The sequence below is a fragment of the Haemorhous mexicanus genome, chromosome 26 (assembly GCF_027477595.1).
Source record: "Haemorhous mexicanus isolate bHaeMex1 chromosome 26, bHaeMex1.pri, whole genome shotgun sequence".
In the NCBI taxonomy this organism is placed as follows: Eukaryota; Metazoa; Chordata; class Aves; order Passeriformes; family Fringillidae; genus Haemorhous; species Haemorhous mexicanus.
In genome coordinates this window covers 152,450-280,182 of record NC_082366.1, presented here as the reverse complement: position 1 = coordinate 280,182, position 127,733 = coordinate 152,450, and the positions used below count along the sequence as shown (strand labels likewise).

General features: G+C 48.6%; 6 protein-coding genes, 2 long non-coding RNA genes and 16 other non-coding genes across 28 annotated transcripts; 16 read left to right on the top strand and 8 right to left on the bottom strand.

Annotated features, from left to right (window-relative positions):
• Positions 1-13,040: 13,040 nt before the first annotated feature.
• On the top strand, positions 13,041-37,625 carry COL6A2 (collagen type VI alpha 2 chain). 2 transcript variants are annotated; one of them, XM_059868321.1, is made up of 28 exons: positions 13,041-13,278; positions 17,323-17,460; positions 18,144-18,742; positions 19,191-19,211; positions 19,853-19,918; positions 20,328-20,381; positions 20,463-20,507; positions 20,680-20,706; positions 21,026-21,052; positions 21,165-21,209; positions 22,526-22,579; positions 23,015-23,077; positions 23,365-23,427; positions 23,881-23,970; positions 24,768-24,830; positions 25,211-25,273; positions 25,396-25,458; positions 25,919-25,981; positions 26,405-26,455; positions 26,802-26,837; positions 27,229-27,291; positions 27,535-27,597; positions 27,789-27,824; positions 28,045-28,090; positions 28,216-28,368; positions 28,540-28,992; positions 29,270-29,308; positions 31,950-34,244. In XM_059868321.1, the coding sequence occupies exons 2-28, from the start codon at positions 17,352-17,354 to the stop codon at positions 32,243-32,245; spliced, it is 2,751 nt and encodes a 916-aa protein (XP_059724304.1). In that variant the 5' UTR covers positions 13,041-13,278; positions 17,323-17,351; the 3' UTR covers positions 32,246-34,244. The 2 variants fall into 2 exon arrangements, with proteins under 2 accessions (XP_059724304.1, XP_059724303.1); XM_059868320.1 differs by lacking the exon at positions 31,950-34,244 and adding an exon at positions 36,261-37,625 and having other exon boundaries at positions 13,044-13,278.
• Positions 37,626-38,386: 761 nt separating this feature from the next.
• On the bottom strand, positions 38,387-40,710 carry LOC132338602 (uncharacterized). The gene is made up of 4 exons (XR_009489494.1): positions 40,557-40,710; positions 40,103-40,138; positions 39,554-39,855; positions 38,387-38,695 (listed from the first exon to the last, which is right to left on the bottom strand). It is a non-coding gene; the product is annotated as an uncharacterized LOC132338602 (long non-coding RNA).
• A 917-nt stretch (positions 40,711-41,627) lies between these two features.
• On the bottom strand, positions 41,628-48,158 carry FTCD (formimidoyltransferase cyclodeaminase). Its single transcript, XM_059868322.1, is given in 15 exon segments — positions 41,628-42,317; positions 42,853-43,115; positions 43,498-43,641; positions 43,643-43,660; positions 43,780-43,909; positions 44,574-44,627; positions 45,127-45,129; positions 45,284-45,420; positions 45,713-45,850; positions 45,940-46,007; positions 46,010-46,118; positions 46,335-46,423; positions 46,536-46,664; positions 47,017-47,200; positions 47,950-48,158. Coding segments are annotated over 14 exon segments (1,305 nt in total). The 5' UTR covers positions 48,004-48,158; the 3' UTR covers positions 41,628-42,317; positions 42,853-43,067.
• Positions 48,159-48,639: 481 nt separating this feature from the next.
• Positions 48,640-48,711, top strand: TRNAP-AGG (transfer RNA proline (anticodon AGG)). The gene has a single exon. It is a non-coding gene; the product is annotated as a tRNA-Pro (tRNA).
• Positions 48,712-49,080: 369 nt separating this feature from the next.
• Positions 49,081-49,152, top strand: TRNAA-UGC (transfer RNA alanine (anticodon UGC)). The gene has a single exon. It is a non-coding gene; the product is annotated as a tRNA-Ala (tRNA).
• A 1,293-nt stretch (positions 49,153-50,445) lies between these two features.
• TRNAS-GCU (transfer RNA serine (anticodon GCU)) lies at positions 50,446-50,527 on the top strand. Its single transcript has one exon. It is a non-coding gene; the product is annotated as a tRNA-Ser (tRNA).
• A 3,985-nt stretch (positions 50,528-54,512) lies between these two features.
• On the top strand, positions 54,513-55,951 carry LOC132338546 (beta-keratin-related protein-like). Its single transcript, XM_059868245.1, has 2 exons — positions 54,513-54,585; positions 55,218-55,951. Exon 2 carries the CDS (start codon positions 55,238-55,240, stop codon positions 55,523-55,525), a length of 288 nt encoding a protein of 95 aa, XP_059724228.1. The 5' UTR covers positions 54,513-54,585; positions 55,218-55,237; the 3' UTR covers positions 55,526-55,951.
• A 4,263-nt stretch (positions 55,952-60,214) lies between these two features.
• On the top strand, positions 60,215-60,286 carry TRNAA-UGC (transfer RNA alanine (anticodon UGC)). The gene has a single exon. It is a non-coding gene; the product is annotated as a tRNA-Ala (tRNA).
• A 557-nt stretch (positions 60,287-60,843) lies between these two features.
• On the top strand, positions 60,844-60,915 carry TRNAA-CGC (transfer RNA alanine (anticodon CGC)). The gene has a single exon. It is a non-coding gene; the product is annotated as a tRNA-Ala (tRNA).
• A 2,024-nt stretch (positions 60,916-62,939) lies between these two features.
• TRNAP-AGG (transfer RNA proline (anticodon AGG)) lies at positions 62,940-63,011 on the top strand. The gene has a single exon. It is a non-coding gene; the product is annotated as a tRNA-Pro (tRNA).
• Positions 63,012-63,326: 315 nt separating this feature from the next.
• Positions 63,327-63,398, bottom strand: TRNAA-UGC (transfer RNA alanine (anticodon UGC)). The gene has a single exon. It is a non-coding gene; the product is annotated as a tRNA-Ala (tRNA).
• Positions 63,399-63,608: 210 nt separating this feature from the next.
• Positions 63,609-63,680, bottom strand: TRNAP-CGG (transfer RNA proline (anticodon CGG)). The gene has a single exon. It is a non-coding gene; the product is annotated as a tRNA-Pro (tRNA).
• A 1,162-nt stretch (positions 63,681-64,842) lies between these two features.
• On the top strand, positions 64,843-64,914 carry TRNAA-CGC (transfer RNA alanine (anticodon CGC)). Its single transcript has one exon. It is a non-coding gene; the product is annotated as a tRNA-Ala (tRNA).
• Positions 64,915-65,422: 508 nt separating this feature from the next.
• Positions 65,423-65,504, bottom strand: TRNAS-UGA (transfer RNA serine (anticodon UGA)). Its single transcript has one exon. It is a non-coding gene; the product is annotated as a tRNA-Ser (tRNA).
• A 1,714-nt stretch (positions 65,505-67,218) lies between these two features.
• TRNAP-AGG (transfer RNA proline (anticodon AGG)) lies at positions 67,219-67,290 on the top strand. Its single transcript has one exon. It is a non-coding gene; the product is annotated as a tRNA-Pro (tRNA).
• Positions 67,291-67,659: 369 nt separating this feature from the next.
• TRNAA-UGC (transfer RNA alanine (anticodon UGC)) lies at positions 67,660-67,731 on the top strand. The gene has a single exon. It is a non-coding gene; the product is annotated as a tRNA-Ala (tRNA).
• Positions 67,732-68,046: 315 nt separating this feature from the next.
• Positions 68,047-68,118, bottom strand: TRNAP-AGG (transfer RNA proline (anticodon AGG)). The gene has a single exon. It is a non-coding gene; the product is annotated as a tRNA-Pro (tRNA).
• Positions 68,119-71,255: 3,137 nt separating this feature from the next.
• Positions 71,256-71,337, bottom strand: TRNAS-GCU (transfer RNA serine (anticodon GCU)). The gene has a single exon. It is a non-coding gene; the product is annotated as a tRNA-Ser (tRNA).
• A 134-nt stretch (positions 71,338-71,471) lies between these two features.
• Positions 71,472-71,544, top strand: TRNAM-CAU (transfer RNA methionine (anticodon CAU)). Its single transcript has one exon. It is a non-coding gene; the product is annotated as a tRNA-Met (tRNA).
• A 213-nt stretch (positions 71,545-71,757) lies between these two features.
• Positions 71,758-71,839, top strand: TRNAS-GCU (transfer RNA serine (anticodon GCU)). Its single transcript has one exon. It is a non-coding gene; the product is annotated as a tRNA-Ser (tRNA).
• Positions 71,840-72,021: 182 nt separating this feature from the next.
• MCM3AP (minichromosome maintenance complex component 3 associated protein) lies at positions 72,022-94,265 on the bottom strand. Of its 2 annotated transcripts, none has more exons than XM_059868277.1 (28): positions 93,452-94,265; positions 93,143-93,366; positions 92,434-92,512; positions 91,049-91,196; positions 89,838-90,034; positions 88,729-88,868; positions 88,151-88,348; positions 87,668-87,936; positions 87,334-87,496; positions 86,616-86,776; positions 85,899-86,143; positions 84,940-85,130; positions 84,189-84,289; positions 83,236-83,367; positions 82,500-82,613; positions 82,199-82,351; positions 81,584-81,781; positions 81,232-81,300; positions 80,372-80,506; positions 79,814-79,967; positions 77,787-78,045; positions 77,358-77,455; positions 76,187-76,577; positions 75,809-76,066; positions 75,200-75,329; positions 74,386-74,580; positions 73,602-73,752; positions 72,022-73,483 (listed from the first exon to the last, which is right to left on the bottom strand). In XM_059868277.1, the coding sequence occupies exons 1-28, from the start codon at positions 94,212-94,214 to the stop codon at positions 73,325-73,327; spliced, it is 5,475 nt and encodes a 1,824-aa protein (XP_059724260.1). In that variant the 5' UTR covers positions 94,215-94,265; the 3' UTR covers positions 72,022-73,324. The 2 variants fall into 2 exon arrangements, with proteins under 2 accessions (XP_059724260.1, XP_059724261.1); XM_059868278.1 differs by having other exon boundaries at positions 85,899-86,140.
• Positions 94,266-94,491: 226 nt separating this feature from the next.
• On the top strand, positions 94,492-95,268 carry YBEY (ybeY metalloendoribonuclease). The gene is made up of 3 exons (XM_059868281.1): positions 94,492-94,862; positions 94,948-95,016; positions 95,131-95,268. The coding sequence occupies exons 1-3, from the start codon at positions 94,506-94,508 to the stop codon at positions 95,215-95,217; spliced, it is 513 nt and encodes a 170-aa protein (XP_059724264.1). The 5' UTR covers positions 94,492-94,505; the 3' UTR covers positions 95,218-95,268.
• A 3-nt stretch (positions 95,269-95,271) lies between these two features.
• Positions 95,272-103,220, top strand: POFUT2 (protein O-fucosyltransferase 2). 2 transcript variants are annotated; one of them, XM_059868279.1, is made up of 9 exons: positions 95,272-95,453; positions 96,069-96,319; positions 97,312-97,456; positions 97,748-97,858; positions 100,039-100,105; positions 101,548-101,673; positions 102,230-102,410; positions 102,655-102,778; positions 103,050-103,220. In XM_059868279.1, the coding sequence occupies exons 1-9, from the start codon at positions 95,272-95,274 to the stop codon at positions 103,201-103,203; spliced, it is 1,341 nt and encodes a 446-aa protein (XP_059724262.1). In that variant the 3' UTR covers positions 103,204-103,220. The 2 variants fall into 2 exon arrangements, with proteins under 2 accessions (XP_059724262.1, XP_059724263.1); XM_059868280.1 differs by lacking the exon at positions 102,655-102,778.
• A 9,619-nt stretch (positions 103,221-112,839) lies between these two features.
• LOC132338583 (uncharacterized) lies at positions 112,840-117,331 on the top strand. Of its 2 annotated transcripts, XR_009489484.1 has the most exons (4): positions 112,840-113,085; positions 113,263-113,407; positions 114,668-115,526; positions 116,439-117,331. It is a non-coding gene; the product is annotated as an uncharacterized LOC132338583 (long non-coding RNA). The 2 variants fall into 2 exon arrangements; XR_009489483.1 differs by having other exon boundaries at positions 112,841-113,407.
• Positions 117,332-127,733: the final 10,402 nt, after the last annotated feature.

The following is a 127,733-nucleotide window of genomic DNA, read 5'->3' as shown; positions in this document are numbered from 1 at the left end:
TTCACATTTTCAAAGGTCAAACTAAAACTCTCATTAGTACTTACACTAATTGTCAACTTGTACAACCCCCTGTTTCTACAAGAGTGGTCAACCCACAGAGTTTACAAAACCTACAATTATAACAAACAGACATCACTACGTACCCTTCCTTTAGGAATGAAAAACGTCCATACGTCAGTGGACACATTCTCAGGTGCAGTCTTTGCTTCTGTCCACACAAGAGAAACGAGTAATCATACCTATCAACATTTTTTACAAATATTCACTGGGTATTCCCCAAGAAGTAAAAACAGACAATAGCCCCACATATATATATCCCAAAAAGTGTCCACATTTTTAATAGATTGGAGTGTTCATCACACCTTTGGTATTCCTCACTCCCCCACAAGTCAAACAATTATTGAAAAGACACATCACATGATAAAACAAATTCTAAATCGATAGAAGGGGGAAGTAGAGGAGACACCACAGATGAGATTGAGCAAAGCTTTATATGTTTTTAGCTTTTTGAACAGCTCTTTTACAGGACCTGATCCACCAATTTTTAGGCATTTTTCAAATAACACACAGGCGAAACTGGAATAAAATCCCCTTGTTTCAATTTGAAACACTGAAACAGGACAAATTGAAGGTCCTTTCCAACTACTAACTTGGGGCAAAAGGTATGCTTGTGTCTCTACAGGTGCAGGACCTAAGTGGGTTCCAGTGAAGAACATCAAACCATATCAGACATGAGAACGCACTGTTAAGTCCGAAAGGAGAGAAACAATACAGAGACATGAGCTGAACAGAGGGACTACAGGTCATGCCTGATGTACCTGTGGAACCTGCAAACCTTGATGTTATGTCAATGATAAAAGTGTGAATTGTTGGTGTCATAAAGCACTTTTTGCAAAAGTGTGGTTTCCATTGTGTTATGTTATAGAATCAGAGAAAGTGAATCCCCTCATTGGATTTTTAAAGGTGAAATTACCCCATTTTTAACACAGTCATTTTGTCCCCAGGCAACTTTGGGAAGGAACAAAAGCAGAATTTGTGAGTTGAAATATATGGGAAAGTCTTTTGTCAAAAAATAACTCATGAAGTACATGGAGCAAAATTGAGTGGGTGGCTAGCTTTGCTTGCTTCTTGCAGTGCAGATTTGCCTGTGGAACAGCCAAAAACAAATGTTTGGGTGACCTTAGCCAAGGCAGAAAGCTCAGACACCATACTGTCCAATTCGAATCCAGAAAAGCCTTTTTCAACCTGTCTCGTTAGTGTGCCAGTAAAAGATTGACCAATACCTATATATTACAATCCCTTGACTAAAAAGCAACTTAATAGTAAATCAGGTGAGGTTGCCAACAGCAGCAATCCTGTGTCTGACTGGGACATTTGGACCAAAGAACTTCCTAAAGCACCTTCTGAGCCCCAAGAATTGGAGATTCTTGGCTCCTTAACAATGTATTTCTGTCTTACATTTTCAGATAGCAATTGGCGAGAGAATGATCCTTCAAAATACAATGTCACTCCCAATTACCCTGCTTACAGAAACTCAAGTGTTTGGTGTAATTACTCAGATAGCTGGAGTGGGCTTTCTGAGGTTGACCAATATCCACGACAATTACCAAAAGGATATTGGTTCATTTGTGAAGATAGAGCTTGGCAAGGCATTCTATCGTGCCTTGAAGGTGGTCCATGCAGTATTGGACAAATTACTGTGCTAGCACCTAGTGCTAAGACAGTAATTAAGAAAAAACATAGAGGAAAAAGATTTGCCCATCAATATGAAGAAAATTTTAACAGTGATTTTATGCCCTGGAGAGCTGTGAAAAGAGTTTCAGCAGGTTTACTTCTACCCCAACTTGCTTCTGCCATGATATTGAAACAGTTAGATTAAGTTAGATGTTGGCTAAGTAAATAAACCAATGCCATATCCATTGCAATCAGTGATATGCTGACAGACGTCAGCAGTGTTAGACACGCTACCCTTCAAAATAGAACAGCAATTGATTTTCTTTTACTGGCACATGCACATAGTTGTGAGAAATTTGAAGGATTGTGTTCCATGAACTTGTCTGACCATTCTGAATCCATCCACAGAAGTATACAAAAGCTGAAAGATTTAACAGCTCAAATCAAAGAAGATGGTGAATCATGGTTAGATGATTTGTTCAAAGGATGGAGCTTTACAACCTTGGCTGAGGAGACTTTGCAAAATAGGTTTATATGTGTTGGTTGTTTTAGTAGTGATACTAGTAGTAGTACCTTGTATACTTCGGTGTGTGTGACAAATGATGGACAAAACTACCAAAGAAGTTTTTATCATACGAGAGAGAGATGTTGGAAATGGAATCACAGAAAGTTCTCAAGATCTTACAGAGATAGTGGATGCAAGTATAGACATAGATGAAGGCTTTGAATTAAGACCTTGGAATGGATGAGACTTATTAGAACAGTAAATAGTAACTACTACTGGATTTGACTTATATCCTTTGAACAGACCAGATATTTTACAGCATTAAAATTGCTGTGGTGAAAAAAAAGCAACGCTTAAAGTAATCAAGAGACATGATTCAAAAAAGCAAAAAGAAATTATAGTAGAGCTATATAATGCAAGGTAGTTAATAAGCGACAAAGTTAAAAGGGTTTCTTTTTGTTTGTACTGAGAGGGGGAAATGTGGGAAACAGTAAAGGTAATATGATTTTCAGAAAGCTGGAAATGCAGGCCTCAGAAGCAGAAAGAGCAGAGAAAATTAGAACTAGCTGTGGCTGCAAAGTCTGAAGGTAGAAAAACTACAATAGTATAGCAAGCAAAGACATGAAACAGCAGCTTCGGTTTTAGGCTTGGCCAAGATAGACCTTAAGACTGCAGGAAAATATGCTTAACAAAATAGCAGAAGGTTTTAAGCTTAATAATGGTGTATTGCATTAATAGAAAGCATACAAGCAAGCATTTTGCGAACAGGTGTATGTATACTTTTAGTAACTGGCTAGAACAACTGTCTGTAAGCTTTAGCAATATGCTATTGGCTAGAAAGTTTTTGAAATGTCCTATAACAAAGAAATCTTTGGCTGCTGCTGGCTGTACATGAGCTTTTGCCATCTATCTATTGTCTCAACCATGTAATGAGGCTGATACTACAATAAAAGCTCAAGAAATGTACCCCAGCAGTCCTGTCCAAGAAAAAACCTCCCGAACACAGGAGTCACCGTGGGAAGAACAAACGCAGTGTTATTGCTGGAACCTGCTGAGGGAAGTCCAGTCTACAGCTCTTGTTATGACAAGGATTCAATAAAAGAAGATCAGAGCTACTTAAAACCATCCCATCACAGTGTAGAATCCCTCACTCTCATCCCTAGTCACTAAGTTATCCCTTTCCCAAGATCTTGAGTCCGACCCAGTCCTTTCTCCATCCAAACAGGGAGAAGAACAGGAGAGAAGCTCAGAAAGGAGTAAGACCCCAGAGCACTCCCTGCAGATCAGAAGCTGCTCTGGCATGGGTCCTGTGCCAAGTGCTTTCCTGATGGCCTCGATCTAGGACCTTCACCTGACAGGGATAGAAAGTCCAACTGGAGATTTAGGGGGTCCAAGGAGCTGCTGATGGGGTAATAGTGAGGTTGGGAGGCAGCACTTAAACTGCCCCCAAAGAGAGAAGAGCGACCACACCACCATCCAGAGGGGAACCCCAACACTTAGCACAGGGAAATGGGGAGCTACAATGGAGCTGGGACATAGGAGTGGGTGGGACGCAGCCCCTGGCTTGTGAAAACAGGCTGCTAGGACTCAATGTGTCCTGTGCAGGACAAAAAAATCTTTTGGAGGGACAAGTGGATGGAAATGTGGAGCAGTGGGTCAATTCTGCTGTTCTAAGGGGCAGCCCCATGGAGTGACAGGGCATGGAGACTGCAGTAGGTGAATATTCAGGTGGTGGATGTGTTTTGGGATGTCTGTTCTGCACGGGGAAAGGATGGAGGTTATTATAGGACCTCCACACACACACAGAGTGAAGATTGTCTCCTATGTGTGTTTAAACTTGTAACGCCTTCTTAATATTTTGTGTTTTGAAGGGTGAGGGTGTTACCATGTAGGGTGAGGGAGTTTGAGTCCCATTTAAACTGTCCATGAGGAAAGGTAGCACCTGCGGCCTGTATCTGTTAAGGGTATGATGATGATAAATGACTTTGTCATGTAGGAATGAAACAGAATATAGAAGCTCTTAAATACATACAATCTCCTGAAGTGTGGACTTTGGGCTGCATGAAAGCAGCTCCCAGTTCTAGCAAAGGACCCTAAAGTCACACAATGCTGTTGAAACTGTGGCTGGGAGTGCTCACGGGTGTCAGCAGCTCCAGGCAGCAAACCCAGGCTGTGATCTTTGTGTGCTCCAGGCATGGATTTACTTGGCTGCAGCATCTACTCCCAAAGCCGCTGAGGGACATCTCTTCCCAAAGATTTCAAGAGCAAAACCCCGGACTGAAGGCAGGCTTGCTGTTTGCTCCCAGAGGCAAATCATGACAGAGGCTTTGCCAACCCCATCTGCTGTGCCCTGCTACCAGCCTTTGGTCCTCCTCCAAGGAGGTGTCTATCCACTGTGGTCTCTGAATGGGATCCATGTGTTCTTGATGAGAGGCCTGGAGAGCTTAATCATCCCTGGTCTGGGGTTTTCTATCAAGCACTCCTACAGCCTTCCATTATCTGGATTTCCCAGAAGGGATGTGAGAGACTGATTTCCCCACAGGATTTCCAATGGCTCCTGCAAGTCCATCCTTCCCTCATCCCTGTTCCAGCATCCTGTCTCACTGTGCTTGTCCTCGTGCTTCCCCGAGGGTGGGGTCTACTGGATAGTATCTCAGTCACAGACTCACCTTTTCTCTCTTAGTGTGTGACAGAAATGTGCTGAGCAGACAGGTCACGGGCTCTGTCTTGGAGGCAGCGAGGTGTGCAAAAGTGAACCTGGGCTGCTCTTGGGGATACTCACATTGGCCTGAGTTCACACAAGTTCAGCTGTTAAACCTTGAAGCTTCTCCTGTGAGCAGGTGAACCTGCCACAACCACTGCCACAGGTCTAGGAGAGTTGCAAATTATTTACTTCATTACTTCATGGCAGAGCACATTTTTAATTCATTGACAGTAGTTTTGCTGCTGTCTGAAGAGGCACTCAGGTGTGTAATGCCAACCCTTTTGGGACTCCTTAGAGTGATGCAAGGGAGATCTCAATGTAAAATGAAACTCTGCCCAAGAAGACAATTATTTTAAAAATGAGTAATGCATTATTTCTTCCTCATTTCTGTGTGTCTCTTTGCATTTTCATATTTGTAGATAGAGGCTTCCAGAGCCTGGATGGAGAAGGGACAGAAAGGAGGGTGAAGAAGTGTAGGTAGAAGAACTCTAGGTAAAAAGAGGAGCTGCAGATAAAAGAACAGTAGGTAAAAGAAGGACTGTTTGTAAAAAAAATTATGTGCAAAGGAAGTGTATGTAGAAGCCAGTGAGTACATGCCTGCACTTTCCCCTCCTCACTCTTCATTCTGTTTATCACACACAGTGAAGCTGGAAAATCTCAAGCCTCTTTGGACTGCAGATAAGCATTCCACTTCCACTGGCAGCCTTAAGTAAAACAAGTATCAGCATAAGATGTTATTTATTGTGTGTGTGATCAAAATTATTCCATTTGATGTTGGAGATTGAGCTCACATTAATGCTCCAATTAAATGCACAGAATTTCAGTTATCCTGGTAAAAGGGGATGTTGCATCTCAGCAAAAATATTTTAACTTCCTTGTGACCTTGATCTCCTGGCTTGATTTAAGGTACCATCAGAAAGGAATCCAAGGAAGGATGGAATATAGCTCTCCTAACTCACTCTGCAGAGTAGTTGCTTTGTCTCAGGGGAATACCTATTTAATAATGAACCTTTTTTGTTTTGTTTTGTGTTGGGTTTTATGTTGGTGGGTTTTGTTTGTTTATTTGTTCGTTTGTTTGGTTTTTGCTGTTTGAAACCAGCTCAGATAAGAATCTTTGTCTTAACACTGATTATGTACCTAATTATATTACATTTCTTACATGCCTGAAACTCCTGTTCTAACTTTCAAGACATTTGGTGCAAATACTGTTTTCCTTCCCAGTTCACGTGATGGTAAAGGGGAATTTTTCATTGCCATGTTGTATTTGGCCAGGAGGACAATTAATTACAGAATTCAAAATTTCTTTAGCATAAAGAAAGCCACAAATGGGAAGAGAGCCTTGTTTTGTGTTAGAGCAAGAATTCCAGCATGTGTGTAAGGGAAGGGGAGGTGTTAAGCGTTGTGCCAAAAGCACAAGCAACACCCTCCTGTACGTGACCCGGGAGCTGAGCAGAAGAGCTGCACAGGGTTCCCTGGATCAACATCAAATACGTGAGGAACAGCAGCCACAGAGCAGTGGAAAAGCTCAGCAACCCCAGGAACAGCAGCTGGGAGGCTGCCCACCACCCTCCCCTAAAAGAGATGTCTGCAGAGCAGGGCAGCTTCCCACAGCCTCCAGCTTGGTGGAGAGAAGCAAGTCCTGAAGGGCTCAGCACATAAAGCCACACCAAGGAGGGCTGGAGACAAGTTGGGAATCTGCCTGCTGAGTGGATGGTTGAGGTGGACACAGATTTCAGAGGTCTTGCTACAGTTCTGCGACACCTCTGTATGTGTGCCTGTGGCATACACTGTTAGCAAGACTTGAATCAGCTGCAAAATTTTGGGGTTTCAAGTTATTTTGCAAATTATTATGATTGCAAATTTAACCTTGAAAACTTTGGCCCTATACTGAGGTCATGAAAGGGGTAACAATGGAATCCGTTGTTCCAGGACTGCACTGGTCTTCCAGAGAGTTTGGGGGAACGGAAGTGAGTAGCCAGACACAGCTCCCTACCACTGCAGGAGCTCATTCCTCAGCCTCCCAGAGGATTCTGGGTTTTCAAAAACCTCAGTTTAATGCTTTCTCTTGATGAACATCTTTAGTAGCAAGTTGCAGGCTTGAAGTCACAGATTTTATTTTAGAACCTGAATAACAGGTCCCTAAAGCCAACAAAACCTCTCTCATTGGCTCAAGTGATAGATTTTTTTTTTCACATTTCCTTTCTAATTCCTCTTTACAAGTCCCATTGAAATGGGAATTCAACATAATCTGCCTCAAGGATTCAGGTCCATACAAAGGCTAATGTTGGAAACATTTTTTATATAAGACCTGAGGGCAGAATATCCAGAATATCGTGGTTGGAGAGACAAAGCTGGGATTAAAGACACGATTAGCATTTCAAATAAATCAGCTAAATTATGGACCCACCCCAAGAGGCTTTGCCAGGCCACTTGGTCTCTTGAGGGATATCACTGAAACCAGGGCCAGCCCCCTTCTAGCGCAGCAGCCCACACTGATATACCCCCCAGATTCAGGGATAAAAGAGCCTTTTCCCCCTATCTGCTCCATTTCAGCCCCCTCTTTTCCCAGGATAAGGCAATAATTAATTCCTTTCCTTTCTATTTATACACGTTAGTCATTGCAAAAGTGTCCCCCATAGATTTATGGTTCAATATAATGAGTATGTCTTGAGGGAATATTATTCATGCAGTTAGCTGAAATCTAAAGGAGAAAGTCTCTATTTGAGTTGTAACCTTAGCCAGAGTAGTCATTTCATGGCAAAAGAGCTGGGGGGGACGACACTGGGGCAAGGGGGGCGGGGTGGGGGGGGGGCTGTAGTCTGCACCTCCAGGCTCCAGCTAATGTTTAGATAGGAAGAAAAATGAAATTTCTTTCCTAGGTCTGTACATGGCGTTAAGGACTGTGGGTGGAATGGGGTGGGATGGGATGTGACTAAGTTTAAAAAATGTACTTTTTTTTGAACCATCACCAGTAAAAGGCTAGGGAGGCGGATGAGGTTTCCTCTATAAACTATGTGGGATTTTTTTTTCCTTAATTTCATGGAAACACCACTGCAATTTTTCCTTCTCGTTTCTCTGGTGACAAGAAAACAAAACAAATGCAGCTGGATCCTTCTGCTCTTGCTGTATTGCACCATGAAGCCCCAAAGACATACACTGTGTGTTTTAACTCTTTTCCCTCCCTACGCAGGACTGCAAAACTACAGATGGCCTGAAATCTCCACAGGGATATCTTGGGATTACCCAGCATGTGCTCCAGGCCATGGAGGCATCAGCCATCACTCTAAGGTCCTGCCCTGCTAAGGAGCAGGAATGCAGTTGCTTCACTATGCAAAGGTTGTCCTCAGTGAGTCAACAAGTTTTGGGACTCAACCATCCAGACTGGCTGCCTGGAAAAAATGTGCTGCAAGAGGGGAAAGCATCAAAAAGCACAGATTAGGAAACTGGTAAAAGGGGAAGTATTCTAGGAGAAAGGGTTTCAGTTCATCCTTTCCCCACTCTCTCTGTTCTCTGTCTGGCCATTTTTGATAGAGTTGAAGAATCCCCTGAGCTGGAAGGGCCCCACCCAGTTCAGCTCCTGGCCCTTCCCAGGACACCCCAACAGTCCCATCCTGTGCATCCCTGAGAGCGTTGTCTAAACACTCCTGGAGCTCTGGCAGCCTTGGCACCACTTCCCTGGTGATGCCCCAGCACCCTCTCTGGGTAGAACCTTTTCCTGATAGCTACCTAAACCTAAATAATTTGCTTGTTGTCTTCTCATAATGATCTTGTGTTGCTGCTGCCTGGCACTTCTGGGAGAACCCTGAGCACCCTCTCTTTCCCTGGCATTGAAATGCCTGAAATGGCACTGCCACCCCCTCCATGATAGTGACTAGACCCAGAAATGCTCTGGGACTTTGCCCTTCCAGAAGGGATCAGCTCCAGAATATGCTGAGCCACCATGAAAAAGCTGGCTCTAGACAATAAGCTTGGACTGAGGAACTGAAGGTACAATATTTGATAGGTTCATAATTATGGCCTTAATCACTCCAAAGATGAAAAGAAATTGTGCACCTTGGCACAGGAGCATCCCTGCTGCTTCTTCAAGCTGATGTCCTCCAATGCATTCTGAGAAGGGAAACCTTAAGCTGACCGGAGATAAATATTGGAGCAAGGGCCTCCACAATAGTGGCGTGTAAACAACCATTTCAGGAAGATTATTAGAACTCATAGAGAATCAGGCTTTTCACCACTATATCTACACAGTGCGGAGACCCCGGGATATCTTCATCTGCCTAAGGATCTTGAGTCTAGCTTAGTCTAGTCTAGAAAAAACACAAGACTACAGAGATCGACCTGTGCCTGGCAGAGCTTCAAAAGTGCTGTAGGTTGGGAAAACCTTGGGGTTGTTTAAAATAAAATTCTAGAAACTCCAAACAGTCCTTCCTTACGTGTTAGCAAGCAACAATTTGCAAGCACACAAAGCTGTATATAAAAACTGGGCGCTAAGTAAATAAGAGCTGCAAGAGCACAGGGGACTGAAAAGTTAACACTGGGATATTAAAATAGGAAAAATTATGCAAAGCCTCAGATTGTACTGGTGTGTTCATGAGCACTCTCTAAACTTCCTGGACCAGTTGGCATTAATGGCCTAAATCCCAGGAAATGCTGCTAAAATACAGTATAAAATGAATATTTGCTTTTTTCTTCAGAAAGATTCTCCTTTGTGCCTTGTCTTACCACAATTTGAGAATGTCAGGCTCAGTGGGGGCTGTTGCTCAAATGCATGAACTGGGTTAATCCAGAAAAATAAGTTGGTTTTTTTTTTCTTTAATATACATGTATATATGTTCCTTTAATAGATGTTTCCTCCTGGGCAAGATCTGCCAGAGATCTTGGCCTTGGAGTCAGCCAAGTCTGTTTTGGAAAGATGGTCCAGCAGGGATGTTGTAGTAGGATTCTGCTGGAGACCACCTGATGAAGAAGAGGAGGTGGATGAAGCGTACTTCACGCTCTTGGAGAAATCCTTAGAGTCACAGGATGGGCACGAGCACCACAAGAGGTTTCTGGAATGGTTTGAAGGCAGGTTCCTGATGGAGCTGATGAATGAACCAACCAGGAGAGATGATCTTTTAGACCCACTACACAGACTAAAATTGACAGAGCTGGAGGTAGCCCTGTCTGAAGGGACTGGGGCACTTCAGGGTATGAGAGAGGTCAGCAAGGCAAAGAGCAGAATTACAGCCCTGAGCCTCAGAGGGGCAGGGATTTACCTTTTGGGTGAAGGAATACTAATACATTGTATGAATTGAGCTTGAAGGTCACAACCCTGGAAGTGTTCAAGGCCAGGCTGGACAAGGCTTGGAGTGACCTTATCTAATGGAAGGTGTCCATGGCCAAGGCCGGGGGTGGAACTGGATGAGCTTTAAGGTCCCTTCCGACCCAAAGCATTCCTTGGTTCTGTGAATAGGAAGCAAGAATTTTAGAAAATGGCAACTACAAAAGACCAAAAAAATCCATCCTTCTGTTTGTCATCAGTGAAACTGCTGAGAATATCAGCTGCATACTTATGAAGAGTTGAAAACCAGCATGAATTGTTCTCAGTAAGCACTTAACAATTTTGGCCTAGTTTTCTGTTCTCTGCTCACAGTTAGAAAACAAGACCCTTGGAGACCACTGCATAACATCAGAATGGCGTGAAGATTGGTTGTAATTGCAGACAGAAACAAAGGCACTACAGTAGCTGCTTTCCAGAGAACCCATAAACCATGTGTACACGCATGTTTTAAATGGGGTGTTCACATGCTATTGGGGGCTACAAGTCAGATAAAAAAAGGGGAAAAAAAAAAGGAGCAGATACACAGTTTATAAAGGACAACGACAACTAAACAAACCATAAAACACATTTCAGTCTACAAGGGGATGTAAATGAAATAGTAGCCATCTGTGCCTTACTTCCAATTCTATATAGTCAGTTGTAGAGGAGAGGAGATAATCAAGCTGTTGTCTTTCTTTCTACACTTCATCTTCCTCAATTTCCTCTCTCTATTTTAAATATAGTGAATACTCAGTATCTGTTCAGTACAGTGTGTTCTGTGGGGTACAATAATAATTTGCAGGTCAGATAGAATCATAGAATCATTAAGATTGGAAAAGAAATACCAGGGTCACTAAGTAAACATGGAAGGTAACTAATCCATATCCATGCACATTCTCTGCAAAATATCTTTCCATGAAATCTGCAGTTCCACTAAAAGGAGGAAAAAAGAAAGGAAATTTACTTGAGGATTAGGAAAAGGAGTTGAAGAGACAACACCCATTTTCCTTCAGAGCTTCCTATGTCCTCAGCCCATTCTTAAGGAAAAAACCCTCAATTAGAGACAACTAGCTCAGGCCTTTAACATCAGTTCTAAAAGAACTAATGTTCTCTAAACTCTAAAAAAAACCCCAAAACAAACAAAAAACCCTCCACAAACAAACAACCAAACCAACAAACAAAAAACCCATCAAACCACACACAAACAACCCCCCCCCCCCCAAAAGAAAAATAAAAAAGGCAGCAGGACATTTTGGAGTTATTTTGTCCCATTTCCCTTTTTGCACCACTTTAATGTGCCTGTGTGTCAAACTGCCCCAACTTAAGACAAGAACTTGCCCGGTGTGCCCATCTATGACAGAGCTGTGAAGATGACAATATTCCTACAAATGTCATGCAAATTAATATCTAGGCAGGTGAAAAAATACCCATATTGCCTTTTTTATCGAGGGAAGGTGTACAGCAGGGTGTTGTGCTGTTAAATATACAGGAATCCTCTCAGGGACAAGGCATTTTGTCATATCATGTTTCAAGGAAAGATATTGATTTGACATGAGAAAGTTCAAGACGCACACATAGAAAATTAAAGGTAAGGCGTTTGGTCAAGAAACTGCAGAGAAAAGACAAGACTTGTCAGTCTGGGAGGAGGAAGAGAAGATGTGGAGGTGTGGGTCTGTGGTCTGCTCCTCTCCAAGCATTCACCAGCACTGCAAGGGAGATATGTGCTGTCCAGCTGTTTGTGATAAGGCTTCTTGCTGGAGAAACAGTTTCTGCAGGGGCGGATTCACTTAGAAACAGCTGCATTGAATGGATTAGAAGCAGCATTGACAGGTACCCATGGACATAACAGAGCTTGGACACAGCAGCAAAGCAGGAAAAACAAATGGCCTGGAATATGACATATGCACTGGATCACTGGCAGGTGGATGGTTTGCTCAGACATCTCAGGTGCTGTCTGATAAATCACTGTCAGCAAAAGCTGGACCCCTCCTCTCCACTAAAGAAGCTAAAGAAGAAAAGGGACCAACCCATTCAGAGCTTCAGGAGGGTCCCTGGAAAGCAACAGCTTCACAAAATCCTTCTTTTGCTCTTCAAAACAGTTATAGGTCAAGGAACAACAGGCTGTGTTCCTGAAAGTCATTGCTGTTCTCCATATTTTTTGTTCAGACATTTGCCCCTATTTTTCATTTAGCAGAGCTAAAAATGCCTTGTGAATTTAAAAGTAATTTTAAAAATACTACAACAACAAAGTCCTTGAGCTCAAGGAGTGTTTGGACAATGCTTTCAGGCACATGGTGTGATTTTTGGTGCTGTTCTGTGTAGGGCCAAGTGCTGGACTCAATGATCTTTGTGAGCCCTTTCCAACTCAGGATACTACTCTCTGATTCCATGATTCTATGAACCCAAATCCAGAAATTAATTAATAGAAACTGGTAATACTCAGTCTTGGCTGGCTCTGAGGAAGACTTGCATATTTGCAAGGGCAATGATTCCACGATTCTGGGCAAGCTGCTCTTTTTTGAAATGTTCTTGTTTTCATTTGTTCTACTCAGGACATGTTACTAGGATGGAAAGAGGAACAGGACAGCAGGAGGGAAAGAAAAAGACAGACTATTTGATGGTATAAATAAAGATGTGGGGCAGCAAAGCCAGCTCCGAAAAGGGGCCTCTCATCATGGAAAAATGAGACTTCTTCCAGTTCGCGTCAAACAAAGATGCCTTCAGCGCCAGAAGGGACAACCTCCACCCAGCTCACCCCGAGCCGCGTGGGAGCGGAGGGGAGGGGACCCTGCCAGGTCTCGGTAGACCCACAGTGACTCTCCGTGGATGTTCGGAGTTACTGCAAACGAGAGTGCCGACTCTGGAGGAGGAGGAGCTCAGAGGGCAGTTCCAGACGGCCGAGGAATAGCGGGACTGGGCTGGAGGCGCCTCCGGTGCTCCTCCCGGTCACTCATCCCGCACATCCCAGCACCCAGCCCCCGGAGCCGCCCTCCAGCTGGGGATGCGGGAGCCGTCCTGACACCGACCACTCCACAGAGCCTTTTTTCCTTAGGTTGACGAGGGATTTGGCGGCGAAGTTTTGATGACCTAATTTTCCAGGTAGGCAGACTTTTCACTCTGAGTACAGGGGTTCTGTGGCTACTTACTGGCGGAGCTCCAGCCGAGAATAACAGAAATCCATCTGAAATTTCAGCTCGTGCCTGCTGCTGCTTACTGGCTTTCCAGCAAGGTGCTTATTTCACATTGAGACAGTACCTGCTATAAGAGAATATAATTTTTTCCTTTACTTTCAGGTCTTGGCTAGTTTGGGTGTTTTTCCAAGGTTTTTGGGTTTTTTTCCAGGTGTAAGTAATGTGGGCCACAAACTGCCAGGGCCACAGGTCTAGAAAATCCCTCAGATGAAGGGGGTGGATTAGTTCAGCAGCTACAGTGAAGTGATAGGAGCAGGGCAGAGAACTGCTCTACTGTGTGATTTCTCCTTGAGTTTTGGGATTTCGGAAGATATGATTTAAACTCACCTGTGGTCCCTGTCTCCTCTTGTTGCTGAATTACATCAACACAAGTTCCTTTATTTTGGGAGGTGGCAGCACATTTAGGAATGCCTGGGAATTCATTGCACTTGGTGGCAGGGGTTTGCTTCCCTCAGCCTTCCTGCAGACCAGGCTTTCCCTGGCTGATATCTCTGGGTAGTTATACGGACTTCCTGGAGAAGATCTGGAGTCTGTAGCTGAAACCTCTCCCCTGGGTGCTCTGCCCAGGGATGAAAATTACAAGGCAAGTTTGCATAGTGGCTGCAACCAGCACTGAAATTCCCTCCTCGTGCAGCGTGCAAACCACAGGCACACAAATGGGAAGGAGGAGGTGGTGCATTTATAAGAGTTTTGTTCCAAATGGGACATATTTTTCTTTTCTAGTTTCATTTATCAAACATCTGAGTGGAAAAAATGCTGCCTGCACAAGCGGGTGACACCACAGGCATTGCATGCTGGGCATGGCCATGGAAAATGCTGGGACTGAGCAGCAGGGAGGCTTCAAACTTTATTCTGAATATTTTAGCACAGCCAGCATAACTTTCCTTTCTTGAGAGGAATGCAATTTGTGTGGCTTTAAATTTATGTGGCTTTAGATAACTTCCTTGAAGGCAGTGTTAATTTAGACAGCAGAGCATCTTGATTTTTGTGAATTTGGGGAACAGTTTGGTCAGTTACAATGGGTGTTCTGGTGTTGGAGGAGACATACACAGTGCACCAGGGGGAACTTCAGGAATATCAATGTGTAGGATAAAGCAGACCATGGCTCTGCCTGGCCAGGTGCATGAGGTGACATTTCCACGGCACTGGGATCTGCTCAAAGTAGTAATTGGGATTTGCACTAAGATGTGAGAGCACAAATAACCAGATATAATTTGCACATTTGAGCCACTGCAAGTAAATTTTTTGCCATAATATCACTTTAGGTTCAGTTGCTCATGCTGGAAGAGAAGCAAGCAGAGAACTTGGGTTCTCCTGCGAGGCCACTCTTTTGCAGGGCTCTGTCTAGATAAATCCATGTATTTTCAGTTACATGTGTAACAGCCAGGTCACCTGGGATCTCCGTGTGGGACCAGCAAGGACTATGCATTTCTCTGCACCTGAGGTAGGAGCACAGACTCTCATTCAGGGAGAATGGTGCAAAACAGTGCCCTCAAAAAATTTTCAGAGGATCCACTGCTTGAGATTCCCTATTGCTTTTCCCTTGTGTGCATAGCAAAAGAGGTGATACACTCAAAAATACAAATACTGAGAGAAGGCCTCATAGGAACAAAGGTCCTGCTCTGGCAGAGAGAGAAAAATCAAGGAAGAGCAGGATGGGCAGACCCAAGTGTTCAGGCATTATGAGTCAGCTCCCAGTTTGCTCTTTACATTGGTTTTTTGAGCTGTGTTCAAAAACTGCATTCAACATACAGAAAACAGTCTGAAATACTGGTGAAATCTGAGGTTTCCATCTCGGCATCTTTCAGTGGCAGGTGGGACTTTAAGTCAAATATCAAATGTTACGGGCTTTGCAAGAGCATCACAACAGCTGGTGGTGCTCTGATGATGACAAAATTGGCAGCATTGCCCACCCCAGCCTTGGATGCCCCTGAGGTGGGTACTGGAGCTCCCAACAGCCCCCCACCGTGTATCCAGGGGAGTTAATACCAGGTGGGAAGCTGGGAAAGCAGGAGACTAATGGACCTCAGGGTGCAGAGTGGGATAGAGGACCCCAGGGAACTGAGTTGTGTCTTGTGTTTTCAGGAGTCACTTTCCTGCCTTGTTGTTCTGCCCATGGAGAGTCCAAGGCTGTGCTGCTTCACTGACCCAGTCCCCACCCCAGAGGCTCTGGGCAGGAGCTGTCCTGTGCCAGAGCTGGCCCTGGTTGCCTGTGCAGGCCAACTGCTCTGCTCTACAGTGCCTTTCCACCCACACACACAGAGGGAAAGAAGGAAGGAGAGAGGGAGGTGGTTAAACTCAGCACGCAGTGATGAGTCAGACACTTGGCCAAAGCCCTCAGTGCTCCCAGCCTCTCCAAAAGTTAATGTCTCCATCTTCCTCAGCTAAAGGCTGGCTTTAAAATGGTGCTGTCTGAAGGCTCAAAGCTGTTGTGTCCTACAAAACATCAGGATCTCCTGCAGCTCTGTTTTCTGAAGGGCAAACAAAACAAAGAAAGCCTGCAGTAGGCTTAGAGAGGTGAAATCTTGATCTTAACTAAAACACCTCTTTAGCATGAAAGTGTTTTATCCCTACCATACCACTTTTATTCTCTGCAGCACAATGGAAGTTTAGCCACAGTGACTTGTGTGGGATGTCATAGAATCGTAGAATGGTTTGGGTTGGAAGGGACTTGAAATACCATCCCATCCCATCCCATTCCCTGCCATGCGCAGGGGCACCTTCCACTAGACCAGGTTTCCCCAGACCACATCCAATCTGGCCTTGGACACTTTCAGGGATTGGGCAGCCAAAGCTTCTCTTGGCAACATGTGCCAGGGCCTCCCCACCCTCCTAGGGAACAATTCCTTCCCAATACACCACATAACTCTGCCCTCTGGCAATGGGAAGCCATTCCCCCTTGTCTTATCACTCCAGGCTCTTGTCCAAAGTCCCTCTCCAGCTCTCTTGTTGCCCCTTTTGGTATAAGCCAGTGCTGTAAGATCACCCCTTAGCCTTTCCTTTTCTAGACTGAAGAATCCAAATTCTTCCATAAGCACAAGCTCTAGTGAGGAGGAGAGCTCACTGTTGTGGGTTCTCAGCAGCACTGACACCTACCTTTCCAGCATAAACCAGTTTGCAGAAGCCTATGGTGCACTGCAGCTGGCACTGTAAACTGGAAGGGGACATGTCCCACCAGGCAAAATCTAGGGCACCATGTGGAGAGAGGTCTCAAAGGATGCCAGAGGGGGCTGAGTTGCCTGTATTCTTCAGTAATGCTGTTCCTCAGTCAGCCATGGCAGAACTCAGCTGCATTGCTCACTTGCCCTCCCCCTGCATTGCCATTGCCATCAAATGCATGCTCAGTGTCCCTTCAAGCCTTGGATTCTTCCAAAAGTTACCCCCCAAAAAAAAACCCATTCAAGAGAAAACTGTCTTTTTGGACTGGATTCAGATCTTTTTTTCATAACAGACATCCCACATGCTCCTTTCTGGTTAATGTTGAGTTGGCTACCATGCAGAGAAGCATCTCTGGACCACCACAGGGCCATGTTGGTTGGTTCTGGGGTCCTCTAGACACAAAGGTGAGCATCTCCCTTTCCTCCATATTCTGCGAAGGTGACAAATGTTGCTTGAACGTTGCCTGAGAATATCCTTTCAAATCCCATGTACCTTTGAACACTTCCATACATTCCTAAGAACTTTTCAGACCAGATCTCTAACTCTTCTGCTGCTTTAAGTTGTCATAATCCTACATGAAATAAACTCCCACATGCAGCTGGACCTTGGAGGCACGGTGATGGGTTGAGCACTGAAGATGTGCATTTCTTCAAGAGATTTTTTTTTATTTGTCCTTTCACTCTATGGGGAGTGAAAGGGAGCATTTACAGGGAGCATCTTTGGCTTAGTGGCTTGTGTCATGCCAGCAGAGTCAGGAGATCATGTTTAACGTGTAACCTGTGTTTTCCCACAGGCATCTGAACATCCTGAGGGGCTGCTGAGATGTTTGAACAAGCCTTGTTTCCCATTCTCCTTTGTGTGGCTCTAGTTCCTCTCCATGCCGCTCAGCTTGATGTGGATGGTGGAGATGTCAGTCCTACCTCCTGTGCAGGTATTAACCAAATAATTTGGGTCACCTTAGCGGGCAGCAATTTTAACAAAAACAATGCTCAGTTGTAGAACCTGCTTGCCAGGAACTGATACTGGGACATTCTACCTCCCCTGGCCCTTTGCACTCCTGTGGTAACAATCCATCTGTGGGGAACACTGTCCTCCACCCAAAATCACGTTTCTATGTTTGCTTTGGTGTACAGAGAGCTAGAGATGGAAAGAGCTGGGGTCTGCCAGTAGTGGTCTCTCCCAGCAGGTGCAGTAACAATCACCAGTCAGTCTCCAGCCGTCTGCTCTCTATCTGATGCCTGAAAATTGTTCACTTAAAATCTGGTGATTTCCTCACTTTTCAGTTACACTGCAGAGATGATTTACGGGTCCAGCCTGACTTTTACGAAAAAAAAGCAGGATTTTCAAGATTGATTTAGTACTGAGCAGTGCTGGATTAGTGGTTGGACTTGATAATCTTAGAGGTCTTTTCCAACCTTAATTATTCTGTGATTCTGTAGCAGATCTTAGAAGTCCTGGTCACTGGGGAACTATCTGACCCAAACACAAGTGTCACTTCTAGAGCTAGGTGGGACTTGTGCATTTCCCGGCATCCCACTTGGTCCAAGTGTCTGGGGGACAGAAAGGGGGAGCATGAAGTGCTCTGACATGGTCTGAATAAATGTCCCCATGCAGAAAAGAGGAACTGCCCCATCAATGTCTACTTCATCATTGACACCTCGGAGAGCGTGGCTCTGCAGACTGTGCCCATCCAGAGCCTCGTGGACCAAATAAAGCGCTTCATCCCCATGTTCATCGATAGACTGGAGAGTGAGCTCTACCAGAATCAAGTCTACATCACCTGGCAGTTTGGTGGGCTCCATTACTCAGATGTGGTAGAAATTTACAGCCCATTGACAAGCAGCAAAGACATTTACCTGCCCAGGTTGTCTGCCATCAATTACCTGGGCCGGGGCACCTTCACAGACTGTGCGATCTCCAATATGACCCAACAGATCCAGACCCAGATGGCCAACGGCGTGAACTTCGCGGTGGTCATCACCGACGGCCATGTAACGGGCAGCCCCTGTGGGGGGATGAAGATGCAGGCTGAGAGGGCACGAGACATGGGCATCAAGCTGTTCGCAGTGGCCCCCAGTGAGAAGGTGTACGAGCAGGGTCTGAGGGAGATCTCTAACCTGCCACATGAGCTGTACCGCAACAACTATGCCATCACCCAGAGGGACACCCTGGAGATTGATGTCAACACCATCGACAGGATCATCCAGGCTATGGTAGGTGCAAGGAGGGGAACAGGGGACACAAGAGGGGGGATGTTTTCCCTTCTGTTGGCTTTTGGACATAACCTCTCATAGGGAAAGTGCAGCTTTTCTGTTAGTTAGCCAGGACACCTTGGTTTGTGTCTCTATTTCCCAGCATGTCTGGGCAGGCTGCCACCCTAGTCCTGGCTCTTGTTGAAGACCAGGCCATACCCCAGTCTGCTCCCCATCCAGGGGCATGTGTGCCACACTGAGACACATGCTCACCATCAATATCGTCTTTGAGACTCCAGCTGTGAGGCACTGTTAATCAGGGGCTCTCCAGAGGGCATCTGTAAAGCCAGGGGACCTTTACCACCTCCTCTTCCGTAGCACCACACTCCCCTCCAAGGGTGAGCTGCTGTCTCCCCCATGGGACTGAGCACCTTAACTGATCTTCTTCCTTCTGTTCTCTCCTTTGCAGAAACATGAAGCCTACGGTGAGGTGAATGAGCAGCATCTCTGTGCCTTTGCCACATGACAGGTTTAATTTTCCCCAGTTAGAGCAGACCAGCTCACACCCCAGAACAGCATGGACCTGCGTGGGATGGGTCCCTGCCCACCTGCAGAGTCTAGAGACACATTCCCTTATCCAGGTGTTGTAATGGCACACTGGACTCACTCCCTGCCTCCCCCTCACCTGCAGTGGGTTCTGGTCTATGGAATAGACTAATTTCTTCACTTTGGAGACACATTACATAAATGGTGCCCCTGCTGAAGCTCCTGCCCTGTTGGTACCACAGGGGAAGGGTTTGGCACACAGAGATTGTGCAGGGGATGCTTCAAAGAACATACCAGTCCCATGATGACAGCAGATGAGCAAGCCCCCACCACCTCTAACACTTCGCAGTCTTGTTCTTCCAGTCTGGGCCCAGAGCCAAGCTATAATGAACATACTTATGACGACTTTCCACTCTTAATTTATGTGCAGCACTTCTTTGTGTGCTTGTTGCTGCTTCAGCCTTGATCCAATAGATTTTAGCCCTGAGTTGGTGGGGAGAAGAATGTAGAGAGCTGTGGGTGCAGAGCTGAGCTGAGTTTGGGATGTACACTATCAGTACCTCGGTTTAATTTCTTATATTGCAGTGCTACAAGATGAGCTGCCTGGAGATTGCAGGGCCACCTGGTCCCAAGGGATACCGAGGGCAGAAGGTAAGTGGGAAAGGCACTTAGCTGTGGGAAAGGCAATAATGCCCCTGCCTGCCTGCAGGATGCCCTAGACCTCACCTCACCTCAGCTGCCTTCTCAGGTAGCACCTAGCTGGGAAATATCCCCCAGCATCTGCCTTGGCCCTGGGAGACACAGCCAGCACTGGTGTGCCCATGTCTGTGCCAAGGCTGATGCACTGCCAGCCTTGCAGAGAGACACCGCAGCACCTGAAGACACCAGGACTGAGGCAGCAGTTGTCGCTGAGTTCCCCACTCTCAGAGCAGAGCTCTCACACATGCACGAGGGTGTCCCACTCTCCTGCTCCAGCTCTGTGTTCTCTGATCTCCTAGAAACTGCCATTTTCTCAGTCAGCACCAAGCCTGTACTTATGCTGGGTTTTTCCTTTCCTTAGGGTGCAAAGGGGAACATGGGTGAGCCGGGTTCCCCTGGGCTGAAGGGACGACAGGTGAGTTATGGAAAATCCTCCCCTCAGTTTGCTACATGTCTGATGACCTCAAGCTAACTCTCCATGCCTTCCTTCCTGAAGGGTGACCCAGGTATTGAAGGTCCGATTGGATACCCTGGTCCCAAGGTAAGAATCACATAGCTGATGGCTCTTTGCATTCCCTGGTTTTTGGTAAAGCAAGGGGAACTTTGCTTCTTCCTCACACCTGCCCATTTCCCACCCCAGACCTCTGTGCTCAGCTCCTGCTGACTGCCCAGGTACTAACACAGTGATTTTTTTTTTCTTTTCCTTTGTCCAGGGTGTCCCAGGGCTGAAAGGAGAGAAGGTGAGAAAGAAGAGATGGAATGGCTGGCTGGCACTTGGCAGGGACCACGCTCCTTTCTGATGCACAGAGGAGAGATTAGCTGTGATGGGGAAGGATAGCAACTCTATAAATGTGTAATTGTGGGCCTGGGGAGAGATTTCCAAGGGCATCGCAAAGCCTGTCTCCTCCTTCAGACTTTGGTCATGGTCTGTTGAAGTGGGCATGGGTTTAGGATATAAATGGAGGGCGAGAGGCAGGTGGCAGGGTGGGGACTGAAGGGGGGAGTGGGGTGGTGGGGGATGCAGGCAATGTCTGACTTCCTGTCCTCTTCTTCTCCCAGGGAGAAATTGGATCTGATGGACGGAGGGTAAGAAATAACATTTTCTAGCTTGCACTTATTTCCAGCTCCCAAACCCTTGGACTGTGTTAACAGATTCCTCTTTTTTTTTTTTTTTTTTTTTTTTTCCCCGTGATCCAAGGGTGCCGCTGGCTTGGCAGGAAGGAATGGCACAGATGGACAGAAGGTAACTGGGAGCACTGGGACCACCCCATACTGTTGTTGCCACTGTTCCATTTCTTTACCCTCTCTCATCCCCACTGGCTGCTTAGTTTCTTCTCTCCCACATGCTGGCTTTCTGTTCCAGCTTAGCTTCCTGTGAACTTATCTGTACACTATTCTGCAGGTCCTGTAGAATTGCGTGAAGTAATTCAGGCTACAGGAATGAATGTCAGAATATGCTGAGCTGGAAGGGACCCACAACGATCAAGTCCAATTCACACAGGACACCCCAGCAATCCTACCCTGTGCCTGAGAGGGTTGTCCAAACTCTCCTTGAGCTGTGGCAGGACCGGGGATGTGATCACCTCCCTGGGGAGCCTGTCCAGTGCCCCACCACCCTCTGGGGGAAGAACATTTTCCTAATATCCAGCCTAAATCCCCTCCCACAGCTCCATGCCTTTAAGTGTCATCCCTTGGTCAGCAAGCTCTCTGCAGGACATGGATGTGTGACCCAGTCTGTGCTCCTGCTGAGAAGGTGATAAGGCCAAATAATTCAGCTGTAGATACCTTATCCTTATTGTTAGTGAGCCCTACAGGACACAGACACAGAAAGCTTCACAGAAATTTGGTTTTCAGGGCAGTTTGTCACTTCATCTCTAAACCACAGCTTGTATTTAGTATTAAAGCCCCAAAGACAAATTTAAAGGCCTCACAGCAAAGTCCCTGGCTTTGTCCACTGGCCAGCACACCCTGGCTTTGTACAGTTTCCAGTACTCAGCTCCCACTGTACCTGTGGGTAATAACAGTTCTTCCCACTCCTCAAGTGCTGCTGATGCTCTAAAACATCCTTCAGTCATCCCCACTCTAAAATTCTAAAGCCCTTCAGCTCCCCCTAGCCTTTGTCCCGGAGCTGTCTCAGCACACTCAGCACTGCACTGTCTCAGTGACAGAGCTGTTTTGGGACACAGGGCGAGGTAGTCCCTTCTCTCATGTCAGGCAGAGTGGTTGCTGCACACCTAAGCTGCTCTGATGGGAGAGGCATTAGAGAGGAGCAGCACAACCCTGAGCATGAGTGACTGCCAAATCCAGCCTCAAGGGACATTCCCATCTCTCAGGGTACACTCATGGGATAAACCTGCCTGATTTCCTTTAGTCTGCTTTCTTCTCCACTTTTCTCCCTGTTTAAGGAATACACTTGCTATTTATTCTCTAGCTGTTGACAGATAAGGTCAGTGGGTGATGCTAACATTATTAACATTATTAATGTCAGCAAGAAAAGCTGTTTTTCCTTCAGCCACCTATAAGTTCTCAGTCTTTTCCTTTTGAATGTAATCTCTCCAGGGCAGGCTGGGGAGAATTGGACCACCAGGATGCAAGGGTGACCCTGGTGACAAGGTAGGAATACTTTACTCTTTCACCAGCACATCATGTAGCTGCTGAGTGGTACATAGGTAGAAGGGTGGCCAACGAGAGGTTACTGACCTATTTTTCTACTGGCTGTATAATCTGATCCCAGATCTGGGATCTCTGGAATGGGGACCATGGTTTGATTTTTCTGTGCCTCCTTTCCGTGGACAAGCAAGCTGGGAGCCCCAAGTGTCCCTTCCCTCCACATAGGGAGGAGGAATTCCCCCTTTCATGAACATTAAGGGAGGAGGAATTCCCCCTTTCATGAACATTAGCAACAAGCAAAAATGACTTTAGCCTCTAGAGCAACTTTCTAAGCACTGGCTTAGAAATGTTATTTGATTAGAAAGTTTTATATGATTAATTCTGCATGGAAGTGTTCCCAATGTGAAGTGCGTGGTTCTTTGTCATTTCCCTCCCCAGGGCCCTGATGGCTACCCAGGAGATGCAGGAGACCAAGGAGAAAGAGGAGATGCAGGCATAAAGGTACAAGTGCTCTGGACAGACAGCAGGGTGTGGGCAGAGGCAGCCAGTGGGGACAGCTAAACACCATTCCCAGTATTTATATTTATATATAAATATAAATATATATATATATATATATATCTCCTAAATCTTTTACTGCTTATGAATCTCATAGGCTTTGGGGTCTGGATTTCATCATCAGGCACAGGTGCTGAGGGAGGAGCCTTGCTGGCCTTGCTCCTTGGACTACTTGTGGTACAATGTGCTGGTAAGGCAGGCAATGACCATTGGCTCTCTGGCTGTTTTAGGGGGATCCTGGCCGGCCTGGTCGCAGTGGACCCCTGGGGCCCCCAGGAGAAAAAGGAAGCCCGGTAGGTTCATGCTGCATGCAAATGTTCATAAAATCACAGAATGGTTTGGGCTGCAAGGGATATTAAAGCTTATCCAGTCCTACCCTCTGCCATGGGCAGGGACACCTTCCACTAGCCCAGTTGCTCCAAGCCCTGTCCAGCCTGGCCTGGAACACTTCCAGGGATGAAGTAGCCCCAGCCCCTCTGTCTTTGGACAGGACTGGACAGATACTGTAAGGAACAGTTGACAAGCCTGTTGTCAGCTGATGGAGGGAAGGTGACACAGGATCACTGTGCTCCAAGGCTGGAGCCCTTGCTCACGTCATGTGGGCATGCTGGGTGTGTGGAAGGAGAACCTGGGTGCTCATACACATTTCTATTCAAGGAGGACTGCTTGACACAGGCTAAAAATGGAAGGTGTGTGCACACCTTGACCTCTCGTCCAACAAACTGTATTTCTTTTTCTTCTGCAAGGGACTTCCAGGCAACACTGGAGCTCAAGGGCCTGCTGGAGCCAAGGGAAGGAAAGGTGAAGTGGGACCTCCTGGACCCAAAGGAGAGGCTGTAAGTGGCTGAATAGATCCCTAGACATTGGGTACACTGCAGGAACCTGAGGCAGTTTAATGGATGAGTGCTGAGAAACTCCCCTGTCCTGCTTTGTGCATCCCAAAAGATGTGCAGATGCTGATCTCCTTGTCTCTCCCATCCTTACAGAGCAGACCTCCCATAATTGTAAGCCTGATGTTAACCATTCACCTTAGAGAAGCATCCTATGTTCCCACATAACCACACAGTCCTGGCCTCTGTGGGTGCTCAGGGACACTTTGATTGTACTCTGGCAAGTTCCCCAAACCTCTGGCTCCTTGAAGGATCTCAAAGAGTCAGGATCTGGTGGTTATTATGGCAGAGCTCTGTGGAAAGGGCAGTGTCACATATCAGTGGTGTCACACAGACCCAAGTTAATATGATGGGGCACTGCAAATTCTGGGGAGTGGGTTGGAGAGGATGATCCCTGGCACAGCTCCACCAGCACCAAGGGGTTAGAACCCAGCCAGCCTGTCCCCTTGTGCAAGATCCAGTGGGGAACGCAACACTGGATGAGTTGGAAATAAATAATAGTCTTTAACCATGAAGGAGCGTACCAGGTATGTTTGTGGTCACTGTGGTGAAACAACAGTGGCTGTTGCTTCCCAAAAGGATGCACGGGCATCCCTGCTCCCCTGCTGCTGCGAACACAATTACTTAGTAGGCAGGTGTACATCTCAGAAGGAGGAGGGAGGGCAGCCAGGGGTCACTGCCCAGGTGACATCCATCCTTTCACCCCATTTCACCCCATTTATGTGACTTCTGTGTCTACCAAGGGGCGGCGTGGAGATCCAGGGACAAAAGGCAGCAAAGGCACTCCTGGAGGCATAGGAGAAAGGGTGAGTGAAGCAACTGCCCAGATTATTGCAAATAGGCCCCAACTGTATAGGACTGGGGGGTGTGTGATGTGCTACGGCCCAGCCATGCAGTGTCCATTCATCGTCTGTGCAGCACCGGAGCTGGGAGTGCAGATCCCACTGTGCTGTGCTCCCACTATACTACAGGCACCAGATACAGCCTCCTCCTCCAGGGGTTGGTACTGAGAGGGGATGAAGGGCAGCAAACCTCAAGGTTGAGAGACACATTCAGAGGGCACACTGCCCTGACACTGTTCCAAACCAAGAAACACGAGGTTTGAGAAGGTCAATATGGAGCACTGCCATGCACACAGATAGCATTGGAGACATCCCTGACCAGGAATATCTTTCCCTTCTCACAGGGAGATCCTGGTCCAGAGGGTACACGTGGTCTGCCGGGTGAGGTTGGAAACAAAGGAGCCAGGGTAAGCATGGAGCAAGGCTTGGTGACAGCCAGGAGGAAGGGGAAGCACTGCTGCCATCCAGGGCAGCTTGCCTGGCTTTCCTCCTAATGCACTGTGTTCTTCTGTCTTTCTTTGCTGTGCAGGGAGAACAAGGACTACCAGGACCCCGAGGCCCTTCAGGTGCTGCGGGAGAGCCAGGCAGGATAGTAAGTCACACTTGGGCATGTGTGTGACCATGCCCTCCTTCTGTGGTGAGAACTTGCCCTACTGACACAAACTGCCTGCACTGTCCGTTGAAGGAGAACTGCATGACCTTCTCTCAGGGAGACTCAAAAAATTGAGTGTTCCCATGACAACGTAGAAGGGATCTCTGGAGCGGGTGGGTCGCGGAGGAGAGAGAGGTTGGGACTCCACAAGCACCTCTTTGTCCTGGGTCTGTGCTTAGTCCATCATGCCACACTAGTGCTGTGACATCCAGGTGGCTCTATAGGACATGGGAGCCCCACTGCTGAGACAGTCACTGCCACAGTAAACTCACCAGCAAGGGAGATGGTCCTGCAGCATCATCTTGAGAGCTGGTTTCTCCAGCATGGTCTCCTGTGTGCCAGGGGGCAGCAGGGAACATCCTCACTCACTTCCTGGCTTCTCCCCAAATCTGTCCTGCAGGGATCACGTGGGGACCCTGGTGACTTGGGCCAAAGAGGTGATGCTGGACCGCCAGGACCAAAGGTAAAGCTCATTATTAAACCTCTACATTTGGAAAGGCAGGTTTGTGCTCCTATTTACTTATTTCTTATTAAAAAGAAAAAAAAAGTAGGCAGTTTTCACAGCAGAAACTTGTGTTCCTCAAAAACAGAATCAGACCTGAGCCTCCCTATGGGGCAAAGATGTAGGTCTTTCTCTGACCAAGGCAGCTTTGATTACACTTCTCTCTCAGAGCAAACTCAGGGGCATCCCTGGCACGTGACATCCCCAAGACCCTACAAATCCTTACTCTACAAAGCTGTTCCCAGTGTTTCAGGGCCAGCTGCAGAAGCCTTGGCTCCTGGTGGTGCCTCACACCCAGAGAAGACAAAAATGGCTGTAACTGTCACAGAAGCAGGTCTGAAGGGCCAGGTTTGGTACCTCACAAGTCTTTTTTTTCTATCAAAGGGTGACAGAGGCAGGCCTGGCTTCAGCTACCCTGGACCCAGAGGACTTCAGGTACGTATTCCTCATCCAGCACGTGAGGAGATCTGTTTGAGTGGATGTTGCTGTTGGATCTGAGCCGACTGAGAAAACAGGGAAGGAGGAAGAAAAATGCGCAGGGTCACAGATGTGTGGAGCCTGTGAAGGAGAAAGGGGGTTCAACACCAGGACTGAACCTGGCCACAGTCCATCAGGTGCTGGGGACCCCAGCTCCAGTCATGGTGATGGTCTCTCAAGCATCAGCCTGAAGCTACAGCTGCTCTCCAGCTTTTTGCCCCTCACTGCAATCTTTGGGTGTACTGGTGCACAGTGTGGGGCCAGCCCTGAACAGCTGCTAACCTTTCCTCCTCTCCTTTTGCAGGGTGACAAGGGTGAGAAGGGGCAGCCAGGACCTAAGGTGAGTGTGCTTGTCTCCCTCATCTGTTTTTTTGTACTGACGGGAATGCCAGGGAGTTATCTCCCAGTCCCTTGGGTTAATTGCTAAGGAGACAGACCTGCCAGCAACTGCCCTGGATGTTCCCTTGCAGCTGGAGCCTGATTATATCTCCCAAGCCCATCTCCTTTTGAAATCATATGAAAAATATGTTGCAGAGCTTCTATTTTTGGGGGGTTTTGGGGTTTTTTTTTGGTTAATGCCTGTATAAACACTGTTTGCTGTGCTTTGAGCTGCTGTTTTAGAGGATGCTCTCTCAGGTCAGGCAGGCATGTGTTTGTGATGCAGCAGAGTCTCTGCCCGAGCACATCCAGATGTGCTCCATGCCGGATCTGTTTCTCCTTCCATTGAGCAGGGAGGAAGAGGTGAGCTTGGACCAAAAGGAGTACAAGGGACCAAAGGAGAGAAGGGGGAGCCGGTAAGCAGACTCCCTGTACTATCCGAGGGTCAGTGTCTCCCTCCCCCATCGCTGCCATGTATGCTGGGGATGACACTGCCACTGTCTGCCTAGTCCCTGTCCCCAAGCTCAGGTGTGGCAGGCTGGTGACTGTGCTTGGCAGGGCTGGGGCTGACCAGGGGGTCAGGAGGGGCCCTGAACACCAGGGGCTGCATTACCAGCATTGCCCAGGAAATATGTGACTCTTCTTTACTTCTTCCCCAGGGTGATCCTGGCCCAGGAGGAGAGCCTGGACAGCGTGGTCCACCTGGTGAAGCAGGCCCTGAGGTACAGTCCCATGGCATTGTGTCTGAGCAGATGCTGTTGGAAGGGACACAGCTGCCAGATGTGTCCACTGGCTCACAGTGGGCCTTCTTCCCCTTCTGCAAAAAGCACATTTTTGATGGCTCTGACATCTACTTCCCAGAAAAAGAACTCTTGGGAAAACTGTGCCTGAAATCCCTGTTCTCTTCTTACAGGGGACCCCTGGCCCACCAGGAGATCCTGGTCTGACTGTAAGTAACCCCTGCTACTCTTCCTCCTGGGGCAATCATGGCTTTTCCGTGCACAGCCCAAGAACTAAATAGGACATCAGGTCCTGCTGCTGCCTGGCAGAGGTGGCCTGTGGCTTCCCATGGGAGCCAGGGAAAGAGGAGAGAGGGCTGGCTGGGTGGGAAGGGAAACGGGAGCCTTTGCTTTAGAGGGAAGCATTCACCCTGCACCCCTTCCTGGCAGGACTGCGATGTGATGACCTATGTGCGAGAGACGTGCGGATGCTGTGGTGAGCTGACATCACCTCTCCCCAGGGAAGGGGAACAACCACATGAAGGATTGGGACAGGGGGTCACCAGAAGGTTCCCAGCATCACTGACCCCTGTGTTTCCCTCCCCCTGCTCCTCTCCCCAGACTGTGAGAAACGCTGTGGTGCCCTGGACATCATGTTCGTTATAGACAGCTCCGAGAGTATCGGCTACACCAACTTCACCCTGGAGAAAAATTTTGTCATCAACGTGGTCAGCAGGCTGGGCTCTATTGCCAAGGACCCCAAGTCACAGACAGGTCTGGACTCTGTGGGGACACAGTGAGGCATGGGGAAAAGAAAAAGATCTTGAATCCTTTCAACCTCAATGGTTATTTTCTATGTCTTTTCAGACCAATTGTGCAGCTCTTTGACTCTCTCCACTTTTTCCCAAGGATGCAAAGCCAAGTAATGTGACATTTTTTTGACAGGTGCCCGTGTTGGGGTGGTGCAGTACAGTCATGAGGGGACTTTTGAAGCCATCAAGCTTGATGATGAGCGCATTGATTCTCTGTCCAGCTTCAAGGAAGCGGTGAAGCGTCTGGAGTGGATTGCTGGAGGCACCTGGACACCATCTGCCCTTCAGTTTGCCTACAACAAGCTCATCAAGGAAAGCAGGAGAGAGAAAGCCCAAGTGTTTGCTGTGGTGATCACAGATGGGCGCTACGACCCCCGAGATGACGACAAGAACCTCGGGGCTCTTTGTGGTAGAGATGTGGTGGTCAACACCATCGGCATAGGAGACATGTTCGACCAGCCAGAGCAGAGTGAGACCCTGGTCTCTATTGCCTGCAACGAACCCCAGCGAGTCCAGAAGATGAGGCTGTTCTCAGACCTAGTAGCAGAGGAGTTCATTGACAAGATGGAGGATGTGCTCTGCCCAGGTCTGTCTCTGTCTTTGCATGGAGCTGGAGTTTTGAGCCCCAGGGTTTGGGGAAGGGGGCAGAGATGTGTCCCAGTAAGTTGGCCAGCAGCTGGGTCATCCATAGTGGGGTCTGACCTTAGCCCTGAACTAAGAGTCCTTCCTCAGATACTGACCAACCTTTTGGGGCAGTCCTTTGGTGTTCCTTGTAACAGACCTTGTTCTGCCACTCCTACTGTGCAAACTGTGAAAGGGGATGGCAACACATGGCTCATTTTTCCTTGTTTTTTTGCTTCCAGATCCACAGGTCGTCTGCCCTGAGCTGCCCTGTCAGACAGGTAAACATTACAAGTAGCTGCGCGTCATTTGCGCAGACTCTGGGGGGAGACTGCACAACTCTCAGAAGTAGGAGAGGGTGGCAACCCTGTTCAATCCCTTTGGAAGGCAGGAGTTTGGGAAATAGTGTTACTTTACGTGAGGAGGCTCCATCTCCTGCTCTTTTCCTGTCTCTGAGTTCTCTGCACAGGTAGGTACACAAATGCACTGTGTGAGTGCACCAGCATGGCTCATCCCTGATATTTCTCCCCACCCAAATTCCTGGGAGCCACCAGGTTTGACCTCCAAACTCAAGTCAAAATCTCCTTGCTAAACACCCACTCACATGACCTTTTTAGCAGAATGCTCCTTGGGAGTGACAGGCAGAGCAGATATTAGGGATCAGTTGGAAAATGGCAATGTAGGGGACCTAAAGCTTTGGCTTCTCTAATGCTGGCTGTATTTAATTAACAATTAACTCAGGGTGTCATATTAAAGGAAAAGACAGTAAGGATCCTCTGGTTCTCTGTGTGCTGAAGGTAGCTTTACTGGCTCACATTTTGCTTGTTAAGGGGCAGATGTGCATCCCAAATTCCTAGAGATCCTGTCTGGCTGAATCCCAGTGACTGTTTAAATACTATAGATGAACTCTGTGCTGATACACAAAGTTTATAGAGGACCGTAGTTTTGCCTGTTCTGCAATTTTTATCTCTTTGCTTGCCATGAATGTTTTTGTGGCAGTCCCCAGCTTCAACTGAGCCTTATACAGAATATCAAATTTCATTTTTAAGTCCCTTTGTTTCTATGCACAGGAAAGGAAAACCAGTCCCAGGATGCACAGAAATCTAGAGAAAATCTATAATTATTCCTGTCTAAAATCTCTTGCTGGTATTTTGAATATTTGCACCTGGCCATGCCGGGGTCACAGTGTGCAATTGTCATGCTGAGCTTCTCTGCTGTGTCCTTTGGGAAGCTTTGCCTGCAAATCTGTTCACAAGGAGGTGAAATCCCCAGGCCCCACTGTTGATTGCTATGGTGTCTTCAAAGGTTTTGGTCTTTGCAGCCTTCCCATTTCTGAGGAGCACAAACAGTGGCACATTTGTTTCTCCCAGGTTTGGGCCATCAAGCCCTGCAAAGCAGGGCAAAGTTGTCAGTCCTTTCCTTGTAGTACAGTTGGGTGTTCCTGTTCCTGATGCAAGGTGAGAACAGCTCACTGGTGCCTGGCAGTCCTGGGGACCAGAACAGGAATGGTTTGAGGAGGCATCTGAGGGGGTTCCCTCTTCGGTGAATCCCTTAAGCCATGCCATACATAAACCGGGCTAAGTGGGAGCAAGACCTGCACCCCAGAGAACTTGGCAGGTAGAGTGATGTGGCTGGGTAAGGTTGGCCTCCTGTCAAAGTGCCCTTTCAGCATGGGCAAAAGTTGTTCTAGGTCTGGTAGATGAAATTTTAAGTAATAGATTCAGGAGTCTTTGGGCAAGGAGCCTCCCACCCAGCACACTGGCTGGTCCGTGCTGCGCTGCTGTCATCGTTTAAAAGGATGTGCAGTGGTCACATTTCCCTAGTGACAAGGGAACATGTTGGATGGGTTGGGTTATAAGGCACACGACAAGGCCTGGGGCTTCTCTGGTTCTCTCAGAACATCCCAGGAGCTCGTGACAATTCCCATGCAGTTCCTTTGGGAGGAGATGATGCCCTTCGAAGGGAATGTGAGTGGGCCGCTGCACATCCAATGCATGTTGCAGACTGGCCAGACAGACAGGTCAGGGAGGCAGCTAAACCAGCCCCGTTCTTGGCCCCATGGCTCAGTGTGGTGGTCTGACACTTGGAGGGGCAAATCAATTGCCCCAACTTCAGCCTGGGTAATGCCAGCAGAGCACAGGCAGGGACAGGTACCACACAGAGCCTGTCTTCCCCCCATGCTGCCTCAGGGCTTTACCTGAGGTTTTCCTATTTTCAGCACAGCCCCTTGTCTCTCATCAGTTACTGCTGTGCTAACAGGATGCTGGAGGGTTGAATGCTGAGCAAATCTGAACTAATCACTTGCTTCATAGAAACCGCATGACATCCTGAGAGGCTCTTGCTAACTGATGCAAAAGGCTTTGCTTTGAGCTTTGGGTTTTATTCAAAGTTAAATTCAGCACAGCCAGGTGCAGACAGAGGCTCTCAGGGTTCTAACAAGCCCAGACACCACATAGCTTTGACTGCAGTCACTGCCCTGAGGCTGAGGGCCAGGCAAGGAGGTCACATAATGCTGTCCCTTAGATGCCTTTCTGCCTTACACCATCATGTGGGCAGTCTGCACATAGCACAGTCCTAAGCTACATGATGGGTGAATCCCATCTGCAGAAGGAAGTGGCCTTTTTCCTGAGTACTGCTCCTTCTCCATCATGCCTATGCTGGATCAGTAGGAACTGGGGAGTTCAGGTTCTGTGTAATTTGCTGGAGTCACTCTGTTGATGTGTGAAAGATTTCAGGGCAAGTCTCATGGTTCCTTAGACACAAATGGCAGAAAGGTTTAAAATCTGGCTTTGGTCTTTACTTTTCTGTCCTCGTTAGCTCTGTTCTTCTCTGGTGCAGTGCAAGTAGGAAAGCCAGGTAGCTTTCAGAGATGCAGCCATTGCTAGCAAGCCCTGAAAATATTCTTTTGACGCTCACTTTCAGATGACAGGAACCCTGGGAGTGTAAACCCACTTATTTTCCACCCCATGGAAGAGGGAGTCAACATAGATTTCCCCAGCACCATACACTCGATCGCCCAGTTCCTAAACTCCACGCGGGAATCCCGGGACCCCAGCATGTACACCCAGCTGGTGGCCACTTTGGCCTTTACTGCCGAAAAAGCCAAGTTTGCCACTGGAAATGAGCGGCAAGAGTGGATGGACTTGTTCATTGACACCTTCAAAATGGTGCACAGTGAGATTGTGGGGGACCCGGAGACTGTGCTAGGGCTGTGCTGAGACGTCTCTTGGGGGCCACATGGAGGTGGAGGCTGAGTAGAGGTGAAACTCATTGCTCCTGTGTGGCAGAGGAAACAGCACAGGGGAAGATGCTTTTAGTTCAGGAGAGACAGAGGCAGTGGAATGGCTTGGTTGCACTCAGCTGGGGACAGGACACAAGGAGCAGTTCCCTCCAGCTTGGCCACCATGGTGGCTTTCCCCAGTAATGTCAAGGAATGCTCTTGCTCTGCCTCCTGCTTTTTTGCCAAGAGCCTAATGATGCATTTTCCCCATGCCTTCCTGCATGTCCTTGTGGACCCCCTCCAAAGCATCTTCTGCATCCTCTCTCTCGGTTACCACAGGCTCTCTCTGGGTCCTGCAAGGCTGAATAAGGAAGATGCATCCCTGCTCACCACAGTGTCTCTGTGTGGCCCCCCCTTGTGGGCAGCTGGGGGCGTGGAGGGAAGGAGCAAGCAGGATGGGGGAGGGAGCAATCCTCCCTTTCTATAGGGAGCGCTGTCACCTGGGCAGTGCTTCTCTCAGAAGCTTTATGGGCTCCCTTGGCCTTTTTGTCTGCTTGTACATGTGTATTTCCTCTGTCATAATCCACAACATGTACCTGTCCATATACAAAAGGCAGATATTCTGTCACATGGGACCAGGTGGTCCAAAGCAAAACTCCTTGACTGATGTGAGTTGTTTAAAAGCAAGCTTGATGTAGTAGAGCCCTCTCAATCCACCTGCACTGCAGGTATGTGTGTTTAGACAAGACCTGTTATCTCCATCCGCACAACTGCCCCTGGTTGCACAACGTCAGGCAGGCCAGTGCCATTCCCAGCTCCAGTTTTACTGCTCTCAAGCTCTATTTAGAGGTAGTGGGATTTTGTGTGCAGACACAGGAGTAGAAGCGCTTACTCTGACTGACATGGTATTATTGCAATAAAGTATACTGAGCAAATGTCATATTTAATGGGCAGAAGGGAGATATGCCATCTTCAGGAATGTGGCTGTAATATTTTTAGGTGTAAAAAGTGGAGACAGTTGCCAAGCTCAGCCATTGGAATTGCCCACTTTGCACTTACTGCAGTGCTCCCACAAGGTTTCAGCACTTTTTCCTCCCAGGGACAAGTTGCTCAGAGAACTCTACTGCTGTCAGTGCAGAATAGAGGGAAAAGAGTTCTGAGGACTTTCCATGATGTGCTCTGTGTTTTAGGTGAAAGCAAAAAGATCAGCCTCTGCCTGACTCTGGTCTTAATTCACATATTCCAGATAGTCTGTGCAAAGCCAAACTCCCTATACTCTCTTGATTTTTTACTGCAAAATTAGTGTGACTTAGCCTGCTGGGATGCAGGACTGAACTCAGAGTAGTTAAGCTGCTCCAGCCGTGATGCCAGAGGAAAAGCTCCCAAACCCCACTGACTGGAAAAGATCTCAGGGCTGGGATATTTTACTGAACAAAGAGAAAATTGGGGAAGAGTTCAGCCAAGGGGGTGTTGATTTTATTTAATTTCATCACACAGTGGCCATTTATTCCTAGCAAAACATTAGAAACAAAATTTTTTACCTCTCAGAAACCTTCAGCTCTTTATAGGTGGGGCAAGGGAGAAAATGTCTCTTTGCATGAGGAGTATTTGTGCTTGTTCTTGTTAGAGGCAAATGGGTGAAGGAGTGGTTTTTTGAGCATAATCCTAGCTAATCCCTCTGATAAAACCAGATGGATTTCATCACAGTAGCAGTTCCTTCAGTGAAGCTCTTGGGCAAAGTAAGGACAGATAAGAAGCTGTGTAAAGGATCGTCCACACCTCCCCAAAGACAGGAGAGGCTGGGAAAGGGGGAAACCCCAGAAAGGTCTGGGATGTCAGTCCCCACCTCACTTTCATCTTTACTGTCAACACTGGGAAAGAATAGAGGAAATACAAGTTCCTCCGGTTTTAGAAGAAGCAGGAAGGTGATGTGAATGGGTGGGGTTGCTCTGCACGCACTAATAGCAGAAAAAAAATCAATGAAAAAGAAAAATCAATTTTTTGATTATTTGTGTTGCTTTTTTTAGATATCCTCAGCTGTGAGCCACAGGTATTCATGATCCACATGAAAAGGACCAATGCACCAGTTAAAAACATGACAGCATTGGTTGGCCTCATTCATGGTGGTGCCTTTGAGAGCTTCTCTTCCAGTTAGTATGAGAATCTTGCTGTAGGAAAGTGTGCTCAGGTCCTCAGCCTCTCAGAAATGGGAACAAGCTGCACCCAGGGCCTGACACTGAACAGGACAAACCCAAGGCTTTTCTGTCTCACATTCCTTTGGGGTAACTCATACGTAAAGGCACCTTATCAAACACTGGAAAGCAGCCTTCTCCAGCTGCGAGGGCTGAGCAGCAAGCCTGGGGAATGCTCCTATCAGATGTGCACTACGCTCTTGCTGAAGCTCCATGGAGTGATGCTGTCCTCTGCTTAGCCAGGAGTTCTTCAGGCTTTCTTGTCATCTTAAAAACCATGTGGGCAGCCTTGGGGGAGGCTGTTAACACTGCCCCAACACGACGCACAGCCCCTGCTCCCACCTGCTTTCACAGACCCTCACATAGGTGTTGCACTGTGTGATTGCAAGGGGGATTCCTTCCTGCCTTTCCCCCTCCACAGCTGCTCAAAGCAGGTGAGGACCAGGAGTGCAGGTGCTGCCAAGGTGAGGTATCCTTGTGGCAGCAGCGCCTGCGTACCAGGAACTGCAGTATCTGCCTTTACACAACATTTCTTACAGAAGTTTGGGCAGAGGTGAGTATGCACCTTTATTGCTTTAAAAGAGGGGAGGTTACAAGTGAGAGGACAAAAGGAAATGGCCTCAGGTTGCACCAGGGGAGATTTAGATTGGATATTAGGGGAAATTTCTTCACTGAAAGGGTGGTAAGGCACTGAAACAGGCTGCCTAGGGAAACAGGGGAGTCATCATCCATGAAAGTGTTCCAAAAATGTGATGTGGTGCTTAGGGGTATGGTTTAAAGGTTAAAAAAATAGTGCTGAGTTAATGGTCAGACTTGAGGATCTCAGAGGGCTTTTCTAACCATTCAGATTCTGTGATTCCCCAGTTCTGGGCTGAACCCAGGCATAAGCACTGTTCAGCACTAAAGAAGGTCTTTGTCAGGCTGGATTCGCTCATAGTGTGGAAATTCAATCTAATGTTACACTCCTACCCCCAAGGTTACCCCTTGTTGCCGGAAATGGATGCTCAAGGTGGGGCTGCTCCAGAAGCTCCTATTCTTTGCCAGGGATGCAACACAACATGGCAGTATCTTCGGGACTTCACCCTTTCAAGATTCAGACTCTGACCCACAGAACTGCTTGAGAGTGCTATGGGCATTGCCCTGCTGCCAGCTCAGGAGGAACTCAGAGGAACACTGAATGCAATGCACATAACTACAGAAAAGGGAGGAAATAATGGTCCCTATCAGCTGACTCAAAAGATAGCTATTTTCTTTGACTTTTTGTTTTTTCTTGAGTTTATTCACTGCATATATTCATATATTTTATATGGTTAGACTGGGCTTGGAGCAACCTGGTCTACTGGAAGGTGTCCCTGCCAATGGCAGGGGGTTGGAATGAGATGAACCTTAAGGTTCCCTCCAACCCAAAACATTCTGAGATTCTCTGATTCTATGATTTTATGATAAGAGTAACTCTGACAGTAAACTGCTCTCCTGAAGTAACTGAGAGGTTTGCAGGTGCTGCTTGTGATTAATCTCTGGATATTCCTCTCATAAATAAGAGCTGGAAATTGATGTAGGGCAGTGAGCGTAATTCTGGGACTGAAATGCACAGGCCTGTCTAACTTCATGAGGGTCAGTCCCAGAATTAACAGTCATTAAATGCACAATAACTGAGGGCATCAAAAGCAAAGCTCCAACATTTCAAGCTGTAAAGACAGGCTTTGGTAGTGGGGTTGGGCTGGTCCCTCTTTGGACAAGGATGCACAGAGGCAACTCCAACCCAAATTATCCTGTAGTCTTCTCATCCTCCCAGCTCCTGTCTTTGTCTTCCCCCTGCAGAGCTTGCTGTAGCCCAGTGCACACAGCGTCCTGTTGATGTCGTCTTCTTGCTGGATGGCTCAGAAAGGATCGGGGAGCAGAACTTCCAGAGTGCCCATCGCTTTGTGGAGGATGTGGCCCGGCAGCTGACGCTGGCCCGAAGCAGCAGCGACCACATGAATGCCCGCATTGCGCTGCTGCAGTACGGCAGTGAGCGGGACCAGAATGTGGTCTTCCCGCTGACCCATAACCTCACTGAGATCTCTGATGCCCTGGCACAGATCAAGTACCTGGACTCATCCTCCAACATCGGGTCAGCCATCATCCACGCCATCAACAACATCGTGCTCAGCCCAGGCAACGGGCAGCGACTTGCCCGGCGCAATGCTGAGCTCTCCTTCATCTTCATCACTGACGGCATCACAGGAAGCAAGAACCTGGAGGAGGCCATCAACTCCATGAAGAAACAAGATGTCATGCCCACGGTGGTGGCTCTGGGGAGCGATGTGGACATGGATGTCCTGCTGAAGCTTGGCCTTGGGGACCGGGCAGCCATCTTCCGGGAGAAAGACTATGACAGCCTCTCCCAGCCCAGCTTCTTCGACAGGTTCATTCGGTGGATTTGTTAAAAGAAGGGCACACGCACAATCCTTCTCTCACTGATATACACACCCCAATATTACCTGTTGTATTTTCTTCCCCCTGTATGGTTGCTAGCCCTGAAGACTTGCCCTCTGGATCCTCCTTTCTAACCAAAATCCAGAGCTCTTTATTGATTTTCATGATGAAGAGTCATATATCTTACATTTACGGTGCTAATTAAAACCCAGATCAAAGCAGGATACAGAGCCATATGAAGTACTTCTGTAAAGCTTTGCACACACCAAGCCATGACTTGTGTATGTACTGTAATCCTGGGAGGGCTTATCAGAGGTGCAAGAAACCTTTCCAGTGTAGCAGGACCAATGAATAACTCAAACTCTCAATATCTCTCAGCGCCTCCTTTCTGGGAACAGCAGAATGGTGTGAGAGGTTTTGCTGCCTTCCACAGATGCTCCTTTGGGGGGTTTATCTATGCTAAATTTCACAAATCATCTCTTAAGATCTTTATTTTCCTGTGGGCCATACCTGCCTTGATTCCTTCTGTTATTCTGCCCTTCATCAGAACCTGCTCATCTATTACGGCACTCAGAATTTCAGCTGAGATGGGCAGCATGACTCCCAGCATCAACAAAATACTGGACAGCCACCAGAGCTGCCCCCCAGTCATCCCAGTACGCTTAAAGCATCCATGGTACCTTCCTCCCACCAGTATTTGCTGAGCAATGCCCAGATTTGAACTCAAATTGTGCTCTCTGCAAAAATAAACAAACCTTTCCCAACTTATCCTGAAAAAGCCTCTTTTTTCTGTAGTTGTGGGGTGTGGAGACCCTGGGGGCATCCCCTGGGTTGGGGAAACACAAGAAGCTTCCCTCAAAAAGCTGATAAGACCCCACTGGCTCCTTCCCCTGTTCCTATGTCTGTTCCTGCGTCCCTGAGCCACTTCCTCCCTATTCCCTATTCCCTTATCTTGGCCCTTATCTTTATACTGCTCCAAGACCAGGGTGACCCCGGGCCCCTGGGGAGAGAGAAACCTGGACCCTCCATGTGTGTGTGCCTGGGACCCAAACATGTTACCACGCAGCTGAATTAAACATCTGTGGATATTATGCAAAGACCCTTTTTTCTTCTTTACCCTGGACTTTACTAGCAGCAATTTGGGCTGCAACAGTGGGGATTTTAAAAATTATTTTTAGTGAGCAGCTGATTCTCCTGGTTTCAATGGTTTGGGTTGGGAGGGAACTGAAATATCATCTCATTCCACTCCTCCTGCCATGGGCAGGGACACAGATTGCTCCAAGCACTGGTATTGAATGCTTCACGCTGTTCATGCTCCTCGTTTGTGGGAGAATCCCTCTGCCATGGTGACCTTTTTCCTATAAATTATTACCCTGGCATGGAGGATGTCAGCCCACATAATTACAGCATCCCCCAACCACTCCCTCTGCTACACCTGGGAAAGCTCACGTGAAATGTAAGGAGTTTTATGGGATCAATGTTTGCAGCCACCATCATTGCCCAGGAAAAAACACACAGACACCAGCAGATTGGAAAAGCATGTGTTGAATTTCAGCAGGCTCTCCCGGAAGATAGAGGGTGGAAATGTTGTCCATTAATTCGGAGATTCCTGGTCAAAGGATTTACAAGCTCTTGCACACAAGAAAAATCACTCAGCAGGCAAAACACTGCTCCAAGGGAAAGGGGGAGGAAGAGGAGTGACATGCAGGGGGTTCCCACGAGGAGTTTGGCCTCATGTTTTGCTGATCACCACAGAGCAGGTGGGACATGCCAGACCTTTAGTCAGAGTCAGAGCTGCTGCTTGAGCTGCTGCTTGAGCTGCATGAGCCACCAGAGGGCTGGAGAAGAGAGAACAACTTTAGAACAGCAGGGAAACAAGCCTCTGTCACAGCATTCCTGAGATGGGTTAGTGACCCTGTGGTGGCTGCCCCATATTGTGGGAATGCTGGAGGTTTTTTATTATTTTTCACAAGGCTCTTAAGGTCAATAAAGGAAATTCCAGAAAGGTCTTGCTTTCTGCCAGCAAAGACCAACGTCACAGCAGATCCCTTCCAGAGCTGTTTCCCAGTGAGAGGAGCTGCTGGTAGGATTTGTTTGAGAAATGCTCCCACCTCCAATGTTGGAAATGGGGCCTTGTTTAGGAGTTCCTCATTCAGACCTGCTCCGGATGGTGCCCATCCCTGGAATGGTATTTTCTGCAGAATTTACTCTAAGCACAAGGAATTGTTTCTCCTTTCCTGTTTGTTTTGTTTTGGTTTTTTTGTTGGTTTTTTTTTGTGATTTTTTTTTTAAGAGGGAGCCAAACAGTTCCTCTGCTGCAAGACACTGAGTGAATGTCCATTATGAAGGCATGACTTGCACTCAAGTGAGCAGGACAAAGTCCTGGAATTTAACACACTGCACAGTGTGCCCCGAGCCCATGCTATCACTTTAAATGTCTTCAAGGAAATTCTTTTCAAATTGCTCACTTAAAATGGATTGCTTTTCAAATTACTCACTTAAAATGACTCATTCTTGCCTATTTATTATTCTAACGAGTTTCTACATCTAAAAAAAGCCACTGATGTTTGGGCAGTTTGCTCCAGCCACTACAGGGTAGGAGAGGAGAGTCCCAGCCACTTAGGCCAGCTGCTGTGGTATGCTGGAGGAGGTCTGCAGCAGAATTAGGGAAGGGCTCACTGCTGTTCCACTCTTACCCTGCCTTCATGGTGCTTGCAGTGCTTCTTCTTATGGTGCTTCTTATGGTGCTTCTTATGGTGCTCCTGGTGTCCATGAGGATGATGTCCCAACGGGGGCTGCCCATGGGGGTGCTGGCCAGGCGGAGCAGGGCATGGGGGGCAGACTGCCACACCGCCAGGGTAGGGACCTGTGCCAGGACCAGGGTGTCCTGGAGGAGCAGCAGGGCAAACTGCAATGCCACCAGGGTAGGAACCTGTGCCAGGACTAGGGTATCCTGGAGGGGCGGGAGGGCATACTGCAAGGTGTGGTTGTGGTGGGCCTAGGAAGAAGAGAAACCTGTTAGTGGGCAGAGACAAGCTCTCTCCAGACAGGCAGTGCAGGAAGCTGGTGCACCCTTCCACCCAAATGGCCCACTCCAATCTACCTCTTCCTCACAAAGGACACCCCACACCCTTTTGGGATGCAGGTAAACCCCCCAGGTGTCTGAGGCCATGGCATAGAGCTCCCCTCTAAGCCCTGATGACTGTGTGGTACCTGCAGCCCTGCCTGGCCCCACAGCCCCTCACCTTGGTTGGGGTCACACATCCTCAGTGGTCTCCAAGCTGAAAAGGAAGGACAGGCACCATTAGCCACCTCCTGCCATGAGACATCTCCCAGCCAGCAGCTGGGACCTGTGTCCTCTGTCCCACATCTGCCCCCAGCACAGGGACCATGCTCACTTCCGCCAGAGTGCCATCCCCCCACACACCCCAGTCGCCATCCTATCCCTTTGGTGACAGCACCAACTCCCAGAGCGACTGTCCCCCACCCTATGCACCCCCAAAGCCCAGCCATGTGGTTTCCATTTTTAAAAGAAATAAATCCACACAGGCCCAGCCTGGGTGCCGAGCTCATGTCCTCATGGGCCACAAGAGGACACGTAGGGACACATGCCTGGGTACAGTGCCCACCGTGGGGACAGTGCACCCTGACCCACGGGTTCCCATGCTCCCGGCTGCCCCCGTGTTGCCCTGCACGCACCTGTGGAAGAGCCCCCAGAAGAAGCAACGCCGGCAGCACTCGGGATCCCCGTCCTTGGCACAGCTCTCCCGGCTGTAGGGCATCCTTAAATAGCGGGGCCCTCCCCCTCTGAGCAAGGGTGCGGCGGGCAGGTTGACACCGGAGAGCTGACACCGCGCGGTCATCATGGCACGCGAGAAACGTCAACACGCCGCTCCCAGCCGGGACAAAGGTCCCACGGGGATAATAAACACAGCCTATGGAGGGCGGTGATTACACCTCCCGGCGTCAAGGGAGGGATGGAGTGAGACAGCTGACCCCACAATGAACCCTGACTGTTCTCCCCACTCAGGCACAGTGCCTAGGAACAGGGGTGACCTTCCCACAGACGAGGGTGTGGGACAGCGGGTGTGGGGGCCTGACACTGCTCAGGGTGCTGCCACAGTGTGCGGGTGGGGCACGCAGTATCTGCTGACACACCCGGTCAACAGGGACAGGAGGCAGAGCTGGATGCCCTGATTTTCAGGTTTTCCTCTTGGAGGATCTAGGAAGAGGGGGTAGGATTTCTCCCATCTCAACCCACCCCATCTCCCTGCTAATACCTCTGATGGTGCCTCATGTTTGGCAGTTCTCCCTTCCTATGCAATTCAACAGGCTGGAATTGTCATACACAGCCTGAAAGACACCTGGCAGAAAGGGACTGTGCCAGGTCTTGCTCCAGATCTCAGGTAGGAGAGTGTTTCATGGGGGTTTCTGGACAAAGGGACTGTAAAGGGTCAATAGGTGTTCATGCACAGGGGTCTCCTTACAGGCAGTGCTACAGGGATCCTGCCATCCTTTCTGTTAGGATCATTGTGGTCCCAGACACTGACAATCCAATTGTCTACTTCTGCCACAGGGATTGGAGGATGGAGCATGGGGTCCAAGTCCCAGACAGCAAAAATCCCCTTTGTCCAGGGAAAGGCCAGGGGATATGATGCTGCATGTGCCTGAGCAGACCAGCTGTTATAGGTACATATTATAATATTGGCTTTTCACAAATATTAAAATGGATTTGATATGTGTGATGTTAAAGTAACTTTATTATAAAGATATTGTTTGTATTTTTACTGCTAATTAATTTCACTTAGACATAGTAAAATAGCGATGCTTGTGTTAAAACGCCTGCTTGGATGGGATAACATTCAATGAACACAGGATAAGGACACATTCTACAGATATGCCAACTATCAGCACTCACCATCTGAAGAAAGCATGGACCAAGGCCCAAACTGGAAGTGATTAGGAGAAGGAGTCAAAACCAGAGCCAAGAAACACGCATGCTCTAAAACGGCAGACCAAAGGAGGGGCCATGTGAAATAGTTCCTGGAAAATGTAAACTAGTTTATAGATATACATAAGATTCTATGAATATGCAACAGGCTGATATAAGGGAAAAGATATTTTAGGGGTATCCCCAAAGGTGACAGTGTGGTCTTGGCTGAGTACCAAGATGCACCTGGCCGTAATAACCTTTGCTTTGTGGTCCTTGTCTCCTATTGTCCTTTATTACAGTTTTTAAATTTTCACAGGAGAGTGAACGTGTTTTTCACACAGCTCTCCAGAGGTGACTACCAACAGAGCCTAGGCAAGGCCAAGAGTATTTCCCAGCTGTATTTGCTACTGCAGAACCGACAGAGCACTCCCAAGCTCTTCTCAGGCCACCCGCTTGTCCAGCAGTGCCAGCACGACTGCCGAGCCTTGCTTCGCCTCTTCCAGCAGCCCAGACACCTTCTGTGACATCTGTGTGGGGACAAAATGAGTCATTTGCCACTTGACAGGCCAGAAGAGCCATCCCCCGAGCACCGCAGGCATCCCACTGGCGACAGGCAGGCACGAGAGGCTCCGGGCCGCCACCGCCACCACTGCCTGCCCTCAGCCACACCACTAAGCCCGGCTCATCACAAGCTTGAACTTGTCGACCGTGATGTCCTTGAGGTTGATCGTGACATTAAAGTAAGCTCCGAACACTGCCGCTTCCAGCATTTTGGCTCCCACCTGGGAAAAGTCAGGCTTGCGAGAAGCTCTCCTACTGAACCAACTCCACCATAGGGCACTGAAGCAGGTCACACCCTTATGCTGCAGGACTCCCACCCTGCACCACCCAGCAGCATGCAGCGCTTTCCAATCTGTTGGTATTCTCAGGAAATAGCTGCCAAAGAATTACTGTGTGGAAACCACTGGCCAGTTTGGGAAGCACAGCCGGAGAGATGTATCCTGGAGGTCAGGACATGAGGGAACACCTTGCAGGGCAAGTGTGTGTGAGCTGGGGCCATACCTGGATGTCAGATTTGCAGACCAGGTTGCAGTGTTGTGCCAGCTCCTTCAGAGCAGGCCAGAGCCCATTCACCTTCTCTGCCAGGCCACAGGGCACCCCCATGGCCATCTTCAGCCCCTGCTGCATGGCAGCTGTGCGCCTGGGAGGGGGGACAGCCCTGGGTTGAGCGCTGTGTGGCTGTGCCCCCACAGTCAGCCAGTCCCCACCAACCCAGCTCATCCATCCCACTCCTCAGGGGTGTTCTTGGGCAGCTTCATGGCTTCCTGCAGGCAAAGAGAAGCAGGTTTGCTGCCATCACCCAGACCATGCCTTGCACTGGGCGTCGGGGCAGATCCCATAGCTCCTGCGCTCTTGCAAACCTCCCTTATGTGACAACATCCCTTTCCCAGGCCCTGGCTTTATCATCTCTGGAAGTGTTCAAAAAGCAGGCAGAAATGGCACTTTGCCATATGGTTTAGCGGGCATGGGTGTACTCAGTAGAAGGTTGGACTTGATAATCTTGGAGGTCTCTTCCAACCTTAATGATTCTGTGATTCTAAGGTCACAGCCCTGCTCCTAAGGAATCCAGAACGCAGCAATCCCAGCCCTCCTCCCACCTGGAAGGCCCCACTGTTTCCCTGCAGGATGCCTCTGGTGGAACCTCACCATGTAGCTCCTGAAGGCACAGGAGTCAGCATCCACCATTGCCACCAGCTCCTCCATGGTCTGGTGGACAGCGGGGACCAGCTTCCTCATGATGGGGTCCAGATCCTCAAACTACCACTTCCCGTAGCTCATCAGCCCCACCATTGCTGCCCAGCGCTGCTCCCTGCCAGGGTAAATCCTCCAGTAGGACACAGTGCCCTCTGCTACCACTGCTACCACCATGCAAGCTCCCCTTGGCACACCAAGGCCCCTCAGGCCTCTGTCTTGGTGTGGGGCACATACCAGGGCTCACACAGCTGCAGACACGGAGCCTCCTCCTGGCGCTGCTGACCTTGCTCCGACTGCTCGCACAAAGGCACCCAGTGGCTTGGCCACCAGCCCCCTGTCCACCTCTCCTGCTTCTACCAAGTACCTGCAGCACAGGTGTTTTAGAGCCCTCCAGGTGCAGGGACACCACCACCACCCAGACCCAGTACTGCCCTCTCCAGCATCGGCCCTGTGAATGAGTAAGGGACTAACTCAAAAAAACCCAGCCTGAGGGTCAGGGTAAGGACTGGGAACCCCATGGGGACATCTGGGGAACACTGGTGGTGTGGGGTTGCTCTGCATTAGCCATGTTGGGCTGATGCAAGCAGCATTTGGTGGGACAGAAATGTCTCCGCAGCCATGGCCCAGGGAGGGTGACAAGGACTTCACCTCATGGATGGATTTCCCTTCCTTTCCCCCACAGACTCATGTTTCACACCAGGTGCTGCAGCATGAGAACCAGAGGCAGTGAAATTTTGCATGGGAGTAGGGTAGGAATTTAACATTAAAATCTGGCCACAAAACCTGCTCCTGCTGCCTTCTGAAGCAACCTGGACTTCCCCCACTCCACGTTCACAACCATCAGCATTTGGGAGCAGGGACCACCCTGCTCTTGCACAACCACCCAGCAGAGATGTCCCCAGGCTGTGAAGAGGAGCTGGGAGCAACCACCACTCCCAAAACAAGCTGAGTGCAGGGTGCAGGCATCAGGATCCCCCCATCCAGGGAGGAATGGGCACCATGACGGGAAGTAGGATTTGGGTACCTACTCGATGATGCGCTCCCAGGGGTGAAATGCAGACAGGGAGTCCAGGCCCAGACGACTGACCACCTGCAAGGAGCAGCACCACTGTGTCAACCCTGTCAAGTAAATCCTGCTTCGTCCTCATTCCCCACTGCTAATTAACCATGGGTGAGTCAGCACTGGGACTGGGCCACCACCCAGGGAGAGGACAGCTGGCACCACTAGCCCATCCCATCACAGACTAGGGGGTGATGTGGTGTCACCTCTGAATGACTGGGAGCTGTACTGATAAATCATTAGCTTGCTCTTATCTAGCACGTTCCCCACAGGCTGGAAAACCCCTCCCTCCTGCAGTGGAACAGCAGAGCCTGACTCCTCCTTTCCAGCTTACTCCCCATCCTGGGACAGCCTCCCATAATGCCACCCACTGTCCTTGAGCCCTGGGTACACGTCCTTCCCCTCCTGGCCTCCATGCAGGCAAGACAAGCAGCTGCTACCCACACTCAATCCTCATGCATTGTGGTTCCTGCTCCCTGTGCATCTCGGCATCCTCAGCACAATAAAGCAGCTTGTCCCACTTGCTGTCCCCCGCCAAAATTGACACTGGAGACAAATGTCATGCCTGAGGCCGGAGCAGTCCCAAATTTCGGCTCAGTGCCACTTTGGGAGGCTGGTGGGGGGTGGGATGTGTCTCTCCCATGATCCCACCCTTGTGCTGGTATCAGGAGAAGCCACATTATCAGCCTGATCTTCTGTTCATCTTCCAGGATGAAGAGTTTTTCCTTCTTAATGTAAAAGTCAGCTGCATCCAGCATGGCCTTCTTGGGAACGAGCCCTGCTAACTGAGACCCCACCACAGGGAGATTCAGTTCCTGCAAAGGACATCAGAAATGTGATTTTCCCCAGATCCCTGCTGCCACTACTGCCTCAGCCTGGTGGTCCTCATCCCTTCCCAGGACATGGGAAGCTCACAGAAAAGCTTTCAACAGAGGACCTGGGGGCTCGCAGCAAGGTGCTGAGTTTCTGGGAGTTTTGTGCCATTCAGCACTTTGGCTGAGCTAAGCATGAGAGAAACCAGAGCCTGACCTGACAGTGAGGAAGAAAACTTGGTGGGAGACATCCTCTGGGAAGCCCCCTTGGGAACAAGAACCCCAAGCCACCCACCTGTGCATCTCGGCAGGTCTCCTCATAGACGGTGTGGAGTGGCGTGGTCTCAAAGTTCAGCAGGTTCGTCAAAACCTGGGCGATGTTCTTCTCCTCCAAATACCAGCCAATGCCCTGCATCTTTTTCAAGCGCCTGGGCTGCCAACAACTGCCACATTCAGGGCACAGCCCAGGAGGCGTGGGGGACAGGCAGGTGTGCTCCTGATGTGCCCATGCTCTTGAGGTACCTGGCTGGGGCCGCAGCCCTGCTCACAGATGTTGAGGGCGATGCGGTGAGCCTGCTCCTTGGTGCAAGCAGGTTGATGTTGTACGCAATAAGGAAGGTCCGGGCACCCGTCACTGTGGCTCCCCACCAGGGGACAAAAGTTGGGGGCCCAAAATCAGAAGCCCACTCTGGTTTTGCAAGCTGGGGAGGAGGGAAGAGAGTGTGTGGGCTGGCACCGCCAGGAGCACATACCACCCTCCCAAGGAGGGCATCTCCTTCCCCAGCTGGAATCTGCCATGACCACCTGTGTCACCAGCTCCTCTTGGTGCAAAGTGACTACGCCAGCCCCCAGCATGCTCCCTGCAGCCAGGGAAGTACAGGTCTGGTCTGCCCAGCCTCTGCCATCTCCAGGCTCACCTTCTCAGGGAGCACCTCATACTCCCCAGCACGGATGGAGGGCAGGGCTTTCCTGCTCTCGTGCCATGCTGCCGCTCCATACAGGTAAACTGCAAGACACAGCTGGGGGTGAGCACCGCCAGGCAGGGGCTGGAACTTTCTCCAACAGTTGGAATCATGCAGGATGGGATGGAATGTGGAGAGGTTCCTGACCCCACTCACCAGGTACACCCAGCTCTGCTGCCAAGCACTTCCCAAAGATATGTGCACAAGTGACACACTCCTCCATGCTGATGTTTCTCACTGGCACAAAGGGGCAGACGTCCAAGGCCCCCATCCGAGGGTGCTCTCCTGGTGGAGGGGCAGATGTAGGAATGGGAAGTGGGAAGAACAAGCAGACAAGGAGGGAGAACACACTTTTGCACACTTTTAAAGACTGGACACCATTGCTGTGAGAAAATCACAGAATCACAGACTAACCCAAGTTGGAAGAGACACACCAGGATCATTGAGTCCAACCCCTGGCCCTGCACAGGGCAGCCGTAACAATCCCACCATGTGCCTGGTAGTAGTGTAAACGCTTCTTAAACTCTTTCGGGCCTGGGCCTGTGACCACAGTCCCTGCTCCAGTGCCATGCTTGGTCCCAGCAGTACAGCAGTCCCCTCTGCGCCAGCCCAGGCCCTGGGCCTCTCCCAAGCTCACCCGAGTGGTGGCTCATGTCAATGAGCTGCCCAGCCACATGGACTGAGCTCAATGCCCCTTCCACCACGGCCTCAGGGGACCCCACAAAGGTGTAGACGGTGCAGTTGGTGGAGGCACCGGCATCCATGTCCAGCAGCACACATCCCAGTGTCCGGGAGATGGCCTGTGCCACTGCATCGATCACCTGCCGGGCAGCAGATAGGAGCAAGGGGGCTGAGATGGCTGAGACTATACACCCCCCTTTCAAGAGAGGGGGTGTCTCTCAGCTCTCCCCCTTCCCACTGGTGATGGGGTTGAGAATGACCCTGTGATCAGTGGGGATGCAGCCCTGCACAAGCATCCCACTCCCATCCACGGGGTTTGGGGCACCCCTGGCTCCCCAAACTCCCTTTGTGGGGGAGAGACACCTCGCTGCTGCTGCATGTCACGGAGTACCACCATAAATTGCTGTTCTTGAGGATACATCCACCTGCCAGCTTCCCAACGCATTTGACTCTGCTAAGCCTCTTCCCTGGAGGAGGCTGTGTTTTTACAGCCATGCTGGGTTTGCTAAATTCTCCTGTCACTGGCAGAGCCAAAGTTCACTTGAAGACGGATGCCCAGGACACACTCCATCAACCTTGGCAGTGTGTTTTGCCACAACCTCAAGCAATATTTCTCTGCAGAGAAATATTCCAGACCAAACCCAGACCTGGTGCTACAGCAATGCTGGCAATGGTGGAAGTGGTCTTAGCTCCTGCTTCCTACCAAGATGCCATAAGGGAGCCAAAGCTACCTTTAGGCATTTTTGGCACTAGCCAAGTAGTGAAAAGTGCACAGCCCTGCAAAGGAGGCATGGCAGAGTCTAGCAGTGCGTACCGCTCTGCAGGGGGAAACCTGGCTGTCAGCAGCCCAGTGTCACCCACCCCTCAGCCCTTCCACATACTCCCTCACCTCTTTGTTATTCCCCTCTGAGAAGTTGGGGATGCATTCCACCAGCTTGGCCATGGTCCCACGGTCTCCTTGCAGCCCTCAGCCCCTGGCTCAACTCTTCACACCCTGGGGGTTTCCTGCCCTTTCCTGTCCCACTGCAGAGCGAAAGCCTCTCAGCAGCCAGCACGTTGACTCTTTCCCAAGCCGAAGTTTCTCATTAACTGAATTGATCTGTGACCAGGGGACAGAAAGGAGCTTGGATAAACACCATGATACTGACCCTGCCGTGCTTGGAGCAGCTCCAGGCACAAGGGCTCTGTGGGGCCAGATGGCGGCACTCACCAGGACCAATTAATAGATGAGGAAAAAAAATCTGCTGCAATCAGCAAGATGTTATAGTTACCACATCCTACAGACAAGTCACTGCTACTTGACCGCTATTCTCATTGGGGTGGAGCTACTCCATGCGAAACCTACACCATAGATGCCGGCCAAAATCCATCGCTGTCAGCAGGATACTAACCTTCGCAGGTGATCCCTCTTGATTTCCGAGTTTAACGCCTTCACCTCTCGGCCATCACAACAGCGGTACCTCATGGTGCAGGGAAGCCACTGTGCCTTCCCTTGGCCAGGAAGCACAGAAGAACCGGGTGTCCTGGCCCAGAGAGGGGCCGGAAGAGACCCCCCCCCACCCCCCCCCCCAAGTGTCCTGGCTCGTTGGTCTAGGGGTATGATTCTCGCTTAGGGTGCGAGAGGTCCCGGGTTCAACTCCCGGACGAGCCCTCCTCTTTTTTGGGCATCCACTGCTCACCCTCACCTCATCCCAATACACTCACTGCAAACACACTGCCCTCGCATTCGCACTCCCCCTCGCCACCTCTGCCCCGCCCGACACTGCAGCCGCCCGACACGCTCCTGCCACGCTTACACTCTGCCCCTTACCTGCCCTCCGCGCCTGCAAAATTACCTCCCTGCTCTGCCCCGCACTTACTCGTCATGCTCCAACCCCCTCACCAGCCCAAGGACACCTAAGGCCCCCGCACTGCCTGCAAACACCTGAACCCCCTTTCCTCAGCTTGGGCGGCAGGGCGAGGCAGCAGACACAGGGATTTGTTCGGACGCAGGAGAATGCCAGGCCAGGTGCTGCGGCAGGGGGATGTAGCTCAGCGGGAGAGCGCTTGCTTTGCATGCAAGAGGCCCTGGGATCAACCCCCAGCATCTCCATATCCTTTTGCCTCTCCACACCCCTCCGCACCCAGGGCCCCCGGAGACTCCCCAGATGGCCCACAGGAAATCCCTGCGGTTGCCTGTGGGCACGTGTGAACTGGCATTGCCTCCTGGCAGCCCAAGGCAGGCAGCAAGGAAATGCCTGGCGAGATGTCCCTCCTTGCCCAGGTGCTGTAGAGTGTGGAGTGTAGGTGCTGGCTGCTGGAGGCAGCCAGAGTCCCTTCCCCACGGGGCTCACGGCGTCTCTTGGGGTGACCATTGTCTTTGTGTGACAATTGGTGCTGGGGGGAGCAGCCAGAAAGGGAGATGAGACAGTCTGTCACCTCAGGGCAGTGTAGGGTGGCAGCTGGAACAGCTCTGCCAGGGCAAGGGGAGGGGGCAGCATGTCCCTGTAGGTTCTGGGGACTGCCAAACCCAGCTGGTGGTGCTTACGGGATGTGTTGGGCTCCCTGTGCCAGGGCCTTGGGTCAGCACCGGGAGTGTCCCCAGCAGCAAAAAGAGATGGGGTTTTTAGCTGGGAAACCTCAAACCTGAGGCAACATGTAGGCAGAAAAGTGGGCAGAGCATCAGGGGTTTTAAGGAGCACCCAGTGGGAATGGGCACAGTGGGTGCTATGGCTTAGCTGGTCAAAGTGCCTGTCTAGTCAACAGGAGTTTGTGGGCTCAACTCCCAATAGTGCCTCAACTTGGGGGACTGCTTTTCCTCCCTGTCCCAAACTGGGTGCACTGCTGGGGGCCCTTTTCTTGCTCAGAGCACTGTCAATCCCCTGTTCTCTATTCCCTGTGACTCTGCTCTGGGAATAAAATGTTTCCTTCTGCTTCCTCTCCCTTCTCACCTCACATTGGAGAGTTGGGCTAAACTATTTCCAGAAACCAGTAAATTTGGGAAATAAGAGATACAGTAGCTGCCGTGTGGACCCTTCCCATCTTCCCTATTACTTTGCACAACTAGTGTGGAATCATGTAGGAAAACCCTCTGGACACAGGCTGAGTCTGGGTGTGTAATGGAGATGCCTGGTGCACGTGTTTTTGTGGCAACAATAAATGCCATGTTACCCTTTGCCACCCCATGGCCACAGAAAGGAACAGGGAGAGGGGCAAATGAATCACAAACACTTGCTTGTCTCCCTGCCCTGCTGTGACAGGAGCTGCCAGGGCTCTGTCTGCGTAGCCTTGCTCACCAAAGGACACCCTGAAGAACTGGCTCTACCATTACTGTCTGCAAGCAAAAGAAGACCAAAAATTTTTTTCTAAAACAAATTTTGCTAAAAATAGCAATTAGAGCATACTGGACGAGGTGGCCGAGTGGTTAAGGCGATGGACTGCTAATCCATTGTGCTCTGCACGCGTGGGTTCGAATCCCTCCCTCGTCGAGTCCCTGGAGGAGGGGTGTGCTAGAAGCAGTGTTTTGGTGCGGCTTGCCCCAGTACCCTCCGGCTCTCCGTGTTTTGCTCTGCTCTGTCAAATACACATTACATCAGTCCCCGGACTGCTGCTACCCAGGGACTGAGCCAGCTCCTGGTGGCTCAGGGATTGGTGTGGCCCCTCTGTGCAATGTGCCATGGGAGCCGGGTGGTTACCTGAGCCCACAAGCCAGCCCCTCTCGTGCCATCCCATTGCCTGCTCTCCAGGAGCACTGAACTGCAGGCAGGGAAGGTCAGCAGTGGGCATCCCCAGGGATGCCGATGGGAGTCAAAAGTTGCCTCTGGCTTGTCCCAGAGGTGCTTGTTCTGGGGATGACAGAGCTACTGTGCACTGGCAGCTCCCTCCTGTGCCTGGAGCAGTGCTCACAGTGGAGATTCCTGGAGACAGGACAGAGTGACCAATGGCAAGATGAAGAGGAAAGAGGTAAAACTGCTTCTGGAATCTCAGTGGTCTTGCAGAGAGGAAAGCCCTGCATTTGGGAGTCTCTGCTTTGACGCACCTGGGGAAAGGCATTGTGCCAGTCTTTCTAGTGCCTTCCCCTTCTCCCCTCTACTCCTCTCCACTGATGAGGATGTGGCCAAGCAATGCCATGGCTTCAAGACAAGATAAGGATGCTCAAGCTTAGCTGCCCGTACCTTTTTGACCTTCACTGTGGCTACATTTCATTCCCATGCCTTGGGGAGATGTCTCTGAGGACCAGTGAGAAGCTGCTTCCCTCCATCAGTGTCTCCTGAGCCAGAAAGCATGACCAGGCTGGGGGGAAATGCTCGCCCCATCCCATTCCACTGCCATGAGATGCTGTGGTGCTTGGCCAGGTCTGCCGCCCTAGGAAGGGGGGATGTGCCTGCCTGGACAGCCAGGTACCCTGCAAGGGATCTATGCGAGATTTCCTGGGAAAATGCATGAGTTTGGGTCCAGCCCTGCAGAGAGACCAACTTGCGTTTGGAGAGGATGAAATGGGCTGGGGTGGTGGGTGCAGAGGTGTAGCAGTACATGGCAGGGGGATTGCTGTCACAGGATGGGACCTGGGACTTGCAGGGCACAGGCAGCCAGGAGAGGATCCCCACTGAGTCCCTTGGGACACCCTTCAACCCTGCCCTGGCACACACATGTCCCTGTCCTGGTGAGCAGTGACGAGTCCTCCTGAAGGGAATGTGCCACTATCAGTGGTGCTGTGGGGCATCAGCCCACCCAGGGACCTGAAAATTACAGGGATCCTTTCGACAGCATGGAACTGGATCATCTGCAGCCTCAGGACAGCGCCTGGCAGTCGGAGCCTGGCTCTCCCCAGTGGCACCCACTGGGCTCCTTGGGCTGCACAGAGTGGCCCTGGAGCACCCCGAGTCTGCTTTGGCAAGGACACAGGCAGCCAGAATGCTCTGTGCCTGGGTCTGGCTGCATCAAGATTCTGCCTTCTGGCACTGGGGTGTCCCACTCATCCATCAGCCATCTGGGAGTGGTCCCTGACTGTCCTGCTGCCAGGAGGCAAGCCCTGGGTGAGCACCCTGCATGCAGACATTCATTGGAGATGGGATGCTTAGGTCTGTTGCTGCTCCAAGATGTGCTCCTGCCTTTGGCTTTCAGGAGAAATTTTAGGACGGGGCAAGCTCCTGCCCTCCAGCCAGTCTCAGACACATCCAGCCCTTGGGTCATTGGAAATCAAAATGCAAAGTGCTACTGGGACTCGTGATAGGAAGGGAAAGACATGTATTATTGATCCTGGGCCATGTTTTTTGTGTCCTTACTTGCAGGAAGGGGCAGGGCTGAGGTGGCCACACATCCTGGATCCATGCAGAAGTTAAGAAAATGAATCCGACATGTTTTGTTTGGTGACATTTTCTCAGGTTTCAGGTTCATCCAGAGAAAGTCACATCTCAAGCAGAAAGTGCTCATTCCCTGAAATTAATACATATTGGAAAATTCAGTCTTTGTTTATCTCCCAAATATCTGCCCTTTCCCCATCTGCTTTCCTTTTTAAAAATTCAATCACTACACAGATCTGATTATTTTAACTTCCTAACATGTGCCTTTTGTTTCCCCTGCTGTCTTTTCTAGAAAAAGAACTTGTTTCAGTCCACAGATCTGCTCACATTTGACAACATTTCCCCTCTGAGTGCCGCATTGCATTTATCCCAAGCATCACTGCATCTATGGATATTATTCTCGAATGTGATGGTCCAATGTGAGCAGAACTTCAAGTGCTTAAACTGGGTTTCAAAACTGAAACACACAGTGAGGCTGCAGTTCTGAATATCCCACCCTGTGCCTGGAAGCCTGGAAGGGAGTCACCCAGGAAGGGTTGTTGTTTTCCTGAGAAAATGGGAGTGCACACAGACACAGAACAAAAAACCAAACAAACCAGATTGGTAGAAGAAGGGTTTAATACTCAAGCTGTGGGCCCAAGGTGCACTTGTGGCATCAATTTATTATTCAAGAGTGGAGCAAAAAGCAGCACAGTAAAGCTAAAACTGAAACCTCATCTTTTCCTGCTTGCCAAGTCACCATTTAGGAGGTTATGAATGATGAGCCCACAGTGTCCTCCCTTACTCCAGGAGCTGCCAGGTTGCTTCTCCCTGAAGTCTGTGTCCTCTGCTGAACCTCAAAAAACCTGATTCCCTTTTTCCCCTTCCAGAATGATGTTAAAAAATAGCTGAGTTTGGCCTCAGAACCTTGGAAAGGCTTTGTTGCCCTGACAGGCAGGCAGAGAAGAGTCACTAGGGACCATTCAGTGCGATCCATTGTGGCCAAGTCATCTCAAGAACTCAAATGACCCCCCCAAACCCCAAGGCACATCTTTAACAGGATGCTTACAACCCCACACACACATAGTACACGTCTCCCAGTTCTGTCACAGTTTATTCCAGGGCAGGAGATGTTTGTGCTGTCAGTTGAGTTCTGCTGGTGTGAAATGAAAAGCCTGTTTCAGACTTTCCTTGCCTCTAGAGCTCATGATGGCTCATCATGGTCCTGCTTGGGACCACATCAGCAATTCCCTCTCTCCACTGTGAGACTGATTCATGTTTAAGTGCAGGTTGAGATGTTTGGGATGTTTAGTAGCTAACAGGCTTCCAGCAGAGCGATCCCAGATCCCCGGTGTCACACCAGAGCCTGTAATTACTGTAATTAACCCTGTCTTGACTATGTCACCCCACCACAAGGAAGGACACCTGTGACCTTCTGGCTCACTGCTACCACCCTATCCAAAGAGTGGGATGGAAGGGCTCTTGGAAGTCAGTTCCCTGCACAAAATCAGCCAGTTTAGGTATGTGTCATCTGTGGGGCTGGACTTCAGAGCCCATGATCACTTTGCTTTTAACATCTGATGTGCCTTCCAAGCACGACTTATACCCCAGGTGTGAGGAATAATAACAAAACAAACAAACAAACAAACAACAACACCCAAAAAAAAAGCCACCAAAAAAAAAAAAAGGAAAATCCTATAAGTGCATCCAAACCCATAACAAATTGCTCATGCTGGGCTAGGTCAGGTCCCTGTGTCCACATCGCTCATATCCTCACTCCTGCAGCCCCTCAGCTTTCCTGGCCTCCATGAGATTCTTGGCACAGGATTTCACTCCAAATGGATGTTCCTTACATTCAGTTTGCATCCTTGATCTCACCCCAGGTGCATCAGGGAGCTGAATTGGTTGTGCTGAGAGATAGGTGGGGATACATCTGCTCTAAATTCTGCTGAAACACTCTCCTGCCTGCTGGCATAAAGACCTAAAATGTCTCTTGGCCTTAGGAAGGAAGGTAATTAATGCTTGTTGCCCGAATAATTTCAATCTTACTCAGTATTACATGGAAGCAAAACATGAGAGATGAAAGAGGGAACTGTTTAATCAGTCGGGGGAGCTTTCCAGGAGAAAACTGCTGGTTGTTGGGGATTTTCAGGCTGAAGGCACACACCCACTCCCCTGGGGGGCTGGGCCACCCTATAAAACTGTGGGGACAGTGCTTAGCCCCACCACCTGCTCCAGCTGCCATCACTGCCACCTCCATTTGGGTAAGTTGAGACAGGCTCCATCCCCTTCCCCACCCCTCCATCTTCCCTTCCAGCTGCACAGGACATCGGGGAAGGGTGTATTTCTGCCCTAAAATGAATAGCGTAAGGGGTTGCAGGATGCAGGGCTTACAGGGTCTGCAACCACATAATCAGTTGCATCCTACATGATTTTCCTTGCTGAAGCAGAGAAACAAATTAGAACGTTGCAGGGATCAATGTGTCCCTGTTTATGGACAGGCATCAAATGTCCCTTATATTTTGGGGTGGGATGGTTCAGTTCATGTTGTGTTGATTTAAGTGGGTTTTGCTTCAACCACATGCATCTTGTGACCACTTTGCTTGCCAAAGGCTCCCTGTCAGCTCAGAGGAGGAGTGGGTCTGCTCTGTGGTCCCAGGACCTGGTGCCTCCAACTTTCCCAGACCAACCTGCAGCTCAAACAAAACTCCCCTCGTTCTCCTGAGTAGTTTATGGGGCAAGGTGGGGGGAAGCTTTCTTTTGATGTTTCTAAACCATCCAAACTCACCCTCTAGCTTGCTCTCCCATGCCTCTTATTATGGGAGGCATTGTGTGAGGGCTCAGCAAGGACAGACTGGCCTCTGCCTTGTTTTTACATCCCAGCTCTGGCTTTCAGGTGCACATCCTTGCCAAGCCATGTCCTGCTACGACCTGTGCCTGCCCTCCTCCTGCGGTCCCCGGCCCCTGGCCACCAGCTGCAACCAGCCCTGCTTCCGCCGCTGTGGGGACTCGGCCGCCTTCATCCAGCCGCCCACGGTCATGGTCACGCTGCCCGGGCCCATCCTCAGCTCCTTCCCACAGAGCACCACGGTGGGCTCCACGGCGTCGGCAGTGGTCGGGAGCTACCTGCGCTGCTGTGGCATCCCTGTGGGCTCCCGGGGGCTGGGCAAGGCAGGACTGCTGTGCCTGGGCACTGGGCTGTAGGGTGTCCCCAGCGGGCTCCTCCTCCTGAACGTGCCAGCGGTGTGGTCAGGAAAGGAAAGTAAAGCACACGACCAAGTCTGGGGGAGAGGACTAAGGAGATGCCCCTGGGTTTCCCAGCAGTTGCCCCAGGAGGATGGTAGCCATGCGAGCTCATCACTCCAGACCATGCCTCTGTACATGTTTATCTCACTAAGTCTTTATAGTTCCATGTTCTACACGGCATTTGCTGCTGGCTGGGCAATAAATGCTTCTAGCAGGCTGTAGATGGCAGATGATAATCATGGGGTGGTGGGGCGAGGAGACACCCCTTGTAGGGATCAGCTTGTCCCAAAGTGGGGTTTATCTATTTCTTTACTGAGCACTGGGAACGCACTTGTACTCTGAACTGGTTCACTCTCCTTCTCATTAAAGACTTGCCACATCATAGCCTGAGTCTTCTGTTGTTCCTTGTTCAGGAGCCTGGAGGGATCACCTCCTCTGCAGGCAGCTTGTTGCTGCTGGGGAGGTTTGGTTTTTACATGAAATGGGGGTTTCTGCTACCCAGCTCTTCCCTGCACTGACAGATGTGTGTGGTTTGCTGGGACCAGTCCCGAGGCAACTTTCTTATCCTGGAAACCTCTCCTCCTGCCCCATGGCAAGCACCTGCTCAGGGAGGAATTCCTGCAGGAGCACGCTTTATTGCCTGTTCCCTCAAGGAGCTGGGAATGTGAAGGTTGGACATTTCAAAATGGCATTTACCCTGCATTTTGAAGCTATATTTTGTGGGGCTGAGCTCAGGAGGTGGGCATGGAGTCAGGGAAAAAAAGGTAGAAGTGGGATTTTTGGAAGATGGGCTTCTTTGGATGGGCATTCTGTGCCAAGCTCACATAGTGTTTAATGGGTGACAGTGAAGAGTGAAAAAGAAGAGACAATAATTACTTGATGGAGAAGGGACACTGAAGTCTCTGGAAGATGCAATGAATTGAGTAAAGCCTCTTTTTAAGATGCCATGGATCATCAGACAGAACCTTTTCAGCTGATGAAAGAAGGAATAGGAATATTTGCATAAAGTTTGTGAGTGTTTATAATGAGGGATTATGCTGAGCTTAAAAGCCTATTGGTCATCAAAAGCCTTTGACCAAGCTTAACTGGTTTTATTGCCCAGGAGACCTTTGATGAGGTGCTCCTATTTGGAGAAAATTTGCATGGCAATTTCTCAGCAGCCAGTGCACCAGGAGAAGGGAGGTGTTCTTCTTCCAAGGACTGCTCAGATATTTTTATCCCAGCTCTGGCAATTGTCTGCAGAGATAGGATGCAAAATTTTGAATTAAAAAATTACAAAAAGCTTTGAAATTCCAGCAGAAGTTTTGTTGGGAAGCTGTGGGTCTCTGGGCCTTGTGCAGCTGACTTCCTCAAGCCTGCTGCACCGACCAGTCCAGGAGGGAGCAGGTGGACAAAATAATGAGATTTTTATGTAGCGTTTCACTGAATGACTTCACTGGAGAGGTTACACAGATTTTAATTTGTTTTTTTTCTGAAAATTCAATGTCTACAAAAATCTACACAGCTCCTTGATTTGACCTGAAAATTATGGTTGTCTTAGTGCAGACAGGTGGGGAAATGAAGACCTCGGTGCCTATCAACGCTGCCTATCCTGAGGGTCAGGGGACTGTCTCCCATGGGAGCCATGACTCCAGCTGAGAGCTGTGCCTCCTTGATTTCCAGCTCAAGAGCAGTCCTGAATTCACCATATTTCCCCCCCCAGGCCAGCCCTTGCCCCAGGCAGGACCCCCCAGACCTGCTGATCAGGCCCTAAATACAGGTTTCTGTAGAGGCAGTGCAGCCAAAGGCTCCAGTGAGAAACACAGAGCCACGTAACAAGATGGGGATGAAAAATATTGCCCAGCAGGTGGAGGCACATAGAGGGAAATAGCTGGGTCCTGGGATTTGGTCCCAGCATTGCCTACCTATAACATTCAAAAGCAGCAGAAGCATTTTTGAGAAGAGCCTGGAGTATGGCCCAGGTGCCACCCTCTGGCCGTGCCTGTTGAAGTTTATGTCTCCCACTTCCCATCTTCTTTCGCTGCTATCTGCTATCTTTTGCTGCTATCACCTCTTTGCCCGCTTCCCATCTTCTCTCAGCTGCTTCATGATCTTGGAGGAAACCTGCTCCCTGTGGTCATTCAGTATCCTCAGATTCCTGAAGAACAGGTACCTTCCCACTCTGGGGGTAAATGAGGTGGGAAGGAGAGGGTAAGTCATGGTTTGAGGAGGAACAAGCACAGAGAGCTGTTGTGGAAAAGGGGAGATTGCCTTGAACAGCAAGCAAGTGGGACCATTCGTAATGGAGACTTTGCCTGTGGAGGGTTAGGCTGGATTAGGAAAAGATTCTTCCCCCAGACGGTGGTGGGGCACTGAACAGACTCCCCAGGGAATGGGCACAGCCCCAAGGCTGCCAGAGATCCAGGAGCATTTGGACAACCCTTTCAGGCACAGGGTGGGATGGTTGGGGTGTCTGTGCAGAGCCAGGAGTTGGACTTTGATGATCCTTATCAATCCCTTCCAATTCAGGATATTCTATGATACTATGGAAGTCCCAGGCAGCATGGTGCTGGTGGTAGGGGCTGGGATTGGTGGTGGCTGGATTATTGGTGGGTCAACGCAGCACATCAATCTGCAGCTTCTCTGCACATCCAGGTGAGAAGACAAAAATTGTGGTGCATCACAGCAGTGGGAGAGGATGAAAAGACAGATCCACCACCTGTGCCTTTACTGGGATGCCAAAGGTGTATTCCAGACAGGCACTGGGGCACTGGTCTGAGGGCAATGCTGGGAGGGTGAGCTGCATCAACAGGCAAGAACACTTTGGGATACACCTGGAGCCAGCCAGGTGAGAGACAGAGCCCCTGGAGCTGGGAAGCTGCAGGCATGGCAAGCAGAGAGATAGGACTTGTCCCATCCAGTCCCTTGATGTGTCCAAGGCCAGGCTGGGTGGAGCTTGGAGCAACCTTCCAGATTGAGGAAGGAGAAAGAAAGTGGCTGCATGGCCAGGATAACAGGGAGGAGAGGGCACCACTGAGGAGATCCCACCCCAGACATCCATGGATCACGCACAGGGCAGGGACTCATGGTGCCCTCCCTGCCATACCTGGGGAGCCAGACAGGCAGTGGCTCTGCCAAGGGCTCCAGTTCTTCCCCAGGGCTGGAGATCCCATAAAAAAGGAAAATAACAGCCTGGCCACATGTGTGAGTCAAGGGGGAAGAAGCAGACAAATTAAAAGGCACAGGCATGCTGGTCTGGTCCTCCTGGTGCTCCCTGTGGTAATGGGGCTCACAAGACTTGAGTCCTGCAGCCCTGTTGGCTCCACCAGCACTGTGTCACCCTGAGCCACATCACCAGCAGACATTGCTCCTGGCTGTCCTACAGCCTCCTCTACTCTGAGTTTTTGCTGTGGAGAACAGCCCTCAGGGAAAGACTAGGATGAGCACAATGAAAGTGGAACCCAGATCCCAACAGTTTGCAGGGTCATGGGAGGGAATCTAAGTCTTAAACTCAAGAATTGTTTGATAAAACATTCCAGGGCTGTTAATTCACATTTGCTGAGAGGTGTCTGCGTACCTCCCAAAGAGGAGAAGAGTGATGTAGTTATTGCTGTGCGGGGTAGCTGCTGTCAGCACTGGTTATGTGGGGTTGAAGGACTTGTGTCTGTTGGGGGCGAGGGGGGGGGGGGGTTACAAGACCTGGAAATCATGGGTGCAGTGTTTCCCTTTCCTGCTCTCCTCCACCCCTCTGTGATATGAAAGGCTGTGGCTGAACCAACCTCGCAGTTTCCCTCAGTCAGCTCAGGGGGTTTGGGTGGGGGGAATATCTCTGCTCTGGCACAGCCATGTGTTACAATCGGCATCGGAGGCTCACTGCAGTCTGCAAATCATCTCTTTGCACTGTTCTTCCTATGTGAAGGGGGGTCCCCAGCAGCTGGGGCTCCTGCAGCAGCTCATCTTCCCACCCCAGTGTCACCGACATGTTTTAGGAAAAATCCTTTCCTTAGGATTTTTCCCTCCTGAGAAGCTGAGAGGCCTCAGGAACAAACTGTAAACAATTCTTATCTGCTGCTGTGGAATGCAACAGGGGGAATCTGTGATTGGACTCATCTGGTTGTTTGGAATTAACGCCCAATCACAGTTCACCTGTCCAGACTGTCTCGGTGAGAGACAAGCCTTTGTTATTCCTTCCTTTCCTATTCTTAGCTTAGCCTTCTGATGAAATCTTTTCTCTCTGTTCTTTTAGTATAGTTTTAATATATTTTCTATCATAAAATAATAAACCTAGCTTGCTGATACATGGAGTCAACTTTCTCATCTCTTCCTTCATCCTGGGACCCTTGTGGACAATACTACACCCCAGCACAGCTACAGGCAACTCAGCCCTCAGGAACTATGTCCTAGAAAATTCCCCATGTCCTGCCCTGGAACTGTGCCCCCATGGCACCCATAGGAGCACCAGCACCCTGCTGACTCCCATGGGAGCCGGGATAAAAGAGCAGTTACCCAGCACTCAGCTCTTGTCCCTCAGGAGCCACACCAAAGCCAGTCTGGGATCTCTGGGGCTGTGACATAGATTGGAACAGGGCTGGTCCCACATCCTAGCTTGGCAAATTCCTGCAGGCAGTATGGATCTTCAAGGGTTGGCAGGAAAAGGCCCTAGGACTAGGGGGTGTAGCTCAGTGGAAGAGCACTTGCTTTGCATGCAAGAGGCCCTGGGATCAACCCCCAGCATCTCTGTGCCCTTTTGCCTCCCTGAACTCCTCCCTGCTGGATGCAGGGCTGCCAGAATCCCCTCAAAAGGCCCTGGGGTTGCCTCCTGACATGGCTGCCCTGGAAATTCCTCCTCAAGGCTGTGGCTGTGCTGGGGAAAAGCACAGCATCAGCTGTACCCCAAAATAGAAACTGTAGGGCTGGGGAGGCAAAAGGAGTGCAGCACTCCAGATTGTTGGTGTAGGGATAGGTGTCTTGCACTTTTGCAAGAGATCCTGAGTTCGACTCCTGGACAAACCCTCCTTTGGATACAACCCTTCCTTTTTGGGGGAAACCCCTTCTTTGGATAAAGCCCTGGCTTTGGAGACAAGCCTTTGTTAGGACAGCTCGTCCTTTGGGACTGCACCCCTGCTGCTCTTTGCTGACCAGGTGTAGGATGATCAGCCCTTGCATTCCCCAGCTCCCGGCAGACAGCACCCCGTGGGGTGGCTGTAGCACCTCCCATTTGGTTAACATAACTTTTAGCACATAAAGTCAACCTCTGTAGTAGCAGAAGATAGTGCTCTTCGAAGCAGTTAGATAGAGGGGATGTAGCTCAGTGGGAGAGCGCTTGCTTCGCATGTAAGAGGTCCTGGGTTCAATCCCCAGCATCTCCAAGGTAGGGTTCCTTTTTGTTGTTTCTCCCTCACTTCCTCTACGAGGCGGCGATGACAAACTCCTTTTACATCAGGTTTCCCGAAAGGCGATTCCCTGCACCACGGCTGTGCCGCCCACCCAGGGCCGAAATGGCAGCACGGACCCCATGCTCTGCCATCCCCACTGGCCTGACAGCTCCTTCCCCACTCAGGAGACGACTAATCCCGATGATAGCTGGGCTGTGTCAGGCCCCCGTCTCCCCTGTGCAAGGCCGCGTCGCCCCACGCATGCCCGGAATCCAGCGACGACTGCCCAAAAAATAGGCAGGCGCGTCCAGGATTTGAACCTGGGATCTCTCGCACACATAAGGCACACGTAAGCGACAATTATACCCCTAGACCAACGAGCCAACCTTCGGAGAAATGCTGCCCCCCCCCCCCCCCCCCCCCGTGCAGCGGGACACCCACAGACTTCCCTGCCTCCCAGCAAAACGGAGCGTGTCAAAGCCATCGGAACCGCCGCGCCATGGGCCTCGGGGCTCTGATGGTCAAGGGGTGAAGGCGCCGCACTCGAAATTCGATAGGGATTCCCTGCGCAGGCGCCAATCCTGCTCACTGCCATGGGTTTTACCCAACTCCCTGATACCCGCGCTGTGATTATTGGGATGCCCTCGCTGGGGTCCCCGGTAGAAGCTGATATGAGAAGGTCATTGGCATCCAGCGCAGCCCCACTCCTCTCTCGGGAGCATCTAAATGCCCCAGGCAGTTGTTGTGATGCCCCAGGGCACTTACACACCCGGGATTCTCCAGGTTTTGCAGACCCGGGAGAAGTGAGAAAAAAGACACTGAGGGGAGTGGCATGGGGAGGTGGAACAGTTTCCCGTCTTGCTGAGTGGATGCCCCCCTACCACCCTGTCCCACATCTCTGGGAGAGCAGTGCACCCCACCTCAATGGTCCAGCTCCCAGTAGAGGTTTTGGGCGCCACTAGCCCTCCTTCTCAAGTGCTCCTCGCAGCAGCGATGTACACCTATGGAGACTTCACGAGACTCCTGGGGGAGGAAAACAAAGTGCTCCAGTACCCTACAGCCTCCAGGCAGGGTAGGGAAAGAGCCTTGGGCATTTCTACACAGGCTGGGGGTGCCAGGAGGCAGCGCCAGGCCTTTCCTAGGGAACTCTGGCAGCCCTGCATCCAGCAGAGAGGGGTCTGGGGAGGCAAAAGGACATGGAGATGCTGGGGGTGGATTTCAAGGCCTCTTGCATGCAAAGCAAGTGCTCTCCCACTGAGCTACACCATCTGTGCAAGAGCAGGGAGTGGGCCCCGGGATGCCCATGCTGGAGTGGGGAAACCTTGGTTTGGGGTCCCTTCCTGGACTCATCACCTTGAGCTGCTTTAGGGATCCAGACATCAGAGAGTTTGCCAGGGGAAACCGGCAGTTGCGCCAGGGAGGAAACTATGTGGTGACTGGGAGGAGTGGAGTGGGCAAGAAGACAGGTGGGGCTCTCATTGGATCATCTGGAGCAGCGCAATGAGGCAGCCAGGGCTCTGTGTGCCTCACACATTCTGGGAGCCGGGAGGTGCCTCTTGCTGTGGCCATGAGATATCAGGTCCGGCATCTCCCACCCCCAGCCCCTCCTTTCTCCCCCAAAGAGCCTCACAGGCCCTTGCAGCAGTTGGAATGGCCGGTGCTTTTAGTGGCACCTTTTGCTGTGGGGCATGGTGCAAAGGCGATGTCCTGTGAGCGGTGTTTGTCCTCAGTGTCAGCAATGGCCGTGTCCGTGTGCCAGGGCTGTTGGTGCATGGGGTCCTGCGGCGGCGGGGGCAGGGGGTAAGGGGGGAGTGCAGCGAGCAGCGTGGGAAGTGTGAGCCGGTGGCGTGTGTGAGGTGTGGAAGGGCTGTAAAGGGTTGTGCGGGTGCGGGTGCGTGGTGTCCCTGTGCGGGCAGGGCCCCGTGTGGCAGCGTGAAGGGCTCCATTTTGCCTGGCAGCGGGGAAGTGTGCCGGGTGTGCCGGGCCCCCTGGGGCATGCAAGACAGCTTGGGCACCCTGGCTCGTTGGTCTAGGGGTATGATTCTCGCTTAGGGTGCGAGAGGTCCCGGGTTCAAATCCCGGACGAGCCCTTCTTTTTACACTTCCAGCGCCCCCCTACCACCCGGCTGGACCCCCGGCACCGGTGGTCACCCCAAGAGACGCCGTGAGCCCCGTGGGGAAGGGACTCTGGCTGCCTCCAGCAGCCAGCACCTACACTCCACACTCTACAGCACCTGGGCAAGGAGGGACATCTCGCCAGGCATTTCCTTGCTGCCTGCCTTGGGCTGCCAGGAGGCAATGCCAGTTCACACGTGCCCACAGGCAACCGCAGGGATTTCCTGTGGGCCATCTGGGGAGTCTCCGGGGGCCCTGGGTGCGGAGGGGTGTGGAGAGGCAAAAGGATATGGAGATGCTGGGGGTTGATCCCAGGGCCTCTTGCATGCAAAGCAAGCGCTCTCCCGCTGAGCTACATCCCCCTGTGCAATAGCAGGGGGAGTTGGCCCAGTCCCCTCACCCCACGGCTCCAAATCCGACTGTCCCAGGCTGCGCTCCATTCTTCCCACTCCAGCATTCCTTCTGGTTTAAGTACGTGCCCACCCAAAACACTGAGCCCGTCGCTGATCTGCTCCCTGAATCCCCTCCCCCTGGCTCCACCACATCCCACTGCGTGTAGGTGCCCAGAAAAAGGGCTCGTCCGGGAGTTGAACCCGGGACCTCTCGCACCCGAAGCGAGAATCATACCCCTAGACCAACGAGCCAAGTGGATGTAGGTAGCCGGAAATCCCTCTTTTACTTCAACTATACAGAACTGCCTGGTGCGAGACGGGACCTATGACAGTTCTGTTTGTCCGTACTGGATGGTCACCATGGAGAGGTCACCCTTGCCCTTCCCTGACTGTGGGGATGTCACCTGTGACTATGTAGCAGGTTGCTCTGGAATTCCGGAGACTGGAATGGAGGAAACAACTCAAACAATGCTCTATTTCCCAAACAATCAGTGTTAAACGAAGAAAATAGGTCACACTGCTTTTGGTGTTGAATAAAGCTGAAACCAGCCTGACTCATCAACCTCAAATTTAAATATCCTGATAGTGAGATGAAGATATAGTAGATCTGGTAAAATATCTGGATAAAGGAAAAAACAAGTAATATTATTGATAACTTTACAAAAACTGTTGAGCTGGTACAGCTGGTCTGGACATATCTGGCTCACAGTCCATGCTTTTATAGTATAAAAGTCCCAGATTTGAATGGCAGGATTTTCTGACAGATCCTTTCTTGAAGTGTATGTGTGGAGATTCCCCCTTGGGGTGGAGACACTCCTCAAGGTTACTCCTCAAGGCTGAGCCCAAGCGATTTACTCCCTGTCATTGGCTGATCTGGGTGAAAAACACCAGTCTTTACTTGATAATTTGTTTTGACAGCTTTAATATATTTGCTTTAATATAATTGTTTCAATATTCCTTCACAGTGCACTATACTGTAATAGTTGCTATAGCACCTATATTGTGTAGTAAATAATTCTGATTAAGATTTTTTTGTCTAATCATCATAATAAATAATATGTAAGTATTAATTTTAATATTGTGTAAGTATTAAATTTACTATTTATTTTTAATCCTGCAGGATAAAGCTGTATAAAGTTTCTACTACACCTATACAATATTTTAGAGATAAATCACTGCAAAATCTGGAGCTAAGGTTGGATCCAGGCACACCCAAGCTCCTCTCTGAAAAGTTTAGAAATCCAGTGGCTCCTCTCTGCACCTCATAATTCAATGGGAGTTTCTAAACTTCGTGTGAAGCTCCCACTCTGCCCAGCACACCACGGCTACGGGTTGCACCTGCCTGGTTTTAAAATGGGGCCACAAGGAGGAGAGAGGTCAGGAAAACCCCCAGGAAAAGGGGGGCACTAAAGTGGGGGATGTAGCTCAGTGGGAGAGCGCTTGCTTCGCATGTAAGAGGCCCTGGGTTCAACCCCCAGCATCTCCAGGCTTTTTTTTTCCCTCCTCAAATCCACCTCCTCCACGGGCCAGTGATGATAAACTCCCATCTACCTCTGGAAGGGCTCCCCAAAGGTGAGGGATGCACCATGGCAGAGCTTTCCCCGGAGGCTGCAGTGGCAGCATGACCCCCACTGCCCTGTCAGCTCCTTCCCAACCCAGGAGGGAACGAGCCCTGGCCATCGCTGAGCTATGCCTGTGCCCATGGGCACTGGGCAACACTGTGCTCCTGGCAGTGATGGGACCATCCCATCGCAGGGGTCACCCAACTAAGGAGTCTGCCTGTGCCCTCTGTGCTGGGCAGTGCCCTCCCCGCCGTTGCCCTGACACTGCAGAGGCCTTGTCTGGCCACAGGTGCCCAAAAGGAGAGGTCGTGCAGGAGCTGAACCTACAATCCCACCCAATGCAAGAGCACTGCCCCTTCCCTGTCTACTGCTCTCCAGGGATCAAAATTCTGAGCATCTCTCTCTCCCACCCCATCCATGGGTAAAACCTCTCGCTGTGAGCAGGATTCGAACCTGCGCAGGGAACCCCTATTGGATTTCAAGTCCAACGCCTTTACCCCTCGGCCATCACAGCCTCTGGCTCCTCCCTGCAGCTGATGATACTGAGGGACACCCCACTTTGCCTCAGGGTATGCCATCCCTCAGTCTGGTGTGGGGCTCTGCTCAACACCTGGAGGTTGGGAAAAAGGAACATGCAGGAATATTTACTGATGGCTGGAAAAAATTTAGGTGCCTTGGCCATGAGACAGGCAGCACAGGGAAACATCCTCCAAGGATGCCCAGAGATACAGCAGCTGTCGTAGGGGAAAAAAAATGGAGGTTGATCCCAGGGCTTCTTGCATGCAAAGCAAGCACTCTCCCACTGAGCTACATCCCCCTTGTGCAAGGCAGGGAGATGGCCTGGCTAAGTCCCCTCATCCCTGGGGCACATCCCTCGGGGCCAGCCTCGGGGCATCTATCCTGTCCATCCAGCCAGGAAGGAGCACTCAGCCCTCTGTGACAGAGCCCTGGTTATGCTGCAGTCCCATGTGCCAGCCAAAGAAGTTAGGTGCCCAAAAGGTGGGCTCATCAAGGAGCTGAACCCAGATCCTCTCACACCTTAAGTGAGAATCACACCCCAGATCTGTGCCCCCCAATTCTGGGAGTTGAGGATGGTGCCTAATGTTGCCTTTTGCCCCTTGGCACAGCCTGGAACAAGGAAATCATCTTACGGTGCCCAGGGGGTGGGGCTGGCATTTAGAGGTGTTCATGGTGCAAAACTTCCCTGGATCCAGTGGCCACAGAGGCAGGTGGACCACAAAGATAGTGGAGACTCTTGGGCATCACCCTGCCCTTGCACAGGGGCTTGTACCTCAGTGGGAGAGCGCTTGCTTTGCATGGAGGAGGACTTGGGATCAACCCCTAGCATCTCCATTTTCTTTTGCCTCTCCAGACCCCTCCCTGTTGGTTGTGGGGCTGGCAGACCCCCCTACAGCCACCCCCTCCCAAAAGCACTGTTGCTGCCTAAGGGCATGGCAGGCCTAGGAGTGCAGGGGACAGCAGTGGTGCACAGCGGGTGCCACAGCCCATGCGAACCCCTCGAGCTGCCCCACTCATCCTGCCCAGCCCCAAGCTGCAGTGACAGGAGGGGAACAATAGGAAGACCCCAGAGGGCTCTGCTGCTCCAGAGAAAAACAGGACAGGCTCTGACCAAAACGACAATTCCTCTGGGAGTGAGATCCACGTCTCCTCATACTTTAAGGTGGAAACACACCCCAAACCTGCATTGTTGGGCACCTTGGCACCACTGCCCTGGGCTTGCGTGGGTGCCAGCTAGCCCGTTGGAAAAAAAAGGTAACCCCATCACCGGGAGGACTTCCCCTGGCCCCAGACTGAGTGGTCCATGACTCACTGCCCTACGATGCTAAATATTCCTTGATAGCAGAAGAAGGTTAAGAGTCCGTGTATACCACGAGGGTCGACTCCCATCAACGCAGGTAAAACCCATGGAACTTGCGCAGGGAGCCGCTATTGGATTTCGAGTGCAGCGCCTTCACCCCTGGGCCATCGCAGCGGCGGCGGCGCGGCGGGGGAAGGGCAGCGCGGGCGGCGGAGGCGGCGGAGCGCTGTGGCGGGCAGCGGGTCGGGGTGCGGAGGTGCGGGTGTGCGGGCCGTGTGGGGGTGCGATGTGCGCGGCGCTGCGGGCGCGGTGTCCTGGCGGGGCTGCGGGCGCGGGGCGGGTCCGTGTGCGGGCGGGGTGAGCGAGAGCGGGACACAAGTGGGGGGGGGGGCAGAGCGGGGCGCAGCCTGGCTCGTTGGTCTAGGGGTATGATTCTCGCTTAGGGTGCGAGAGGTCCCGGGTTCAACTCCCGGACGAGCCCTCCTCTTTTTTGGGCATCCACTGCTCACCCTCACCTCATCCCAATACACTCACTGCAAACACACTGCCCTCGCATTCGCACTCCCCCTCGCCACCTCTGCCCCGCCCGACACTGCAGCCGCCCGACACGCTCCTGCCACGCTTACACTCTGCCCCTTACCTGCCCTCCGCGCCTGCAAAATTACCTCCCTGCTCTGCCCCGCACTTACTCGTCATGCTCCAACCCCCTCACCAGCCCAAGGACACCTAAGGCCCCCGCACTGCCTGCAAACACCTGAACCCCCTTTCCTCAGCTTGGGCGGCAGGGCGAGGCAGCAGACACAGGGATTTGTTCGGACGCAGGAGAACGCCAGGCCAGGTGCTGCGGCAGGGGGATGTAGCTCAGCGGGAGAGCGCTTGCTTTGCATGCAAGAGGCCCTGGGATCAACCCCCAGCATCTCCATGTCCTTTTGCCTCTCCACACCCCTCCGCACCCAGGGCCCCCGGAGACTCCCCAGATGGCCCACAGGAAATCCCTGCGGTTGCCTGCGGGCACGTGTGAACTGGCATTGCCTCCTGGCAGCCCAAGGCAGGCAGCAAGGAAATGCCTGGCGAGATGTCCCTCCTTGCCCAGGTGCTGTAGAGTGTGGAGTGTAGGTGCTGGCTGCTGGAGGCAGCCAGAGTCCCTTCCCCACGGGGCTCACGGCGTCTCTTGGGGTGACCACCGGTGCCGGGGGTCCAGCCGGGTGGTAGGGGGGCGCTGGAAGTGTAAAAAGAAGGGCTCGTCCGGGATTTGAACCCGGGACCTCTCGCACCCTAAGCGAGAATCATACCCCTAGACCAACGAGCCAGGGTGCCCAAGCTGTCTTGCATGCCCCAGGGGGCCCGGCACACCCGGCACACTTCCCCGCTGCCAGGCAAAATGGAGCCCTTCACGCTGCCACACGGGGCCCTGCCCGCACAGGGACACCACGCACCCGCACCCGCACAACCCTTTACAGCCCTTCCACACCTCACACACGCCACCGGCTCACACTTCCCACGCTGCTCGCTGCACTCCCCCCTTACCCCCTGCCCCCGCCGCCGCAGGACCCCATGCACCAACAGCCCTGGCACACGGACACGGCCATTGCTGACACTGAGGACAAACACCGCTCACAGGACATCGCCTTTGCACCATGCCCCACAGCAAAAGGTGCCACTAAAAGCACCGGCCATTCCAACTGCTGCAAGGGCCTGTGAGGCTCTTTGGGGGAGAAAGGAGGGGCTGGGGGTGGGAGATGCCGGACCTGATATCTCATGGCCACAGCAAGAGGCACCTCCCGGCTCCCAGAATGTGTGAGGCCACACAGAGCCCTGGCTGCCCCTGAACCCCCAACAGGGTCTGGGAGATGTAGAGTGGGAAACAGCAGGGGGCACCCTGGCTCATTGGTCCAGGGGTGTGATTCTTGCTGTGGATTTAAGAGGTCCTGGGTTGATCTCCCAGACAACTTACTTTTGGCCACCCACCATGTCCAGTGCTGAGGGTGTCCCTTGCTGGCTGGGCACATTCCTGTGGGAAAGATGGACTCCAAAGGACTGATGGTAAAATGCTGCTGGGGGAAGAGAGATGTAGCTCAGATCAACTCCTAAGCACTCTCCATATCCTTGTGCCTTCTCAACGACCTCTCTGCTGGTTGTGAGGCTGCTAGAGCTCTCCACAAAAGGCCTGGTGCTGTGTCCTGGCATCCCAAGGTTGTATAAAAATCTTGTGGCTCTTTCCCTACCGTGCCTGGAGGCTGCAGAGCATGGGAGGCATTTTTTTAACTTCCCCACGGGGCTCAGGATGTCTCTTGGGGTGAAAATCCATGCTGGGGGGTCCAGCTCAGAAGGAGGAGGGTAGTGCATGCCAAGTAGGCAGATTCATGCAACAGCTCAATTCAGGACCACTTCCACGCTAAAAAACACACCCAGACCAATGAGGCGGGGTACACAGTTCTTTCAAGGATGTGGGAGAGGGTTATGAGGAGTCAGGATCTTCAGGATGCTCCACGTCCAGTATCCAAATCGTGAATACCGTCCGAGGTAGAAAAGGTAGGGCTTGGGGCGGTGTGGCTGTTCCTGACGCTCCCGGTGTCACCTCCTCCCCCGACTCCCAACGGAGGTATCAGGGAGTTGGGTAAAACCCATGGCAGTGAGCAGTATTGGAACTTGCGCAGGGAGCCGCTATTGGATTTCGAGTGCAGCGCCTTCACCCCTGGGCCATCGCAGCGGCGGCGGCGCGGCGGGGGAAGGGCAGCGCGGGCGGCGGAGGCGGCGGAGCGCTGTGGCGGGCAGCGGGTCGGGGTGCGGAGGTGCGGGTGTGCGGGCCGTGTGGGGGTGCGATGTGCGCGGCGCTGCGGGCGCGGTGTCCTGGCGGGGCTGCGGGCGCGGGGCGGGTCCGTGTGCGGGCGGGGTGAGCGAGAGCGGGACGCAAGTTGGGGGGGGGGGGGGGGGGGGGCAGAGCGGGGCGCAGCCTGGCTCGTTGGTCTAGGGGTATGATTCTTGCTTAGGGTGCGAAAGGTCCCGGGTTCAAATCTCGGACGAGCCCTCCTCCTTTTCGGGCATCATCACCTTCTACCCGCCTAGCCGGGGCAGAGCCCGACGGGACCCGACCATCGACTTTTATCCCTCAGGTACACGCGTAGGGCTTTGAATTTAGCGTGGCACACAGAGCGTCACACGGGGTTGTGCCCTGTCCCTGGAGTCCCAACCCATTGATCCTGCAGAGTGACCCTATTTTTGAGCTGGCAGCGAGATGGGCCTGGCATGGTCTGTGGCCATAGGGCACCCCCGGCAGTGGGGCAGGTGGGGGCTCTAGCTCAGCTGGTCAAAATGCCTGTCTAGTAAACACGAGATCCTGGATCCAACTTCCAATGGCGCCTGGGAGTCTGGTTTTCCTCTCTGGCACAAGCTGGGGATACTGCTGGGGCTTCCCCGCTGCCCCTGTTTGGCCCTCAATGATGACGCTGACTCAGAGCAGATTGGGTGCACGTTTTTACTGAAAGCTTATTTCAGGGTCCCCCGCTGGACATAGAAATTCACCAAGGTGTCCCTCCCACCCAGGACCTGCTCCTGCCCTGTGATGCTTGCAAGCCCCAAAGCAGCAGGCAGGATCTGTCTCCCTCGGCATGGCTGCCCAGCCCACAGCCCACCCTCCAGGTTCCTACACTTGGCAGGGCTGGCTGGAGGGACCTGGCAGCATCTCAGGTACCTTCCCAGGATGCTCACATATGTCCAATGGCCAGGATGAGCCATAGGAGAGGGCTAATCCCCGCTGGGTGAGGAGAAGGGAGCTGTTTGGATCCCTCTCCAGGTAAGTCACCCACAGCCATACCTAGCATCCTGGTAACAGTGGGGGCTCGGGGTGGTGTGGGGCCAGGGCACCTTCCTCTACCCCTCTGGGCTTCCACCACATGCAGGATCAGATTTGCACTTTGCCTTTTGCCTTCTTTGCTGCTTTTTTTCCCTGTTACAATGAACCGGCATAATTACCAACCACCGTGATGGGAAAAATCCTCCTATACCTTCTCTGTCTGCTCTCCCCGCAGTACCCAGGGCATCCATCCACGGTTTCACACTTCCTTCGTCCCAGTTTACTTCTCTATTATATTCTACGTTTCAGAAGGTCATCACCTGACTGCTCAACAGCCACTTTCGGCAGTAATCGCTCTTGTAACGATTTCTAAGTGCTTTCTTCTCCATGCGTCTTGAATAAGAGACTGCCCGCCCCTCTACATGAGGACCTTGGCTGGCACTTTAGACATTACGTGAATGTCTTCTGCCGTCCCCTTCCCAAAATCTCCAGGACACGGGTGACTTTTGATCCTGGAGTAGATGCAGATGCCAGTGTAGCCCAGGCACTAGCTAGTAGCATTTCCCCTCCAGCTCCCGCCGAGTTCCCCGTGTCCCGCAAGAACCCGAGCCCACTCCGAAGGTCCCCAGTCACCCCCCGCAGCAGCAAAACCTCGACGAAGGTGGGATTCGAACCCACGCGTGCAAAGCACAATGGATTAGCAGTCCATCGCCTTAACCACTCGGCCACCTCGTCCCGCTGCGAAGTATGATCGCCCCCTGCCGATCTGGCGTGGCCGCCACAGCCTCTCCCTGCCCTGACCCAGGGCCTGTCCAGGCCCCGTCGCCTGCTCACCTGCCGGATGGCAGACGCCATCATCCCCCTCCAGCGCCCTCTTAGCGCAGTAGGCAGCGCGTCAGTCTCATAATCTGAAGGTCCTGAGTTCGAGCCTCAGAGAGGGCAGTTTTTTTGGGGTCTTCTTTTCTTTCCCCGTGACCACCCGAGGTGGCTCCGCAGTGCGCCCGGCCCGGACACTACTGACGCCTTCGCCCGGCCCCCGCGGTAGGCGGCTCCCACGGGGTCGGGCCGTCAAGGGCGCGGGGCGGCCGGAGGCGTGGGACGGGCGGTTCCCATGGGGCGGGCGGCATGGGGGAAAGCACAGGCAATCCAGGGCAGGACGGGGTGGCCGAGTGGTTAAGGCGATGGACTGCTAATCCATTGTGCTTTGCACGCGTGGGTTCGAATCCCACCTTCGTCGAGGTTTTACTACTGCTCTGGGTTCTCCATCAACAGACAAACAATATGGGGGAAGCTGAGACAAGACCAGCCCCCCACACTGGTACCCCAGCTCGCGGATAACAGACAGCAGCCACCCTTCCCAATCCCTTCCCCTTCGAGGGCATCCCTCACCATGATCTTTAATAGAGGAATGAGATCACCTTTCAAGCCACTAAAAACTTTATTAGGTACAAAACACAATTTACAGCAAATAGTATAAGCCACGCTCCCAAAGCTCTGTGGGGTTGTGACAGCTGAATTTCTTGTAAAATGAGAACATCCAAAGCAGGGCACACACTTCACATGGAACCAGTTAAACAACAAAACTAAGCCCAACAAAAGCACTTGGAGCAGGAACAGCCTTAAAGCACACCCTTTCCAATTTAAATTTATTTCAACTTAGCATTAAGCTACTATTGCTATTTTGGGTTTAAGATAAACACTACAAATGAAACACTATTTAAAAAAAACTGTAAAATTACTTTTTTGGAAGACAGTTGACAGTTTCAGACTACTGAGGATTACAACTTGGGCTGGGCAGGCAAGATAATCAGTTTAGTGCAGTAATTTATATTCAACCTGGCAGAAGGCTCTGTCTGAGAAAAATTGACTGATTTTCTAAGAAAAAGAAAAAGATGAACTGTATAGGAGTACTGCAGACATGAAGTACATTTTCAAATTATTTATTGGGAATTAAACCAAAACCAAGAGCCTTCAACTTCCAAAGGTTTTTAAATGTTGGAGAATGCAGGCTATTTGCTCTTCCAAAAAAAAAATAAAGAGGAAAATTGTTTCTCCATAGCTGATCACAGAAGACTGAAGGAAGCATCCTGTTTTCCAGCATGACATGGAATCTGTGGAATAAGCACCTCAGGTATTTTTAATAAAATAGAACTTGGGCCCAGAACAACAAAAATCCTTCTGAATTTGCACTGAGCAACAAGAAGTACAAAAATCATGGCCAAGTGCTGCTCCAACTTGAGAATTACTGTTTTGACATTCCTGGAAAGACAATAGGAATTTCAAACCACAGTGCTGCTGCAAGGCAGTTCCTGCATGAAGGAAGCACAGACTGACATAACATTTCAGGGACTGTGGCTATGGACAGCAATTGCTCCAATGTTCCCAGGGGCCTGTGCTACCCTGCACCTGAACCTGATGAAGCTGTGTTTACCTACAATGAGAGCTGGGAGAAAGAAAAACCACCACTGTCATTTAAGGCCTTCCAAGAAAAAGCATTTGACTCGTCTCTGTGCCTGTGGAGCAGAAAAGGAGGGAGTCCCAGACCATCCATGACTTGCTCACCTTGTGCCCCACAGCCATGTGAGAAGGGCCCAGGCCTCATGGCTGCTCCCTGTTCTCATCCCAGGAGAACACCTGCTTGTTGTGGAACATGCTCAGGAGTGCATCTATTCAATCACCTGGACCTGGACTTCTTTCCTGAGTCTTCATGTCTCAGCTTGGCTCAAATGTCCACCATGTCCACCAGAGCAGAGATGTGGAGCTCAGAGGCAGCCTCAGCCTCCTTGGTGGCTCTGAGGAGCTGCTGCAGGTGTTTGAGTCTGTCCGACAGCGTAGAGCTTTGCTCCAGCTCCAGAACCTCGTGTCCCTCCTGACTCACAGCCTGGGCAGAAGGAAATGAGATAAGACTGAGACTTTCTCCCAAGGTAATTCCCACTACAGGTTTTGCACCTCCTGCACTCCTCAGAGCTTTAGTTTTGCTCAGAACTGCCTTCTCTTACCTCTTGAGCAGCTGACACGGAACTCTTCACCAAGGGGCAGGTGGCAGCAGGGGTGGAGAGCAGAGACTGAGGGAGGTAGAGAGGAAGACTCAGGAGATCCCCAAGGGGCTCCATATCCTCAGCTAGATATTGGTGTAGCTGCTCTTCAAACCTGGATGGGAAGGGCAAGAGCACCAGTCAGATGGCAGCCTGGCTTTGTCCCTGCAACCAGTGTGTTACACTAAGAGGTTTTTGGATTCAGAAGTATCTGATCTCCACAGCCATATTCAAAACATTCTGATGTGCCCCACTGCAGCTATCAAAATCCATCACAGAGGACTGTGGTATCACAGAGAGGAGCCACACAGACTAAAGAGACTCAACTTATGGGAAGGCAGAAGAGACAAAAACCTCTTGGACCAACCTCAAAAGCTTTAGTTCTTCATCTTTGTGATGTGCATTGCTACAAACTGACATCCCAGAGAAGACTTTATAGACATTTGTGACACTGGGGGACACACAGACCAGACACACTGTACTGCTTCAGTTCTGGTGGTGTGACTGACCCACAGAGTTTCCAACCATTCCTGAGAACTCCAAGAATTTCTACCATCCTGGACTGTTCCCCTGTTGCACGAAGGTAATAGTAGGGAACTGCCCTGATGAGCTTGATGAAATCAGATGGAACTCAAGACAGTCAGGGCTCTTTTCTAGCATAGTTTAACTTCCTATTCCATACAAGTAACAAATTGTTTACAACCCTGGGCTGAAGCTGCAAGGAAAAGATACTGCTCTAGGAACTTACCTCTTGTTTTCTACTTTTTCCAGTTGCAACTGTGCCAACAAACGCTCCTGGGCCAAGGATGTGTCTCTGAATTCATCTCTGCTTGGAATGCTCACTTCCTGACCTGGCAGCATGCTCATGCCAGAGCCATACTGACCTGGCACCATGGAGATACTGTAGGGCTTCTTAGAAGAACTGGGAGATTTTATCTTTGATCTGAAGAAGGGAGGAAAAAAACAATAAACAAAATCATATGAATTGATATGAGTGTGTTGATTTTTCCCTCTTAGGTTGAAGCTTGGAAATAGCAGGGAGTGAGAAGTGATAATTTTGACAAATAATGTCCTTGTGCCAGCATCCAACACAGCACATCCTGTGCATGCGATTAGAGAGGAACTAATCTGACAGGAGCACAGGATTCACCCCAAACATCACCCACTACACAGCAGAGCTGCAGCTAAGCTGCCAAGAGGGAAGAGAATGGCTTCCATATGAACATGGCTAGGGAAGTGAGCTAGACTTGTCATCTCAAACACTTTAATACCACATAGCTCTAAGGCATCCTTCCCCCTCAACCTATCATTTTCTCAGACTCACATTGTTTTCCCGACATGCTTTGCACAACTCCAAAGCCTCAGTAGCAGGGTTTTTTTTTTTTTTTTGGCAGAAGTTGATTTCTACACTTTGAGCACTCCCCAAGCAATCAATTTCTCTGAGAGCTGACTAACCCTGTACAAATAAAATCTACTTCCTACTCTGTTTCAGCACAGCCTTGTACATCATTTTAGGGAGCAGGTTCTTGGAGGATGCCAAATGCTACTTTTCAGCACCTCACCTCTCATGGCCTTGCCGGATCTCCTCCTGTGTCCGCAGCCTGGCTTGATCCCATGAGAAAGGCACGGTGTAGTTCTTTAGGTGCTCCTTGAAGAAGTACACGTGAATCTGACCATCTTTGCTTACAGCTTCTGTGAATAAATCCAAACCCAACGTTTATCATTGCACAGGTTTTCTCCTTCAGAAGAAAAACTCATTATTAAAAAAGCAATTTGGGGCAAGAGCAACTGTTCACTTTCAAATAGATTTCAAACAGAGTCTGGGACAAGCTTCATTCGTCAGCTGAAGTGATAATTAACTCAGTCTGCCCTCCCTGCTGACACAGCTTCTGAAAGGTTACTCTTGGCCTTTGTTTGACTCAAACCCTCTCCCACTGGGAGGGCAGGGCTGAAAGACTCTAACCAGAGCCGCATTTGTAGTCACAGGATCAAGTTAAGCCATAACCAATACTAAATACATGCTCCAAAGGGAAAACACATGCAGAACACAGCAAGACCCCAGCTGCCTCCCTGCTACACATCACTTGCTGCCATATGGAAAGGCACCACTGGCAATGTATTCAATACCATCACAAAAGAAGCATCATCCATGCCGCAGGAGGATACAATACCTGGAGCAACAGGCAGTTTGGGTGGTTTCCAGTCTCTCAGTTTATGATCAATACAGACTGCCAAGATACAATCCCAAGGGATCTCATCAACAGAAGGTCCATCTTCACCAGAGTTCCCAGCTGTTCTGGTTTTCCAGTTTTGGTAAGTTTTGCTCAGCAGATTCTCCACCTGAGACTGGATCAGTGGTTGAGTGTGGGAAGAACTTGCAATCTGAGAGACATACTGAAAAATCATGTGGCAAACAGGACGCCAAGGAGCTGTGGAACAAAAAAAAAAACAAAGTAAATTTCAAGAATTTGTAACAGAACCAACATTGCACAGGCACATCTTGGAAAACAACGTGCTGCCAAGAAGATATTGCAGTGTGAAGTACCTACCGCCTAAAGGAGGCAGATCTAAGTATGGGATCTGGAAGGACAGCACAGCCTTCTTCAGCCAAGCCAGGTGATCTGGCATGTTCCACTGCAGGTGGGGCAACACCTTGTTACCCCCTGCTTCTGAAAACTCTGTGACAGGCCAAGACAAGTCACAAAAGTGCTCTGAGGATGCCACATCTGACAGAAATTGCAGGACACTGTTGTAGAGCTCTATGATGACCCCAGGCTCCTGGGATGGCAGCCCAGCTAAATGCCTTTCCTTCCAGTCGTGGTAGAAACGCTTGCCAAATTCTCCATCAATCCCATCCTCAATGTACTCCTGAAGGGTCTGGCTGCAGAGCTCAAGGGAGGCAGGACACTGGGACATGAGCCAGCCCACAGCTGCAGAGACCTACAACACACAAAAGAGGGAGGGCTGGAAACTGCTCTGCAGTGATCGGGACACAGAGGATTCAACACTAAGTTTAAATAACATTCTCCAAGAGAACATGCAGCAAAAGGCAAATAAATCAGGTATTGTCATACTTATATTTCCAACAATAATTCTCCAGCTAGGTGGCCACAAACTGAATTTCCACACAGCAAGCTCAAGAACAGACAAAGAAGAGGCTGTTCACATGAGGTACAGGTATACAGAGGAATTCCCTGCTGCACGATGCTGGGGTTGTTGAAAACTTATCCAGGAAAAATTGGACAGATTCACAGAAATTAGTCCAGGGTGACTATATCATGTCGGATCGTGGCAGTCCTTGAAGTGCAGACCAAAATTGTGAGGGTTTGTGGGTGAGCATCACTCCAGGCTTGTCAGGGAGAGATCTGTATGACTGTATTTCTGTACAGAACACGGGAGGTAGAGGCATCTCAGTCCCATCCACCAAGATGGGATAACTCTGGATGATCTCACAGCAGCCAGAACAGCTACAAAGGGTCTTCAGCATTTCAGGACTAAGAGCTTAAGGATAAAATGATTTACCCACCACCAGCACTTCTCTGTTGAGCAGCAACATGGCAGGGAAGACAAGAGTGGGTTTAGGTAATCCATGAATTTTGGTCTCAGTGCAGTTTTCAGTATTTTATTTTTTCCTTGTAGGAAATGCCACTGACCTCTGGTCAGTGAAAATAGAACAGTCACAAATAAGGGAAAACAATTACTGCATCTTGCTATTCTTACCCTTCTGGTGCCTTCTAAGTCATTGACAGAGCCTGGGAGCTCTACAACAGTGTAGTCTGAAATAAGATGGGCTGAAATCAAGTCCTGGAGCATCAAACCTTAAAGAATAAGAAAACTCATCATGTACACAGAGTAAGAACACATGTCCCTGGGCCACATGCTCTGCATTACATTCACTGCATTGCTGCTCCCCTCTATCTCTGCCCACAGACTCTCAGGATCAAATACCGTATGTGAAAGAAAACTGGAAGCTAAAACTGGTGAGCTCTTAAGGCCTCAAGATTTTTAGGAAATCTCAAATCTCGGGAATGTGCTGTACCTCACAGCCTCTTGCTTTAACTGTAACTAAGAGGCTGCACTAGTCACAATGCTTCTATTTCAGGCAGCCCTAAACATTCATTGTTTCAAGACACAAAAACAATTACATACCGTCTTCTACTACTTTCTCCACAGCCTCCTCTTTCTGACTGGGAACTAGAACCACCAAGGGAACTATGGGGTGGAAAGGTTTCGCCTGAAGCAGCTGTTTCAGCTGCAGCAAAGCTGAAAGCCAGTAAACATCATCTTCCGCAACATTTTCACTGCTAACTCGGGGGGGCAGGAGAAGAACGAGTCCACTGGTTCCAAGCAAGTCCTTTTGTGTCTCAGTCAAATCAAGCTCTGAGTCAGAGAGCGCACCATGTGCCACCTAGATAGGCAACAAAGATGACAACAATAATGTAGCTAAACAAAGCTATTTCCACAGCAAAATCTGCAGTTTATTGTCACTGCCATTCATCCTTTTCCAGGAGCTCTACATAACCTGAGACAACAAGCTGTTGTCAGGCCAACATGGATGCATCTCAGAGGTGAGCACAGAAGCATCCTTTAGCACTTGCTTTGGGACCATGAATTGATGATTCAGGTTCCACTACTGCAGGTATTTCTCAGCTGATTGAAAACAAAGAAAAAACTCCATCTTTTTCAGACCTTTTCAATAACCCTATCCCTCTGTCTTAGGATGGAAATGCAAAATGTGGCTGGGTGTGTTTATTCTATTGCCATCTCTTAGACATGGGATGTCAGCTTCCGTTAATTGGGCCACCTGTTAAAACCAGGCAGGGCAGTTTTCTTCATCTCTTCCACAAACCAATCCTCCCTCTGGGAAATATCTTTTGGGCCATTAAGTGTCACTGCATGGCTGGTAAAATTACATCATCCCCTTTTGAGATGCTCTGCCCAGGGGGAGGAGCCAAACATTCCCTTCCAGGATATACTCTTAGATTTGGAACATGACAGTCAGGCTTTTCCCACTGGATTCCCAGAGGAGCAGCTTTCTTCTCCACTGGATTCCCAGAGGAAGACCAGGCCCGTCTACACCACTACTGAACCTTCAGAGGAAAACTCCACCCTCCTACAGGATCAGTGCTTCAACAGAACCACACCTGTCACTGCAGGAGGGCTGCAGCCATCATTTAATGGGACTGCTGCTCTCGGAACTCAGGACATTCCTCTGGGTGTCCAGAGTTGCTGGGACCCCTGCCAGGGGACCCAGAAACCCTGGCACAGAGCCCAGAACACCTGTGGGTTTGATTATGACCCGTGGAGCAAATTACCAGCCTTGTATGAAGACCAGCAAGCCACAGCAGTTTAAGTAGCATAATAGTGAAATTATCACAGGGTGAAAAAATAGATTTTTGGGGTTTCTAGAATGGGGGTTTCGGGGGCAAGATGGAGGGATTTGAGCGTGTCCAGCCTTTCTCTCTCTTCTTCCCTGCCTCCATCTTCTGCTCTGATGTTGGCACTTTTAGATTGGTTTAGAGTAGAAACTCACTGTCTAACATAGGTGATAGGTATTGGAAAGTAATTGTAAACATTGTATATGTAGTTTTTAGTATAAAGAGATAACACCGCCCCGGGGGCAGGCAGTGTGCCTGGAACTGTCCAGCTGGATGGACCTCGGCAGGGCAGGAGAAACATTTTTATAGATAAGACGCAGTAAACATCCTTGAGACCGAGAACTGAAGAACTCCGACTCATTCTTCAAGCGTGCAGGCTGAAAAAGAGACTTTCCACGTATCTCAGTGTGGCAGCAACTTGGACCCTCGGAGATGCTGCCACAACCCTGACCCACAGGGAGTCAGGTCATATTCTGACTCTGTCAGTGTCATTTTGTATTACTGCATTTTTATTTTTATATTTTCTTTTAGTTTTTCCTAATAAAGAACTGTTATTCCTACTCCCATATCTTTGCCTGAGAGCCTCTTAACTCCAAAATTATATTAATTCAGAGAGAGGGGGTTTGCATTTTCTGTTTCAAGGGAGGCTCCTGCTTTCCTTAGCGGACACCTGCCTTTTCATACCAAGACACCCTCCCACTATCATCTCCCTCCATCTGACAGGACACCACATCCACTGGAAAAGAACCCACCTTACTTTTATGGCCTCTTAGATATCATGAAATTGTTCTCACCTACCTTTATACACACACTGACTTTAATGCTTCTGGTCCCCTGCATGCTGGGAGAACTAAATAACGTCAGCGTTTGAATTTTGCCTTCTGTATGTGAAGCATTTTTCTCACAGTTTCTGTGTCCCATAAACTTGGCTTTCAGCCAATCCACCAGTATCCTAGCAAACAAAAAATAGGGTTTTGGGGAGTTTTGTTGTTGAAACTGGCATTTTAGGGTTTTAGTATCAGCATCTTTAAGATACCACAGTCTATCATAATCCTATAAATTTAGGTTATGATAAATAGACCTAATAAATAGCTATAAATTTTAATGAAATTATCTATCACAGTTTTGTTCTCAGTATGAACAAAAGGAATTAAACAATGTTAAAAAATTCAGATCATTGTAATAAATTACAGCTATATTGTTTAGAGTACTCTGGAGGGAAAAAAAACCCTGGAAATCTGACATGGTACAGGCAAAATTACATCAAGGATTGTATACTACTAATCTTCTTCTACCTAAATGAAAGAAGTCTGCCCTGTTTGAGAAAGGGACCCAGCAACCAACTCTTCAACATACCTATTGGGATCATCCTTGGAATATTCATCATCACTGGGCAAAACCAAGAGCGCCTTCCAAAAAACCTGTTCTTGTTGAACTGGAATATGTTCTGTGATCAACGAGACAAGATCCAGGGGGGTCCAAGCTAAATCACTTAGAGAGAGACAAAAGAACTGGTGAAAAGATCCACCCCAGGGCTCTTTCCCAGCTGAGGAATGTCTGTCTTGCACTGAACAAGTTACAATACTGTAGGGTATTGACCAGTTAATTCTTTGGATCTGTTCCTCATCCTTCAAGAACTGCAGCTGCTAAACCTGACACATGAGCCTTACTCTGGGGATTTCAGGAGCACATGCGTACTGCTTCACTTCCACACTGATCCAACACACACCCACGCCACTGGAGAGCATGAGGAGCCATGGGAAGCCAGACCTTCTGCTGCAGTTCAAATATCTCAATCAATATTTCCCAACCAGAATCCAGGTCATTGATAGCTCATTTACTCCTTTACCCCCACAGCCTATCACAGGCCCCATCCCATCCAGGTACAAAGTCAAACACCATAATACCCATCAGATCCTTAAAATTATACCCAGGAGGATCATCTGACCCAACACCTTCATTAATTTAGTGGAAGGTGTCCTTGCCCATGGCAGGGGGATGGAATGGACAAAATGATCTTTAAGGTGCTTTCTAACCCAAACTATCCTATGATTCCATGACCCTTTCTGTTCTCCTTATTCCAAAATACCCCAAAAAGCAAGGCTGCAAGCAGACATTCGGGCATGGTTAGCCATACCTTTGGGCCACTTCTGGTATGTCTGGCACATCTGCTACATCTTGCTTCTAAAGAAAACAAGAACCAAACCCCAGCCTACCTTACCAACTGCTGGTAGAAGTGCTGAACTTTGATTTCATGCACTGTCTTGTTTCTCAGCAAGTTCAATCTGGAAATAAAATATTCTTGGCTGTATAAACACATACTTTAAACAAATCTAAGAACACTGAGGACTGAGAAATATTACAGAGCCCTCAGAATGTTGTTGTTAACAGAAGAATTTATTCGGATTTTCAGTCTTGGTCATGACATTTATGGAGAATTTTGGAAGCTATTTAAGAATAAACAATTCTGCAAACCCACTATAACATTCACAGTGAAAGAATTTTTGGTAACTTATCTTCCAAAAATCAACCAGATTTCCTACTGATCCCACTGGAAGTATCCCTTACCTCGTGCAAGAGATTCCTAGCTTTCCTCCATTCCCCAGGTTTACAAATCTCTTGCACAAGTTCTCCATGGCTATAGGCCACTCTGCACTGGGGGACAGTGCTTTCAGTTGATGTTTGGAATCCAAGCCACAGGGAGCAGCTGGAAATGCCCTCATCTGACGTTTCAACTTTGTCCGAGCTACCACTGCTTCCCTCCACCTTTGGAAAAGAACAGATAAATAGGTCACATTCATTAATTCCTCTGCAGACCTTTGTCACCAGATATTTGTAAAATGAACACTACAACAACCACAACACACTGAGCATATGAGCAGGAAAACCAGTGAACAGCAGAAACAGTACAAGGATAAATTACTACAAGTTTCTAGACAGAATGAAGCTGGAATCTTCTACCAACCTCATTACCTGACCACAACAAGATGTGATCCTTTCCCCACATACAGTAATTTAGCAGAGGCTGGTACTAAGACTGTAAGGTCTACCCTTATCAAGGAGATAATACAGAAAAAACTGTCTCAGAAAGAACACAACCAGACAGTGGTAGTTCCATCTCTGTTAACGGCTCCATGTCAATGCTCCCAAGTATAGCAGCCATGTCCCAGGGTGGTAACTCACCGTTTTAAGTATTTGCAGAAACACTGGAGCTCCTGAAGAGTTTCCTTGGCAATCTGGAAAATCTCATCCTCCAGAAAGAGCTCCATGAGTTGGTCACACACTTCTTCTGAACACCGGGCAATCCGGGCTTGCCGGTCTCTTTCTAAGGCGCATCTGGTTCCAAATAAAACAAACCAAGACTGCTAAGGTGAGGACCTCCAGCAAATGCCAATTCAGTGGGCTGAGATGCAAACAGGGAAGTCCATGACCTTTAGGAAACCCTGGGGAAAGCAAACTACAGCATGCAGCACATTGTACACACCTTAACTCATTGACTGAAGCTTCTTTAACACTCTCCTTTATTACTTCTTCCATTAATTCCATACCTAGCAACTGGCTCAAATGCTTTATTAACTCTTTTCTTTCCTGCTTTTGCCTGGAAGGACAAAGAAAAAATTTACATCGACAAACCTGCTGCTTAGTTACACAAGCACTACATGCAGTGTCAAACAGCTAATTTGCCTAAAAATATTTCCCACTATATGGTTTCTAAATAAACAGCTTTGCATGGAGCCAGGTTTTCCTTAAAAACACCTTAAGCAACCTGATCTAGTGAGTGGCATCCCTGTCCATGGCTGGGGCTTGGAACTAGATATCGTTACAGTCCTTTCCAAACCAAACTATTCTAGGATTCTATTTATTCTTACCCCAATAAGCTACAAACAAATAGCTCACTTAGAAGGAAAAGTTCCAGCATACAGCAAATGCATGTCGCTCTCCAGAACCTATGGATAAATGAAAGTTCCGAAACTTCCCACCCACCATTTTCACCACGGCTCTGAGGCAACCAAAATGCTAACCAGCAAATCACCCGAGAATGCAGAGGGGAGCCCTTCCTGTACAATCCCAGGGAAGTTCAAGGTGAGACTGTTCTGCCACATGGCGGAAAGACACGGGCCTTGAGCAGAGGCACAAGGACTCAGGCTGGCACCAGCTATCCTTACACTGTCTAGGGTCTACCCAGCCCACTGTGCCCCACAGAGAAAGCAGTGCCTGACCTCTCCTCCTCCACTCTGCGCCGTTCCTCCTGAACACGCCACCTTTCCACATTGAGCATGTTTCCAGCCACTTCTCTGAGGATCTCCCCCATCACCTCAGTCACAAGTTCCTCAACGGTGGCCTCTGAGGCACTGTGCAGAAACAGCAAATCTCTTCTCAAAGCCAGAATTGTTTCATTCAAAGCCCCAGGTCTATACTTTTCTCAGCCACACCTTGCTCTCTGTGGTGGGCTGACTCCAGCCATTAGCCAAACACACACACACTGATACTGGCTCACTCCCTCCCTAAGGGACAGGGAAGAAAGTAGGAAGAAAAAAGGAAAACTCATGGATGGAAATAAATACACACTGTAATACAGAAAGGCAAAACCCCCACTCTCCCATCAAGCAAAGTAAATGCAGCCAGTCATCACCTCCCATGGAAAGAGCACTACCCAGACAGTACCCAATCAATGTCCACCCTGAAAGCCACAAATCCCCAACTTCTTCCTCTAACCCAGTTTTACTGCTGACCATGACATCACAGGGAATGTACTTTAGTCAGCCCGGGTCAGCTATCCCATTCAAACAGTGCTGGAACAATAACTGTTTTGGTCACATCCCACATCTATGACTCTACTAACTGCCCTGGAGAGGAAATTTATCAGAAGCAGAAAAGCAGCCAGATCTGGACTTGCTCCTCTTGCCCCCCTTTGGGCACCTTCCCTTCCATGACAGAAGTTTCTAACCAGGCAAAGCTTCCAGAGGTTTGGGTCAACCTTCCCTTAAGGCTAGAGCTGGGATGTGACAGACATCTGAAGAAAGGTCTGCTTTCCCTTCCACTGCATCAGTAACATAGTCTCCATCACAGACCTGGCAGTGCTTAATTTTACCATCTTCACACATAGTGCTGCTATGGCAAGGGGCAACTGTGGTGACAGACTCCAGGAGAACCTGCAAGAAATGCTCTTTACCAGATAGCAGCAGTCACATAAGCTGCTCCTGCTCTGCCCACTTCTCTGCACTCTCCTTTGAGGACGTCATGCACAAGCCCATCCACCACTTCGGCAATGTCCTGCAACACAGCAGAAGAAGCAGCTGAAACAAGGTGTAGTCCTTCTCAGGAGTAAACTGGGAGTAAGGCTCTCCAGCCTTCCTTAACTGACTGTAATTTACAGCAGCATCTGGATTTCTGCTTACAAACTGAGACAACTTAACCAAACACAACAGCCTGCAAACTTCAGACTATTCAGACTATCTAAAAGGTTAGTAACAGCACAGAAACAAAAGCAGATTTTTGTACTAAATATGGCAAATCAATTCAGGAAACCATAACTGAGGAGCAACTCTTATTTTCTTACCTTAGACTTCCATTCTAGCTGATTTAATTCCAAATTATCAGGTCTACCCTTCACTGAAATTTGCCTTTATCTAGGTGAAATATGACAACTGTACTGTACAAAGCAATGAGACACTCTGAGAGACTGGCTCAGCATCAGCATACAAAAACTTGTGTAGGAGGGAGAAAAATAGCACAGGTAGACGGGGTACACATTCAGGACCCAGCATTAATGGTTATGTATCCACAGCAAGAAACTTTTGTCATGTCTCATTTGACATACATGCATGTTCCAGAAAAATTAAATACCCTAAGAACTTGGTTACCTTTTGTTATATTTCACAGATCTTTCCCAAATATTTCCTGATGGGTTTAGATTTCCCTACCTCATCTGAGTAACCAGGCTGAGGCTTTGAAGGGGGAGGCTCAGGCTGTGCAGCAGGCTGGGAGATGGGCTGTGTAGAGGGCAAGACTGGCACCAGCTGACAAGGCAACAGCAAGGGCAGAAGATGAGATGGGGACTGGACTCTCATTGCTGTGGCCTCTAAATCCACACCTCTACTTTCCACTCTTCCTTCTTGGGAGGGAAAAGGAGAAAAATTAAGGAAACCAGATCAATCACAAACAGAAGCAAATTTTATCTTCAAAAAACTGGCTTGTCTGATAAACTCAGCAGGTCATAAAATAAACCCGTAAGAGCAGTTTGTTGCCTTAAAGTTATATAATAGAAATTAATTTACATTTAAAAATATTTTATACAAAACATTTAAACATTTAATTGCACATTACCCTCATTACCAAGCACATGTATTTCCAACAAAGCAACTGTTTTAAGTCAGGCACACCTGGCACCTACACACACTATCTGTACTTTCAGCAAGGACAGAAAAGTACACATTCAGCTAACCTGAAAACTGATATGTTTATACACACAGAGGCAACAAACACCCACAAATAAAAAACATACAAACTGCAAAGGGAAGTTGGTTTTCCGAAGTAGTCAAACATTTGTTATTTCACTTATGTTGGCAAAATTTGGCTCAGTAGAGAATTTTCTGAATTACGAAATACATTTTATTAATCAGGTTGTTCTTGATTTTACAGATACATAAATACACCTCAGCAACCTGGTCTAGTTGAAGGTGCCCCTGCCATGTTGGGTATTGGAACCTGATGAGCTTCAAGGTCCCTTCCAACTCAAACCATTCTGTAATTCTCTTGCAATTTAAATTCTAATCCTTTCACTACATCTAAATTATCATGCAGTTTCAATCTCTGAGCCACAAACAGCTTCTGCCTTGACAGTGTAATCTGAGCAGTACCTAAAATGCAGGTTTGCTCTCACCTGTTGCTTCCACACTGGGTTTTTGGCTACTGCTGGCCTGATCCACAGAGGTGCTTCCACCAATGTATTTGTTCTGCCCGTTGAAGCTGGACACAGGCACATGGTGGGACACTGGGGGCAAGGGCCCCCCATTCACAACCTCGCCAACAGAGACAGTGAGCTTTTGGCTGACAAACAGGGATTTCCGTGGCTTGGGTAAACCATCTGGCTCCAGGAAAGCTGAGCGATTCAGCTCCACGTAACTACTGGGGAAAAACAAAAGTAACAACCAGGCATACGACCACAAAGCTCCAGTAACCTACAGGCTTTCAATTCTGAAACTCATTGGTTTGAAACAGAATGTTGACAAGAATGGATGACTAACTGGCATCCTCAAGGGTTTTTTTTTCCTTTCCCAGCCTCTCAAAATTCCGACTTTGGATGAACACACCTTACAATGCATGGATTTTCATGGCAGACACTTATCTGTGAACTGCTGTCCTCCAACATCCTCTAACAGCTGGTTTGCACTCTTCAGCTTCATCCCACTCTACAGGCATCACTATAATGCCAGTTTCCCATGAAGCAGAACTGTGTCCTTATCTCCTATGGAGACCCATCCCCTCTTCTTGGCCCATTCTTTCTCTGGTTCCAACCTTTAGGAGCAGCTCCCCCACATTATCCCCTTTGCTTGACATCAGGCTAACCCCTCCCAGGCATCACTTTCCTCACACTTACCCATCTGATACACTCAGACCATAATAACTTATAAAATCAGTTGCCTCCTCGCAGTCTTTGAACAGCAGCATGCGGACAAGGTGGTCCAAGGGGAACGCTGTACTTCTCTGGGTGCTCACAGTGTAGGCAATATTGAGGGATTTGAGACCATCCTTACGAATCTGGGGGAAAAGAAAAAGCCCCATAACTACTAGGACAGAACCCAAAATAAACTATAAAGTGTACAATAAATGTGATAATCACGTTTAAATGCACCAATACTTTGTCATCAAGTATCCACACTAACAACTATTTAGAATTGCAACTTTCTTTTTAAATTCCATGCACTTGCTTTCTAGTTTCTGTTTCTCTTTCATGATACTTGTTTTGAGCATATCCCTTTGTGATTCTTCTGCAGAAAAAGCCTTGCAAGGTGTTCTGAAAGTGCAGACTCACATTTCTTTGCAGGACTCTCAGGCCTGCTTCTCTGCTTCCCAGTTGTGTTTCAGGGAAATATTTATTTGTACACAATTACAAGGAGAAAAAAGAGCATTTCAGTATTTGCCTTTCATATCACAGCAGAAAGGTCCTGATAAATTTTTTAACACTTCTAAAGAAGCAGGGACAATATTATCTTTATGGCTCAATATGTACTAAATTTTCTGCTGATTTCCCCCCAAATCCCAGACTGTCTTACTTATTAAATAATTTTTAAAATATCCATCTGTTTTTTCCTTACCTGGCTGAAATAACAGTGTAAGAGGCAGGCATTCAGATAGGAAGCTGCCTGCACAAGCTTGAAAAACCTCACAAAATTGTTGCTGTTTAATGCAGCAAAAGCTTGAACTGCAAATCTAACTTCCGGTGAGTTTCTAACCTCTGGATGAAATTGCTGAACTTCTCTGTGGAGACAAAAGACAGGGACAAAACTTTTGCTTCAATACTGAACAATCAACAGCAACTTGCAACAGCACAGAATTAAAATCAAGAGCATTACAATTTGTCTGGATTTAATTCTGAACACAATTCTTCCCAGAGGTAAAGAGAGAAAACAAATGATGTCTTGTTCTCACCTGAGAATATCACCCTTGTTGAGATTCAGCAAGACATTGTAACCTCGGAACTCTGCTTCACTTTTGCAGAAAATCCCCTTGTTAGCTAAGTCCTGATACATCTCCTTCAAGCTCTGCAGGCATTTAGTCATGTTCTCATTGTTAATTTTAGCATCAAAGGAGGACATGGGCTCTTCACACAAGTGGTGAGCACAGTGGATGTGAAAGCGAGTGCACTTCTCAATCAGAGACACCATCAGCGGGTTGCAGAGGTGTTGCTGGGTTATATCCTAACAGAATGAAAAAGAACACATTACACGTATTTTTAAACTAGTTGAAGAGCGCAGTCACTGGGCACTACCACTGGAAAACCCATTTCACTGTGCTTTGAGTCACTCTGCAATTCAAAACATTTCAAGAACTATTGCGTTTTGCTTCCTTTTTTTATAGCATGCTGGGATCTTTTGCTTTTTATCACCAAACACCCCTATCCACAGTGCTTACCTTTCTTATTCCACGAGTTCTGTTCCAGACAAAATCATACCATTCTCGGTAGTTTCCTTCTCCTTGATCCATAATATTTGTCACTAAATAGTCCATGGTCATGCTCAGTACCTCAGAAGGTCTCAGTTCGTGGGGCAAAGGTTCCTCCTGATCTGCTGAAGACCTGCTATATTCCTTGATTGCTGCTGCATGATCCACCTGCAAGAGGTGAGGAAAAGAATAAAATCCTACGTACAACTTCCCAGCAGTAAAGAGGATTTCATCCCACCTATGCCTTTAACTTCAGTAAGGAGTTGACTATTGAAGTGTTGACTTAGTCTCAAACTCATAACCTTTAAGACAATATATAGCTATAGATAATTACATATAATATGTAATTACAGCTTTAGAACTATAGTTCTAAATAACTGAATAAAAGACATGACAGAGTGAAAAAGCAAATCTTGTTTTCCAGAATTCAAAGGCAGTAATTAAACAGCCTATTGAATTTTTGCGCCAGAATTACTCTTGTAATCAGCTAAACAATACTGACAGCTCCAATGAGCATGAGACATACTGATATCGTGGGAATCTCATACCTTATCAGTGCCTAGAAGCAATTCAAAGATGCTGAGCTGGTTTCTTGTCTCCCTCATGTAACGTTCCTTTTCAGGACACATATCTGGGCAAGTGCCAACAACAGTTTTTGCTTTGCCAAGATCAGTCCTTTTTATTCGAGCTAAAAAAAAACCCAAAGAAATAACTGAACAAACACTGAGCATCCCTTGGGTCTTCAGTTTTTTTCTTCACAATAAGCTATTACCCCAATGTGCCGAAACAGCCCTGAGGATGCAAGACTGTACCCAAACTTTGTATAGTCACATACGGACAAGGATGGGGTTCTCCCCACTCTGAGGCCTGTGTTGCACATATTGCGAGTTTTGCGGAAAAGACTGAAGCTTTTAAAAAACATCCAATGTTTTTTGTCCTAAGGAACAGCAAATTCAAAATTCTGCATTGAGTGGACAAGAAGTCCATCTATATTAAAAATAAGATCTCCAATTAGAAATAGGATCAGTTTCAAAACTGCAAGAACAGCATGGAAGGTGTTACAATCACCACTGTGAAACAAAAGGACATTTCTTGAAATAATTCTCAGCTGTGTAACAGTTTGAATTTGGAGAAATACTAGAGGTACTGGCACAAGTTGTTGAGAGAAGCTGTAATAGCTCCACGCCTGGAAGTCTTCAAGGCCAGACTGGATGGGGCTTGGAGCAACCTGGGATAGTGGAAGGTGTCCCTGCCTATGCCAAGGGGGTGGGACTGGATGAGCTTTAGGGGCCCTCCTAACTCAAATAATTCTGTTATCTGTGGTTCTAAGAAATGCAGTTAAGGCTTTGGGTAACCTTCTTTAAAGAGACCGTAGAGATGCAGATCTCTCTATGTGCCCTCCTTCACAGAAGATGGACATTCCAGCCTTCCCTTTACACAAGACATTGCACGTGCAGTAAGCAGAAAAGATTTGTTTGTTTTACAAGACAAAAAAAAATACAGAAAATTATACTCTAGGAGAGTACTTTATAGACTGTTCCACATTAAACTCTCTTTTAAGCCATTTCCATAATATCACAACAGCTTTGCCACAAAACCCAAACACTTCTTTCCAGCAGAGAAGCAGATGACACACTCATTAACTTATGTTAATTACCTTGTCGCATGATTTTGTCCCTCTGGTCCAAGAGCCTATATCTCTCTTCAGACGTCTCAGCCACCAATCCCACCAGGCTACTGAGAGAGGACAGTGAAGCTCCCAAGCCCTCTGAGCTCTGCCCTTCAGAACTGGAATCAAACAGCTCTGCTTCAAACTGCAGTGCCTTTCGAAGGCCAGGCTTCTTTGCTGGAGAACTAAAGCAGAAGACTTTTCTATTAATAATAAAATGTTAGCGCATGCCCTGGTCTTAATCAGTTCACTGCTCTTTAGGATGCCAGCATCTCTTTAGAAGAGTATTTTGTTCACAGGGAAACATGAACAATGTATGGATGTGCTGCGCTAACACCAGCCCCGGGAGTTAATCTGGTTAAATCCTCAGCACTGCCCTGACAACGCTGCCAAGAGTTCTGGCATTGTGGAGAAAGTCCTAACAGAAAAGGACTTACTGAAAGTGTCATAGAGGAGACAAAAATGGATGGGTCCTGTAGCATTTTGCAACACTAGGGCATAGCAGTTTGTATTGTAAGTTAGGAACTGGCTTGCTGGAGACAAACCAAATTTTCTTTCTACATCAACAGAGATTATTAAAAGATTTTACATGGCCAAGCACAAACATGCTTTTTAAATCAAGGAATACTGATTCCTTCATAACATATTACTAATTTTATAGTTATATGATTACACATATCAAATTACTTTTGTCAGACTAGACAAACCATTGAGATGTGACAAAGATGACAATCTTGCCACTTCTGTGACTGCCATGAACCAGGAAGACTGTTCACTTGAAGTGAGACAATGATCCAAACTACTCCAAAAATGAGACCCTCATTCCACAGAGCTCTAATTGCCTCCAAAGAAAACTGCTTGCTTGAGAAGCTCATTGAATCATGACCACAAACAGTGTCATTACTGCTCAGTCCTAGTTGGGCTCAGCACTGTTTGTTCGCTTCCCTCATGCATCATACTACAGGTGCTTTTACGAACAATATCTTTTACTTTCACCAAAATAAAAGACCCTAATAAGCCCCTAGGAATATCCTTCTGACAAAGTGTGAGAGCTGAGTGCTTCTAATTCAGACAAATCAGAAAAGAAGGGAAGCAGCCTCCCTGAAGAGAATGGGACTATATTTGGCACACAGTGATCACCATTTTTTCTCCAAGCTCCCCATTTCCTTCCAGGTGGACTCCCAGAGGAGAGGACATACCTTCTCCCAGGCATGACACTGCTAGCAGAAGATCTTATTAAAGGTTTTCTAAGAGGGGAATGCTGATAGCTTTGCTCTTCACTGCTTTGCCTTCCTTCATCTTCACCTGCTTTCTTCTCCTTGGATGAAAATTCCCTTTTTGCTGGACCTGAAATGACATATAAATATGAAACCCGGTACCTGCCAAGTAGTTTAAGCAACAGCTTTTTCTTGACCCCAAGGAGGTGGTGCTGAAAACTAAGCCTCCCAGTTTTGTACATGCATGCAGAACTTCCACAACAATTTGCACTGGGAGCTATACCAAGTTTCCACCAATTGCTATAAAGGTCATTGTTCTGTAAAGAATAAGTATTTTTCAAGACAATATCACTTAGCAATAATGGTAATTAGCAGTAAATGAAGTCTAATCCACAAATGAATCACAGTTCTCTAAGGTTTGCAATATAATCTACAAGTCATAACTCCCTATGAAAATCCATTCCACCTGTGTAAATCACAATTCCAAGTGCTCCTACTGAAAGTATTTATTTCACATATCCAAGCTTAGACTCAGGTTGGCATGAATTAACACTTGCAGGAAGGGAGAATTTCTTCTTCCAGAGACAATTTTTCCAGCTGGATTTCTTGAACCCTCCAAGAATAGTTATTTTGGAATGTTGCCACAGACATAACACCATAATAAAATTACACTGGCGAAGAGGCTAGGGCTGCTGCTTCAATATGTTAATTTTGGGGAGACAACTCAGTAGCTATTTGTTTTCTGGAAGGCAAGGCTGTGGTTGGTCAAAGCTGAGGGGAACCATCCATGTGCTGGAAGCTGAAGTGCACCTACAGGCTACGATCTCACAGGCACACACACTGCATTCATGGAGCTAAAGAAAGGCAAGCACTTGACATTATAGGTATTGCCCTGGGGACTGAACAATCTCCTCTTGCTGTAACACCAAACAGGGTCTGGAATCCAGGTTTCCCACTTTCAAACTCTGTAGGTTATTTTCTTTTTTTTGGTTCAAACAGTGTCTAACTACTGATGCACAGAACAGCAACCTCAGCAGACACTGCAGAGATCCTCAGGACACTTTCCTTAGGTAGGTTCTCAGAACCTTTTCCTGCAAGCTAGAAGTTCACATCCCATTTCATGATCTGAGGCAGGCAGCAAGGCATTTCAGACTGGGTTTTCTTACACCCCCTAAGAACATCCTACTTCTGGATAGAAGCACAAACATGAACATCACCATATTGCTATTGTATATTGCATTAAGGATTCAACTATGATATCACCTACTAAGAGATAATTTAGGTATCATCTTCAGCACATCAAGGAAAAAAAGAGCAGCTGGCACGCTATTTATACATCATTCAGTAGTCTGGAAACACAGACTTACTTGTTTTCTTCTTTTGCCAAAATGTTACTATGTCTTTGTGCAACTCTTTTGCTTTTTTTCTGGCCAGAACTGCAGAGGCCTGAAAGGAAACAAAAGAAGAGCATGAAAACCTATTGGCACAACACCGAAACACACAGCGCAGTTTTTGCCAGAGAAACATTTACTAATCCCCAAAACATTCTGGTTGCTGCATTTTAACTTCACTTAAAACCTACATGCAATCAGCTGAATTGGTCTCCACAAGAAACTGTTGCTTTCCAACAAACAAGAGTGTAGTTTTCCTTACTGCTGGACCCACCCCAAGCACTCAGATTTAAGTCTTTCTTCATAGAATCAGAGACTGGATTGGGTTGGAAGGGACCATTCAGCTACACCCCTCCGCCCCCCGCCTTGAGCAGAGACACCTTCCACTAGACCAGGCTGCTCCAAGCCTCATCCAACCTGACCTTGGACATTTCCAGGGATGGGGCAGCCACACCTTCTCTGAGCAACTTGTGCCAGGACCTCATCACCTTCAAATAATTTCTTCCTAACATCTAACTCCTCTTTTAGTTTACACTGTTTCTTTCCCCTTGTCCTCTTCCAGCCTGTTCCTGTAAAAAGTTGCTTTCCCTCTTTATTGTAAGCCTCCTTTAGACACTGGAAGGGGCTCTAAGGTATCCCTGGAGACCTCTCCAAGCTGAAAACTTCCAAGAGTTCTGATACTCACATGATCAAAAAAGTGGAGAACAGCCATTTTTTTATTGCGCCTGGTCATGATTCGGCGAACTTTTGCGAACTGGCCGAAATGTTTTTCGAGCACAGTCCTGTCGTTGAGGTAGTCAGGGATGTTCTTGCACTGGACAGCCGTTAGCTCGGCGGCTGGCAGGACCCCCAGCCCCTCCGTGCTCTCGCTGCCGCGGCTCCGGCGAGCAGGGGCGGTGGGGGCCGCATCTGTGACGAGAAGGAACACGACAACAGTCAGCAAGCGGGGAGACACGCGGGCGGCTGGGCTGCCCCCCACCAGACTCCCGCCCACCTTCCCGGGCGGGCTCCCGAGCCTCGGCTGGCGGCGGCTCCTCGGCGGGTCCCCGCTCGGCCTCGGGGCCGTCCCCGCGCTCCCGCTGCTCGCGGGCCTGGCTGCGCAGCAGATCCTCCAGCGTGCGGCCAAACAGGATCCCGCCGCGGGTCCGGCTCAGCATCACCGCCCGCTTCTCCGGCGGCGCCGCAGCCCGCCCGCCCGCTGCCGCCCGCCGCGGCGAGCGCTCCCGCTCCTCCTTCCGCTTCAGCCCCTTGGACGGCGGCTCCCCCGGATCCTCTGGCAGCACCCTCAGACCTCTCTCTTCCGGCCGCCCCAAAGCGGCGGCGGGACGTGAAAACGAGAAAGGCTCCCGAGCCACCGCCGCCTCGGGGCCCGTCTCTGACGGGAAAGCGAAGGACGACGAGAAACTAAAGGCGGCGGGGGCAGCCGGGCCCTTCTCCGCCTCGCCACCTGAGAGCGGCTTGAAGGCGGCGGCGCTCTCGGGCGCCTTGAAGCGGAACTCGGGAGCGGCGAAGACACCGCCACCCGACGCTTCGCTGGAGGTCGGGAAGCCGCCCAGGCTGGTCGGCGGCCTGAAGCTGAATCCCGCGTTCCCCGCCGGGGCCGGAGCCTGGCCCAGCGCGTAGGGCGGCGCGAAGGTGGCGGCGGGCGCAAAGGGGAGGCCGGCGGGGCCGCCGCCCTGGCCGAACACGGCAGGCTGCCCGAAGCGCAGCGGCGGCGGGAAGGAAGGCGGGCTGCGGAAGGGGCCCCGCGCCGACATCGCTGCGGAGGCGGCTTCGGACCGTCGAACGAAGCGCAACCCGCATGCGCGGTGGGGAGCGGCCCTAGCCATGGGGTGGAGGACGGAGTGCAGTGGAAAAGTGGGCGGGGCTACGGCGGCAGCAGAGTACTAGGGCGGGGAGATGGGTGGGAGTAGCGTTGTGGCATGGGCGTGGCCTAGGTGGGCGGGGATTCAGTTGGGCGGGCATATCAACGGCTGGACAGAAGGGTGGGTGGGGTTCCTGTACAGGGCGTGGTCGTGGGCGGGACTTCAGGACGGAGTCGCTCTGTGATGGGTGGGGGTGCTGCCATGAGCGTGGCGCTGCGAAATGCGCAGCGCGCCGTGCCCGTGCGCCGGGCCGCGCTCCGCCGCGCCGTGTGTACCTTGCGCGCCGCCCTGGGCGCCTCCCGCTTCGACGTAGGGCTAGTTTGCGCCAGCAACGCGTTGATGCAGCGACTGAACGGCGTCTACCGACATTGCCCGGAGCCCACCGACGTCCTCTCTTTCCCGTTCCACCAAGTGGAGGCGGGGGAGCTGCCGCGGCCGTGCTGCCGCGGCGATTACAACCTGGGGGACATCTTTCTAGGGGTAGAATACATCCACCAGCAGTGCCGCGAAACCGGGGAGGATTTTGACGATGTCCTGACGGTGAGCCCTGCTCAGGCCTGGCGGGCAGTGGGGCGGGCACGAGGCTCGGTCAGTAACACATGTTGTGCTCCTGCCCCCCGCGCAGGTGACGGCGGCTCACGGATTGTGCCACCTGCTTGGCTTCCGGCACGACACGAAACCCGAGTGGGAGCAGGTGCGGGATGCGCTGGGGTCGGGGAGGGTGTGTGGGGTCCGGAATGGGGTGGACCGGAGGTTCCGGTGGTGGGAACCGGGGTTCGCCCGGTGCTGACCGCTGCTGCTCCCGCAGATGTACCAGAAGGAAGCGCAAATCCTGGAGGAGCTGAACCGCCTTACAGGCTCCTGCTTGCGGCCCCTCACCGCCGGCCTCTTCTGAGAGACTTGAGAGGGGCTGGGGCTCCGCCAGCGCCGCCCCGGACGTGGCGTGAGGATGGCGGCGCAGGGGCCTGGTGGTGGCCGCTGTGCCCCGGCGCTGCCGCTGCTGCTGCTTAGTCTGTCCGCGTTCGCCCTCCCGCCGTCGCTCGCCGCCGCCTCCGAGCCGCCGCCGGCCGCCCTCCGCGCTGGCCACGCCGCCTCCTCGCTGCCCGCTGCTGCTGCCGCCTCGCGCACCAGGTAAGCAGCGGCGGCCCCGCCGCGTCCGACCCCGGACCGGTCGTGCCCCCCGAGATCTCCCCTGCCGTGCGGTGTCCCCACCGTGTCTTGGCCATCAGCTGGTAAAAGGGCCTCCTTCGTCTACTGGTGCTTTTTTGAATCCTTTTTGGAAGGTGTCATCGCAGCTGTCCGAGAGTTTTCGTCTGTAGAATATCCTGTGCTGTAACGGACCCCACAGCGATCATCCAGCTCCCAGATGCGTTATTTTCCCCTACTTTTCCAGAGCGCGTCCTCCTGCCTCTGTGTCCAGCTTACAAGAGTTAGCCTGAGTTACATGCCCGTGGTTTCACCATTTTCACCACACACCTCATAAGCAAGATTCTTCACTCCTTGACCTGCTGCAAGAAAGGGTCTTTTCATGTGCCACCTTGCCAGGAGACCCTAGTGGCCCCTCCAGCCCTTGCAGCACACACTGCTCTGATTTCCCATACTTCTTCTCCTTCTGAGTGCCACAAATTCAAAAATAGGAACAGCTTTCTTCCCAAGTTTCATCGCAGGACTATAGGGTAAAAAAGAAAAACGTGTAATAGTCTCAATATGCTCCCAGAAAAAATGGTATTTCTTTGTTCTCCCCAGATACCTTTTGTATGATGTAAACCCCCCTGAAGGGTTCAACCTTCGCAGAGATGTCTACATTCGCATTGCTTCCCTTTTAAAGACCCTGCGGAAAAGTGAAAACTGGGTGTTGGTTCTGCCTCCCTGGGGACGTCTTTATCACTGGCAGAGCCCTGATATCCTCCAGGTCCGGATCGCTTGGTCTGAATTCTTTGATATCCCAAGCCTCAACAAGAACATCCCTGTGATCGAATATGAGCAGTTCCTTGCAGGTGGGGTATAGGATCATGCAGTCTACAATTAATTAAATATTTGATATGGTTTCCTAAGCAGTTTGTTCTTATAGGGGCTTTTATCCTTTTATGTAAAAGAAAAAATCATAGAGGTGGCAAGAGGAGGGATGGGAAGGAGTTTTGCTGAGCTACACAGCCACTAGGATGGAATAACCCAATTACTTGGCAGCTTGTTTGATGTAGCACTGCTGCCCCCTTGACTTCTGGGACCCCTGAAGATAGACAATTAATGCCTGTGGTATTTCTGTGTGGTTTTGACCATAATGACAAGACTATAAGGAGAGAGGCAGCTTGTTGAAATGCAGACTAGCCACCTTTTTCCTGGATATGGTGGTTGGACAGTAAAAGTTGTAAATCAGGTTCTTCCCTAAACTTATTTTTTCATTGTTGATATTGCACATACTTGAAATATCCCTTGCTTTTTGTGCCTAAGAGAAAGGCTTTCCATAAGAAAGTGAAGTTGGTTCCTTTAGGATTTAATGCCATGTTGAGCTAATCACCAAATGTTCAATTGGTGAACACTGCACGCTGGCATGTTCAGCAAAGGAAATAAAGGCCACCAAATGTCACACCTCTGCAAAGAGCTCTGAAGGGAAAGCTGTTCCCTGCCTTCCAAGAAAATGCTTGTAGAGACCCTGAACTTTAGGAGAAGAGCTTGTACTTGGCAGTTTTCTTGGAGGCGCTCCTCCTGTGGCAGCTGCTTACAGCACTGAAAACCTGTGTGCTTTACCCAGCACAGTGATGTGTTTTACCCAGGTGACAGTGATTCTCTTGTGTTTGGCACATTAAATCACACAGAGCTGGGTGGGATCACATTGCCTGACCCTTTTAGCTTTTCTGGCTCTCACAGAACTTCCTTTCCCTCTTTACAGGGAAAATGGAGAAGAGAGAGTAGTGTAATATTCGCATTTCTAGCAGATTTTTAACTGCAACTGAATGCTTACAAATCCTTTGCTTTGCCTTCTGTTCAGAGTCAGGTGGGCCCTTTATTGAACAGGTTTATGTGCTACAAGGCTATGCAGAAGGATGGAAAGAAGGAACATGGGAAGAAAAAATAGATGAAAAACCATGCATTGATCAGCTGATGTACTCTAAAGACAAACATGGCTACTACAGGTAACATCAAGCATTCCTTCTGGTCTTTTCAGTTGTATTCAGAGAGATATTTGCCTGCTGTAGATATGTGGGTGCCTGGACTTCACTTTGTTTTTAAAAAGCCTGTGAATAGTAAAACGTATTGACATGAGAAGATGTAAATTCTGTAAAGTTGTTGCTATGCTGAAAAGCGGCATAAAGGAGGTGGCTGGTTTGTTTGTATCATATGTAGTTTTTTAGGATGTTTTGTTCTATATATGGCATTAATTTAAAATACAAGCCTGTGAACCAATCCTTTGTGTTCCTGTTTAGGGGCTGGTTCTGGGGTTATGAGGAAACGCGAGGCCTAAATGCCTCTTGCTTGTCTGTCCAAGGATCTGCCTCTATTGTGGCTCCCATCCTTCTGAAGAACACTTCAGCACAGTGAGTTGCCTTGTATAACTACTTATTGTTGTATTATTGTTGTATAACCCCATTGCTAGGTGGGAAGAGCAGGGGGAATTTAAAGAGTTGTCCACTGTTGAGATACTTCATCACTGAATTATTGTACTCTGTTAAAATAAAAGAAATTTACAAAAGAAATTTACAGCGCAAGAAACACTTAACTGTAAGTTTAGTTAAAAGATTACAGTGCTAAAACCTAGGAGCAAATAGCCTTGAGCTCCTTTATATTCCCTCTCAGGCAGCTTTTGTGACTCCTGCCACCAAGGTATCATCAAATATCCCCTAGATCATGCAGTGGAAGAGATACTAAACCATCAGCTGTTCTATATTCTACTCCACAGCACATGTAATTTTACATCTCTGGCACATTCCCCCTCAGCAGTCTTCTCTGCAGTGGGAAGAGTCCTGGCTCCATTAGTTGTTCTCCATGTGAAAGCCATTCCATGCCTTTAGTTGTCACCACTGCCAGTCTCCAAACCTTATCGAACCAGTTCAGCAGGATCCTGCACACTCAGTGTGGGTAAACCTGTTACATTGCAGTACAAATGGCATGTTCTGTCAAGTGCTCTCTTGCTTTTCTGCTAATTCTTGAAACACAGGTTACTTAATTTGACCTCTGAGTGTTGCCTTGATGTTGGCATCAAACTGTCCTCATTCCTGACCATCAAGACCTTTAGTTATTAGATGAAGCCAGGTTTTGTTGTGGGTTTTTTTGGTTTTTTTTTTTTTTTTTTTTTTTTACTACACTCACTCCTATGTTAGAATTCATCTGCCATTTCATTGGGCAGTGATCAGACTTCTCTAATTCTTCATAGTTGGCCTTAGCTGCTCTGAGGAATTTAAAATAATTAAGCTGTGTTACCTAATTTCATGCCCTTCTGTAGGTTGTTTAGGAATATGGTGAAGAGACCTTCTACTTGTGACCTCCATCTGTGGTGGGAACCATACATTTATCCCTGTCTCTAAACTTTTTTTTTTTTTTTTTAATCCATGCAAGAACCTTTCTGTGCCAAGTTTTCTTAAAAACTTTTAATGAAGGCTGTCAGGAAATCTTGTTAGGCAATGTCAGTGAGATGTCCCTTATCTTCATGTGTGCCAGTGTCTTCAAACTACTATGATTGTTCAGAGCTCTGATCTCCTATATTGCCCTTCAGGCTGTACAACCAGTTGTGTGGCCCTAGGACTGGATTTTATACTCCTCAAGTGTGGTCACTTCAAGGAAACTTCTCAATGCATTTCTATTAGTAACCTCAATCACCTCCAATCATCCTGTTGATGATGTAGTGCTGCTTCTTCACCAGCACAGTCTAGTCTGTTCCCAGGTGGTTTAGGGGCTTCTGTGCAGGTGTCCAGCTGATGATCAGCAGTGGTAATCCAAGGTTGATTGGTTATTTGCTTCCTCTCTTTTTAGTAGAAGGAGATGCAAATAATGACCTTGATCCCTTTTAGCAGAAGAATTTCTCTGTGTGTTTTCTTATCAGTGTGCTCACAAACTAAATCTTCATCTCTTATGCTCTAGAATACTTGAAGCTCTCAAAGTCTCTTCTCTTAGAACTTTGATTGATAGTGCAGTTATTTTTCCAGTATGCAATCCTGAACTGTGTTTATTTATGAGAAGGGCAAGCTGCTGTCTACTACCACACATGTTGGTAATGTCTCTGTGGTTTTTGATCTATTGTTTTACTGTAGGACATTTTATTCTACACATGGAAAACACCACCTCTGGGTTTGTTTTCTTGATCTTCTGCTTGCTCTCAGAGGCTGTCATGTGCTCTGAGGCTGAGCATTATCATACAGGTCACTTCTCCCCTTTAGATCACTCTCCCTGTTAGAAATCTAATTTCTCCTATAGCATCTATTATAAAGACTGTGAGGGGTGGTTAATGCTTGTTAGTGTTTAACTTTCAGCGTCAGGATACCATTTATTAGGGAAGAGGGCAGGCACAGGGAGTGGCATGGTTCCCTTCTCTCCCTAGCAGACTGTGGGTCACAATATGCCTTGTAGAGAACTAGCATTTGCCTCCTAGGAGCCTCATTCCCCATGTTCCATTAGCAAACAGACTATAGTCTGTGCTTTATCTTAGCAAATGTGTAAAGAAACGTCATAACGTAAATTCTATTCCTAAGGGAACTGCACTCAGTTTTACAATTTTCAATAGGTCAGTGATGTTAGACAGAGCTGAAAACCTTCTTCATGACCACTACGGAGGGAAAGATTATTGGAATGTGAGTATTTTACAGATAGCTTCTCTAGACTTTTTCCTTGGCTCTGCTAAAAATTCAGTAACCAATGTGTGCTTCAGTTTTGCCTCAGATTTCTTGTCTTGAAAGTCACTTGTGTCTTCTGTTTCAGCAATGTGTGCTAACATGATTTTCAGGCTGCTGTGGATTAATGTGACACAGGAATTTGCCCTGCTGTCTTGTGCCTAAAGGCCCAGTGCTGGAGGTCATGGTGATTAAAAGGACCTCCCGTATATAACACATCTACAAGCAGAAGGGAGCAGTTTCTTATCTTAGTCAACCTCAAGATTAGTCTTTTCAAAAGAATTCTGTAAAGTGCTCATTATTGTCCCAAATCCCTCCCCACTGGCTTCAAAGGAAAACTTCCAATGGGTTTCAAGGCAAAGGTCTATGGTAAAATAATTCCTTTCATAAAAGTTTTAAGAAAATGTTAAGATTCAGACACAGGAAAATGGAACGTGCTACGGTGTGCTTGATATAGTTGAAATTCCTGAGAAAAACTGATTGTCATGGTACTACAAAACAAATTACACAGACCTTGGTCTTGTAAACATCTGGCTATTCACTTGAGATATGGCATGTTTTCAGAAGTGGACCAAACACTAGTTTGCTAGCCAATAATTATTCATTGAGAGTGACCTCTCAAAGAAAGAAATGCAACCATATTTGAGTATGACTTGTTCTGTAAAAGGAGACATGAAATCCACGTGGCTCCATAGCACACATTTCTTAGCAGTGGCACTTTAAACATTGCCCCAGTGGTTTTGCCTGATGTCCAAACAAAAATGTACTCGCTGCAGCATGGGCCCAGGGCCTCTTCTCTTTTTGCCATGTTCCTCTGAGAAGCATCTCTCCCTTCTCTGTTTCTTTGCAGACAAAAAGGGAAAACCTGGTATTTCCATAATTCTTTTGCCTGCTTATACAGCCACAAGTGGCCTTTTTATTCAGTGGTAACTGCATCACAGAATCTTAGAGATTATTACTCACAGGTTAAGGAAATAATTCCTTTTTTGTCATTTTTCCACTGAATTTCATAGGCATGTCTGTGGCTAGATGCATAATATTTTTAAAGCAGGTTTTATTCTTAAAGGTGTTTAGTACGCTAAAATGTTTGCCCAGCTTTTGTTTCCAGAAGTAAGGTACATTGCTAGGGTGTTTAATTGGATGTATCATATGTTCTGTTGTGTAAATAACTGCAGTGTCCTCCCTATAACCATGTATTGCAGGGGCAGGTGAGTATGCTGGTTATAAATGTGGTGGTAATTAGAAATAAACTATTAAAGCCTGGATAAAATCGTTGCTTAGAGTACTGCATGGATGTTCCAGAAGTAACTGTATCCTGGAAGTGCTGTGTGTGTGAAACTGTCTCCACCTACTCATTTTTAGCTCTCCTTTTTCTGACTCAGTGTCTGCTCTTACTCCAACAGACCCGTCGGAGCATGGTGTTTGCTAAACACCTCCGTGTGGTGGGAGACAAGTTTAGAAAGCAATACCTTCAATCCACTGATGAGTCAGACAGCACTCAGTACAAGGAGGACTGGACACAGATGAAGGTAAAATCCTTAACGGTCTGTTTCCCATAACAAATATTTTATTTGTGTATTCCTGGCTGTGTGCTGCAGGGCATATTGGAAGGTACACATGAGCAACACACTTCTGTTCGCATCGAGGTGGACACACATGTTCCTCATGCACCTTCTTCTCCCCATGTGACACAAGCTAACAGAGTCTGTCGAGGTGTGCCTGTCTGGTTCTGAGGGCCAGATCTTTGTTGCTGTCATTTCAGTAAAGGAAATTTGAATTTCTTCCTGTTTTCAGTACTACGTGTGGGTGTAAAGTTCAGCTGCCACCTGCCAGTTGAGGATTTATTTGGTCAAGGAGAGGAATTTTTGCTTACAAAGACTTGGCACTCCAGTTTCTCTTGCGTGATGGTGGCCACCCAAGATCTAAATGTTGCAACAAGTGTCCCAAGCTACTTGCAGTCCATACTTGAAAATTTCTGTCTGCAACTAGAGAGATTCTGTGCCTTATCCAGAGATGATGCATTCTGGTTTTTCAGTGTGAACAGTGATCTTCTCAAGTTTTAAAGTTTCTATCTTTCTCTCGTAGGTTAAGACAGGAACAGCTCTAGGTGGCCCATACCTTGGGGTTCATCTCAGAAGGAGAGACTTCATTTGGGGTCACAGAGAAGATGTGCCTTCCCTCCAAGGAGCAGTAAAGAAAATCCACAGCCTCTTGGAGACACTTAAACTTGAAAAAGTTTTTGTAGCCACTGATGCTGTTGAGGAAGGTAGGCAGATCACAGTCACTTCAGGATTGGTAACTTCTGAGGAGTGCAGCAATTACCACTGGCTCCCCTCCCTCCCTGCAATGCTGTGGATTTCACAACTGAATTGTAAAAATTTGTTGGTAGATTTTGGTGTCACTTGCTCTGTAACTGTTCATCTGGGATTTCCTTAAACAAACACATTGTGTGACAGCAGCAAGTTGCTGTTCGTAATGTAGAGATAAATTCATATCCTTCCTTTTTTAAGAGATTGAACTGCTCAAGAAACTGCTGCCTGAGATGGTGAGGTTTGAACCCTCTCTGGAGGAGCTGGAACTCTATAAGGATGGGGGCTTAGCTGTGATTGACCAGTGGATTTGCGCACATGCAAGGTAGCAAACCTGACTTTTATTCAGCCAAAGCTTATTATTCAGCACTGTCACTAAGCTGAATATGATTTTTGTCCCAAGGTTGTTTACAAATAGTGTAAGACATTATATAATCAATTATATAATTGAGATGTGTATAGTAGATGTGTAATGGTTATATTGTGTGTGCATATATGATAATTTTATCATATCATTTCATTGAACTGAAATCTAATTACTTGCATTTTAAAAACTTGCTCTCCCCTCACAAACCCTTTTTAATTTTTTTCCACAGGTATTTTATAGGCACCTCAGTTTCAACATTTTCCTTCCGAATCCATGAAGAAAGGGAGATCTTGGGATTTGATCCAAAAACAACTTACAACCGATTTTGTGGTGAAACAGAGAAAAACTGTCAGCAGCCAGCTCACTGGAAAATTGTATATTAAACACAGAGAAACACAAAGGTTTTGATACTGTTAGAGTTCAAAATTATGAGGAAAAATCGTGGGGAATTACTTGCCTTGTAACGAAATATGACCCAGTCCTGTACTCTCAGTTCCCGCTCCCCTTCCAGTGTGGGTATGACATAGGGTAGCTATACTGCTCAGTGTGTCTGGCCCTCTCAGCATTTCTATGTGGCTGCTGCACCTGGGTCCCCCCAGTATGTTCTGCACTTGCTGCCGTGTGATCCCACATGCACCAAATGGGTTGCTAAAGCCCACAGGGGCCTCTTGGCTGCAGAGCTGTGATGGGAAGCAGCAAAGCAATGCCCAGGATGCAGCAGTTCAACCCAGCCTCACCTGCTGGAGCATTTCTTACCTGTCCATGGTTCTCTCTGTGGGTCTGTGGTCATTTTTTAACTGTATGGCTGGGGGTCCTGGCCATGTCACCAGGAGTGCTCACCCTGGGAGCGCTAGTCTCTACCCAGGGAGGAGCCAAGCCGCCACTGGAATAAAAACAGGGGGAGCTCTAAGGGCCTGCAAGGCCCATCCTTTGGGGATTCATCTTTCATGTAAAGGCACATTGCCTAGCAAAGAGAGAGACTGGGACCTGGTGGAGCAGGGCCAAGATTCCATTTTCCTGAGGCAGCTCTCCTCTGCCTGCTGTAGCACTGATTAGGGGAGGGTGGGTGTATTCAGCACTGCTGCTGGAAGGTGAGCAGTGCTGGTGGCCCTCTCAGGAGGGTCCTGGTTGCTTCAGGGCCTTGATTTTCCACTGGTTTATGTACACAAAGGAAAGACATGCAGAAGGCAGAACCATCATCACAGCCCTATACTCAGGAGTCCATCAGCCTTCCCCACAGTGAAGGTGGTTAAACCCTTCAACTATTCTGCAAAACTCAGCACCACTGCAGATCTACAGGAGAACAGCAGTTTATCCACAGGGGGCTTCTGACACACGCTGCCCATTATGTGGCCAGAGGAATCCGAGTGCTTATTTTGTGTTTCTACAAGTGTGGCCAAAGCCCCACACACAGAGCAATAACAAATTCTCACGCTATACCAATAGAAACAAACATTTAATAACATTATTTCTTAGACAACTGTGGGGGATAAAATCCAATGCAAAGAAAAAAAAATCTAAATATAAAAAATGAAGGTGCTGGTGAATACTGATACAGTGTTTCTGCTTTTGAGCTCAGTAGATGTTTTTTTTCTTTCCTCCTTCCCTTCTTGTATGAGCTCCCTTTAATTTTGTTACATTTGTGTTTTTGTCATGTATTTTTAGCTAAATAATACTGATGATGTCAGTCATACAGTGCCCAGGATTCATCTCATAAGTCATCCCTGCTGCTCAGGTCTTAGCACATCAGGGTGCAGCCCCTGGTGCTGCTGTTCCCAATCGCTGCAAAGTTTCAGGTGAGCGTTTAAAGTGTCCCCTTGCTGTTGGCTGGAGTCCAGCAGTGCCTCTTCATCACTATTGAGTCCCTTTCTGGTGTCCAGGTTAGCCTAAGCTTCTAACACTCTGGATTCATGGGACTGGGGATTCCAGCATGCACCACAGAAGTTTTTTCAGGGAAATCCCTTGAGCCCCAAATCCATGTGCATCCAAAGCAAAAATTCCTGGGAGCTGAAGGCAACAGGATGCTTTTTGAGAATTTTGAAGTATTCAATGTGTCATAAATGTTAGGATTGAATGAATGCCAATTGTTCAGGATTGTGTTTGGAGTTGCTGGTTTAGGGATGGCCAGGTCTGGATTTGTAGGCACTGAGAGTTCCTTGTATCAGGCTTAGGTTTGGATTTGTGGGACTTGTTGGAGAAAAGAAGGAAATGGAAATGTGCAGCTCTGTTCTTGGAGAAATTATCAGGGTGGGAGAAAAGAGGGTGTGGAACTGCTGGGAGTTCTTGGAGTGAGAGGATCCAAAAATGGGAAGAAAAAGCTGTGGAACAAAGCCCAAAAAGGGGCAGGGCAGTGGGGGTGCCATGGGGGAAGGAGGAAAAGAATCGCTCCAGGAATCCGGCAGGGGCCAGGGGAGGATCATTTTCCATCCACTGGCTCTTGGTGGAATCCTAGTAATGAACATGAAAGAAAATGGTTCATTTGTTATTAGGTTTGGAATGAAAGGTGCCTTTCCAGAGGGGAATATTCACCTGCTAAAATTCTGTTGAATAAAGGAAGAGAGGGAGGAAGTAGCTGGGGAGTGAACAGGTGGCTTTTTGGTGGATACAGGGAAAGACGGAGGAAGGGGCTTTTAGGTAAAGTGCACCTCATGGGTACCATCAGGAAAAGCCAAAACTGCCCTTTTTTCCAAGCTCTGACATTCCAGAGGAGTAATCAGTGGTTAGCACATCTATTTCTACGTTCCTTGTATGCCCAGTGCTTTGTTGGAAAGAGATAATATTAGGAAATGAACAAATCCAGGGATGTAATTCCTTATAGTAAAGCCCTGCGGCCCAGGTTTTCATAGTCTTCCAGCACCCAAAGGCAACAGAGGGAGTCCTGGAGGAAGTGGAAAATGCTGTCACTCCATTCGTGGAACTCCTGGGACATTGCAAGCAGCAGAAGCAGTAAGAACAGAGTTGGAACCAGACTCCAGCTGGGTAAGGCAGACACCAAATCCTTTGGAATTAGAACTGGGCAGGGGTGAGAAGAATTAATATCTAGACTTGTACCCCTATGGATTCCTGAGCAGGATCCCAGCAAGGAAGGCTGTAGGGATACTCCACAAGAAAGTCCAAACTGGGAACTGTTCCCTGATGGGAGCAGCAAGCCTTGGAATTGCCTGAAGGCGAGAAAGAGGGTTCCTTTCAGCACAAGGATCAGCTGTCAAACGTGGTGATGTTATCAGACAATTCCTCAGGAGTGTTTAGTTCCCAAGTCAAGTCAATCTCCTGCCTTGTGAAGCTCCTAAATCTTGGAAGAACCCAACTGACATAGGGAATGGACTGGCAGAGAAAACTGCTGGGGAATTGTAGGGAAAATCATCCTAACAGAGGGCCTCCTTTTGAACAGGAATGGTGCAAAAATGATCCAAAAGAACAGGAGTCAAAAAGGATTTACGTATTCCTTGGAGACCACAATCCAATGGCAAGGCTGAGAGAAGGGAACAAAGCCTGCAAATGAGCCAAATCTGCCAAAAACCTCAAATGGCCACATCCTGGCATTGTTATGAATTGAAGCAAACTCCAATAAGCTTAGTCCAATTGGAATTTATTAATTACAGCAAGCAAGGCATAAGCAAAATCAGCGCTGGGTGACAGGGGAGCCTCCGCTCGCCAAGGACGGCCGCACCCACTGTTCGATACAGTCTAACTTTTATACTGTATCTGTTCTCGTTGGGGACGTGTCCAGAAAGTACTCTGCGCATGTGTCTTCTTGGTGCTAAGGGGTCGTCCTCTGCTGATAGTCGTCTGATGAAGGCTGCTAGTCCTCCCCGGCCGTCCTCTGGTCGACTCCTCCTCATCTAGTGGTCATACCTAAAATTCTAGAACTTATGGTTTATTGAGCAAGCATTTATTAAGCAAAAATATTTTAAGCAAGCATTTATTAAGCAAAAATATACTTGTGATTGTATGCGGTTTTGGTTACACGTGGTTTTAGGTCTAAGTGTTTTATTCCCTCTATCTTTAGCCCTTTAGTGAACAGAACATGAACAAAACACACCAGGTTCCACCACAGCATTGCTGAGGAGTTCAGCCAAGCACCAAGCAAAAGGTGAGCCCCTATGGAATCCTTAATGGGAGACCATATCCAGCTGTGACTCTTCCTGGAGAAAGCCATGGGATAGGTTATCTCAGTTTCAGAGAATATGTAATTTCCTTGAGAAAATCACTTTGATCATTGCATAACTTTTTTGTTTGAGCCTCAACAGTCACCTGGGATATCCAAGTCCATTCTCCCTAGCAGGGAGACTGAGAGTATGTCCAGACATGGAGAATTTCTGGGAGATGCCCGGAGAAGAAAGAGGGCTCCAGCTTTGTAGGTCTGTGTCATAACCCATCCTGTCTGCCACTCCTGTTTGATCCCAGTGGATTTGTCCTCTTGGATACAACCTCAGCAGCACTAACTGCTTGGAATTAAGCACCTTTTGGAATTTTTTTTCCATCTGTCTTGGTTTGGAAAGACAGGTTTCTGCTAAGGAAGGCAGGAGACTCCCCTGAAATGGAAAATGTAAACCCCCTCCCTCCAAATTGTTATAAATTTAAAATTAAGGGGCTCTCAGGCAAAGATACAGGAGTAGGAATAATAGTTCTTTATTAGGGAAGAAAACAAAAATTAAATAAAAAATGCAGTATTACAAAACAACACTGACAGAGTCAGAATATGACCTGACACCCTGTTGGTCAGGGTGGTGGTAACAGTCCAATCGAAATGGTGGCTGCAGCCTTCCTGGAGTGGCAGATGTGGTTCTGTTGAAGCAGTGATCCTGTAAGAAGGGTGTCATTTTCCTCTGAAGATCCGGTGGTGGTGTAGATGGGCCTGGTCTTCTGTCACTGACATGTTTTATGAAAAATCCTTTCCTTAGGATTTTTCCCTCCTGAGAAGCTGAGAGGCCTCAGGAACAAACTGTAAACAATTCTTATCTGCTGCTGTGGAATGCAACAGGGGGAATCTGTGATTGGTCTCATCTGGTTGTTTTTAGTTAAGGGCCAGTCACAGATCACCTGTGCAGACTGTCTCAGTCAGAGACAAGCCTTTGTTATTCATTCCTTTTCTATTCTTAGCTTAGCCTTCTGATGAAATCCCTTCGTCTGTTCTTTTAGTATAGTTTTAATATATTATCTATCATAAAATAATAAATCAAGCTTTCTGATACACGGAGTCAACTTTCTCGTCTTTTCCCTCATCCTGGGACCCTTGTGAACAATACTACAAATGGTGACCCTGAGTGAAAAAAGGAGCACCACCACAAAAGGTGAACACCGAGGACAGAACTGACAGATGGTGCCTCGAGTGAAGAAATCACCACAATTGGACTCTGAGTGAAGAAGAATTCTTCATTTGGTAAGCCCAGAGGAGCATTACTACATTTGGGTAAACCCCGAGTGTGTGGCATTGATGGTCATCTACACAAGTGACCACAGAAGTGGCTTCTAGCCAGGAGCTGAAGAACTGCAGATCCTGAAATTGGACAGAGTTCACAGTCAAGGCTGGCCACAGAGAGAACCTTTTGAAAAGTCTCCGAGACAAGATGTCTGGAAGTCTTCGCGGCACAAAGCGGCCTGCTGAAGCCCAGAGGACACTGTCACAAGGTACTGTCAACTCTTCCCTTCCTGAAAATGCTTCCCTTCTTGCAAGGCAGATTTGGATGTGGACAAGGGTACCTACGGAGGTGGAGGTTCCATTCTCTCCCTCAGAGGAGAAACTTATTGGCCTCTGGCAAAAATGGGGTCATGAGGACAGAGTTCTTATGGTGAAGAGACATTTCTATGAGTTTTTCAGGTGGGCAAAGCACCATGGCTTTTTCACTGATGTGCTGTATGCCCTTGATTCATACATATGGTGTGAAAAATGCGTATTTTATGACTGGCTTTTCACAAATATTAAAATGAATATTATATGTATTGTGTTAGAAAGTAATGCTGTATTAATTCTCTTCAGTAGTGTGTTAAATATAGTTTTAGGTTATAAAAATTGTTAAAATAGAAACTGTGCTACGTAGGGTACTTTTTTGTTTGAAGAAAGGACTTGCAGCGAGATAGCAGCCACAGGACACCTAAATCTTTCGGAGAAAAAGAATTTATTGCTCCCTTATCAGAAGAAACGAACTTCTTCCCGCCTCGGAGGCGCTGTTAGGATTAGGAGGAAGAAGTGGACGATGACCAGGCCGAATCCTGTGTTTGAATGGAATTTATGCATCATGCATGAAGTGTATGAATAAGCAACAAGCTGTTGTTTTTAAGGGTTAATCCTTTGTTAACGGGTGTCCTTTTTCGGGCTTGTGCTGCCCAGAAAAAGGTACCCGGACGTCCGTAACTCTTTGTTTTTATTGTCTCATATTGTCTTAATTCAAATTGTCTAAATTATTATTACTCTAATTGTACTATTATTTTTATAACTATTTTATTACTATTAAATCTTTAAAATTTTAAAAAACAAGTGATGGGTGTTTTTCACATATGGGAATGCATGGAATTAATTATCCGAGACCTTTTTTACCGGGGACTTGGATTTCCTTGGGTTTATCCGTCATTCAGAACTCTCTTCCCAGTTTTAAAACGGAAAGCGTCTGCATATCAGTGGATTGTGGATTGCTGAGGTATGGCTCCCTTCTCGCTGGAGCTGGCAAGAGAGGAACCTGTGCAAAACCACGGCCTGCAGGTTCCCAGCCCCCCCGAATCGCAAGGGGGGGGAGGGGGGCGAAGCTTTGCCCGCAGCAGAAGAAAAGTTTTTTTCTGCGCCTTTGGAGCATGCTCCAACGGAGCCGCTTCCCCCCCATCTCTGCTCTCAGCGGTGAGGTGAGTTGGCTCCACCGCCCGAGCCGGAGCCGCGGGCCCCACCCCAGCCCGCCCCGCGGGAGGTGCCAGTCCCCGCGGCCCCTCCCGCGGCCTCGCTCGCAGCCAGACCGGACCCGTCGCCTCCAGTAGAGCTTGTCGGCGTTCCCGTGGCAGAAGCACCGCCTCCCGCGGCTTCGCCCGAGTTGCTAGGCGACACACTCGACAGCAGCGATGATCGACGGCAGCCCGTCCCGGAGTCGGGACCTGCCGCCCCTGTCCCTTCTCCTTCTGCATCGCAGCCGGCAATTGCGTTCACAGCAGCACCGGTGGGCGCCGGCCCCGCGCCCCTGCCGCCCCCCGCGGCTGTCCCGCCGCCTCCCGTGTCGGCTCCGCCGGCTTTGCTGTCTGCGCCCGCGCTGCAGCTTCCGGTACCCGGAGAAGACGCGGCTGCTGTCCCCAGCCTGGCGGGGGATGCGCTCCCCCCGGCTTTGCAGCCCCCACCGACCACCGCGGCGGCCCTGCTTTCGTCTGCCACGCCGGTGGAGGAGGCTGAGGTTGAGAACCACCAAGCAGAACCATCATCGGAGCCGCCCGTGGCCCCGCCGCCCCTCGCGGCAGCTGCCGCGGCGCCTGCGATTAGCCTGAATTCCCCCCTGAGCTTTTCGGGCTGTCCCGAGGCTGCCCCTGCGGGGGGAGCTGGGGCTGGGGAAGGCGATGCCGGCCTGCCCCTCCGTGGGGGGGTTGTGGCTCGACAGCTGATTGCGGGCTCAGCCCGTCTGCCTGCTTTCAAACTCAGCGTTTTTCGTGGGCCGGTTCGGGTGTGGTTCGGAAGTTCCCGCTGGGGGTTGGAATGCCTGACTCCCCCTGCGCGCCCCAGCACCATGGGGGAGGTGGCTCCTGAGGGTTCTGCCTCTGGTCCCCAGCCTGGTGGGGGTGGTACCGAGGGGCAGAAAGGAGAAGCACCTTTTGCATTTGTGTTGCAGAGGCAGGAGAAACAGTGGAAAGTGAGCATCGCACGCTGGCTGTGGGGAAAAAACATCCCCCGACCTGAGATGAAGTTTCTCGGGAAAGCTTCTCTTCCCCAGCTGCTGGTCTGCACCAGTTCAGAGGGGATGAAGCGTTCAGTCACTCGTGCTGCCCAGGCATTGGCAGCAGAGTGCCGGGTTGTGAGACCACAGAGCCCGCTCCGTGGACCAGGTCTGGGCCGTTTGGCTCGGTTCCCTGGGCCAGGGCCACTGCCCGGCCAGTGCCTGTTCGGTTTGGGGGCTTTGCTTCCCCTGTCAGGACCTGGGCCACCGTTCTGTAGGCCAGGTCTGGGATCCCTGCAGGGCCTCAGTGGCTCCTCTCTGCTGCTGCTCTTTCGGACAAAAAAAAAAAAAAAAAAAAAAAAGAGTTGAAAGAGCTAGCATCTCAAAAAGCAATTAAAAGCCAAAATTTTGCAAGCCTGTTTCAGGACCAAAAGGGACTTTCAGCGATGTCAAAGGGGAACATCTTCAGATCTTCAGTTTGGACTTTTTCCTGAAACTCAGCTGTTTGGACTTGAAGCAATGAACTTTCTTTGACTGTTTTTGCATTTTCTTATATCTTAAGATTGTTTTGGTGATGTGATGGAATTTGGTGTTTTGCAGGTGAAGAATCTCCCTGATGGTTCCACACCAGCATTTGATTGATGTTTTGATTGGCAACACATAGCCTCTCAGGTGCTTGTTCTTTCCTCTGCATGGCCCAGCAGATGAAATTGCAAACACTTTTCTTTTTAATTTATTTAAAATAAAAAGGGTGAGATGTCACTGACATGTTTTATGAAAAATCCTTTCCTTAGGATTTTTCCCTCCTGAGAAGCTGAGAGGCCTCAGGAACAAACTGTAAACAATTCTTATCTGCTGCTGTGGAATGCAACAGGGGGAATCTGTGATTGGTCTCATCTGGTTGTTTTTAGTTAAGGGCCAGTCACAGATCACCTGTGCAGACTGTCTCGGTCAGAGACAAGCCTTTGTTATTCATTCTTTTTCTATTCTTAGCTTAGCCTTCTGATGAAATCCCTTCGTCTGTTCTTTTAGTATAGTTTTAATATATTATCTATCATAAAATAATAAATCAAGCTTTCTGATACACGGAGTCAACTTTCTCATCTTTTCCCTCATCCTGGGACCCTTGTGGACAATACCACAGTCTTCCTCTGAGAATCCAGTGGGAAAAGCCCAACTGCGGTGTTCCAAATCTCACATTATATCCAGGAAGGAATGTTTGGCTCCTCCCTCTGGGTGGAGCTTCTTACAATGGGATGCTGTAATTTTATCAGCCTTGCAGTGACACTCACTGGGCCATTAACCGAAGATATCTCCTGGAGGGAGGTTTGGTTGTGGAAGAGATAAAGAAAACTGCCTCACCTCTAACAGATGGTGACAGAATACACACCCCCAGCTACATCTTCGAACCTAAAACACCATGGATCTTCTCCATCCTACCCTTCAATTCTGTTGCACACAGAGGGGAAACCCAAAACTCCATTATTTCCCCTCTCTCCTTCACTTTGCCTCCCCTTTTCCTGCGAGCTTTTGACTATCCAGACTTGGATGTGAATTAGGCAGAGTCCCCTGGAAGCTCAGTTCAAGGTGGGATTAGAGCAGTGCTGGAACCACCATGGATTCTCCTAAGGTTTGGTGTGAGGAGCTGCATCTTGGGATGGGTTGAGATTTTGTGCTGTTATGGGTTTTTTTTCTGTTTGCCTTTTGGGCCACCTCAGAGAAAGAGCTTGAAACCAAACCAATTGAAGGGGATCTCCAAATTCCTTCCCAGACCTTCAGAGGAGGCACAAATCTGTGTGGATCTGAAGAAAGTGGGAATAATTGAGACTCAAGACTCTGCACTTGATTCTTTTAATGTGTTTGGAGGTGCAGGAAATGCCAAATCCCAAAGGAATTCTGTGTCTGTAACATCAAGTGCAACCCCTTTAAAGCCAAGTTCTCTGAATGGGGTTTTCCCAAGGAAAAATCCAGATGGGACATGGAAAAATGAGGATTTCCAGCCTTGACTCCACAGCTTTTGGAAAAGCTTAGTAGCCAAACAAAATCAAATTTCTATCAGATTTGTATCAAATATGATGTTTAAATCTGGGACTGCTCAGTTCCCTGGGTGGGAAAGTCCTTGAAGTACCCAAGCTGAGGCATTCTTGAGAATTCTGAGAGTTGTGTCCTTATGATTCTTAATGCAATATTTAAATAGTTACTATCGAGTTGCAACAGTATCAAGTGTATTTCTTAGAGTGTCAGAAATGTTTTTTCACCTGGAAGTGTGTTGGGATATCCAACACTCCTTATATCAGAATGAACTAGTCTTCCTTCTTTGTCTTTTTTGTCTTTCTAGATTGTGGATCACTGGGGAGAATATTTGGGATAAAGAAATGAAAGGCACAAGGGAAGATCCACGTCCCCAAGAGAATGCTTTAGGTACCATATGCAGCTTCTGAACCATGTGGATAATCCCGGCTCCCACAGAAACCTTCCAAAGCTGGAAGGGACAAGGAAGAAAATTCGAGGAACAGTGGGAAATGCTTTCTTCCGGGTCTGGATGGCATTGAGGTCAGAACGAGTTCTAAATATTGTTTGTGCCTCTCCTGTTGCCAGCCCAGGACTAAGTCAATGTTCCCTGAGTGGCTGCAGTTCCCTGTGTGTGGAGGGAGGAGGTCCATGCTGGAGAGTGAGAGAAAGGTCTCTGCTGGTGTCTGTGTCCTCAGTGGGCAGAGAGTTCTAACCTTGGCCAGATGTGTTGGTGAGTATTGAATCAATACTGCCTCCTTTTGAATGAATTGTTGTAATGGATCATCAGCAGGGACCACTTTCAGCCGGCTTTAGTTCAGTTTCTTTTTCACAAGTTTCTGATAGTTTTGACCCTGACATCACCAAACCCTCAAGTTTGCTAAATTCACCCTGAAAAGGTTCAACAAATCAGTGCTGAGGGAATTGGCAATTGGATAGCTGGGATCTTATGGCCCTTTGAGGCCACATTGGGTTCACCCCCTGATTTTGGTGCTGAGGGAAAATCCAAGTTAAGACTGATCAAAATAGGAAGCAGTTCTTTCATCAAAGTCAGCTTTCCAAACCTTTGTTCAGGATCTAAAAGAGATGGGAATACCCTTGGCAGAAAAGTGCCTGTGAGGCAAAGCAGGCTTAAAATGCCTGTGAGAAGAAAATCCAGGAGAAATGACTGCTGGCTCCTTGAGATCCTGGGCTTGCCAGGCAGATTTTGTACTGGATTGCAAGGCAGTTTTCCTGCCTCTGCCAGGGGTGGCATCCCACTGGAAAGGGGAGAGGAAAATATCCCCCTTCTTCTTCAGCACAGCCCTGGACCAGGAGTAGCTTGCCCTTATCCCAGAGTTATCCTGCTTCTGGCCAGGATCCCTCTGGTACCTTGTGTTTTCCAAGCTCCCTGCACTGATGGATCTAAACAAGGAGATCAATCCCTGCTTCTTCTCCATCCTCAATGTTCCCAGGCTCTGCATAACCCTGGCTATTCCCTATCTGACTCCTTATCTCCATCCCACCTTCTCCTAGTCACATATGGGCCTGAGATGTGTTTAGCTTCCTTTAAAGGAAGCCAAATGCAAAGAGCATCCAGCTGCACAAAAGTCTTTAGAAAAGGAATGCAAACATGCAAAGAAGGGCTGTCTTCCTGCATTTCCTGTTGTTTTTCTCTGTCCAGTTTTGGAGGGCTTTCTCTCCGTGCTTTCCTATGATCCGGGTGTGTCCCTTCCTTTGTCCAGATCCAGTCAAAGGATTGAACAACTGACTGATGGGGTCTGGGATGAGAATGGTTCTGCTAAAATTGGGGAAACAATGCTAGAAGAAAAATGAGCTTCCTTTCAATGCCTGGAATAACAATGCTGGGAAAGAGCACTTTTCTATTTGATTTGGTGTCACCTCTCCTTTTCTATGGCTAAAACTCCATGGTGAGCAATCCAAGCTGAAAGATGGAGTGCGGGAGTCTTTGATGCCACAGTGGGCTTAACTTCCCTTTTCTCCTCTCTTTCAGGACAGGAAGAACCACTGAACTTGTCCCATCCTTGCCAAGAGCTTTGGTGTTTGAACAGCCAAACCCAACCTGGTCCTGCCCATGGAGTGGGTAAGTCACAGGTTCCTCTTCTCCTCTCTGCTATGATGAACTGTGTAAGAAATGCCATTTCCAGCAGCCTGGTCTGCTGGAAAAGGGGAGAAGGAAAGAGGAAATGTGGTGCCAGAGCTGTGTCCTGCCAGGTTGTGTTTCCTTCCTTCTGAGGACAGAGTCACTGGGCCAAGATGAGTTTGCTGTGATTGCTTAGATGAGCAATTCAGGGAACAGAAAGCTTGGAACTGCAGCTGCTGCTGGAACCAGTGCTTTAGGTCTGCTTTAGGTTGCAAAGATCGAGTCCTACAGTCCCAGAGTGATTGAGGGGGTGTTGTGTTGTGTTAGGTTGAAAGTTGGACTGTTCTGCAACCCCCTCTATTTGCAATGGTTCTGCCTTGGTTCTCTCCTCCCTCCCTTGTGCTGCCAGTTATCCCAACTCCTCCCCAGTTTCCTTAGAAACTAATGTATCCTATCTCAAGTCCCTCCCTAGTTCCCTGTCCGTCACTCGGCGTTCCCACCCTTCCATCTAGAAGCTTCAGCTTGGCGCCTAATATGAGGCCCGAGGGCATCTCCAGACCCCGCAGACAAGGCTTGTAGACCCTCTGGATTTTATTCCTCGGACACCTGCTTTAAGTCTCCTTGGCCGTCAAGCTACCTCCGGTAGAGCAGACCCCTTTTTGGTGGGTAGTGCTCCCGGGGGATCAGGAACGGCAGCTCCTTGCACCCAAGGAGTCGTTCCCCCAGCAGAAGCCATTGCTCCCAGATTTCTTTTGGCCCTCGTCAGATTGTAAGTATTTCTCTTTTTCTCTCCCTGTCTTTTTATTCAGTTTTAGACCGGCATAATGCCCAGTCCCTTTCTTTGTGCCCACTGGCACTTTGCTGCGCAGCTCTCTCTCTTTTTCCGACAGGGGCTGGCGTGGGGCTTCTTATTCCTTTTCTTTAAAGTTTTTCTGGGGCGGTGGGCTGACTGAGTTGCACCACATATCTTTACAATGGGTGCTCACTTTTCTGCAGCTCAGAAGAGAGTTATTACCCAAGTTGCGGGAATCCTTGCGGGGAGCGGTGTTCATGTTCAGAAAAAAGAACTTAAAAAATTAGTAAAATGTTTTCCCAATTTCCAGAAGTTTCCCCTGACCAAACTTATGACCCAGGTTTCTGGGATGTTGTTAGTAGTAAATTACAAGAATCTGCCAGGTCGGGAGACTCTTCTTTGCTAAAGATCATATTTTGGGTTTCCCAAATCCGAATTGTGTTAAAATCCAGCTCAAAATTGGGGAAACAGTCGTCTTTACAGAGTTTAGTCCCCAGTTCTCCCCTTCCCCAGGTTCTGTTCTGTTCTTCTTCGTGCAGTTAAATTCTGCGCTCTGAGTGACTGTCCGGTATCTTTCTGACAAGACTTGTCAGAGATTTAGATGGAGGAGTTGAACTTGGGTCTGTTCCCTACCAAATCTTGCCAAGCCTGAAGGCCTGGGGTGATGACTGTTCTCAAAAAAGGTTCCTCTGTCAGATTTCCCTCAGCACTGGGTGGGAAAGGCGAGGGTTTGGATCAGAAATTCTGCAAGCAGGGCCTGTGTGACCCTTGGCTTCCTGTGTATGTGTCATTGGGCCAAAGTCAGGAGCAAAGGTTGGTTTGGTTTTAAGAATTTCAAGTAACTTTAAAACAAAATAAATAAAAATTTTCTTCTTTTTTTTATTTTAGGTGCTGGAACTGTCTTTCTGGATGTGTGCTGAGCTCTTGCTGCTGTGAACTGTGTGGCCTTAATTGCTGCAGGGTTCTATTCTTCTCACAGGGGAATTGGAAATATTTATTAATTAGAGTGCAGAGATATTTTCTGAAACCTTTCCCTTTTTTCTGCCTTTTAATGGTAGATCTTCTCTTTCTGCCTCTGAATATATGGTGATTCTCAGATGTCATTTACTGGCCCAAACTCCTTGCAGCTCCTGGGGCAGAGACAAGCTTTTCCTATTGCCGAGGTTCAGTGGGAAAATGATACTGTGTCGCACCTCCTTCAAACATTGAACTGCTCATTTTATCTTAGAGCATAGATTTAGTTGATCCTTTTTCAACAGAATGTGGTGGGCTGAACTCACCTGAATTAATAAACCATGCTTTAGATAGTTGAGGTTTTTAAAGGAAAAAAGAAAAAGCCAGCGAGCTTTTCATCTGTGGGCTTAATTGGTACTGCTCCTTAACTCAGCCACACCTTTAAGAAATGACATGGGCACATTCTAGAAACAGTGTTTCTAGTCACACTATTGTTATAGATGGATATTAAGAAAATTGGCTCTTGCATTAAGAGATAACTATTGTGTGAATATTAAGAAAAGCTTTAGTGATGTATAGTTATGTTGTTGTAGTTTAGATGTCCTCTGTTCTCCCCACAGTTCCCTTTCCCCTCCTGTATTGTTGCCATCAGAGCATGGGTTGTCTAGGACAGGTAAAAAGAAGGCTGCACATGTGCCCCTTGCATGGGGCAGTTGGGAATGGGAAAGCTCAGGGCATGCTTAGGGGGCGCAGCATGGCAACACCTCAAGATAAGTAAATGTAAACAATGTTTAGAAGCACAATAAACAGCTTGTGGTTGATTCACATTGAATCGTGCAGAGTCCTTTGTCCTCCTCAGTGTAACACAGCCTACAGCTGTTGTGTTTAGTGAGGTATACAATCTCTTTTAGTACTATTTTCTAAATCAATGTAAGATTATTAAAGGAAACGTTCAATGTCTTAGGTTTCACAGCTTACATTTAAAAAATGACACAGCTTTGTGTTTGTAATGTCTTTTCTTGAGGTATTTGAGTAAAGTCATAAGTGAATTGTCACTCTAAGGCTCTCATAGATGGTTTACTGTGCACATCTGGAGCTTGTGGTTCTCTTTTGTGAAGGTTTCTCCCCTTGGTCATCATGAATATATACAATATTAACACTATTCAGCTGCATTTTTAGAATCCTTTTTTAAAGTTAGAATATTGAAAATATAGTGAAAAATCAGTGTAAGAGATGACACGCGGTAGGTTTTATAGAAGTCAAAGGAACTGATGTTACTTTTAACATAATTCTTATCATTTGCAGAGATGGTGAAAACAATACTGGCTTAATTAAACATGGACAACAATATCTGGTAGAAAGGGTCTCAGATCTCGGATTCAGTCTGCCTCACCTGATGGTACCTCATTAGAGAAGTGAATATATAGCATCTGTTTTGGTTAGGGTGTCTGTTTCCTCTTGAATGCTGTGGTACTTAAGTTTGGCAAATTAGCACTTCTATAAGCATTCATTTAGCAAAAGTCAGTTTTGGATAATAGTTACGGACTAAAACAGTAACATTCCTTTGTATAAATTAAATAATACTTTAAAAAGATGAATAGGCTAGGAGTTATGTACAAAAGAAATCAATAAGCATTGTTGAAAGAAAATGTGAAATGTTACTGAAATGCAAAACACTTCTGCTAATAACTGAAACTAAGATTTTTGGAAGAGGAAAACAACATTTTAATGCAAATTAATGGAACTTTAATGAAAATTAATTAATTTATCAATTGAATTAATTTAATGAAACACTTTCTTTCATTAAATTAATTCAAATTAATTCAAATTATTTAATGAAAATTTAATGAAAATTAATGCATATTTGAGAAGAGAGGGATGTAGCATTCCCGATTATAACTAAAACTGTGAAGGTGTACACAAATTAATATTGGATGGTGTAGTATATAATAGAGATAATTCATGCTTTGTAACTGTATAATAATCATAAAGATCCAACCATGCCTCTGACTCCCATGGCCAGAAGCAGGGCCTTCTTTCTATTCAAAGATTTCCCGGACTCCAGATAAAATCAAGCCTGTTAACGAATGAAGGAGTCCTCGGGCAATGAGTAGCCATTTCCCAGGAATGTGGGATGGTGTAGTATATAATAGAGATAATTCATGCTTTGTAACTGTATAATAATCATAAAGATCCAACCATGCCTCTGACTCCCATGGCCAGAAGCAGGGCCTTCTTTCGATTCAAAGATTTCCCGGACTCGTCCAGATAAAATCAAGCCTGTTAACGAATGAAGGAGTCCTTCTCGGGCAATGAGTAGCCATTTCCCAAACACTCACAAGGCTGCACCTGGAAGAGACTACATCGAGGACTGGCGACATTCTGGTTACAAGTGAAAAAAAGACGATTTTTAGAAGCTCAGACAGCCATCTGAACCTATGGACTAACTTTTCTATGAGTCTGAATCTGTATAGTCCCTGTTATACATATGAAGGGACATACAGAAATCTTATGTAATTTCTGCTTCAGGCGGAATAAACTGTAGCTAAGCTGGCTACCTGAAGCAGTCGGTGTTGAAATAAACAGTGCAGGATATATCATTCCTTTCTGATGCCTTTATTAAAGTGATCAGCTTAAGGTTGGGAGACACGATGGATCTGCGGGTTCACCGTCGCAGTTTCCTGGAGCGACTCGGAGGAGGAGGCAAATGCAGCTTAGTTCCCCAGGGGGCGAAGCTGGGAGTCGAGCAGGCGAGGGTAGCCATCTCTTGAGCCCTAACTTTGAGTTGGCAGCCTCGGGTCCTGGCTCTAACCAACATCTTCTGAAGTTGTGGTGAGGGGCTATTAAGGTTTTCAAAGTATCTGCTGGCTTCTCACCTCACCCCTGATGTCTAGAGACCACTTTGATCTCTGAATGACATATTGGCTCGCTGGTTTAGGGGTTTATTAATTGTGTTTGGAATAGGGGCTTGCCCCATTGCATTTTGGCTCTAAACCTATCTGCATATCAACTCCTGGTCCCCTCCCCTCTACCATCTGTAGGGGATGCCATCCTTCCACCTGGCCACAAGCAGGGTGATGCTGATACAATAGAGTGAATTCTCAACTATAGATGGCTAACGACCCGATACTTAACAGGTGATTACAAGCAACTAACAAAAGCACTCCTCTGCCAGAACTGGTTAAACTTGTAATTCTACAACTTTTGGAAAAAAATGGGTAACCCTTTTTTTGTTCATAACAGGTGTGAACCACTGGGGGGACGCTGACACTACGTCGGTCTGAACCAAGTTCACCCAGCGTCAAAGTCCGGGGTTGATGCTGACTTGGCTGTGGCGGTTTTATGATATTCTATCTAGTTGTCGATCTAATAAATTTATAAAACCTTTTTTTTAAAAATTTGGATGCTGATTTGATCATTTGCAACAGATGGTACTTGCTTTTATGATAACTCTCTGTCAAGTCTGATGCTTGATGACTTTATCAAAGGAGTTTTTTTAATTAGTCACTAGAAATGTGTCCTGCGGACAGAAACTGCAGCTGCGGTTGCTAGGCACGGCAGTTGGAAAGCGGCAGTGGTGGGTTTGAGCTGTGGTAGGGAGCGGGGCTCCGCTCTGTTCAAAGGGGTTTGGCTGTTGGAGAGCCCCCCAGTCCCGGGGAGCCGCGGCCCGGCCGGGACGGAGACTGTGGCTGTGGCTCTCGCTTGCCGGCAGTGGCTGGCTAGAGGATACCCCGGTCCCGGGGACTGCAGCTGTGGCACCGGCTCGTCAGCAGCAGCAGGCAGTAAACCAGAACCTCAGCTACAGTGGGAGCAGCGCGGTGTGGGCCCGCGCCGGTCCCTGATCTCGGCTCCTCTCCCCCGGGCAGCGGCAGCGCAGCTGCCCCGCCACTGCCAAGCTGTGTTGCGACCGCGCTTTCTTGGTCCCAGTGCGGCAGCTGCTGTCTGGGGGGCTTTTTGAGGTGGTGGCTCAGCACAGGTGGACCTGCCGGGGTCGAACAGAAAGCTACAGCCGTGCTGTCTCAGCAGTGGCAGCGGCTGTTATGAATAAAACAAGAGTTACCTGTTTTTTTTTTAAGAGAAGGGGTTGCAGAGTTTAAAGTTAAGCTGGGAACTGATCACTGGCCAAGAGTTCTTTTGTTAGTTAAATGTTGTAATCACCTGTTCAGTATCGTCATTAACCCTCTATTGTGGAGAATTCTTCTTTTTCAGTACCACCCTTGCCTGCTGCCAAGAGGATGACAACCCCCCCCCACCCCGGATGGTGGGGAGGGAAGGGGAATTATCTCAGGAGACAAATTTATCTCAAAACCCAGACTGCACTGGGAAAAGAACCATCACCAAATCCCGGAAAATACCCCAGAAGAGACGAGCCAAAGCAGAATTGAGAAGTGAGGGTGGTGTTTAGACAGCAGGAGTGAGGTCCAAAGCCGGCAGAGACGCTGAGAGCCTCGGTCACTCCTCGCCCTGACTAAAAACAGTCATTTGTATCAAGCACCCCTGAAGCGACAAACCAAACCGAACTCTGGGTATACCACCACTGCTCTTGCGAAGACGGGATTCTGGGTTCTGCCCCCTAAGGGACAGAGCTGCACACTATTCCTCTTCCGAGTCACTGCCGCGAGCGGCGGCAGGAACCCGCGGACCTGTCTACCCCCCATTCTGAGCTGATTGCTTTTATAAAGGCATTAAAAAGGAGAAAGATCTTCTGCCTTGCGTATTTCAGCTGGGAACTCAGCCGGGATATCCACGCCTGAAGAGGACACCAGGACTGGGACGGCCGCCCAGCCTAGGACTTCCGGGACAGCGAGAAGATCAGCTCAGGACCAGTGACGCCGAGGAGTGCCGGATTGGTGAGAAATATCCAGTGGTGGGAGTGGGGGCAAGTGAGTGGAGTGTGAATGAGACGAGGACTGGCAGCTTCCAGATCCTTGAAGCAAGTGGGGCCTCCTTGTACCGCGTTCTCGGACTCCCACGAGGGGACTGGCCAGGAACAGAGGGAAGCGAGTGGATTTAGAGTGAGTGAGTGCCTCCGAAGGGGGAGAGAGGGCCCCCCACTCCGGGCGTGCAGAGGAATTCTGAGTGTGAGTGGCACACAATCCAAAAGTCCTGACAAGGGAAGTCAGGCAAATCGTAAGGCTCAAGAAAGATTCGAGCAAGCTCAAAGCCCTGCAGGCAAATTAATTCCTGACAAAGGGAGTCAGGCACAGATCTTGGCGAAGGAGGCCGGGGTTTGTTTTAAGTCCTGATACATAGAGAAATCAGGCAGTTTTTTCCTGATGAAGGAAGTCAGGCACCAATCGGGCTCTTAGGCCGGGATTTCGTGTTTAAAGTCCTGATAGACATGAGACCTGACACTGGTGAAATTAGGCAGTCAAGAGATCAGGCAGTTTTAGAATAAAGTCCTGAACTTCAGGCAATTTTTCTTGAGATTACCTGTCAGTAGAGGTACCTTTGGGAGTTTTTTTCTGTTAAGACCTGAAAAATGGGAGGATGTAATAGCAAGAAGACGGGCATGAGGCTAGGAATATACCTCCCCATAGGCCCTTAGGGGAACTGTTAGAGAGATGGGATTCTATAGAGGCCACAGAGGGATTAGATAAGGTTTAGATGATCCATTACTGTGTAGAAGTCTGGCCAGAATTAGAGGTGCAAGGAGGATGACCTTGGTGTGGGACAAAGGACAAGTGGATGTGTCAGCAACTGAGTCAATATCTGACAGCTCAGGAGGATACCGATCCCGAGCAATTATTGTATGTAGCTTGTTGGTTAAAGAGTGCTATCGGGGATGAAGGTGTGAGAATTTGTATGGTGCAGAGGAAGAAAGAGGGGAATGAAGGAGGGGATGCTGGAATTAGTAAAAGATGGGACCCCCTGGATTATTTGCCTCTGGGTGCCCCTTTACCTTACAATCCTCTTCCTTGGGCACCTCAAAGAGCAGATCCGGCTTTCCCCCCAGCTGCTATCTCACTACCAACTCCCATAATTCCTTCTTCTACCCCTTTGGCTTCCCCTAATGCAGACCCAGTATCTCCCATGGTAACCACTCCCTCACCACCCCCTTCAGCTCCTCCAGTTCCTTCTGCACCACCACAAGCGTCTACTCCACAGGCTGCATTCTCCACCCCTTCTCCAGCTCCACTTAATATACATGCAGGCTCTTCTCCCCATCCTATTGCTGTCCCTTTACCTCCTCCTAGCTGGAACACAAATGCCTCCTTGCCTGGTAAACTGTTATCACCAAATGCACCTGGTGACCTGCAGAGAGTTCAGGGGAATCCTGATGTCTCTCAAATTGGTAGTTTGGTGTCTGAGGATGGGCCATACTGCAATACCCGATCTAAGACCTCCAAGGTAGAGAGACTTTTTCCCCTCTGAGAAGTTTCCTATGGGAGGGGTAGCAGGAGGTGTTGGCTTTGTGAATGCTTCTCTAACCACTTCTGAGGTGAGAGGATTCAAGAAGGAGTTAGGGCATTTAGTTGAGGACCCAGTGGGCATAGCTAACTAAGTGGATCAGTTCTTAGGTCCAAATATCTATACTTGGGGGAAGATGAATTCCATTCTGAATATATTATTCTCCCCAGAAGAGGTCCAGATGATTAGGGTGGCTGGCATAAGAATTTGGGAGAAAGACAACCGTCCCGGACCCCAAGTGCCAGCAAGTGAACAGAAATTACCACTAACGGATCCCAACTGGAACCCTAATCAGGAGGAGGGGAGGTAGTCCATGATGGGATATAGGTCTTTGATAATTTGGGGGATCAAAGAGTCAGTTCCCAAAGGAACTAATAACAAATTGGCATTTGAGGGCGCACAAGAGAAGGGTGAAACTCCTGTTACTTGGCTTAATTGCCTAAAGCGGAATTTCCAGCTGTATTCCAAAACAGACCCAGACACCACGGAAGGCCAAGTGTTACTGAAGGTCCAATTTGTTACCAAATCTTGGCCTGATATATGGAGAAAATTAAAAAAGATTGAAGACTGGCAAGACAAGGACATTAATGAGTTACTAAGAGAAGCATTAAAGGTATATTTAAGGAGGGAGGAAGAAAGAGCAAAGGCCAAGGCTAAGATCATGGTTGCAGTAGCTAGAGAAAGTGTAGGGGCAAACAATTCTATCCCACGAGACAAGGTAACAAAAGAGTGGCCAGGTCCACCACCAGGAGGAGGCAAGGAAAGGCCAGTACAGTCAGGGACTAGAGGAATGGAGAGACCTCAAGTCCCTTTGAGTGAAAGGCGTTGCTATTACTGTGGGGAAACTGGACACATTAGGAAGTTTTGTGGGAAGCTCAGTATTGATGAGGCAATAGCCAGGGAACAAGATAATTTAGGGAGGATTCTTAGGGGTGACGATTAGGGGTGTCAAGGGCTCTATACTTTAGGGGACCCGATGCAACACCTAGAGAAGCCCTCGGTAAATTTTGAAGTGGGACCCCTAAATGAAGAATTTGAATTTTTGGTTGATACAGGAGCAGATAAGTCCTGTCTCAACAAGGTACCAGAAGGTATGGTAATTGGTAAAAAATTTTGTGAAGTGTTAGGGGCTGAAGGGAAATCATTTAGAGCATCAGTGATTGAAGATGTAAAAATAATGGGAAACTCAAGACAGTGTGAAGCTAATTTTATTTATCTGCCGAAGTTAGAAAAAAGTTTGTTAGGAAGAGATCTGCAGGTTCATTGGGGGGGTTGGGATTGTCCCAAAAGAAGGGAGGATGGTGGTACAAATAATGAAGTTATCCCAAGGGGATATCGCAGAGATAAACACCGAGGTATGGGCTGAAGGGGGAAAGCGGGGCCTATTGGACATTCAACCGATAACAATAAAAATGCAAGATGATACTTCACCCATTCGGGTTAAACAATATCCAATTTCCCTAGAAGGAAAGAAGGGGCTTGCCATAGTTATTGAACAGCTGTTGCAAGAGGGAATTTTGGAACCCTGTATGTCACCACACAATACCCCTATACTGGCAGTTAAGAAAGCTGAAGGGAAATATAGGCTGGTACAAGATCTGAGGGAGGTCAACAAAAGGACCATTGCTAGACATCCAGTTGTGCTCAACCCGTATATTCTTCTAAGCCAGATTCCAAGAGAACATGCTTGGTTCACTGTTATAGATTTGAAGGATGTTTTCTGGGCATGTCCTCTGGCAACGGAATGTAGAGATTGGTTTGCTTTTGAATGGGAGGACCCAAATACAAAAAGAAAACAACAGCTAAGGTGGACCCGATTACCACAAGGTTTCACTGAATCCCCCAATCTCTTTGGACAAGCCCTGGAGGGTTTGCTAGAACAGTTTGTTCCTGAAGAAGAAGTACAGATCCTGCAGTATGTTTGTCGTGGTTTGAGGGGAAATTAGTTTTTTTTTTGGATAGTGTAGTCACGCTAATCGGTGTCCAGATTTTAATATTAGCACCTGGTTTGTCTACTGAGAGCATGGATACGCCTCTGAGAACACAGGAAGTTAAAAGCTGTGAACTCCCACTAGAAGTTCCTTTTGAGTTCCAGTCTAGGACAAGAGCAGACCTCCCCTGCCCAGCTCCGAGCTGGGCGGGGGGGGGGGAGGGGAGCCATGCGGCCGGAGGGAGGTAGGCCAGGCCTGGGCGGAAGGGTGGAGGAGAGCACTACAAGGGCTTCGGGCAGCCATCTCCCCATTCCCCCCTACCCCTGGAGGGAGAGAGAGAGAGAGCAGACTGTGCCTGTGATAGCGCGGCTGGAGTGAAGAAGGGGGGGGTGCCCAGCAGGGCAGCCAGCCGTGGGAGTTCATGAACCAAACCGGCAGAGCCTGGGACTTTTAACCCTTCTTGAGACGATAGAAACCTTGCAAATGCTGATTCCTCCTAGAGTTAGTGAGATTGAGAGAAGTTGAGAAGAATTCTAGGTAGGAAGAGATGATAGAGTAGCTTTTAGCTAGACTTTTCTTAGGTAGCTATGGACAGAACCCTTGAGTTCTTGTAACACAGAGACTGCATTCTAGGGGGAGGCAAGGGCTCAGAGCCAGGAGAGTGCAGTGACGTGAAAGTGTGTGAACAGAAACGATGGGTGAGGAGGGTGGTGGTGGTGTCCTCCGTCTTCAAAGAAGAAGAAGAAGAAGATGATCTCTCTTCAAGAGACCCCTCAGCCCCAGGGGGTGAAACATGGAGGGGACAAGTGTCCCAAAAGGAGAGGGACTGTGCTCTTTTTTTAGAACTAGACAAAGCATCCTTAAAAAGAAAAACCCTAGAAGCAGCTCTAGTCCATGTGCAGTGGTGAGAGCACTAGACATAGAAAGAAGAAGTCACGATAGCAAAATGTTCTCCGGGCGGTGCTACACGTGACACGGAAACATGAGAAGTTTCGACTTTCCTGAGTGAAGTCTGTAGTGCAAGAGAGACTCCTCTCTTCTCGAAGAATTAAGAATTGATTATCCAAACAGTAGTAACAAAATTAAAAAAATTGGTGGGGGGAGGAGGAAGAAATTTAAAAAGTTTTCATCCTGTGTTCTGTGTGTTTTTCCCTGTAGCTTTAAGTTAATAAAGTTTTTTTCATTTCAATCGTAAGTTAGAGCCTGCTCTGCTCTGTGTCTGATCACATCTCACAGTAGATACCAAGAAAAAAAGTATTCTCATAGAAGCACTGACATTTCGCCAAGCTCAGACCATGACAATGTTGATGACTAGGTGGTGTCAGGGAAGGGAAAAGAACAGGTCAGAACAACTAGTATTAAGCTTTTGAATTTTCTGGGGGAGAAAGGACTAAAGTTTTCCCAAGAAAAGCTACAGTTTGTGCAATCTGAAGTAACATATCTTGGGCACATAATAGGAGGGGGATATAAGAAGTTAAGCCCTGACAGAATTTCAGGTATTCTATCTCTCCCAGCCCCAAAACCAAAAAGAGATGTGAGAAAACTCCTGGGCCTGTTTGGATATTGCAAGTTATGGTTAGATCAATACACGCAAAGTGTAAAATTTTTATACAATAAATTAGTAGCTCCAGATCCCTTGACTTGGACAGCAGAAGATGACCAACAACTGGAAAACCTAAAAGACAAATTGTCTTCTGCCCCAGTTTTAAGCCTACCAGACCTCAGGAAGGGCTTTGATTTGTTTGTGAGTGCTGAAGGGGGTATAGCCTATGGGGTACTAACTCAAGAGTGGGGAGGCTGCAGAAAACCCATGGCTTACATCTCCAAATTGTTAGATCCAGTGGCTAGAGGCTGGCCAGTTTGTGTACAAGTGGTAGCAGCAACTGATTGAAGAGACCCAGAAATTGACTTTACAAGGAAAAAGTAGGGTACATACTCCTCATGACCTTAAAACAGTGCTGAGCCAGAGGGCTCAGCAGTGGCTAACTGATGCCAGAATATTGAAATATGAAATCATACTAATGAACAGAGATGATTTAGAATTTATCACATCCAATTCCCTCAATCCAGCACAATTCCTAATGGGAGAGCCTAGAGAGAATTTAGAACATGATTGCCTTGAATTGATTAACCTCCAAACAAAAGTAAGAGAGGATTTAGAAGATCAGCCTCTAGCAACTGGAAGAATCTTGTTCATAGATGGCTCTTTGAGGGTAGTAGATGGGAAAAGGGCTTCGGGTTATGCCATCATAGATGGGGAGACTTTACAAATCAATGAAAAAGGGAAACTACCCCCAAACTGGTCAGCCCAAAGTTGTGAAATATATACCCTGAAAAGAGGATTAGACTTACTGGAGGGGGACGGGGGAACCATTTATACAGACTCCCAATATGCATTTGGGATAGTTCACACATTTGGGAAAATATGGGAGGAGTGTGGATATTTAAGCTCAAAAGGAAAAAGCTTAGCCCATGAGAACCTGATCAGGTCCGTATCAGAATCTCTACAGAAACCAATAGAAATAGTGGTGGTCCATACAAAAGGGCACCAAAGAGGGGACAGTCTGGAAGTTAGAGTAAACTGATTGGCTGATCGGATAGCAAAGGAAGCAGCTTTAGAACCAGGGGATCCAGTGAAAGTTCTTAAAGCAGAAACCACACCTGAAGAGAGAGAAAGAAGAGAAGAACCCATATTTAGTGAAAAAGAATTAGAGGTCATAAAGGATTTAAAGTTACACCAGGGGCAACAAGGGGAGTGGGTAACTTCAGATGGACGGGTGTTTTTGAACAAAGCACTTGCTCGGATAGTGCTAACAGAACTACATAAACTAACCCACTGGGGAGTTCAGGGACTATGTGATCATTTCCTAAGAAATAACCTATGCAT

Excerpts from the sequence above, each read along its gene's own strand:
- COL6A2 (XM_059868320.1), top strand. The coding sequence starts at position 17,352 with ATGTTTGAACAAGCCTTGTTTCCCATTCTCCTTTGTGTGGCTCTAGTT. Across the intron at positions 17,461-18,143 it reads CAGTCCTACCTCCTGTGCAG|AAAAGAGGAACTGCCCCATC; the intron begins GTATTAACCAAA and ends GTCCCCATGCAG. Across the intron at positions 19,212-19,852 it reads AACATGAAGCCTACGGTGAG|TGCTACAAGATGAGCTGCCT; the intron begins GTGAATGAGCAG and ends CTTATATTGCAG.
- MCM3AP (XM_059868277.1), bottom strand. The coding sequence starts at position 94,214 with ATGTCGGCGCGGGGCCCCTTCCGCAGCCCGCCTTCCTTCCCGCCGCCG. Across the intron at positions 87,937-88,150 it reads GAACTCGTGGAATAAGAAAG|GATATAACCCAGCAACACCT; the intron begins GTAAGCACTGTG and ends TCATTCTGTTAG. Across the intron at positions 87,497-87,667 it reads AACAAGGGTGATATTCTCAG|AGAAGTTCAGCAATTTCATC; the intron begins GTGAGAACAAGA and ends TTGTCTCCACAG.
- POFUT2 (XM_059868279.1), top strand. The coding sequence starts at position 95,272 with ATGGCGGCGCAGGGGCCTGGTGGTGGCCGCTGTGCCCCGGCGCTGCCG. Across the intron at positions 100,106-101,547 it reads GAGGGAAAGATTATTGGAAT|ACCCGTCGGAGCATGGTGTT; the intron begins GTGAGTATTTTA and ends TTACTCCAACAG. Across the intron at positions 102,779-103,049 it reads TGGATTTGCGCACATGCAAG|GTATTTTATAGGCACCTCAG; the intron begins GTAGCAAACCTG and ends TTTTTTCCACAG.
- YBEY (XM_059868281.1), top strand. The coding sequence starts at position 94,506 with ATGGGTGGGGGTGCTGCCATGAGCGTGGCGCTGCGAAATGCGCAGCGC. Across the intron at positions 94,863-94,947 it reads ATTTTGACGATGTCCTGACG|GTGACGGCGGCTCACGGATT; the intron begins GTGAGCCCTGCT and ends CCCCCCGCGCAG. Across the intron at positions 95,017-95,130 it reads CGAAACCCGAGTGGGAGCAG|ATGTACCAGAAGGAAGCGCA; the intron begins GTGCGGGATGCG and ends CTGCTCCCGCAG.
- LOC132338546 (XM_059868245.1), top strand. The coding sequence starts at position 55,238 with ATGTCCTGCTACGACCTGTGCCTGCCCTCCTCCTGCGGTCCCCGGCCC.